Source organism: Castanea sativa, chromosome 3 (assembly GCF_040712315.1).
Source record: "Castanea sativa cultivar Marrone di Chiusa Pesio chromosome 3, ASM4071231v1".
NCBI classification, from domain to species: Eukaryota; Viridiplantae; Streptophyta; class Magnoliopsida; order Fagales; family Fagaceae; genus Castanea; species Castanea sativa.
The window spans coordinates 26,583,279-26,727,457 of NC_134015.1; the positions used below are offsets into that span (position 1 = coordinate 26,583,279).

Below are 144,179 nucleotides of genomic sequence, written 5' to 3' on the forward strand. Positions count from 1 at the left end.
CATTCAATGAATGAAACATTCAATCATGAAAATTTGTATTTAGTTTTTCTTATTTTTTATACATAAAAAATAAGTGGCGATTCCATACCACTTACCCAAAAAGAGAGGTGCCCTAAAAGGTACCCGAATCTCTTTTTTGAGGGACCCGTCTCTCACAATCATGTAACAAAATTATAAAGAACCATTGTAGCAACAATAATGGATTCTTGAATGTGTATACCATAGCTAGTATATCTCTCAAAATGCTCCACCTATTCTTCTAAACACCAAAAGTTCACTCTATGACAGAATGAAGTGATGAATGAAGATAATTAAAATTTTCTTCTGGATTTTTTGGTCTTTGACCTCCTTGGAAATCAGGAGGGTGATATCTCCCCCCCCCCCCTTTAAATGGTGCAATGAACCCTTTTTTCATAGGGTACCCTGAATCAACAAGATAATATTTCTTACAAATAAGAATGTTTATTGTATTAGCACTTTCACCATAAACAAGATTTTAATATGTTAATTAAAATTTGACAATACAAACTAAGTGGAAGTTTGGGGAAAGTTGTCACTCATTATTGAGGCAACTTAAAAATATTCTTGTGTCATGTGTTGACCATTCCTATCCAACACAAGCAAATGTGAATTTCATGTCAAAACCACAAGCACACATGCAATTAGTTGTTGGCTCCCCTTTCCTTCCCCTATATGTAAGTTGCTTATAAATTGATAAGCCCACGGAGATATGAATCTCATCAATAGCTCCAATGCATTCCTAATCATTGCCATATCAATACCATGTGAAATTTGCAATGTGTTACATCATAAAGACAAATTGAATAAAATTTATTCAAGATACCAAAATAACAAAGTACCTTGAAATGTGGTCAATATTTATCATAATATTGTATATGTTGTGGCACATTAGGAAATGCAGGATCTATAGGCTTGATAATGTCTTGTGACATAACATTGCCTAAAAATGTAACTACCATTTTCACGTGTCAACTTATTGTCTCACCCGAACACTAAAATTTGTCCTGAAGCATTCTATTTCGCATGCCATGTCCAAGAACCACTGATATAATTGCCATAGACTCTTCCAAGTGAACTCCTTTGCTGCCCTCGTATCCATACTGAGTATACACTGTATTACACAATTCTCCAAAAACATGGCATGATACTCTAAAAATATAGTGACATTTCTACTCATTCCCATGTAAAATATATTGTACTCATTTATACTCTGATTGTACATTTGTATGCATCGGTACTTTGTTTATATACATCTCCATGTAAGCTATGACACTTGCATACCCGGCTAAATATGCTGCGTGTAATAGCTCGTCACTTATTTCAAAACCCATTTCCTACATATATGTGGTAACATAAATCAAACCGTACATATGAAAATTACGTAAGCAACAAAAGTTTATATTATTGTATATAATAATGAAAAAAAATTATGATCATAAAATTTAATTTAATACTAATAAAACATGTCTATTGCAGTCACCATTCTACTAAAAAATTCAACTAAACATTTGCACTTCATATTTCAGCATTACAATTTGTTAGGAGAAGAAAATAATGTAGCACTTCTTTTGAAAAACTGAAGAACATTAAATTATTTTTAATATTTCATAATTCAAATAAAACAAATACTCTATAACAATACCTTGAACAAAACACATATAAATTAAGCAATATAAAGGTAACTGTAGGGGGAAATCAGTCACAGTCCAACCCGCTGACTTGGAACAAAAACCAAATACAATTAATTTATAGAGATGGGAAAGTAGGTCAACACTTAGATTCCTTAAAATTGTGCCTTAATGATTAAAGAAACAGAGTGGACTCCAAAGATAGACTAATGTTGATAGAAATTAGGCAAAGAAAAGTAAAATTCTTATTTATTACGCTTCTCGGGCTGGCCAAGGATCAATTGTTCTTGAGTGGAGTTACAACTTATGGTGTAGTTCCTTTTCTCTTTCTCTCTCTCCCCTTTTTTTCGATCCCCCTTTAGGTATGACCTTCCTTCCTTTTCATAGCCATTCGAATTGCATCCCAGCCTTTCACTTAGAGGGCTACAGATTTGGTTTTGGATACTTGTCCTATCACTGCCTTACTAGTAGTGATAGAGTAGGTTACAAGCTGTGAGGGAACTATTCAGGGGACTTTTTGCCATTAATGCGGCAAGCTGGGTTGTTGCAGAGCATTTAATAATGGAGGTGATAGATGTTGTATCTGGAAGTTTCCTTCCGCTTTTATTCATACGTCACCATGGTCCTACTCGGCTTCCAATCTCATAGCTCTTATGGCCTTTCTCCTATCTCCTAAGGGGTCTCTATTCCTTGGCTTCCTCAAGCGAACTGCCCTCCTCGGTTTTACTAATCTGCCTAGTACTTCGATTGTCTTGATTGGGCTGAGACTGATAGGGTTTGAGTCAATCAGTTGGTTGTTTGACTAACTCTGTTAAGTGAATCCTTTAATGTTAGACGACTATACCATCTTGAATGATTCTTTCCTACTAATCATTTTGCCTAGTAGAAATATTCCCCATCATTATTATTGCTATTTTGTTCATGTTGAACGTGTGTGTGTGTGTGTGTATATATATATTGCTATTTTTTTTTTATGGTAACCGATATCTTCTTGAAACAACGAAACATATACCACTAAATTGGTATACATATTCGGCGAAAAGGAGAAACTTGTTCTTACATGGCATATTTATTTTTCCATACAATATAGACGTGATAATCAGGGACAGGGCCCAGATGGCCCCGTTGACCCAAAACAATAATAATTAGTAGGTATATGCATCAACCCATTATGCTTGGCCCCTCCTCTCCAAAACAATCACAAGCCTAGCCCAACCCTCTCAAGCCCAAAAACTTAACAAAACTTAAAACCAATCAGCCAAAATTTACAAACCTAACTCACCAAAAAAAGAAAAAAGAAAGAGACAGACGCGAGCTGAGAGAGAGAGAGAGACCCATCAAAAAAAGCTTTCATATGTGATATGTTAGCTCTTTTTTTTTTTCTCTAGCCCCTGTCAAAAGTCCTCTCAAATGTCAAATGTCAGCTTTTCTACTTTTTTATTTTTTTAGCCCTCTATTAGTTGTGAAAGATAGTTTCGTATTTGAAATTTGAATTGATTTTTAATTTTTTTGTGATATATATAAATGTATGGACTTAGGCTTGGGCTTGGGTTAGAATATTGGGATTACAATTATAAATTATGTGTGTGTATATATATATATATATATAAAATAGTAGTCATTTCGAACTGGTATGTCAATATTGATTGGTACTGAAATATATCATTCTCTTTGCCAAATCGAAAAGGTCTTCAGTACAAAATTCACTCTCTTGATTACGAAACAATGATTTTGTGTTTATCTTTATTGATAGTTTGTTAATACTAAATGAATGCCTATTTGAAATTTCATAATTTTTTTTTTTTTGGCTATACTCGGCCCCTAATTAAACCCCAATGCATTATTGGACAGCCATTCTATTCTATTAATATTCTTCAGTTAGGAATTTTCGTTTCGAAGCCCTAATTATGGTATTGAATCTATTGATATATTAATCATTATTAATTTTAAGAGATAATTACACTTTACCCACCTGTGGTTTGCCTCTAATTTGATGTGCCTACCTGTGGTTTAAATTTTGACACTTTGCCCACCCGTAGTTCATTCCGTTTATGCTCCATAACCCACCTCTAATTTTTCCGTTACTTTAACAAGTTTCATCAAAAAATCAAACAAGAAATCAGATCATACACTCCATCAAACTGAAAATACAGTCAAACTGAAAATAGAAATCAGTTTGACTGTAAAATTAAGCTTCCCATGTCGTAAATGAATTTCCCTTTCCATTTTACCTTCAATAGATTTCCAAATTTACCTTCTAAAAATCTTTGGCTGTATCCATTTTACCTTTAATAATTGAATTGATACTTCATCACTTCTCTCACACACTCCTCACACACCCCGAAACTCAGCTCCACCCCCACGCACCGACGACAAAGAGACGCAACTCCACCCCACACTTCGTCGAAGGTCTGACGTCCACCCACACTCTGACGCAGCTCCACCCCACACTCTGACGCCAGTTTGGTGAGTTTTCTCCCTTTTCTTCTCTTCTCTCACCTCTGCCCACTTCAAGCTCTACATGTACCCGATCCACCAAGGCAAAAATCTCCCTCATGCCGGCAAAGCTATACCCACCTCCAACATCTACGATCTGTCGCCGACAAAGCCAATCTATGGGTTAGGGTTTTGATTTGTGGAGGAGAAGCATGACTGATTTGGGTTTGGGTTTTGAGGAGCGTGACGTATAGGTTGCGATTTGGGTTCTGGTGGTGGTCGATCTGAGATTTTGGGTTGTCACGATGGACATCAGCTTGGGGTCATGGTGCTGTGGGTAGACCTAAGTTCGTGGGGCCATGGGTAGCAGCTCGCCGTGGGTCTTGGGATTGAGATCTGTGGAGTAGTTGATTTGAGTTTAATTTTTCTGGGTTTGAGAAGACCTAAAATATATGTCTGGATTTGAAATTGGGGTTTCAAATATATGCCTGGGTTGAATTCATTTGTTCTTAAGTTCCATTAAAGTTCTCTAAGTTTAATTTTTCTTTCGTTTTCTTCCAACAGAGAAGTTGAAACTGTGATTTTTCTCTCTCTCTCTGCATGTTGATTTTCAATGTGTTACTAGCAATTTGTGACTATTTTTTGTGGGCTTAATTTTGAAGCCAATTTGGTATAAACACTGACTATTTTTTTTTTTTTTCATATTTTCGCTAGAGCAATTGTATCTGAATAGTTCATTGCTCTGTAAAAATTTGGATCTAAATCTGAATAGTTGTTTACTTGTGGTTGAGACGATGGGTTCAAATACAAGTTGAAGTTCTAAGAAATTGCATAATTTTTTTTACCAATAGCACATTTTGATCTTGTTTTCTCTTGAATTTTATGTTTTTTATGTTTTGGGAGGAGAGAGACCTAAGAATAGTGCAAAAATACATATTTACCCTTCTTTTTAACAGAGATGGATAACATGAGACTAACGGTGGTAATCACAAGTGGGCAAAGTGTCAAAATTTAAACCACGCACATCAAATTAGAGGCAAACCACGGGTGGGTATAGTGTAATTATCCCTAATTTTAAACATACGCACAAATGGCCTTTATATTGACATACTGTGTTACAAAGATTGATGGGGGCATTTTTGACTGACCATGGAAGCTTTTTCTAATTTTAAAGTAAAGTCAATAAAAGTGAAGTTGACTCATTTAAGGATGTGAGCTCTTGTGAAGAAGTTCATTTTTGCCTTTATAAAATCCAGATTAATGACATTCTTTGATATATATATATATATATAGATATATATGGAGAGAGAGAGAGAGAGAGAGAGAGAGAGAGAGAGAGAAATGACCATCTAAGAGCATTAACTATAACCCCCAAATTGCTATTTTTTACAAAAACAAGTATTATCTTAGATGCTAGTTCTAAAATTTTTGCAACTTAGCTATAGTAAGATGGTACTTTTAGAAATTACTGTAGTAAGTCGTAAAATTATTTTTATTATATTTTATTACTTTCTCCTCTCTCTCTCTCTCTCTCTCAAATCGACATGGAGACGATGCTATGGAGATCGGCTTGTGGTGGAGGCGTGGTTGTGCCTAGGTCACAATGGTTGCTAAGATGGTGAGTTTGCTGGGCTTTGTTCTTGGTTGGGTTGGTGGTGGATGTGGCAGTTAAGCAATGGGTTTTGGTGTGGTGGTGCTGTGGAAGTTGTGGTTCATGGTGGAGTTGTGGAGGTCGTAGGTTGTGGTTAAGGTGGTGTTTGTGGTGGAAGTTGGGGGGTTCTGGTTGTGGCTAGGCCACGGTGGTTTTGTTCTTGGGTCACAGTGGATTTGTTGCTTTGTTTTTAGCTAGGTTGGTGGTGATTAAATAATGGGTTTTGGTGTAGTGGTGCCTTCTGTTGTTGGTGGTGGTGTGATTGAGAGAGAGACACAGCAAGACAGTGACAGAAATTAGATAGAGAAGAGATAAATAGTTTTATATTATTTTAATGTGTTGTATGTAAAAATAAAAACTGCGATATTGGATGTATTGTAAAGTGAGATGGTATAATAGATAAAGTAACTTTTTAGATGGTAAAATAAAATATTTTTTTTGCAATCTTGAATGCTAATGCTCAATGGTGCTTTAAAGCTGAGATGTTATTCAGAGATTCTAAACCCAAAAACTTTTTTGATATGGTTGAAGATTGTTTTTATCTTATCAGCGCATGGGATTGAAAATTTGGAATGTAAATTTGTTGTTTTGTTTTGAAATTGGAGACCACCTGTAGATTTTATTTTATTTTTAATTTCTAGTTACTGTGTACATTGGTTTTTAAATTGTAACAATTTGAGCCCAATATTTTTTAAAAATTTGTTTATTTAACACAGCTCTCATACCCTACAAATGATTGTAGTGATGATTATAAGAAAATTTTAAATCTCTACCATTTTTTTTTTGTGTAATCGATTTTATTTTTCTTATAGAATTGAGTGGATACCGTTGCACCCATTGGGTCAAGTGTGGCGGCCACTAAAGTAAACATAACTTTAAAACAATGGCCGTGGTTATGCATCCATCTCGTCCATGAAGATTTTAGAAAGATGCCAAAAGCAAACACTTATCTTTTTTGCTAACAACGTACGTAGGATTAAGAAAAAGTAGGGTTTTTCACCTTTTATCAATGCTTTTGCAATCATTTTCATATGCTCAAGAAAAGGCCACCAGAAGAAATGGTAGCATATATTCGGATGTAATATCATTGCCTGTGATCATATATTCCATTACAGTAAAATGCACAGGGACAATTTACTTTTACTGGAATTAGATTCCAATTTAATTGTTAAGCTTTACAATATGAATTAACACTTAATCTTGCACAATAATATTATGTTCTTTGTAGACGACAGCTAGTGTCTTTTGGGTTAGGAATCAATTAAGGATTGGCAGTATGAATCAGTACTACTGGAAAGCAAGTGTTTGTGTTTGAGGGAAAGAACTGATTCTATACTTAAAGCATGTGTATTATACAATTTATACTTGCCCCTTTTAGTCATAACAATCACTTTTAACAAATAAAGCTACTTATGAAAACAAAAAAAGTTTTATATTTGTTATGAAATTCTAATCGAGAACCCATTAGTAGATTATATTATGAAGAGCTGGAAATTAAGTCAATAAATATATTGTAACTTTTTTTTTTTTGGTAGAATATATATTGTGACCTTGCTAATTATCAAGTATCACTCGTTAACATCCTTATCAGTTAAAGCTCCTCAACTTTGAAAAATGCCCAAATAAAGGGAAAAATACAAAAAACATCGCATGAACTTTGTGTCAAAATCAAACTGATATATTTTGTGATCAATAATGGTCTTATCATGATACCATTCTTGAAGTTTCATGTCAACATTTTACTTGCTCCAATTTTCGTACCAATCACTTTTTTGTGCTGTTTCCGTGGACTGGGTAATTTTTTATTTTTGGTTGCTAAAACGAGGACTTGGCAATCTTATCTTATGTGTATGATTTGTTACAGATGAAGCTTCCTATTTGACTAACAAAAAAGAAAAGAAAAAAAGAATCGATATTCTCATGAACTTCGGCCTTTGACTCTATAAGTAACCCATTGGTACTAGCAGGTAGCTTATAATAATTATATTAAAGTCAACAAAATATTGTCTTTTCTTATTATCACAATTAATACGTGAAATCAATAGGACATTGCTAATTAACATTTAACAAGGCTAACTCGGTTAATCGGGGTCCAAAAAAATATTAAAAAATATCTACTCCTGTTGTGAAATAAGAGGGAATTGTGGAATATCAAAACTAGATAGAGAAATCTGTAGATGTGATAATATGTAGAATCTTTGAGTGGTCATCTACACACTATTATGGATTTAATATAAAATGCATGCAATCTTCTTTTTTTGTTTTTTTAGGAACTCATGCAATCTTCTTTTATTGAAAACTAATATCATGCATGTGCCATACACGGCTTAATAAAACAAATTATATATAAATTTTAAAAAATATTTTTTTTGATAATATAATCAAATCAAATCAAATAATAAAATAATAAAAATATTTTTAAAATTAAGCTACATGGAAAATGAATATTATGTAAGTTCTTCTTTTTGCAAAAAAAGATATTATAAAATTGTGGAAATAAAAGGCTCAAGATGCGTTTTTGGGCCATAGACTGTGTCCGAGGACGGGTTGATGGTAATAGGGATGTTATACTTAGAGGCCCACGAGCAAGCTGTTGTGAAAGAGGTTATTGGAAGTAATCTGAGGAGGGGTACCTCCTCGAATAAGTGAAATAAGGGTCAGATGGTGCGTCATGTTGACTAGAATGATCTTTCAGGAGGTCTTGTGGGTGAAGATATGTTTTACGGGGGCACAGAGAGCAGAGACAGTTGGAAAATATCTCAGAGTAAGCTGCTACCACCGCATTCAATGCTCTGTACCTAAGTCTCTGGCCACATTTATGAGAAAGTGATACCTGAACAGTGGTTTTCAGCCTTACAGCTATTACCTAAGAAATTCAAGAAGAGGCTAATGGGACAAGTATCAAGGGGAGCTGTTTGAATCTACAAGTGGAGAGCAAGAATGGAGAGGAGGAGGAACTATACGAAGGAGGAAGGTCCTGTAGAAAAGGGGGATCGAGAGATAGAAAGAAAAACATTGTAGACTGGATATTTGTAATTAATCTTTAAGGGGGGAGAAATATAAGCATCTGGTTCTCGGCTTGAGTCCGATGATAAGTTTCATCATATATTCGTTCATCCTTGTTGTTTTGTAATCTTGGGTCATTGTCGTTACCGTTTAAGCTCATTAGAAACGAGATTTCTGACCCACACTCTATAAATTTATTATATTGGACTTTTTAGGCCTATACCCTCCTTCTTGTTGGGCCTAGACACGAATTGCGTTGTTAAAATTGGTGCCGTTTATGGGAAATCTTGGGGTTTTAGTGAGTCTGAGGTCTAGTTGTGGCAAATTCAGGTCCGCATCAAGTAGAGTCTAGGGGGTCCCAGCGTTAAGATGACTTCCACAATCTTGAACAAGGTGGAGACCGGGAGGGAAGTGTACATACCACCCATACTAGCAGAAGTCAGTCACGAGGTGGAAGCAAAGTCTCCTATGAGGAGAATGCCAGGGCCATATAGTTGGAGATTGACCGTTCGAGGAGAAAGTTATGTCATGAACGACGGAGGCGGATTCAGTCCATCTCTGACTCTTCCTCTAGTGAGAATGAGAATGAGGAGGACAGCTATAGGCCAAGGTTGAGAACTCCCGCTAGTGAGTCTTATTCGTATGGAGAGAGTAGCCCCCATAACCGCAGGAATAAGAATTTATCCAGCAGAGGCTTGGGAACTGATGCTATGAGTAGGACACTGAATCAAATTTCTAAGTCACCCTTCACACGTAAGATTGAAGGGGGAAAACTTCCTCGGCATTTCACTCTGCCAACATTCACCATGTATAATGGTCGAACTAACCATGTGGAACACGTAAGTCATTTCAACCAAAGGATAGCTGTGCACTCCAAGAATGAGGCGTTGATGTGCAAGGTTTTCCCATCCAGCTTAGGGCTTGTCGCGATGAGGTGGTTTGATGGCCTGGGATCGGGATCAATTGATTTCTTTAAGGAACTCACCTGGGCGTTTGGATCTTGCTTCATTACATGCAGTAGAGTTCCTCGGCCTTTGGATTCTTTGTTGACTATGGCCATGCGAGAGGGTGAAACCTTTAAAATGTACACAAATAGATATTGGGAGATGTTCAATGAGATTGATGGGGATTTTGATGATGTGGCCATTAGAACTTTCAAGGTCAGCTTATCAACCGAGCATGGTTTGAGGGAGTCCTTAACTGGGAAACCAGTTAGTAGTGTGCGCTAGCTCATGGACCGTATTGATAAGTATAAGTGAGTTGAGGAGGATCAGCATTTAGGTAAAGGAAAGGCGAAGGTGGTCTCTTAAGATAGGAGGGACTTCAGGTCGGACAAATATAACGATAATCGTCCTTGGCAAGATTTTACCAGGCAAACTGGGGCTGGTATCGTGCCACAGGCTGTCAACATGGTGTTCCGAGAGCCAGTTCATCAGATTCTGGAGAAGATCAAGAATAAGTCATATTTCAAGTGGCCTAACAAAATGAGCGGAGACCCCACTAGACGTAACCAAAATCTTCATTGTCAATATCACCAGGAGCGAGGACACACCACTGAGAATTGTAGAAACTTGTGGTATCATTTAGAGCAATTGGTTAGAGATGGAAGGTTGAAACAATTCTTATATAGGCCTAATGGCCAACTAATCATACGAGCTCCAGCACTCAAGAGAACATCTCTTTAAGGCCCCCATTGGGCATCATTAATATTATTTTTGCGGCTCTTGGGAGGATGGGTTCATGTCCTTCCAGGGTAATGACTGTGGCTCGGCCACTACCCGAGAACTATAATCATAAGCCGAAGAGGGCTAAGGTTGCACTACAACTGGCTTTGAGTTTCTCGGAGAAGGATAAGGTTGAAACTATACAACCACATGATGATGCTCTAGTGGTCACGCTCAAGATAGGGGGTATGACGTGAGGCGTGTAATCGTGGATCAAGGTTGTGGGGTAGAAATTATGTACCCCGATTTGACTAGTTATGATTCACCTTTAGTAGGGTTCAATGGGAAGATGGTTATACCAATGGGGTAAGTCAGGTTGCCAATACAAACGAGGTCAAAAATTCTAGAGGTCAACTTCATAGTGGTGGATGTATATTCTCCATAAACGGCCATTGTGGCGAGACCCTGGCTTCATGCCATAGGGGCTGTCCCTTCTACTTTGTATTTAAAGGTGAAATATCCATCTGGGGATCGGGTTAAAGAGTTGATTGGAAGCCAGTCTACGACGAGGCAGTGTATGGTGGCTGCAGTTAGGCATCAGGCTGAGGGTGGGTCCTCGGCATTAAATGAGCATGGTTTGTAGCAATTAAAGGAGCCGGAGTTTTTAGGGGGTCTATCGGTAGAAGCAGAATGTGAAGCCTTAAAGCGAGCTGCTATAGGTAATGATAAAGAGACGTATTTTCGGGTAGGTGCTTAGTTGCCTCCACAGGAGAAAAAGGAATTGGTGAAGTTCCTTAAGGGAAACCTTGATGATTTTGCTTGGAATGCTTACAAGGCTCCTGGGGTAGATCCGAGCTTCATTTGTCATCATTTGAATGTCAACCTCGCTGTTGTACCGAGAAAGCAACCACCTCGGCAATCATCTAAAAAACATTCTGAAGCTATCAAAGAAGAAGTAATTAAGCTCAAGCAGGCAGGAGCTATCAAAGAGGTATTTTATCCTGATTGGTTGGCCAATACGGTGGTGGTTAAGAAGAAGAATAGCAAGTGGCAAGTATGTGTAGATTTTACTGATTTAAATAAAGCATGTCTCAAAGATCCTTTCCCCATGCCTCGCATCGATTAGTTGGTGGATGCCATGGTTGGGCATCATCGGATGAGTTTTCTAGATGCATTTCAAGGTTATCACCAAATACCTTTGGCTCTAGACGACCAGGAGAAAACAACCTTCGTTACTCCTATACGGAACTGTCATTATAAGGTAATGCCTTCAGTTTGAAGAATGCAGGGGCTACCTACCAAAGGATGTGACTAGAATGTTCAAATCACAACTGGGGAAGAGTATTGAAGTTTGCGTGGATGATATGGTGGTAAAGAGTAAGGTGGTGTCCGAGCATGTTGGGAATCTTGGAAACTTCTTTGAGACACTAAGGAAACATAAATTGCGCCTAAATGCATCCAAATGCTCTTTTGGTGTGAGATCCGATAAATTTCTGGGCTTTATGGTTACACATCGTGGAATCGAAGTTAATCCTGACCAAGTCAAGGCGATTAACAACTTGCAACCACCTCATAATCCTAAGGAAGTTCAGAGATTGACAGGAATGACGGCTACCTTAAACCAGTTTATTTCTCGGTTTGCGAACAAATGTAGGCCTTTCTTCTAGTTGCTGAATAAATGGAAGGGATTTAAATGGACTAAAGAGTGTGCTTTGGCTTCTCAACAACTTAAAGAATATCTTTCTCGGCCACCCATTATGTCCAGGCCCGAGGTGGATGAGGTTTTGTTTGCTTATATTGATGTAGCTTGCCATGCTGTTAGTTTAGTGTTGGTAAGGGATGACAATGGAGTTTAGAGGCCAGTTTATTACGTAAGTAGATCATTGCATGAAGCTGAGATTCGTTACTTACCACTAAAAAAACCAATTTTGGCACTACTTTTAGTCTTACACGGTTGTGGTTCTAACCCAACTCTCGCTTAGGTCTTTACTTCGGAGTACTAATTATATGGGAAGGGTTGCTAAGTGGGGAACAATTCTGGGGGCTTTTGATATCAAGTATATGCCACGTACCTCTATGAAAGACCAGGTTCTTGCTGATTTGGTGGCCGAGTTCGTTGAGCCCTCATTAAAAGAACATATGAAGAAATCGGACATGGATGAAAAATCAATTGACATGATTTACCTGAAGGAACCTCTATCGTGGAAGGTGTACGTGAATGGTGCAGCAAATCAAAGAGGATCTGGAGTGGGACTGGTTATAATATCTCCAGAAAAAATCATCATTGAGAAATCTATGAGAATGGGTTTCTCAGCCACAAATAACGAAGCCGAGTATGAAGCTCTCTTGGTAGGCATGATTATGGTTCAGAAAATGGGAGGGAAAGTTGTGGAGATGTTCTCGGATTCAAGATTGGTTATAGGTCAGGTGGAAGGGGAGTTAGAAGCCAGAGATCTGAGGATGCAGGAGTATTTAAATCAGGTTAGACATTTGCGATCAAATGTTGAATCTTTTACCTTAGTGCAAAATCTAGGAACAGGAATAATCATGCTGATTCTCTATCCACCCTTGCAACGTCCTCGGCGCAGAATTTGCCTCGGGTTATTTTAGTGGAGGATTTATGTGCACCTATTAAGATGAATGTAGATATAGTCTGTGTTCATCAGATTAAGGTGGGACCTAGTTGGATGAACCCCATTGTGCTGTATCTTAAAGAGAATATCTTACTTGAGGAAAAGTCTGAAGCTGACAAAGTATGTAGGAAGGCTCCTAAGTTTTGGTTGTCCGAGGATCAAAAGTTGTACAAACGCTCTTTTTCTGGACCATATCTGCTGTGTATGCACCCTAAAGCAACAGAGCTGCTTCTAGAAGAATTGCATGAGGGGATTTGTGGAAGTCATACAAGGGAAAAATTTATTGTCTCATAGAGCCCTTACTCAAGGATATTAGTGGCCTAATATGCAGAAGGAAGCACTAGAGTATGTAAAAAAGTGTGACCAATGTTAGAGGTTTGCTCCCAACATTCATCAACCAGAAGGAGTTCTCAATCCTCTATCCAGTCCTTGGCCTTTCGCTCAACGGGGCTTAGATATTGTGGGATCCTTCCCCAAGGCAGCAGGGAATAAGAGATTTCTGCTGGTCGGCACAGATTACTTCACTAAATGGGTTGAGGCTGAGCCACTATCAAATATTAGGGATCTAGACGCAAGAAGATTTTTTTGGAAAAATATTGTCACCCGATTTGGAATTCCTCGTACTCTTATCTCAGATAATTGCGTTCAATTTGATAGTAAGGCCTTTAGAAGATGCTGCTGTAAGTTGGGTATTACAAACAGATATTCCACTCTGGCTTATCTACAGGGGAATGGACAGGCTGAAACTGTTAATAAGGTGATAGTTAATAGACTTAAGAAGAGGTTGGATGATGCTAAGGGGAGGTGGGTGGAAGAGCTGCCACATGTCCTTTGGACCTACAGGACTACACCCCGTAGGTCCATAGGAGAGACCCTTTTTTCAATGGCTTATGGGGCCAAGGCAGTAATTCCTCTCGAGACAAGTTTCCCAACACTAAGGACGAACTCTTTTAGTCCGAGCAACAATACAGGATTGTTAGAGAAAAGTCTGGACTTGGTTGAAGCACGAAGGGAAAATGCTATGGTTCAGCTAGCATATTACCAGCACAAGCTTAAACAAGGTTATGACTCGAACGTGAAGCTAAGACCACTGGCGCTAAGGGATTTGGTTTTAAGGAAAGTTTTGGGCACGAAAAAAAATCCAGCTTAAGAAAAACTAGGGCCAAACTGGGAAGGGTCATATCGCATCACCTTAGTAGCTGGAATAGGGGCTTATTATTTATGACTCAAACGTGAAGCTAAGACCATTGGCGCTAAGGGATTTGGTTTTAAGGAAAGTTTTGGGCACGAAAAAAAAATCCAACTCTTGGAAAACTAAGGACAAACTGGGAAGGGTCATATCGCATCACCTCAGTAGCTGGAATAGGGGACTTATTATCTTGAAGATCTGAATGAAAAGGTTGTACCACGTCCCTGGAATGTAAATAACCTGCGAATGTATTATTATTAATGAAATATTTTCCAGTTCTATATAGCCTATTACTTTATGTGTTATATTTATTATTTCTTTAAAAATTAAACAGAACCATGGCTATGCCTGACTCCTTGGACCACATACCTTGAGAAAATTAATATCTTCCATTATTTCTTTAAGAATCAAACAGATCCATGGCTATGCCTGGCTCCTCGAACCACATACCTTGGGAAAATTGATATCTTCCATTATTTCTCTAAGAATCAAACAGAATCTGGGATATGCTTGGCTCCTCAGACCACTTATCTTGGGAAAATTGATATCTTCCATTATTTCTCCAAGAATCAAACAGAACCTTGGCTATGCCTGGCTCCTCGGACCACATACCTTGGGAGAATTGATATATTTTGATATTTTTCTAAGTGTTAAACAAAACCTTAGTAATGTTTGGTTCCTCGAACCATTTACTTTGGGTAAATTAACACTTCGAGCTTATCTTCCTAAGCATTACGCATGATCTAGGACATGTTTTGATCCTCAGATCACATGCCTCGGAATTTTCCACAACAGGGACTTAAACGAATAGAAGTTCACAAGCGACATTTAAAGCGTTTGCAAGCATATCAGACATGTCAGCTTATTTCCTTAAGGTCAGTCAGCTTATTAAGAATAATGTGAATAAATGGCTACTGAGATGTGTGGATTTTGAAGTTACAAATGCAATTTACTAATGTTGTTGACTTAATAATATTGTGGACTTAATAATTTTTATTTATGCTAATTGATTAAAAAGGTATTATCATCCATGCAGATACCAAAGTCAGGCATGTCTCGTTGTTTTGCTAATCAAGCATTAAGGAAAACAAAAACTATATAAAGGAAAGATATAAACGTCATAAATAAGGAAGAAAAACTTGTCATTTTCATTACTCTGAGCCTCATGAGACAGCAATTCATTTACAAGAATATGATTGTGAAAAAAAAATGCCAATAACAATGTAAGACAAACAAAATCCTAGGAGTTAGCCTTTGGCTGGAGGAGGAGGATCTTCTTTTGTAGCTGGCTGAAAGGTAGCAAGATCTTTGCTCTTAGATTTGGCCTCTACCTCCTTCACCTTAACCGCTACATCCTTGGCCTTAGCAGCTTCCTTGGTCTTTGAGGGAGGCTTGACTTCCTTGCCCTTGCCTTTATCCTTCTTCACTCCATCCTTTTTGCTCTGGTCGCCAACTTGGCTAGATCCTTTGGAGGCCGCAAGGGGAAGAGGAGGAAGGTCCTGCGCAGCCGTGAGCTGTTCAGAAGATTCTAGGACAGTGGTAGAAGGAAGCATAGAGGCAGCTGGGACTTCACGAATATCAGAACCATCTTAAGGTCCAGAACCATCTTTTGCTAAGTGGCTAGGTCTATCTCTTTGAGATGGAGTTGTTTGAGTTGATCTTCAGCCTGCCTCTAAGCATTCTCTATACCAGATTCAGCGCTCTTCCGCGCTCTCTCCTCGGCAATCAATTTATCAGCCAACTCTTTTTTCTCATCCTGCTAGTCCCTAAGGCCTTGATGGTCTCAGTGTGGGCTTGGATCTCGGCGTTGGTCTCCTTCTTAACGTCCTTGATCCATTCCTCAGCAATAAAGACTTCCTGGATAGCTTGCATAAGAATAATAAAACTTCCATAAAAAAATGATGATAAAAATTCCTTAGTGTTTATCTAACTAATATGATAGTGGGACTTACCATAGCAAGGTCCCTCTTTAGCGACATGAAGAAGTTTAACAGCTTCATACGCTTTAGAGCATCCATGTCCTTTGGTAGGAGGAGAGGTTGCTCTAGGGCTTCAGCGATGTAAACTGAATGCCCTCTTTGAAATTCTCTAAGGGAGGCATTCAATGGGATGGCAGCCCCCTTTACCTCTAGCCGAGGAGCCCAAATGTGTTATTGGCACACCTCGGGAGTAGTTGTCTCTTCTCTATTGTTTGCAGGAACAACCCGCTTGTCCTTGTCCATCTTTTGTTGCTTGGCCCCTTTTTAAGGGACCAGCTTCCCTTCCTCTACGTCTTGCTCCTTCCTTTTCTTCTTTGAATCTGCTATTGGAAGTAGGCTAGTGGTGGTTGTAAGAGGGGGAAGGTTAAGTGGGAGGGTTGGCAGAAGTTGAGTTTTTGGGGCCTCTTTGGACGATGATCCTTTCTATCTAGCAGCCATTATCTCTTTTAAAGCCTTTCTCGGATTCAAAGCCATTGATTCTTCCTCGGTCTCGCTATCTACCTCGGCGATTATCAGAGGAGGAAAATGGGTTGTTGACCTATCGGGTTCACTCTCGGAGTCTAAAAGGTCGATTGGATTGATTCGCTCCTCTTCTTATTTCTCGAGTTGAAATTCGTCTATTTCTTCCTCAAGAGACAAGCGTAAGGATGTAGATTCCTCCCTGTGAGCTGCTACTTCGGGATGTATAGAAGGGGGGATTGCTGCTATTGGGCGTGTGAGAAGGAGGAGAGGAGGCTCGTGGGGAAGGTCTTGTAAGGCAAGAAAGCTTGCTTCAAAGACGTCTATTCTTTGGCGCCTACGGTCGTCCGCTGTGATTGCGTTACCTACGTCTTGGAAGATGGTCGATATTGGTTCAAAACCCAAGATGAGATGGACCGCCCTCAACTGTCCGTCTTCACTCACAAACACCTCGGACCTTAAAACTCTGTTGAGGTCCTTGACATTGGATAGGCTCAAGCGGGGCGCTATGTGTTGCCTGTCTAAAAAAACATCCGAAAAGCCAATCATGGTTAGGCCAATAACATTCGCCACCAAAAGGAAACTAATATACAACAAAAATATGAATGATAAAGTTAGAAGAACTAAATACCGTGCCAAGGGGCCTAACCCTATGAAGTTAGACATGGTGTTCCCTCCTCGACTGGGTAGTGAAGACGGTCGTGCCACTCCCCGGAGGCGATTAGGTAGTTGTCCTTCATGCCCTTGTTAGATTTGGGAAGACACGATACAAGCCTAACGACGTTAAACCTAGACTTGAGGTAATACCCCGAGTCTGTAAGTGAGCAACACTCATACATATGGACAACGTCATGCCATGTGAGTCTCAAACCCATCTGCTCATTGAGAGCGTCGACACTACCTAAGATTCTAAATACATTAGGTGCACATTGGTGCAGGCACAACCTATGGTTATACAAGTAGTCTCGAGTTACGCCCCTATGGGAAGTGTCATTCCTCCTTCTATGAATGCGATTATGGGAATGACGACTTCCCCTTCTTTCCTATGGGTATATATCTGGTCTGGGGCGCAATATCTCAAACCAACTCTTGGAGGGATGTGGTATTTGGCTCGAAAGCCCTCCATACCAGCAGGAGTGTCTACTAGGTCTTTGAATCTACCCATTTAAACAAAATAGAAATGAATATTTTGAAAAAGGGGAAAAGATTAAGAGGCCGAGGAGAATGGCTGAGGAGAAAAAGACTCTAAGAGCGTGAAAACTTACGAGAGAAAGAACAGATGACTCTTCAAGAGCTTCTTGAGAATTTGGAAAGTAAGGGATTCTTAAGGGCTAACCGGTTTATGAAGTAATGAAATAATTATGATCTCCCAGATGTTTTATATGAGAGGTGGGATTGAGTGGGAGTTATCCCGCTCAAAATTCAAGGAGAAGTTCTAACCATTGGATTTGCATCCCACCGTTGAACATGGACGATAGGGCGTCGCCTAGAGCATTTAATGGGGCATCACGAGCTTCGAAGCGTCAAAAATAGGTATAGGAGGGGGAAATGACATTCTCACGTGAAGAAATTGGCGAAACGTGTGGAAGCTGCTGTGTTGAATCAAAACCCCAATTTTTCTCTTCAGATGGGAGAGAAAAATGGAGTTTTGAGAGGCTATTGTAGGGATAAAAGGCCCAAGATGCGTTTTTGGGCCATGGGTTGTGTCCGAGGATGTTTACTTGTCCGAGGACGAGTTGATGGTAATAAGGATGTTAAACTTAGAGGCCCACGAGCAAGTTGTTGCGAAAGAGGTTATTGGAAGTAATCCAAGGAGGGGTACCTCCTCAGATAAGTGAGATAAGAGTCAGGTGGTGCGTCATGTTGACTAGAATGATCTTTCAAGAGATCTTGTAGGTGAAGATATGTTTTACGGGGGCACAGAGAGCAGGGACAGTTGGGAAATATCTCAGAGAAAGCTGTTACCACCGCATTGAATGCTCTGTACTTAAGTCTCTGACTGCATTTATGAGGAAGTGATACTTGAACAGTGGTTTTTAGCCTTACAGTTATTACCTAAGGACTTCAAGAAGAGGCTGATGGGACAAATATTAAGGGGAGCAGTTTGAATCTACAAGTGGAGAACTATAAAAAGGAGGAAGGTCCTATAGAAAAGGGGGATCGAGAGATAGAAAGAAAAACACTGTAGACTGGATATTTGTAATTAATCTTTAAGGGAGGAGAAATATAAGCATCTGGTCATCGGCTTAAGTTCGAGGATAAGTTTCATCATATATTCGATCATCCTTGTTGTTTTGTAATCTTGAGCCATTGTTGTTACCGTTTAAGCTCATTAGAAACGAGATTTCTGACCCACACTCTATAAATTTATTGTATTAGGCTCTTTGGGCCAATACGCTTCTTCTTGTTGGGCCTAGGCACGAATTGCGTCCTTACAAAAATACTTTAAAAAATTATGGCAAGTTTTAAATTTCTAAAAGTTATATATATATATATATATATATGTGTGTGTGTGTGTGTGTGTGTGTGTGTGTGCGCGCATATATGTATAGCACTTAAAAATCTTTCCATTATACTTGCTAACATGTATATAGTAGCCGAAGTGCTAATCATGTATAAATTTCTTGTATATATGACCAAAAAAAAAATTCCATAAATTAAAAAAATGTAAGTATTTAGACTGCAATGTAAATGTTTACCTATAAATTATCAATCATAGCCATTTTTATGTTGTCATAAGTGAGGAAATAATCCGCATAATTAATTAAGAACACTAAATCAGAAAATAATATCAATAATCAAGTTGAATTACATTATCTAAATTTTTTTTAAAATCATATAATTTAAGCAATAATTGAAATGCATAAATAGAAAAATAGATACTCAAAAAAGAAAGAGAAAAGAGATAGCTCTTCTTACATAAATCTCCTAATTTCATATGGCAAATGAGTTCCATCCCAAATAGATTCAGTGAAAAGATTTTGACCGAAATAAAAATTCCATAAATTAAAAAAATTATATATATAATAAAATTATCTAAACCTTATAAGGTACCACAATCAAAATAATTTCAAAACTAGGTAAATAAGAGTACATAAAGAGAAAACAAAACTGTATTGCAATGTAAATATAAAAGTATACATATAAATTACCTGTGTGTAACTGTGTATCTAAACCTTATAGGACACCACAATCAAAATAATTTCAAAAATAGATAAATAAAAGTACATAAAGAGAAAATAATAATTGTATTGCAATATAAATATAAAAGTTTACGTATAAATTACCTATGTCTAGCTATTTTGATATTGCTATAAGTGAGGAAATAATCTGCACAATCAATTAAGAACACCAAATCAAAAAATACATGAATAATTACAATGAATTGCATTATGTGAAATATTTCTAAAAAAAATCATATAATATAAGTAATAATTGAACTACATTAATAGAAAAATAGAAAGAAGATAGCTATTCTCACTGAAAAAGCCAAATCCTTCGTTCTGTAGTTCTTCACTTAATTTTGGTTTTTTATTGATTGATTTTAACATTCTTAAATGGTAGAGTAGAGTAGACTTAGTAGAGTTTTAGTTCAACTCAATTTTTCTTGGATTTAAACTTAATTTGTGGAGGTGTGAAAAATAATCATGTTAACTCAATCAAATATCACGTTTTTGTTTGTTTGGTTTGGAATTTTTTTTTTAACGTGTTGTAATTTGGTTTTTCTGTTGATTGATTTTAGCATTCTTAAATAGTTTAAGTTCAACTCAATTTCTCATGGATTCAAACTTAATTTGTGGAGGTGTGAAAAATGATCACGTTAACTCAATCAAATATCACGTTGCTGTCTTTTTCTTCTTCTTCTTCTTTTACGTGTAGTAATTTGGTTTTTTTATTGATTGATTTTAGCATTCTTAAATAGTCAGTAGTAATATAGTTTAAATGAAAAAAAGGATTAGATGAAGATTAAAATTAAGAAGAAATAGATGAAGAAAAGAATTTGGGTTGTAATTAAATTAAGATTTTTATCAAGTAAGAAATTATAGGAGAAGAAGATAAGAAAAATATATTATATCTTTTTTTTAAAAAAAATTCTATAAATATTGCTGCAATTTATGATACATTAGACCTCTTGATTTAGTGTAGTATACGTTACTGCAATTTAAGATGCATTAGACATGAGAATTGATGAATTGTTGTCCCTGGGAGTGATTAGTATTTCTAATCAAGTTAATTAATTAATTTTTTCTTAAAAAAAAGTCTAGATAATTATCCTCCTTTGTTTTCCATGTCAAATTAATTATAAACAATACTATACTGAAAAAGCATTCATATAATTATTTACCTCATAAAGTGTTTTTGTTCTCTTCATATATCTAATCAATCTTGTTTCATAGGTGTTAATGCTCATTTTGGGAAGCCCAGTAGAAAGAAGAAGCCCAACAACGCGGGCAGAAGAGATTTAGTAATTGGATAGAAAAGCGATTAAGCCCAAGCAGCAGGAATAATGGATCATAGGTCTATAAAACAAACAAAGGGACCTTGACGAAGCAAACAGGCCTAAAAAGGCCCGGAAAGAGAGAAGTAGCAAATCCATGGGCAGTATGTGATGTAGAAAAGTGAGAATTGGCCACAGCAGCCACAGCGGGTCCGAAGTAATGCAAGTAAAGAAAGTAAAGGGCAATAGAGAGTCCATAAGCCCCAATGATGAAGGATAGAGTAATTGGGCTAAAGAAACTCAAGGAGTTAGTAAAAGCCCATGGGAAACATAGAATTAGAAAGGGCCAAGAATGCCCTAAGAAAGTAAATGGGCCAAGGATGCTTAAAAGGAAATGAATGGGACACAGGAGCCCACAAGTAATGTAGTAAAAGGCTCAATAAGCTTACTGGGTCATCAAAAAAGAAATAAGCAACAAGCCTAAAGAGGTCTAGCAGTTCTGGGTCAAATAACATCACTGCAGGAATAGCAGAATGATGTTGCAAGAAATGATGGCAGGATCGCAGGAAGAAGCAAAAGAGTGGCTTGAGGGAAGGAAAGCCCACAATCAAGCAAAGCCCAGCCCCTAAGGGAACAAGCCATAAAGAATGAAAGATCAGAAAATAGCTCATGCCATAAGAAGTTAAGGACGAACGACAAAATGTGCAAATGGGCCTCTAGACCGCGACAAACGCATGAGCAGTAGGCAGATTTTGGACGAGCATGAAAGTGAAGCACGCGTAAGTCCCAAATACAACTAGCCTGTACCCAGCAAATACAGGAAGTGGTGGGTCATGGGTCAGAGGTAAGAGGGCATGGTCTGGCGGTGGGGAGATGGGAAAACCTATTTTGTGGTTGCTGCTCAGGCTCTTTTGGGGGAAGTGTCCTGCTAGGATGACAAACTGTCCAAAAGAGGCAAGGATGAGTTGGAACCACTAAGTGCATGCCATGAAGGATGGAGAGAGAGAGCACCCACGCCGTGGCAAGTAAGAATGCCACAACAAGTAAACAAACATAATAGTCCTCTTCGTCTAGTGATGTGGAGTGGCACGGCCAGTGGTGCTGGCTGAGCAACTGACTAATCAGTAATGGTCGGCAATGACACCCACACCAAACAAAGGTGGTTAAAGGCTAAAATGGTAAAAGCCATCTACGGCAGGCATTATATAAGGACCCTTGCTGTGCACATTAGAGAGACACGAACACAGTAACAATAATCTCTAAGGAGAGAACCACAACAAACACAGTCAGCACTGAGAAAGAAAATGAAAAGAAAAGAAAGAAAGAATTAGAGAGAATAAGAAAACAAAAATGGAGAGATTAGAGTGGCAGACATGCACCAGATAGGTTGATTCCCTCTCTCCCTCTAAAACCCATGCTCTCTGTTAAAGGCAAAGGATCCTTCTGGGCATAGATCATTTAGGCCTGTTCTCTTAAAGTAGTTAGGCTGCTTTTTTTTTTACTGAAAAGGATTTTAGGAAAACATTTTACACCAGCCTATGTGTTTGGTAAGCACAGAAAATTGAGTTAAACGGAAATCAATTTTTGCGTTGACTATAAAATAACCCTAGCAAGCCGGAAACGAATTTCATGTTTTATTTTACCTTCAAATGATTTCCACCCCAGGAAAATAGAAGAGAGAGAGAGAAACAGCAAGAAACCGAGCTCTAGAAGCAACCCCAGATCGCACCACCGCCCCCAACCCCAAATTGCACCGGTCTCGTCGCACCAGCACTAGCGAGATCGCGCTGCCTGAAGCACCGCCTAGATCGCGTCGCCTATAGCACCACCGAGATCGCACCTCAGCACCGGATCGCACCCATAGTCGCCGCTGGAAGCTCATCGGCGTTGCCATCTAGATCATCACCACCCAAGACCAAGCTCGTTCTCGACACACCGATCTTGTTCTCCCTCTTGCTCAACGTCGCCGATCTGGCTGCCACCGACCACCAGCCCACTCCACTCCACCCCCCAAACCCACCCGATCTGGCCTCCATCGTCCTCCATCCACTCTGATCTCTCTCTTTCCCGATCTATCTCTCTGTCCCTCACTCTGTCACTCTTTCTCCCTCATATATAGGTCCAAAATTAATTGAATGGAATATGGTACATAATTATGCAACTAATATAAAAGGACTACATTTATGATATATCTAGAAGAATTGTGCACTATATTTTGATTTAGTAAAAATTACGTGAATTATAAAAGGAAGTAGTTGATATGAGGTAAAAGAAGTTTACGTAAAAATTAAATAGGAAAACACAAATTGCTAGTACTTTATCCAAAAAAAAAAAAAAGTCGATAAGAACAAAATTTAAGATATATTTTATCAACTTAGAAATTATAGGAAAAGAAAAAAAAATTTAAAAATCTAAAAATCTAATTTTTTTTTTTTGCAATATGGTGAAGCCACTTAGCGCAACCATGACTTCTAAGCCCAAGTTTTGATATATAGTATATGATACGATATGATTTTACAATTGAGCTTGTAAATACCCTATTTGTACCCCTTAGGGCTTAAGCCCCTTGCCCCAATGAGAAAGTTTGGCAAATGTCAAATATGGGGATTGGACAACCACATAGTTTAGGATAACCTCTAAATAGAAATGCGCAATTCATGAAGTGCCTATATCCATAGAGGTAACGGTCATAAGGCCAAAAACAAAAAAAAGAAGTTGATAAGAACGAAATTTAAGATATATTTTATCAACTTAGAAATATAGGAAAAGAAAAATATATATTTTAAAAATCTAAAAATCTATAAAATATTCTGCAATATGGTAAAGCCACTTAGCGCAACCACTACTTCTAAGCCCAACTTTTGTTATATATGATATGATATGATATGACTTTACAACTGAGGTTGTAAATAAACTATTTGTACCCCTTAGGGCTTAAGCCCCTTGCCCCAATGAGAAAGTTTGGCATATGTCAAATATGGGGATTGGACAACCACATAGGTTAGGATAACCTTTAAATAGAAATGCATAATTCATGAAGTGCCTATTTCCATGGAGGTAACGGTCATAAGGCCAAAACTGACACTAGCACTAGAGAGTAGAGATACTCCCTCATCCACTAGCAAGATAATGGTTGAAGCAAATGAATGAATCACATTATCTCTAGGTGTGTTTAGTTGGGGTGATTTGTGGGAGGTGGAAAATGAAGAGAAAAAAATTGGGGTAATTTGTGTGTTTGGTTAGGAGAGGAGAGAAATGAGTGATTTTGGTGGAGCCCAAATGTTTCTTATTCGGGCCTATCATGATTTGGGGTGATTGTGGTGTCTCCCCAAATTAGTAAAAATATAAGAGAGGGAGAGGCGCGTAGATTGGAATTTACCAATTTGCCCCTCTCCTCCCTTCCAACGTTGGTTCCTTTCTAGTTTCTTTTGTTTTTTTTTTTAAGTAACATTCAATTTTTATTTTTTAATATGCTTACAAACTATTAATTTGTTTTTAATGTAATAAAGGTTTATATAAACTACATTTTCTATCCTCTCATTTTTCTTCTTAACCACATAAAAAGAGTTTTCAATCTCTCTACTTTTTCTTTCTCTAAACCAAACACATAAAGGGAATCAAATCTTTTATATCCTCCCAACTAAACAAAACCAAGGTTTATATAAACCCTTAACATCTCCACAAGAGTGAAGTATAAAATCTTGTCAGTAAACACTCTTTTGATTCTTCTATGAAAAGAATACTAAGTGTGTGTTTGTGATTAGATTATAAGCTAGCTTTTAATATACATATATATATATATATATATTTTTTTTTGCTTTAGTACTTTCAGCAAAACATCAATCAGCATATTTTATTTGCTTTTAGCATTTGTTTACAATACTTTCAACAAAAAGTTTTAAACAAAAAGCTAGATTAGATGTTCTCGGACGGACATTAACTTAGGTATTAGAATGCTTATAGGAGAATTTCAATATGTTCTTTTGGCCCTCAAACTAGCAGTTTAGCACCATATTTCTTTTGTTATGTTTGAGGGCGTTTCCAAATATGTTGTTGAAGCTCTCCAATAGTTGGCCTCCAAAACCTTCAAAATTTTCTCACTCTTTTTGTGCCTAATGTGTTGGCTTCTTTGGGCTCTTTGGCTTGTTTTGATTTTTGTATTGTAAACAAAATATATTAATTTCTTCGCTTATAACATTGCCTATTAGGCTGCTCATTGTAAGTAGGATGGACCCTTTAATATCTCCTTGCTCCAATTAGGTCTCCTCCCAAGTCTTAGGCCTTGTTTGGAAGGAGGGAATGAAATGGAATGGAAATGAATGAAAATGAATGGAAAGGAATGAAAATAATAATTTTAGAATGTTCTTCCCTTCTCTTGTTTGGGAGTTTTAATAGAGGGAATGAAAAATTCATTTCCTTGTTTGGGAGTTTAAGTGGGAGAGAATGGAACGGGTAGGAGGGAACACTCATTCCTCTTTATTCCCTAAAAACCTCAAATTTTCATTTCCCCCGAAATTGGGAGGAATGGGAGGGAATGAAATTAAATTTAGTGATTTTTTTACTAAAATTCTCAAAATACCCCTATATATTCAACCCTTTATTTTAAAATAGGGGTCTAATAGTAATATTGTCATAGAATGATTCTATTCCACTCTTTCTATATTACTCCCATACAAGATTACTTATATTTCATTCATTTTCATTCATTTTCATTTATTTATTTTTAAATATCCAATCAAGGTTACTTAATTCCATTCCATTCCATTCATTTCTCTTACTTAAATACATTCCATTCCTTTCTATTCCCTTATGATCATTACATTCCATTCTTTTACGAACTCCCAAACGAAGCCTTAGAGTTAGAGATAGATTCGAGTCCTTTCCTCCCCTTTTTTTGTTTGTTTGTTTTTTTTTTTATTTAACTTTGTTATAATATTCTTAATTGCCAAAAAAGAAAAGAAAAGAACAAATAATGCTCAACACTGTCACACCAACACCATCTCAAATCTCAACCTTCTCGAGTATTTGTATTTGTCGTAGCTGAATTGAAGTCTTCATCACTAAAATTCCACCGTGCGATAGTTTTAATGATGACTTTATGGCATTCTTCAATCAATAGTTTCATGGTGATAACTTTATGACATTTATTGTAATCACAAAAGTCATGGTGAAAAATTAAGATTGTTCTATTTTAAAACATAATTCAAAGTTGACTCTTCCCTCAACTATCTAGACTAATAAAAGTATGAATGAGCTCAATCAAATCTTTCTCATAATCAAACAGATATGTTGGAGACACACGCCAGCACAAAGTTGACTTAATGAACGCTAATCAGTAATACACGCAGAATCTCTGGTCTTCCATCCTAAGCCTGTGATTAAAGTCAATCTTAGAAAGCCCGCGCTTACAAGTAGTACAGACACTGATGCTTAAATAGAGCTTCGTCGAGAACTTCTTCTAAACTGGTGTGTGTAGTAGAGAAATGGCGAGTGTGAAGGAGGAGATGGTGGCGGAACCGTACAGAATAATATTGGAAGAAGAGGAAACTGGGAACCCAACTGACGCAGTGTTATTCGTTGGGATCAGTTTGGTGCTCGGAATCGCTTCCAGGCAGTTACTGCGTGGGACTAAGGTTCCTTACACTGTCGCCTTGCTCATCCTCGGCATTGCTCTCGGTTCCATCGGTATCTCTCTCCGTTCCGTACTTTTTATTTGCTTGATTATTGTTTCTGCCTCTGGATATTTCTTCCAATTCGTACTCTTCTTTCTGTTTGTTTCTGAGGAAAATTGTGCATCTTAGCCTAGCAGCTATACGATTCGTTCTAGTTTTTTTTTTTTTTCCTAAAATATTATTTTGTTCCTTAACTTTGCCAAAAGGTTGACTTTCATCGAAATTTAAAAAATTATTGAATTTTATTTTTTTTGTTTTTGTCTCTAAGTATTGCAAATTTTTTTTTACAAAATTTAGAGACAAAAAAGAATTTTTTAAAGTTTAGAGACAAAAAACAACTTTTGGTAAAGATCAGTAACTAACAACAACATTTTAATTTTTTTGTTTTGGTTTATGTGGAAAGTATAAGGTATTGAATTTCTGTGTTTAAGCAATCAAACAAGTAGAGAGCGTGAAAGAAATTCAATATTATTTAGTCCATCGTACATGTAATCTGTTCTCCTTTAGCAATGATGCCTAATTGATTTTTAGATGCGTTCATTTTCATCGTTAATTTTATTTTAATTTTCTATAGAAAGGATTATGAAGTTGTCATTGTTATCAAAATTTAGGTGTAAAATATGGGTGATTCCTTTATTTTTAGATTTATTTGGTTTTAAACCCTAAATAATTGAGTATATATATACACACATTATACACTAAAATGGAGGGCATTCCTTGTTAGGTTCTTTGATAAACTAATGAGCCTCACCTCACTCAAATGGCACATTTTATTCTCATTAGTGTGGGTGGAGGGTGAGGTTATTGGGTCAAATTTCACTGGGTGTGTCTGTAACTCACCACCACCACCACCACCAACAACAACAACAACAACTAGGTCTTAGTCTCAAAATTTGGGGTTGGCTATGGATATTCGACAGATTAGATTGGGTTGGCCACATGATAGTAGGGGATGCTCTAACATTTATTTGTATTGGATCCATATCATAAGAGAGTGACTAAATTTTATGCTGACCATCAACCTACCGCAACCCTCCTCCTTTACCTGGGCTTGGGACTAGTTGTGGACTAAAATGATGTCACTAAGCACAAACACAGGTGAGTAATGTTTGCTTATCTAAGAGTGAAATCAACTTATGCTAGGAGAATCTGGTGATCAAAAGATTTAATTTTAAGAAAAAGAAAGCATAAATAATGTTCCATTTATGAAAATTTTATACTATTACAACCATTGGGTACAAAAATTTACGACTAAAAAATTCTTGATGGCACTAATTTTATCCTTAATGGGTCCAAAGCAAGAAGAAAGCCATCGCTTTTCCAATTCTTTCTTTAGTTGCTGAACATAGTGTATCTTCTGCTTGCTATGTTTGGTACATTCACAAAGAACTTTGCAAGAAAGTAATGAATCAACGGATTCGGCTGTAAACAAGTACAATGAATCAATGAATTCATACATCTTGGGAGGTCTTCGTGCATTCAAGGACAACCAAAACAGCAACGAATCAATGGATTGAGATTTGAATCTCTCTCCATGAAAAGTTCCTGTTCTTCTAACATTTTTTTATTTCTCTCCCTTCATATATGCCACAATAAACAAGGACCAACATTTTAAACTCTATTCCTGAAAGTCTTTGAACTATGTCACTAACATTGAAGCAATCTTTTCACCGTCTTAGTCATCATGCACTTCACCTAACCCTCCTGTGCTTATTGGTGTGCTAGCAATTTCCATTCTACTAGATGGTCTTTTTTTCCTCCTCCTCTATACCTTCCCGTAGGAACTCCTGTTGTAATTTCCCTATCTATTAGCAACATTTACTAGCATAGTGAATGTTAGTAAGTATTCTATATAATAGCAAGGAAAAATTACAGTAAATCTACTTGTGGTTAGGCCTGTTTTTACCTTGCCTACTTGTGGCTCAAAATTTGACACTTTATCCGCTTAAGGTCATCTTTGTTAGGGTTTCCGTAACCCACCATTGTTAAAAACGGGTTATATTTGTATTATTTCCCCCCTTTTATGTATCTCTGCTCTTTAAAAAAAAAAAAAAAACTAAAAAGAGAAAACAAGATAAAAAAGGTGAGGGTTTTGTAAAAATTAATATTTGGAACCCTATATTCAAAACTCCTAGCAACAATTACAAGAATGCAACAAAATCAAACAAAAAACCTACAATAAATCTTATTAGCAATAGGATCGGATCTTATTTTTGTGTGTTTTATACCCATCAAATGGATCAAAAAGCTAGGATCTAAAGCCAATTTTTACACTCTATCAAAGAATGAATTTGAAGACAATGAAAACTACTCTGCCATCTCAATGACAAACTACTTGTTTCAATCGACATTATGCAGTGTTGAGCTCAAAAGATGTGATGGTTGTTTTTTATTTTATTTTATTTATTTTATTTTCTGGTTTAAGGTCAATGTGTTTGCTTCGAACTCCTTTGATTAATGGCTGGGCTGCCAGCAACAATGGATTTGTCTACTTCAAGATGTCACTGGGGTTGCTTTGATGGGTTGGTGGCTAATGATTTTTACCGGGTTTTTGATGTTTGTTGGAAGCTAGGTTCAAAATGTTGGCTGAGTTTGAAGGGTTTACTTCGAATATTTTGGGTTTGAATGGCTGGGTTCGAAGTGTTTGAATGGTTTTTACTGGGTTTTTGATGTTTGTTGGTATGAACGGATGGGTTTACTTAAAATATTTCTAATTCGAGGGGCTAGTTAGATTGAATTGGTTTTTTTGGCTGGAGGGGCTAGTTGATTGAATGGGGTTTTTTTTCTATCTGATGGGTTTCTTAGTTTGAGGAGATCTGGGTTTATCTATACTAAGTTCTGGGGGAATAACAATCACTGGAGAACAAAACACAAAAACTGTTTGTAATTCACTTCTACACAATGTCGTTGGCTGTCTGTGAGGAATATGAGCTGTTTGTAACCCAAAATCTTTGCTGCAATTACTGCATCTCGAACAGCAAGGAAAATAGTCTCTTGGGTGGTTTGGGCTTGTAGGCTTTTGACTCCTTTGAAGATCATTCTCCCATCTTTAACAATTGCTTCAATTGCATACCTTGTCCTGTTAAGCCTTCTGTGTTTGTTCCTCACACCAGCAACTTGGATAATTAGTTGCCAGATTCTCCCAAAACAGGATAGGATTCTTGGCTTCGTCTCTTCCTTCTTTAATTTTTTTTTTTCTTTCTATATTTGATAATTAGCTAACAATGTCTTTGTTTGGTCTAAGGGGCTGGTTAAGTTTGAATTTGCTAGGGGCATCTCGATTGCAATGATGGCTGTTGCTACTTCAATTGGTACCAATTTCATTGTGTCTCATTGAGAGAGAGAGAGAGGTCTGCTTCAAAATTTGAATTGAATAGAACCACTTAACTTCTTCTCAAAAAAATAAAGGTTAAATGCAAAAGTGCTGGAGTCGGTTCAAAATCATTGAATTGTAATTTCTTACGATGAAAATATACCTTTGAATCTATTAGAGGGAAAATATTTCTTACGGTTTGTCTTTATTGGAAAGGGTTCTGTGATTATGGAAGAATTTAGAGGTGGTGATTGATAGGCAACAACAATAGTTTGTGAAGAGAACAAAGGGAACAAAGCCTATGAGTTTCAAAGAAATTCTAACCCATTTGGGCGTTACGTTGTGGTGACCAAATTGAGGGGTCAAGGCTAGAGGTGGTCAATGGTCATTCTGGTGGGACGGGAGTGGGTGGTGTGGGTTTGAACACACTTTGTTTTGGCCACAAGTCCACAACCCCACCAATTATCGCAAAACTGTGGAAAATGGATGGAGAATCGGCCGAATGATTGAAAATCCCTAGGAAGTCAAAGTAGTGACCAACTTATGAAGGTATGGATGAATCACATAAGCATTGAAGTGGAGATTGACAAATGAACTCTCTTAACTTGGTATTTGCACTAAAAAGGGACAAAAATTCATCAGCTTTTTTTTATTACTAAGTATCATTGACTCACTAAATTTGAGCACTACTTTGGAATGATTGGGCCATGAATACTTAAAATGCCCAAAGGGATTAGTGGTAACGGAGAGCTTTTGCAGGTAAAGTTGGGTTGGGCCTTGGCTTAGGGTAGAAACAGACATCTCTGGAAAGGCCAACTGAAAGGATGAATACTTTGATGAGTAAGGTGTAGTAATAGGCACCAAATACCTCCCCCCTTGCCCATATTCCTTTATGGGTTACAAACTCTCGCTCCATTTTACTTTCTGTGCTATGGTGATAAGTAGTTTGGTGTGTCTGTAAGTCAATATTCTCGATGCGTTGAGAGCTAATACCAGTTTGGTATTAGACTTTCAAACTTCTGAAAAAGGGCCATATTTTATGCTCATTTTGATGATATATTTTTTCCTTAAGATTTTCAACTGTAAAAACTGTGCATCATTTGCCTGATTCCTTAGGTGTGTTTGAAGTTATTGTTTCTTTGCAATTAATGGTAACTCAAGTTGATCAATGATGGGCTATCATGCAGAATATGGGACGCACCATCGATTTGGAAAGATTGGGGATGGCATTCGACTTTGTAAGTTCAGAATATATTTTTAATTTAGCACTGTAACACCTAACATAGGCTTGGCTTTGTGAAACAGTTTTTGACACACGGGTTTTCTCTTCTTGTTCAAATATTGGCCATTTTTTTTCTGAGTGGAAACTATTGGCCATTGAAAGGGTTTAATGTTGTTAATATGCAGGGGCAAAAATTGATCCTGACCTTCTTTTGGCGGTTTTTCTTCCTGCACTACTTTTTGAGAGTTCATTTTCAATGGAGGTGCACCAAATAAAGGTTTCATTTCTCTATCTTTTAGTACTAGTCATTTGTGTTTTGGTTATTGGAAATTTTCTTTGGTACATCCAACTAGTAGACTTGCAGATTTACCCTCACCAACCCCACCCCCACAAACCCCCCCCCCCCCACACCCCACAACACACATTTCCTACCCACACATATTGATACAACACATGGCTCCAAAATTACTTTTTTCTTTGTGCTCAAGGGAGATATGGGATCATGACTGAAATTATGAATAAATTGTCAAGTCCTAGAGTGGAAGATGGATGATAATATTAGTTAGGAATATGGTTGGAAGCTCAAGGTTTTTGTGGAGACAATCCATAACAAATTCGTTATTTAAAACATGTGTTACTGTTTTTGAGGAAATTTCTGGACTAAAAATTAACTTAGGGAATCTGAATTAGTGCTGGTTGGTAATGTACCAGTTGTGGAAGCAGTGGCGCAAATCCTAAGGTGTAAGGTTTTCAACCTGCCCCTGAAATAACTAGGCCTACCTTTGGGCTCTATATTAAAATATAGGGATATTTGGAGGCCTATATTTGAGAATATGGAAAGGAGGTTGGTAGAGTGGGAGAAGTTCTACTTGTCTAGGGGAGGTATACGTACATGAATTAATAGCACTTTATCAAGTTTGTCAACTTTCTTTTTCTCTTTCCTATTCCCTCTAGTATTGCTTTTCCCATCTATGTGTTGCAAAGGATTTTCTATTTGGTGGTCTAGGAGATGAGTTTAAGTTCCATCTGCTAGATAAAAGAAAATTTGTTAGCCAATTCAATATGGAGGTTTGGGTATATAGAGCTTGGTATACTTTAAGCAATCTTTAATGGGTAAATGGCTATGGCTTGGTATTCTTTAACCAATCTTTAATGGGTAAATGGCTATGGCGTTTTGCTATTGACAAAGATGCTATTTGGAAAAAATTAGTGGCTATAAAATATGGCAGCAAGTGGGGTGGTTGGTGGTTGGTGGTTGAAGGTTGGTTCTCATAAAGTTTGTCTGTGGAAACATATTAAAAGGGATTGGAGTAAATTTTCTAGCTTCATCAAATTTGAGGTTGGTTATTGTTAAATGAGTAAAAGTGTTTAGGGTTTGATAAGTTAACCCTAACACATAAAATATTACCAATTGCTGGCACTTCTCTCTTGGTGCCTCTGAATGTGAGTCTTGGGTCTGGGTCTTTGGCGCCTTCCACCATCTCTGCATGTGACGCTGACTTTGGGCTTCTGCCGTTGCTTTCAAGCATGCTGCCTGATCAGTCGCCCCTCTACACACATACGGTGGGTATTAGTTCTCCGATGAGTGTTGCGGCTGGTATGGGGTCGGAAGAAGGGAATTTCGAGGCTGATTCGGTAAAGTCTTCTCAGCAAGCAGTGGGATTGGAGAAGACAGATCAGTTTTCCACCGTAACACCACATGATTTTGGTCCTAGTATTAGTGATTATGTTGGGAATTTGAGTAGAACATGGGGTAATTCCAAAGATTGGATGCTTGAACTTCAGGATGGGAGGAAAATAGTTATTCCGCTTTCAGCTTATCGTTCTCCTAATTCTGAGTCAGATCAGCATGTTTCGGAGGGTGTAATTAATCCAGATATGGCTTCTCTTGTTAACGAGGGACAAATTATCAGTTGGGTCTCGGAGTGTGATGGTGTTGTGGGCTTTGTTGACTCTGAGGTTGGGTCAAAGGGCGAGGATGGGGTCTCTGAGGAGGGTTTGTTGTATTGGGAGCATTTAGGTGAACCGCTAGAAGTGGCACCTTTGGCAATGGATACTCCAAGGGTTATGGAGATCCCTACAAATGAGATGGTTGAGGAGAGAGGGGGTACGGTGGATGTAGATAATACCAAGTTGTCACAATGGGTAACTAATAGAATTAAAGCTTTCCAGAGATCTGTTGGGACCTCGCTGGAGGGCTTTGAAGAACAAGTTACAGGTTTGCTCCTAGCTTTAGAAGCTCGTAGAAAAAAGAGGATGGTTGATGTAGCCTCCTAGAGGAAGATGGTTAAGGCTGGGCATAAAGGACATCGTGAATTAAAAAATTTATTGAGTTCTTGGGGTGAGGAGAATGAGTCAGAAAGGAGCAAGAGTGCTACTAGGGAGCGGGTTGTGGTAGTGCATAAATGAATCTAAGAATTGTTTTATGAAATGTGAGAGGGTTGAATGAGCAAAATAAGCGGCTTTGGGTTAGAAATTTGATCTGTAAGTGGGAAGCAGATATTGTTTGTCTGCAAGAAACTAAGATGGAGTTAATTAATAGGGGTGTCATTTGTAGTTTGTGGGGAGGTCAACATGTGGATTGGCTCTACTTAGGCTTTGTGGGTGCTTTAGGTGGGGTGTTATTGATGTGGGACAACAGGGTTGTGGAGAAGTTGGAGGAAGCGGTGGGTCGCTTCTCAGTCTCTTGTAAATTCAGAAATGTGATGGATCATTTTGTTTGGGCTTTTACTGGTGTTTATGGACCCAATTGTGATAGAGATATATGTTTCTTATGAGAGGAGTTATCAGGCGTTTGTAGTTGGTGGGATGTGCCTTGGTGTGTGGGAGGTGATTTTAATGTGGTGCGGTTTCCTTCTGAATGTTCTAGGTTGGTAAATTTCTCTTCTGCAATGCATTGGTTTTCAGCCTTTATCTCAGAACAAAGCCTTATGATCTGCCGTAGGTTGGGGGGAATTTCACTTGGTCCAGTTCTAGAGAGGTGGCTTCAAGATCTAGATTGGACAGATTCCTTCTGTCAGCAGACTGGGAATAGAAATTTCCATCTGTTTGTCAACGACGTCTATCTAGGTTGCTCTCTGATCATTTTCCAATCCTACTGGAGGGTGGGAATTTTCTTGGAGGCAAAAAACTTTTTAGATTCGAGAACATGTGGTTAAAGGATGAGGGCTTTTTGGAAAGGGTGCGTTCTTGGTGGGAGTCTTATCACTTCGAAGGCTCTCCTAGCTATTCTTTGCCAAACAAACTGAAGATGTTGAAATTGGATTTGAAGAGATGGAATGTGGAGGAGTTCGGCAATATAGGCCTTAGGGTGCAGAATTTGTGGAAGGATCTCAAGGTGTTGGAAGTTATCAAGGATGATCGTGCTCTTTCAGCGGAGGAAAGTATGGAAAAGGATCGAATTCGTGAAGAGCTAGAAAAAATCATCTTTGTTGGAAGAAATCTGCTGGAAGCAGAAATCTAGGGCTCTTTTTCTTAAGGATGGTGATAGGAACACCAAATTTTTTCATCATATTGCAAACTCTCATAGAAGACACAATACCATTAATAGGCTTATGGTGGATGGAGAGTTATCCACGGATCAGGGGGTCATTGAGGGGAGCATTTCTTATTTCTATAGGCAGTTATACTCGGAGAATGAGGTCCACAAACCTCTCTTGGATGAGGTTGTTTTTCCCAGCATTTTTGTGGAAGAGGCCAATTGGCTAGACAGGCCCTTTATTGAGGATGAAGTTTTTAGAGTGGTCCGTGATTTCAATGGTGATAAAGTGCCTGGTCTGGATGGTTTTACAATGGCATTTTTTCAGTCTTGTTGGTGTTTGATGAAAACTGAAATTATGGATGTGTTTCATAAATTTCATGCCCATGCGGTGTTTGAAAAGAGTATCAATACTACTTTTCTTGCTCTCATTCCCAAGAAAATTGATGCTGTGGCTCTCCTTGAGAAGGTTTAATTCTGCCCTATTAGCCAAATGGTTGTGGCGTTATGGTGTGGAGAATGATGCCCTTTGGAGAAGGGTCATTGGGGCGAAGTATGGGAATGACTAGGGTGGTTGGTGTACTAAATCTGTGTCTAGGGCTTATGCTGTTTGTATGTGGAAGTCCATTAGAAGTGGTTGGCTGAATTTTTCCAAGTTCCTTCGGTATGATGTGTGTGATGGTACTCGTGTGAAGTTTTGGGTTGATGTGTGGTGTGGGGATAGTCCTCTTAAAGAGGCGTTTCCAAATTTATACATTATTAGTAGGACAAGGGATGCTTCGGTCTCTGAGGTTATGTGTTATGCAAATGGGAGAATTTTTTGGAACCTACAATTTCGCCGTTTAGTGAATGATCAAGAGTCACACTCGTTGGATTTGTGTATGGCTTTGATCTATTCCACTAAGGTGCGGGGTGTAGGTTCTGACAAGCTTTGTTGGAAGTTAGCCAACAGGCGAGGTTTCGAGGTGAGTGGGTATTATCATTCCCTTCCCCCTCCCCCCACTGCCACTACCTTCCCTTGGAAAATGATTTGGCAATCGAAGGTTCCCCCCGAGTTGCTTTTTTCTCTTAGACTGCTACTCTAGGCAAGATTCTTACTATTGATAATCTTTGGAAAAGACACTTTGTTGTCCTTGAGTGGTGTTATATGTGCGAAAGGTGTGGGGAATCTGTTGATCATCTCCTCCTTCACTGTCCTATAGCTTATGAGATGTGGAGCATGGTCTTTTGCTTGTTTGGTATTTGTTGGGTGATGCTTCAAAAGGTAATGGATCTGTTGGATTGTTGGGCTTGCAATTTCAGGCGTCATCACAATATAGTGGTTTGGAGGATGGTGCCGTATTGTTTGATGTGGTGTATCTGGCAGGAATGGAATTCTAGAAGCTTTGAGGGCCGCGAGCGGTCCATTCTTGAGTTTAAGTCTTTTTTCTTTTTTACTCTTCTCGATTGGTGTTTAGTTTTACCTTTTTTTTCTCATCTTTCCCTTCCTGTTTTGCTTGATCATTGTAATTTGGTTTCTTGATGTTTTTGCCTCTTTAGTACATTTTCTATGTATGGGGCTGTGTTCTTCTCTTATATATATATTTTTTGTTACTTATAAAAAAAAAACACATAAAACATTATTTATATATAAAGGAGTAAAATGATATTACTATTTTTCCCCTAGTTTATATCCATAACACTCCCCCTCAAGTTGGAGAGTATATTTCATACAATCCTAGCTTTTTATATAATAAACCCAAACAAGTCTTACATAAAGCTATAGTAAACATATTAGCAAGTTGGACTCTTGTAGAAACATATGGAGTAGCAATTACACCTTCTACTGTCTCCCGAGCAATATGGAAATCTACTTCTATATACTTAGTTTGGTCATGAAACACAAGATTGGAAGCAATGTGAATTGTTGCTTGATGATCACAATGCATAGTCATAGACACCTTCGCATGATGTGTGTGTCATGGTTCTATACTTAGCCTCTGCACTAGATCTGGCTACAATTGTTTGTTTGTTACTTTTCCAAGTAATTAGATTTCCTTCCAGAAAAGTGGAATATCCAGTAATAGATTTTCTATCTAACAGTGATCCTGCCCAATCAGCATTAGTAAAGGCTTCTACCTGTGGGTGACTGTTAGCTTTATACAAAAGACCACGACCTGGATGTGCTTTAAGATACCTCACAATCCGAATAATTGCTTTCCAATATGAAAGGAAAGGACCTTCCATACATTGACTCAAAACACTAACTGCAAATGATATATCTAGGCTAGAAATTGTGAGATAATTTAGCTTACCAACTAGACGAAAATATCTCTTAGGATTAGATATAACAACTCCTCCTGATCTTCATACAATTTGACAATAGGATCCATAAGGGTCATCACTAGTTTAGATCCTAACAAGCCAGTTTCTTTCAAAATACCAATGCATACTTTCTTTGTGATAAAATGATGCCTTCTTTAGATCGTGCTACCTCAATACCTAAGAAATAACAAAGTTTGGCCAAATCCTTAGTTTGAAAGGAATTTTGAAGATATCTCTTCAAATCTTCAATACCCTTCTCGTCATCACCGATGATTAAGGTGTGGGGATGGGTTCCTAAAGAGCATTTCCTGGAATGCCGAATAGGGCTGGTCCAAAGCTGGTAGCTTGACAACTTCCCCATTCTCCATGGCACCTGGAAAGACAATGGTCTTGAGCTCCCCAATAGTAGTACTAAGATTAGAATGAAGCACAAGCATGCTTTGGAATTGTCTTAGAAAACTTGAATCTTATCTGTGTTATAGAATATAATTTGTCATGGGTGGCTCTTTATTTTTCTTTGTTGAGTCAAAATCTTTTGAATTTTCTATTGAAGAAGGGGGTTCCTTCTTCCTTTTACGTATTTTCGAGAGAGGCAGAGTTTCATTACAATCAGTATTCATGGGCAAAGAGAATGTTATCTTTGATGGAAGATTTTATTTCCACCAAGCCCCCTGGACACTTTGCGAAAACTGTTAAAGATGGAGAGACAGTTTTTATTCTTCAACTGGGTTTCAATGCACATGGCTCTTTCCTTATGATCTCAGAACTCTTACATGGCCGACGGAAATGTTTCATAGTAGTTCCGGAAGGAAAACTGGGCTGTGGTTGGAGGTTTTGGTAGTCACTCGAGGAAGGTGATAGCTCCAGGAACTCTTGCCTTTAACCTGCCCCCTAAGCTTTTACCTGGGTCTAAATACAAAGCCTCCAAATCTTTTGTGGCAGCAGTGGAGCAAGGCTATCATAATGAACCCAAAACTCTCAGGCAGGTAGCGGCGGCGAAGTCTTCTTTGACCTAGGATTCTCGCGGCGTTGCGAATCCAAAACATTTAATGTTGGATTCTCGAAAGTCCAACTTTGCAAATCTGGGTTCTCAGACCCAGGATTCTTGTAGGAGCAGTCTTGGGAAGGAGAATACTCTGTCAGGGGAGAAGGTCTTTTCAGCTGAAGGTGATGGTGGGATGAGTTTGGGACTCTCTTTTAGGCTGGATCGTGGGCCTAGTGGTAAGTGGGGGATCAGTTGGTCCAAAGTTACTGAGGTGGACCCTTCTATGGGCCAAGCATCTAACCCAAAGCCCTCTCTTTCTTTTAAGCCCAAATTTGTCCCTCTGATTAACCAAACTCCAAACCCAAAACCCTTTCAAGCCTCTAACCCAAAGCCCATTTCTAATCCAAACCCCTTTCAATCCTGTCCTATCCGTGGGCCTAACTCCAAACCCAAAGCCCTTTCACCTTCGATTGACCCAGCCTCTACCTCTACCTCAAAGTCCAAACAGAAAACTTCTTATAAATGGAAACCCAAGCCTTCCCAGCCCTCCTTGATACAATCTCAGACCCACCCACTGTCTTTTTACTCCTCGCAAGCTCCTCCCTCCCACCTAATATCGTCGGCAACAGCAGAAACTAGTAGCGATGAGTTTGTCATTGAGCCTTCGCCGTCGCACATGAACCAACGAGCACCGAGAAGTTTCTCTCAGTGCTCAACAACTCCGAAGCCTCTGTGGTTGAGTCTAGCTGTTCCGATGCTTCAGTGGATGAGTCCCTGTGCTCCGATGATGAAGGGGCCTTGCATTGTGACATCCAATGGATCATCCATGAGCACACAGACAACGCCATTAGAAAATGGGGAAATTCTGAGCAGTGGGTTCTCGAATTACGAGACGGGAATAGAGTGGCAGTCCCGATTCATATTTCTTTGCCATCGGAAGCTGCCGTTGTTGGAGTGGATGAGCCGAACTAGTTGGCGTTGGTACCAGAGGTGTCATTGGAACCTAGGGAGATAAATTCAGAATTGGATAAAGGGGTTGATGTTAGTGTGGAGGATTGGGTATTAGATATTTGTTTTGAGGATGCTTCTCAGTTTACTGATTTATCGCCTCCTTTAAGTGTCGAACCTTTGGCCTTCTCCTTACCTATGGGTGTTAGGGAAATTTCTGAAGGGTCAGCAACTCTGGTTGTGGAGAGTTTGCTGGGAAAGGACAAGTACTCAGAATGGTTTCAGGAAAAATTCAGTGGCTTTGATGATTTTCTTGGGACATCCCTCAAAGGTTTGGAAAAGCCAGCTACCAAATTCCTGTTGGTTGTTGAAGCTGAGTTACAACAAAGGGATATTAAGGAAAAATCTGACAAAGCCATGAAGAGCTCAGGGAGGAAAGGGATAAGGGAATTGAGGGGTTTGTTTAGCTCTGTCAATTATGGTTTAGCTTCTTCTAGGCGCAGTGATAATGGTAAGGACAGGGCTCTATATATCTCCCAATAAAATTTGAAGATTATATCTTGGAATGTTAGAGGTCTAAATGGCAAGGAAAAACGGCTCAAGGTTTGTAATTTTTTACGCTCTTGGAGGGTTGATATCGTTTGTTTGTGAGAGACAAAATTGGAATGAGTTACAAGAGGACTTGTTAGAAGTATTTGGAGTTGTCCTTTCATAGATTGGTTATATTTGGGTTCTGAGGGAGCTTCCGGTGGAATTCTGCTCTTGTGGGACAGAAGGGTGGTTGAAAAAATAGAAGAAGCAGTGGGGCATTTTTCAATTTCGTGTAGGTTCAAAAACGTCAGTGATCATTTTGAGTGGGCCTTCACAGGTACCTATGGCCCAAATTTAAATAGGGAGCGTCAATTTTTGTGGGAGGAATTGGCAGGTTTGATCAGTTGGTGGAATTTACCTTGGTGTTTGGGAGGTGATTTTAATGTCATCTGCTTTCCTTCGGAGAGGTTAGGGGCAGGAAGATTCACTCGCTACATGAATGATTTTTCAGATTTTATTTCTCTTCATGGGCTAATGGATAACCCTTTGGAGGGAGGTCTTTTCACATGGTCTAACTCTACCTCGGCCTCTAGAATAGATCGGTTCCTCTTTTCTCCGGCTTTGGTAGATCACTTCTCTCATTTCTCCCAAAAAAGGCTTCCTAGAGTGTTATCCGATCACTTCCCTATTTTGTTGGAGAGTGGGAATCATCGAAGAGGGCGAATCCCCTTTCGTTTTGAGAATATGTGGTTGAAGGCGGAAGGTTTCTAGATAAGGTGAAGTCCTGGTGGGAAAATTACCATTTTCAAGGGACCCCTAGTTTCATTCTAGCCAAGAAGTTGACTGCTCTAAAATCAGACCTAAAGAAGTGGAATGAAATAGATTTTGGCAATATCACGATCAAGAAACAGCAATTATGGAGTAAGTTGAATGCTCTTGATGTTAAAGCGGACAATCAACCTCTAACAGAAGAGGAAATGTTGGAAAAAGCATCCTTTCGTGCCGATCTTGAGAAGGCAGCCTTGTTAGAGGAGATTAGCTGGAGACAAAAGTCCAAAGTGTTGTTTTTAAAGGAGGGCTACTCCAATGCGAGGTTTTTTCATAGGATGGCTAATTCTAATAGAAGAAGTAATTGTATTGAAAACCTCATGATTGATGGGGCTTTGTCTTCCAGCCAGGATAGGATTGCTGACCATATTGAACAATTCTATTTGAACCTTTACTCGGAGCGGCAAGAGTAGCACCCTTTCCCAGATGTTTTGGATTTTCCTAGGATTTCTAGGGATAATGTGGATTGGTTAGAGAGACCTTTTGAAGATTCTGAGATTTTTGATGTTATCATGGAGTTTAATGGGGATAAATCTCCTGGGCCTGACGGTTTTTTGATGGCTTTCTTTCAAACTTGCTGGGGGATTCTCAAATCAGACATCATGGCTGTGTTCCACCATTTCCATGATACTGGCCAGTTTGAAAAAAGCTTGAATGCAACTTTCATTGCTCTCTTTCCTAAAAAAGTTGCAGCAGTGGAAGTAAAGGACTTCCGGCCTATTAGCCTTGTTGGGGGGGTTTATAAAATTCTTGCCAAAGCTTTGGCTAGTCGTCTTCGCATGGTTTTAGGAGAGATCGTCTCAGCTCCTCAGAATGCCTTTATTCTAAATAGGCAGATCCTTGATTCCGTTCTTATTGCTAATGAATGTCTTGATAGTAGATTGAAGTCTGGTCAGCCAGGGTTGTTATGTAAACTGGACATAGAGAAAGCCTTCGATCATGTGAATTGGAGATTTCTTAATTACTTGCTTGAGCGTTGCGGTTTTTCCGATAAGTGGAGGCGATGGATTTCATTTTGTGTATCAACGGTTCGTTTCTCTATCCTTATTAATGGTACTCCTCATGGGTTTTTTGGAAGTTCAAAGGGGTTGCGGCAAGGTGATCCTTTGTCCCCCTTGTTATTTGTGTTGGTTATGGAAGCCGTCAGTAGAATGTTGGATAAGGCTGCCCATGAAGGTCGTTTATCAGGCTTTAGTGTTGGTGCTTTTGATGGAAGACCTTTGATGGTTTCCCATCTCCTTTTCGCTGATGATACTCTTATTTTTTGTGATGCTAATGTTGATCAGCTGTTGACTCTCTGTATAGTGCTCATTTGGTTTGAAGCTGTGTCGGGTCTAACGGTAAATTTGGGTAAGTTGGAGCTGGTGGCAGTGGGGTCAGTTCATGATATGGATCTTTTGGTGGCTGTCTTAGGATGCAAACAAGGGTCCCTCCCAATGAAATACTTGGGTCTTTCTTTGGGGGCAAAATTTAAGGACAAGTCAATATGGATTCCAATTCTTGAGAGGATGGAAACAAAATTAGCAGGTTGGAAAAAATTATATTTATCCAAGGGAGGTAGAGTCACTTTAATTAAAAGCACTCTCTCTAATCTTCCTACTTATTTCCTTTCCTTATTCCCTATTCCTGCTTCTGTGGCCAATCGAATTGCTAGACTTCAATGAGACTTCTTTGGGGTGGTCTAGGAGATGAGCCCAAATTTCATCTGGTTGATTGGTCTTTGGTGTGTACTCTTCTCTCTTCAGGTGGGTTGGGGATTAGGAACCTAAGAACCTTCAATGTTGCCTTATTAGGGAAGTGGTTATGGAGATTTGGGCAAGAAAGGGATGCTCTATGGCGTCAAGTGATTGAGGTGAAGTATGGTTGTGATTGGAGTGGCTGGTGTTCTAGCTCTTTCTCTGGTCCTTATGGTGTCAGTTTGTGGAAAAATATTAGATGGGGGTGGCACTCTTTATCTCGTTTTATTATGTATGATATTGGAGATGGATCAAAGGTGCTGTTTTGGCTAGATCATTGGTGTGGAACTTCTTCTCTTGCAGACCGCTATCCTGAATTATATAGGATTTGTCGTAGAAAAGAGGCAACTGTGGCGGATCTTATGAGGTACACCAATGGAGTCCTCCATTGGGAGTTTCAGTTTTGTAGGGAAGTGCATAATTGTGAATTGGAAGCTTTCAGGAGCTTCATCAATTCTATTTATAGCACTCCTGTAAGGGGGATTGGGGAGGACAAGAGCTGTTGGCTGCCCTGTAAGAGTAAGGGGTTCACGGTTAGTATTTACTACCATCTTCTAGTTGGCCATAGTGAGCAGTTTTTCCCTTGGAAAAGCATTTGGAAGCAGAAAATCCCCTCTAGAGTGGCTTTCCTTATTTGGACCGTAGCTTTGGGAAAATGTCTGACTATTGACAATTTAAGAAAAAGAAAAGTTTGCATTTTGGATTGGTGTTATATGTGCAAGTGCAATTGTGAAAGTGTTGACCATCTTTTCCTTCATTGCCTGATTGCCATGGAGTTGTGGGATATGGTCTTCGGTTTATTTGGAGTTTGTTAGGTTCTACCAAGGTCTGTTGTTGGGCTTTTGGCTTGCTGGCAAGGTCGTTTTGGTCGCCATCGTAATGGAGATATTTGAAAGGCCGTTCCTCATTGTTTGTTGTGGTGTATTTGACAGGAGAGAAATAGTAGATGTTTTGAAGATATCGAGAGTTCCATGCCTGATCTTAAGCTTCTTTTTTTCCGAACCTTACTTGATTGGTTCTCTGTGTGGAGAAGCCATCCTTTTCTTTCTATTTTGGATTTTCTTGACTCTTGTAATGTTCGTCTTTGATTTGTTCCCCTTTGTATACTCCCTGTGTACTTGGGTGACTCTCTTTTTAATATCAATGAAATTATCTTTATTACTTATCAAAAAAAAAAAAGGACACTGCTGTTGCGGAGTGTATGAATTTGAGTGTAGGCCATCTTCACTGGGACATTACTTTCTTAGATTTTTTAAGATTGGGAGGTGGATATACTAGCAGAGTTCCTTAATCTTATCCATCCCATAAAGACTCGAAGGGATGCTGAAGACAAAAGTTGCTGGGTGCCAATACAGCAAAATTATCTAAATTTCTTCCTTTTCTTTCTCTCTTACAACCCAAAGTCATGCCCTTCCTCTTAACTTTTATAAACCCTCAAAACCTCAAGTACTTTTTTTTTCTAAACCTTAACCCACCTCAAGCACACGTAGGAAAATTCCTCAATTTTGTCTATGTCAAATGCATTCCAGAAAATCTGGAAACTACAAAATACTACCTCTTTGGTAAAACTTAATCAAAACTAAACTAACTACTTTCTAACCTAAGACTCATTAGTAACAAAAGTGAGCCTATGGATGGTGCTAGTGAATAAGTGCATGTCCAAATCGGAAACTAGACCACAATATTTGAATCTTTTGGTATTTGATCTTTGCTTTTTCCTGGAACTCTTGGCTGCCTGCCTCATATGATAGTGATCCAATGATTTAACTTTTCTTTTACTTTTGGCATCTATATGGGATAACCAATGTTTGCTTATAAAATGATTTACTATCAGACAATTATAAACTGCTGTACGCACAACAAAGCAACTTCTAGAGAGTTAATGGCCTTTGCTTCCTATTGGCAATAGACTGTCTCAGATTGATGAGGAAATTAGCAAGGTTTTTTTTTTAAAAATTTTAAATTTTAAATTTTGATAAGTAATATAGCTTCATTGAGAAAGAAAACAATACAAAAAAACCAAAGCACACAGGCAGTGTCCTAAGGAACAGAAAAAACAGTGAAAACTATAAATCAAAGAAAGAACAACTATCTAACAAATCTGTCCAAGAATTAAAGAAAAACACCTGAAGCATTTGTCCACTATAGCAATGATTGAAGAAAAAACAACTTCATATCATGAGTTGATCTCTCGCATCCTCCAAAAGTACAAGCATTTCTCTTCCATCAAATACCCCACATAATACAATGAGGAATCATACTCCAAATCACCAAGGACTTCCGTTTGCTACATTTATATGGCCAGGTAGCTAGAAGATCCACAACATTGTATGGCATAACCCAATGAACACCAAATAAAGAAAAAACCATATTCCACAACTCTCTAGATTCTATTGGGACTTGTTCAAACCATCATAATCTCAACTTTTATTTGCACCTTAACAGTATAGAACTTTTCAAAGAATTTAAAAAACCCTATTTTGCTCCTTGATTTGTATAATTTTTTATGTACATATATTTCCTTGTTTGGAGCAATTGTAACTTCATACAGGTTATCTAATGATGATTTTTAACGTTTTCAGAATTTACATGATTTGGCTGGTTTGTCCATTTTTTCTGCAGAGATGCATAGTACAAATGGTTTTACTTGCTGGTCCCGGTGTTCTGATTTCGACCTTCTGTCTTGGAGTTGCTTTAAAGGTATCCTTCACCTTGCTGTTTAGACTATAGTATTTGTGTCACATAATCAAATCTGTAATATCATACTGCAGTTCACTTTCCCGTATGACTGGAGTTGGAAAACATCATTGTTGCTTGGGGGACTTCTGAGTGCTACAGATCCTGTGGCTGTTGTTGCTCTGTTGAAAGATCTTGGTGCGAGTAAAAAACTAAGTACAATAATCGAAGGGGAGTCCTTGATGAATGACGGGTATTTATATTCAATGCTTTACGACTTTTTTCTTGTATCTAATATCTCCATAGAATTTTGACTGTTTAGTATGTAAAACTAGATGGTTGCTTTGTCATATATCTACATACATATATACTGTCCTTGTCCTATAAGTAGTGTCTTACTTTCCTTTCTGGGATGTCTCTAAATGAATGTCAACTTTCAAAAACTCAGACTATTTATTTATCTATGTTTCTCATTTTGTCCTTGGCCACTCAAAAAACTACCAAAACATTAATTGAAGTTGTGCTTACCTTTGGTCGTGTTGGTAACTTTATTATACTTTTTCCCATTTCTTAAGTACTTATCAAAAAGGTTATTCCCATTTCTTGAGAACGGTGCCATTTCAAACCAAGACACTTGATTTGGGATTGAGGAATTATTACTTTATTGTTTTGATGATGATGATTACAGTGATGATATAATTATCATTGCTATCATCATAGTTATCATTAACATTGATTTTAATACTATCATGGATAGTGAGAATCACTTCGATATATTATGTCTTACATATTTGGCCTACTTTGAGTTTGCTTGGTTTCCATGTCCAGGACGGCAATAGTGGTTTATCAGTTATTCTATCGAATGGTCATTGGACAGAGCTTTAGCTGGGCTGCCATCATCAAATTTCTCACGCAAGTCTCGCTTGGGGCGTATGTATCACTTTTTTTTGTTGCAATGCTGACAAAATTATTCTGGTTATATGACCCTTTGCTGGTCCAGGGTAGGCATTGGTCTTGCTTTTGGAATAGTCTCTGTTTTGTGGCTTGGGTTTATTTTTAATGACACGGTGATAGAGATCACACTGACACTTGCTGTGAGCTACATTGCTTACTTCACTGTACGTTCCTTTCTGAGCTTGGGCACTTCCTTTTCCAAGTTCATGTACATTTATTATATTTGAATTTTTGATTGATGTATACAGCATGTTAAGGTTGGAGAAATCTGCCAAAAAATATATAAACAAATTTTTAAACTCAAACAAATTTGTACATGGTTGCTAACCTTAAAAAATTAATATTTGTTACACCTTACAACTAACAAATCATTACACATTACAACACATTGCAAATAAATAACATGTTACCCATTCATTTGCATTATTCATAACAATACATTACAACGAAAAACCCATTGCATATTTCAAATAACAACCCATTACAAAGCACAAATAACAAATGCAAAAAACAATAATAATAATAATAATAAAAATTACTATTACAAACAACACATTACTCATCAACAATATAACAGTGGTATGTGTATATATATATCTATCAAATGAAAAAGTGGGTAATTTATTAAAAAAAATTGAAGAAGGTTTGAATATTAACCAGGTCTAACCAAAAAAAAAAAAAAGGTTTGAATATTTACCTACAAATTGAAGAGGAAGAAAAGCTTTTTAATTTGTAGAATGATCAATGTGTGTGAAAGGGAAAATTTGGGCATGGGAGAGAGCTGGGAGAAGTGAGAGTTGGGAGATGAAATTAGTGTAAGTGATTTGAGATGAAAGTGTATTATATCTGAGACGGTTGAGGTTGGTGTAAAATTAATTGGAACTCGAGTTTGATAGACTCGAGTTCCATTTAAATTTTTTTTTACCGTGCTCGCATAACTGACTTAGGTGGGGTAGGTGGTGTAATGACTAGCCTGGAAGTCGAGTATAGCATACTCGACTTTCAGTGAAAGTCGAGTATACCATACTCGCTTTTATATGGTCTACGTGACTTTTGCTTTTTTTAACCAAGCTTGAAGTTGAGTATAGTGACCTCGACTTTCAATAGAAGTTGAGTTCAGTAAACTCGACTTTCACGTGGCGTTTTTTCATTTTTTTAATTCACGTCAGACATATTTATCTAGTGGAAGGTGGGTCTATTTTGGCTAGAATTCAAGTTTGTTAAAGTCGACTTCCAAAAAGAGTCTAACTTACCAATTAAGTTTGAATGCATGCCATCCACATAATAAATTGACTCCAACTTGTCTATTAGTTTATTTTTATATAACTTGTGTCCCACTTTCCTAACACTTAGGTCCTGTTTGGTAGCCCTTTTTTAAATTTTATTTATTATTTAAAATATGCTCTAAAAAACTCTTTAACAACTTGTTTTTGAAATTGAAATAAATAAAAAATTATGTAATGGTGTTTTTTTAAAATAAAATGTGTATGGAAAGATTTATTAATTTTTTTTAGAAAATAAAAATGTTGAAATCTTGTTTGATATATAAAAAAAAAAAACTCTGCTACATTTTTTCTTTGAACCAAAACCCAAAAGATTATCACAAGAACACAAAAACATCAACAATCCCATTCAGTCAGGCATTTTAGCTAACACTAAATGGGCAACAAATTCAAAGTTTGATCTACAAATCAACCCTTCACAAATCTAAAACTTGGGGTTGAGGCCATCCGGTGTTCAGGCTGATGAAGCTTTGAGCAACAAGACAAAGAAAAGAGGAGGAATTAAATGGAAATGGTGTTATCAGGTGTTGAAGGGGATGTTTGCTTATAAGTCTGCCATTGCAGCAAATAGAAAACATAGAAATGAAACTGAAAACATCATTTTGAAGTATTCTAAAAACCAGTTTGCACGGTGCTTTTGAGAATAAGATTTTTTAACAAGAAAACTGAAACACCCGAGCCGAACAAGATTTTGACGTTTTTTGTTTTTAAGAACTATAAATTGTTTTTAAAAATCGCAACCAAACAGCCCCTTAAGCTTTTGGACTTTATGCTTTTTAACACAGTCATTCAATGATAAATCCTTCAAATGGTTCTTTTATTAAAACGTCACTTGACAAAGAAGGTTGGTCGAGTTCTTCTCGGTGTCTATTTCCAAACTTAAGATAATACATTCTTCGAAGTTCAGTTCTTTGCTATAATGTGGTATGCATCTAGTGACATTTATGAATTTTTGTGCCACTTTGTGCAGTGAATTAGTAGATACATTTAATTAGCACTCACATCATTTCATCACATATAAATTTGTGTGCCACTTTGTGAAGCTATAAAATTCAACAAAGTGTATAATGGAATCAAGACTTTCAATTCGCATAAGTTGAAACTGCCTTAGTAATTTAATATTATAAAGAAAGAAAAGAAAATTTAGTAAGTTAATCTTATCGTTTTGGAAAATATAAATTTTTTTTTAAATCTAGATAAATCTTTTAGTCTATTCTTTTTCATGGGTTCATGTCTTGATCTAGATAACAAGATACTTTGATCATTTTTTTTTTGGTGGATGGTAACATTGAAAATTTTTTTTTTTTTTTTGTATGATAGGCTCAAGAGGGGGTTGGTGTCTCTGGTGTTTTGACGGTGATGACTCTAGGAATGTAAGTTCAATTGTGTCAGAAAGTTTCATTGCTACTTGGAGTACATATATCTGTTGATATTAAAATTTGTCAACAGGTTTTATGCTGCAGTTGCGAAGACTGCTTTTAAGGGTGATGGTCAGCAAAGCTTGCATCATTTTTGGTATGCCTTGTTGAGGTTATATGTTTTATTGAAGTTGCTTTTCTGATTTATGTCTTCAGCAGTCTAAGTGATGGGTGGAGTCTTACATAACACACACACACACAGTTGTGGAGGTATGTATTGAAATAATATGACAACAATGGATAGAGAAACAATAGGGAATATTGTATTCTTTTCAGAGACATGAAATTATCCAGTAAAGTTTGTTTAACAGTCTTTTACCACAGTTGGTGACGCCAAGGGGCTTATCCCACATGCCTTTCCCTTCGAAAGTTATATGGGGGGTTAAGGCTCCTCAGAGAGTTTCCTTTGTATGGATGACAGCTTTGGGGAAAATACTTACCTGTAAGAACCTTCTCAAGACGGATTACTCTAATATGAGTTGGTGTTGTGTGTGCAAATGTAGTGAGGAGATCGTGAACCATCTTTTGATACATTGCAGTGTGGCATTTGAGTTGTGGAGTTATGTATTTAGGTCCTTTGGGATTCAGTGGGTATTACAGGTAAGGTCTTTGACCTATTATGTGGGTGGCAGAATGGGGAGCTAATCATTCTTCAGATATCTGGAATTGTGTTCATTTATGTTTGTTGTGGATTATATGGAGGGAAAGGAATCAACTTATTTTTGAAGATGTGGGATGCATGAGGACTTAATTGCTAGCAATCTTCAATAGTTCTTTATATGAGTGCTGCATTGGGTCTTATGGATGGTGATTCTGTTGAATCAATCAGTCATTACATATGTAGATAATTCTTTCCTTTGTAATTCTTCAGGCTCCATATCATTTGTGCATGAAGTAGTCTCTAGTAAAATTATTCTTGTATAAAAAAAAATTTAGTTGCTTTGCATCAGCTATGCAAAAAGTAATTGTGTCCTTGATGAATAACAAATGAGAGATTAAAACATGATCTCCCTATTGAGTATTCCACCATCCACCATCTTGGGAATGATCCAGTTCAATGCTTCCATAACTAGGATGAATAAAATAGATGGAGGATCTCCTTGTCCAATTACTCTAGAAGTCTTACAAAATTCAGTCGGGCACTCATATGCTATCAATAGTAAGTTGACTGTAGAGTGTAGAATCACTTACCTGTCCCTAAGCCATTGCCTCCCTCTTTAAATAAAGGTTTCTTTTTTTCAATAAATTGTAAAATTCATTTTTTTGGGTATAAATTTTAAGGTTATTTTAATGTTCTAGACCCAAATAAAAGATTTATCCTCAAACTGAATTTAAAAAAATGATAGCTACAGACACTCACAAGAGCATGTTTCTGATGCTTTGAGACAGATTTATCTTTTTTTCTTAATATATGTAATGCTTAAATTTTCAATGAGCTTGCATCATCCTCACCTTGATTGTGTTATTTATTGTTTTTCAGGGAAATGGTTGCTTATATTGCTAATACGTTAATTTTCATCTTGAGGTAAGAGCTTCATTAATCACTCTTGAATTTATTTATCTTTGATGGTGATGAAGTGGCAATGAGATATATGTAGCATTCTGGTTGAGTAAATTCTAATAATTTGTGTGTATGCACTGCAATAGATTTATTTATTTATTTATTTTTAATAAGTAATTAAAAAATTTATTAAAAAAAGGAAAGGAAATGATCCCTGAGTACATGGGAAGTGTACTAGGAAAACTACAAATAAACTAACATATACCTAGAAATATTCCAAACAAGAAACGTAGTGACCACTCAATGCAGCCATCCAATCATATGTACAACATAGAAACAACAATGATATCTCCAAGGATGAATGTTCAAATCCTTCGAATGTACATTGGATTGCGATCTCTCCAAATAGGCCACATAATGCATAATGGAATTGCTCCCAAGCTAGAACATCTATAACCCTCTTTGGCATGACCCAAAGGAGTCCAATCAAACAAAGCGCCAAGGGCAATGGATTATAAGGATAGTCACAATGAAGGAGAAGGTGATTTATGGATTCCTCACTTCTCTTGCACATGCAAATCCACTCTACAATATTGATATTTCTCTTCCAAAGATAATTCATCGTTGTGTAGAAAGCTACTTTTGAGGGAGCCTGATGCAGGAGCATAACCAAAAGTTATTTCAATATTTCATTTTAGATTTTCAGTGGATAATTTCAGAGTAGTTATTTGTTTAGTTTAGATTAGTGTTTGAGTTTGGTTAGGATTAGTTGTTTATCTTTAGTATTTGATTAGTATCAGATTAGTATTTGAAATTATTTAGGATTATCGGATTAGTATATAAGATTGTTTAGGATTTGTAGTAGGAGAGTTTATCTTTATCATTGTGATTCCTAGAAGCTGTATATAAAGTTCCAGATGATTTCTTTTGTATTTAGACTATGATTATTATTATTCAGATTATTTGCAAAAATTGCATTGCGTTTATTTGGTAGTGAATCCAAACACCTTAGGTGGGAAGCTTAAGGTCTATGGTAGGACTAATCTAGGTTTTTTTTTTTGATATTCAGATTATTTGCAAAAATTGCATTGCATTTATTTGGTGGTGAATTCAAACACCTTAGGTGGGAAGCTTAAGGTCTACAGCAGGACTAATCTAGGTTTGTTTTTTGATAGGTAGTTAGAAAACTTTTATAAATGATAGAAAAAAGAGGAATACTATGAGTTCATGATGATGAACAACTAGAAAAAACAAAAAAGGAACCAACAGCACAACAAACAGAGGGAAGTCAGGAAACTAAACTAAAGGAGGACAAAAACACAGGGAGCGAAGAACAATCAGTAAAACCCCAACACCGAGACCACTCCAAAAGGCTACGATGACATAAAAGCTTTAACTCATCCATCGTCTTCTCCTTGTCCTCAAAGGATCGACGATTTCGTTCCAACCACACAACCCACATTAAGCACCCTGGAACTAAGTTCCAAATTTCCGAGTTATGCTTCCCAAGCCATTGATGCCAACAAGATAACAAGCCTGCCACCGATCTTGGCATAACCCAAAGAATACCAAAGGCTTGAAGCATAAAAGTCCATAGGGAATGGGTGGCAGGACAATGAAGAAGAAGGTGGTTAATCGACTCCCCATCACAGCAACACATACAACACCTATTAGTCAAAGGGCGACCCTTAAGCATAAGATTATCCAAAGTGAGGGTCCTACTATGTGCAGCGGTCCACAGAATGAACGCCACGCGCTTAGGAATCTTTGGTTTTCAAACACCCTTCCAAGGAAACAAAAAATTTGAAGCACCCCGGATCATATGGTAGTAAAACTGAGTGTCAAACTTACTATTCCCTTTAAGCCACCAGTAAAGAGTATCACTCCTATTACCTCGAGGAATACGAGTTTGGATAAGCTGAAGTAGAGAATATGAAGCAGCCAACTCCCAATCTTCAAAAGCTCTATAAAACCTTAAATTCCACACTTTAACGGTACCCCCTTCTAGAATCCACAAAACCTCAGAGATACAAGCATCCTTAACCGCTAAACACACATAGAGCTCAGAATAGAGATCTTTTAGAGTATTGTCACCAATCCACTTATCATGCCAGAAGCAGATTCGAGTGCCTTCACCCACTATAAACGACAAATGCTTAGAAAAGCTATCCCACCCTTCATTAATGCTTCTCCATAGACCACACCCATAAGACCCCCTGCAAACATTAGTCCTCCAACCCCATTGACCCTCACCATATTTAGTGGAGATAACTCGTTGCCAAAGGTGGGAAACTTCATGACCATATCTCCACAGCCATTTCCCTAAAAGAGCTTGATTAAAAGGCACCACACATCTTATCCCCAAACCACCCATCTCGACGGGTAAACACACCCTTTCCCAAGCCACCAAAAGATATTTGAAACACCCTTTAGAAGACCCTTAAAAGAAATTCCTCTGAATACTTTTCAATCTCACCGCCACAGCTTTAGGAATAGTGAAAAGGGATAAAATGTACGTTGGGAGACTAGAGAGAGTACTCTTTAGGAGCATGAGCCTACTACCCTTAGATAAATAGAAACGCTTCCACCCAAAAGCTTCTTCTCCATCTTCTCCAAAATAGGATTCCAAATCGAGGCTGTCTTAAAAGAAGTTCCAAACGGCATCCCCAAATATTTCATAGGCAAACTGCCCACTTTACAATGGAGAATATTAGCCAGAGCATCTAGATTATTCACCTCCCCAATAGGGACAATCTCACTTTTCCCTACATTGACCTTCAAACCCATAAAAGCCTGAAAACAAGCCAACACCAACCTTATGGACAATAGTTGTTTCCTAGAGGCATTACAAAATAAGATAGTGTCATCAGCAAATAACAGGTGAGAAATACTCGCACCAATAGAGTTCCCAGCTCCCACATGAAAACCCCGAATAAGATTACACTCCTATGTCTTCTTCAAGAGTCTACTTAAGACCTCCATTATCAAAAGATACAGAAACGGGGATAGTGGGTCTCCTTGTCTCGACCAACAAGAGCTTCTAAAAAAACCTTCAGGGGAACCATTTATCTGGACTGAAAAATGGACAGATGAAACGCAAGCCTTAATCCAACCCCTCCATTTCAACCCAAAACCCATCCGGTCCAACAAATAAAACAAGGCCTCCCAGTTCATATGATCATAAACTTTCTCAATATCCAGCTTGCATGCCGCACCCGGAATTTTGCTCTTTAGCCTGCTATCTAGGCATTCATTTGCAATAAGCACTGAATCCAAAATTTGTCTTCCGCCAATAAACGAATTTTAAGTCTTAGAGATGAGCTTATCCAAAACCACCCTCAACCTATTTGCTAGCACCTTGGACAACAGCTTGTACACACTACCCACCAAACTAATGGGGCGGAAGTCCTTAATGTTAATGGCATTACACTTCTTAGGAATTAAAGTGAGGAACGAAGTAGTCATAGACCGCTCAAACACAGAGTGTCGATGAAAGCTATCAAAAAAACTCATTACATCCTTTTCCACAACACTCCAACATTTCTAAAAGAATGCCATGGTGAACTCATCAGGACCAGGGGCTTTATCACCCTCCATCTCCCTTAATACCTGGATGACTTCCTCCTTCATGAACTCCTTCTCTAAAGATAACCTCTCAGTTTTATCACCCTCCATCTCCCTTAATACCTGGATGACTTCCTCCTTCATGAACTCCTCTAAAGATAACCTCTCATCCTCTTCAATACAATCAAAATCTAATCCATCCATAGTAGGGCGCCCCACCTCGGTTTCCTTGTACAACCCTTGATAAAAGAGAATTATTTGAGAGCGCACATCAGACTCATCCTCATAAAGAACACCAGCCATGTCAATCCTTTTAATTTGATTAGCCTTTCTATGAGAGTTTGCTAATCTATGAAAAAATCGAGTGTTATTATCGCCCTCCTTCACAAACAAGGCCCGAGCTATTTCCCTCTAAATACTTTTCCATGGAAACGAGTGGTTAGATCCATCAGAAAGAACCTTATAATAGGAATTTACCTAAAAAATACTGCTCTTGGAACAACCCACACATCACAAGAGTAAATTACATACTAGCAGAGGAATACAATATTATTTCTCTAACTCTCCCCTTCAAGCTGGAGCTTATATGTGATATAAGCCTAACTTGGAAAAAATAGACTGTAGACGATTTCTACGTAATGCTGTTGTAAAGATATCAAGAATTTGGTTCTTAGACTCCAGTTAGAATCTTGTCTCTCATTAAATTTGTTGCTTGCATTAATTGTGCTTTTCTACTGTTTGTGCAGCGGTGTTGTTATAGCTGAAGGCATTCTCAGTAGTGACAATATTTTTGAAAGTGGTAGCCCTCATCTGTTCTTATTTATGCTATAATATGAACTCTCTATATACTGTTATTTACAGTGAGAAGCAAAAAATGAGATTGGTTGGGTGCAAACAATGGAAACATTGGTAACTTGGGTGGAAATGGGTGTAAGTTGAAGTGGGGGGGGGGGAGGGCTGGGGCCGAAGGAGTGATGAAATTAGTGTTTGGGTGGGTGAAATATGAGTTCAATCTTAAGAGGCAAATTATTTAACTACAAATAGTCTGTATGGTTTGACCATAAAAATTCATTTGGCTGTAACATCTGCCTGATGGTTATTTCTTCATATATGTGACTTAAATCTCAGCAAGTCCTTTGATATTTTGTAAAAGTTGTTTATGTTATTAAATATATTTATATAGTTTCTTTTTGTATGTTTAACTTTTTTTTATTTTTATTATTATTTTTATTATTATTATTATTATTATTATTATTATTATTATTATTATTATTATTATTATTTATTTTTCAGTTTTGGAATGTAAATTATAAATGAAACTGTATTTCTGCTACCCTTTGGAGGTTTCCGAGGATGCCATTAGCTTTTTGCATATATACAATGTGAACATGGTGCTCACTGAAATAGAGATGCCAGTTTTGTCAAAATTTTTATTTGATAGGCCCCCTTTTTCCTCTCTTTTGTTGACTTACTGATGTTTGTTTGGCTAAAAATAATATATATATATACACACACACACACACAGAAAACATTTTCTGTCTCTTCTTTTATGGAAACATGTGTTACACATTATTTGAGTTTTCAAGTAGATTCCTGCTTCTGTGATCTATAATCCATACAATAATGGACATACACTCGAGACAAAAAAGGTATCATTATTAGCATCCCAATTGTTTGGTAATTAAGAAGTACAAAAAGGGATAAAAAGAAAGATTGATTGACAAATAAAAGAGAATCTACAAGATATAATCTCTCTTTTGAAAATATAAAAGCGTATGAGAATCAATTGTCCAACTTATGTTCCTTCTTTATCCTATATAGTTGTTTGCCTATTCGCTAGTTTATTGTTTATGTACTTAGGTTCTTTATTCTTATGTTGACTGTTCTAGAAATTATCTTTTTCCAGTCGATTTTCTACTACCTTTCTGGATACCAGAAATTCTCTTTTGTTTTATTCTCTCTCCCCTCACTCCCCCTCCCACCTATTTATTTATTTTTATTATTATTTTTTTAAAAAAAAACTCCTATCAAAATAGGATTTTAGAAAAGCAATAAAATCCCCAGTTAACAGTGACAGAAACTGTAAGAGTTTTAGAAAGAATATTTGTTCTGCCTTTCAGAGAGGATTTTGGCATGTGAAATATATAACCATTATTGTATGAAGGTCTCTTACTTTTGGTTATGGGTAAATCCATAACTCTTTATCACTTATTCTTTTCTCCCCAGGATATTCATGGGCATATCTTATTCTCCTCTATGTTTATGTGCAAGTTTCCCGGTTCATTGTTGTTGGAGTTTTGTATCCCTTTCTGAAGTATTTTGGTTATGGTTTGGATTGGAAAGAAGCTACTATTCTCATATGGTCAGGCTTGCGAGGGGCTGTTGCATTGGCACTTTCCCTTTCAGTTAAGGCAAGTTTTTGAATTATCAATTTGTATTTTATAACTCCAAAACTGTGGTAATTGAGGTTCTTATTATTACATCCTCAAACATTTGGAAATTTCTATATTTGGTATTTTCTAATCATATTTTGGTATCAATATGCTTATTTGTGTATGCGTTTTCATTGTAAATGTTTTGCAAAATTATGATTGTCTAACATAAATTGGTTATTCTACTTGAGATTCTTTTGAAAGAAGGAAGGTGGGTTTTGTTGAATTGAAAATATTGAATTAAGCTGTGCTTTGGTTATGTTAGAAGTTATTGAAAGTAGGAAACTGACATGGGAACTACCTCCTTTTCTTTTTCTTTATTGCCCTTTTCCCCTCTCTTTTTTTGTGTATGTCTTTAATTTGGTAAGATGACACACCAAAATGGTGGAACATGACCAATTATTGAATAGGAAAAATGAGTAAGAAAAATAAATATAGAACCTAGGAGTCAGCACCAAGCATGAAAAAAAACCTCTAGGAGTTGGCACCAAATCTAGGAATTTATGTGAACTCACTTGAGATCTTCACTCACATGAATACAACAACTCTCCTTGGTTGTAGCATCCAAAAAACTTATTCATAGAAAAAACCTCAATTTTATCTTCCCTTGTGTATGTCTCATGGCTAAAGAAAATCTCATTGTTTTCTTTGCTTTGTGCTCCTTCTTTTTCACTCTAGGCGGCACTATTTATTTGCACTCTTCAGTCTCTCTCTTTTCTTCTAGAGGCTTGCTCACAGGGATTCTAATTCTATTTGAAATAGAATTCTTGTCTTGTGGCTATGTAGGTGTGTGTTGTCTACTTGGGCTCTAATAAGATGTGGGCTGGACCCACAACATTGTTAACCCTAGTGGTGTCCTAATCTTTAAGAGCATGGTTACTTTGTCCATAAGTTCAGAAGAAGGTCCATCTTTATATATATATATATATATATATATATATATATCAGTAATCTTGAAACGGTACTATATATATCGGTAATCCTAAAACGGTACACTGGTATCAACTGATACTAAAATATTTCTTTCTCTTGGCCAAACCGAAGCGGCCTTTGGTGGGAAGTTGACTCCCTTTTACGGCAATGGTGATTTTTTTTTCAGGCTCGATGCGCATTAAAGCTTCAAAGGACTGATTTATGCTTTGATACCAAATTTGATGCAGAACAAACCAAAACCAAAACAATGCAATATGAAAATTAACGAACAGGAAAAAGAGTCCACCAAGCATGAGAAAAACCTCTAGGAGTTTGCATCTAGGAATCTAGGATTTTCTGGATTTAGCACCAAACCATGGAATCAATTTTAGGAGAAACTTTAGTCATAAAAATAATTTCCCTTGCATAGAGCACAATCTTTGCTTATGTAAGAGTGCTAAACCCTAATTCTAACTTTTATAGGAAACCTTAATTGACTTACTATAAAAATAACCTTAACTTTATATAAAAATACTAATAAACTTATTTAATAACTAGGGCCTAAAAAATAGAATATAGTTGAACAAAAATTACAATTGACTCCAAAATTAAATAAGTTTAATTTAAAATAAGGACAAAACTTAAGTACAGTACCTTAGGTGCTGTTTCTTAAGTTCCCCTGTTAAGATTTAGTCATGTGGCTACTTAACTAAAAAATACACTTCCATTTCATGGGAAAAAATCCACGTGGCAAAATCTTAAAAAGGGAACTTAAGGAACAACACCTAAGTACTGTACTTAAGTCTAGCTCTTAAAATAAATATTTCCTTACGCATCCCTCATCTTAAGTTAGTTTATTACCAAGAAACCAGAAATATACAATACAAGTTCAAGCATGCCTTGTACCTAAGCTCAACAAATCAACCTCTCTTTTTTTTTTTTGATAAGTAACATAGAAATTTTATAAAAACACATAGTCCAGTACATAGGAAATATACAAAAAGGCAAAACATCAAGAAACCAAATTACAATGATCTAACAACACAGGAAAGGAAATACATGAAAAAAAATGGTAAAACAAGACACCATTCGAGAAGAGTAAAAAAGAAAAAAGACTTAAGCTCAATCATGGACCGTTTACGACCCTCAAAGCTTCTAAAATTCCGTTCTCGCCAAATACACCACATCAAACAGTGGTGCACAAGCCTCTAAATAACTACATTACGATGACGCCTGAATTTGCATGTCCAACAATCCAACAAATCCACTACCCTCTGAGGCATCACCCGACAAACACCAAACAAGCTAAAGATCATACTCCACATCTCAAAGACTATAGGACAGTGAAGGAGGAGATGATCTACAGATTTCCCACACTTTTTGCACATAAAACACCACTCAAAGACAACAAAATGCCTCTTCCGAAGGTTGTCTATAGTTAGAATCTTGCCTAAAGCCGTAGTCCAAGAGAAAAAAGTTACCCAAGGAGGAACCTTCGATTGCCACACCATTTTCCAAGGGAAAGAACTGCCAGTAGAAAGGGAAATAGAATGGTAATACCCACTCACCTTAAAACCTCATCTGCTAGTTGGCATCCAACAAAGAATGTCAGAACCAACACCCTGCACCTTTGTCGAGTAGATCAAAACCATAAACAAATCCAAAGATTGTGACTCTTGGTCATTCACTAAACGACGAAACTGAATGTTCCAAGAAACTCTCCCACAAGGCACATAACCTCAGAGACCGAAGCATCCCTTGTCCTACTGATATTATATAGATTTGGAAACGCCTCCTTAAGCGGACAATCCCTACACCACAAATCATCCCAAAACTTCACACGAGTTCCATCACCCACTTCATACCGAATGAACTTGGAAAAATTCCCCTAGCCGCTCCGAAGGAACTTCCACAAACAAACACCATAAGCCCCAGACATAGATTTTGTGCACCAACCACCCCACTCATTCCCATACTTCGCCCCAATGACCCTTCTCCAAAGGGCATTATTCTCCAAACCATAGCGCCACAACCTCTCTTGAAGGGCTGATAATATTTTCTAGCTCATTTTTCTTCTTTTTTTCCTTCTAATTGCTATCAGAGCCATAAGATTATTTACTTTGATTAAGGTGTAAAGTTTTCAATCAAGTTACAAAAGGTTTGGACCTGTTTTTGATTGTGGTTTGTGAAAATGTCAAAAGCCAAACTTCTTTAGAAAGTCATAGTGAAGCCAAAAGGCATGTCTTTTGTCCTGTGAAAGTTCTATGATTGTGTACTTTATTATATTCTTAGAAAATGAGTCAGCATACAATTAAGAAAACTATGCTTAAAACTCTGCTTGGCACACCCTTACCACTGTGAGTCATTAACATAAGAAAAGTCCAACAGCCAACGGTCATTTCTAACAAGCATCCATGCCAGGAAATTTATTTTGTTTAGAAAAACAAAATATATTTGTAATTTCTGGTCACTTTTTGTCGATTTAAAGAATTTCAGCGTCCACTTTATGCATTTTTTTACGCCTTATACAATATGTTGCTTCTGATTGATCTACTACGTGGTTTTTTCAGCAATCTAGTGACAGCTTGCCTGAAATTAGTTCCAAAACCGGAACTCTGGTACGTTTCTGAAGCAAGTATCTTGATTATATCTTTGGTTTGTGAGATTTGCAAATAAAACCATGTCATTTAGGCTTAAGAAACCAGAAATTAATTTCCTTTATTCATTGATATATTTACACAATCTTTTTCACCTCCACAGTTTCTTTTCTTCACTGGTGGAATTGTATTCTTGACGCTTATTGTGAATGGTTCAACAACACAGTTCATTTTACATCTTTTGAATATGGATAAGCTATCAACTGCGAAGGTGGGGATTTGAATAATTTCAGAGTAGATTTTTTATTTTTTATGGTAGCTAGACCATATAATTTAGTATTACATTACTATAATTGCTTATTAGCTTCAGTTTTTTCATATAAGGTTATGATGGAATTCCTTTACTTCTAAATATGAGTGATGGCATTGAGAATATCTATAATATGGAGTATGCAGCAGACCATTAACTGTGTAAAAACTCTTACGTGAGCAACTGTTGTGGTGGCAGAAAAAGAAATACAATATAATAAGACAACCATATCTTTTCTTTTTTTGAGTGTCGTGAGAAGGCTATGCTCATTAAAAGTTGATGATGCCAGTGATAAAAAGTGTTCTCTGTTTTGGGAACCACCAATAACTTCACCATACCTCCTTCACTGGACCAACAGTGAACTTTGGCAGTCCTCTCGGAGGAGGGGCAGTAGTGTTTTGGGTCCATCAAATCGCCTTTGTTAAAGTCAATTATGTCCTATTCAATATGGAAGAGTCGAGGTTTTTCGGTACTGAGGCAAACGTATTTGAATTCACCTTGGAAGAAAAGAATCTAACGTTGAGACTAAGAATATATGAAAGGGGGAGAATTTTTATTAGATCAATCTTCTTAGGGCATGAAAGTTCCAAATGACTTTTTGCGACACTAGTTGATCTAGTGCGTCTAAACTGTCAAGTGGAGTTTATTAGAACCACTAGAAGTTCAAAATGAGAATATTATTCATATTTATTCAGAGGCTTATTCTTACATGGTAGACCTTTTGATAAATGTTATTAACTAGGACACTATTCTGCATGTTTTGAGCAAAGCACATTATTATAATTTGTGCTTGTATAAACAGCATTGTTGGTTGTGGGAATTGGTTTTTTTTTCTTCTTCCTTTTCTCCCTTTCTGTGTTTGATGTTTATATTTGTCTATCTTATAACAGAGGCGCGTACTGGACTACACAAAGCATGGAATGTTGAACAAAGCATTAGAGGTTTTTGGTGATCTTGGAGATGATGAGGAACTTGGACCTGTTGACTGGCCTACTGTGAAAAGATATATCACGTGCTTAAATAATTTGGAAGGGGAACGTGTGCACCCTCATAGTACACCTGAAGATAATAATAATTTGGATGTGATGAATTTGGAAGATATACGCATACGCCTTTTGAATGGTAAATTTCTTATCATGTTAGGACTTCTGTTACTAAGTACAAGTTAAGGTGAATTTAATTAAATTATATTTTTATACACTTTCCAAAAAATAAAGTCAAACTGTACAAAAAATATCAAGAAAAATACACAACCAATATAAATTTGTGCATGCACACTAATGAATTATTGAAATGTGTATTTTTATTTTAAAGCAATGAGCATTACAGCTCATAATTGCATATTTATTATTCCTAAACTTGTGCCTTTAAGGCATATTAATTATGTAAGTGAATCTAAAACTGATAACCATCTTGATCCTATGAATTTCAAAGATGTACAAAGTGGCCAATGGCATATTTATTTTTATGTTTCATTTTCGTCCTACTAATTATTTATTGTTTATGCAATGATCGTCAACCATCTAGCATATTTTCTTTGACACGAACTATAAACTTTCCTTATTTTTTATAAAATCTTAGCATATGTTTTGACCTACATACAAATGGACCTTGCTATTGTTTATGAATGAGATTTCATTTTTGTTAGGAGTTAGGCCTAATGTCTTGTAGTTGTACCATGTTGCAGGAAGATGGTCATAGATCTTTATAGGTTGTCAATGTATTAGATCTTTTATTATTTAATGTGTAGCAACAAAAATTGCAGTTATAGGCTCCTTGGTCTAGCTGGATACCCCAATGGGTATGGATTTGGTGTTTGTCGCTTTTCAAAGTGGACCATCAAAAAAAAAAGTGGACCATTTCATTGCACGTAGGAAAACAATAGACAATATTCATATGGCACATCTATTCCTCAGAAGGCAATAGCATTAAATAATTTTTTTTCAGACTGATTATTCAGAGTGTATGTACTGATTACTGACTACATTGGTGATGGGCTAATGGCTCTGTTGAGAGGTGAAAGGCAAAGTAAGCAATTGAAGACTACACAAGATTTATGGCATTGAGTAATTGGAGGCTCTTTCTCCTGTGACTTGAGGACATCAAAGTAATTTTATGTAGAATGGCCCTTTAATTTAGAGATTAGCATTGTCTACAATCAATAATGGTGGCTAAATGTTCTAGTGATAAGAGATTAGAGTTTTATGGCTGAGAAGGCTAGGGCTTGTTTGGTAAGGGGATTCATGTTTTTGTTTTCCAAATAATGTGAAAAAAGTATTCAAATATTGGGTTAGAAAACTGTTTTTAGGGAACACATAACACAACGATGTGTTTGGATTATGAAGGGTTTAGAGTAACACAAGAAGACAAAGAAACAGAGGTTCTGTTCAGGTGCTGTTACAAGTATCTGCAAGCAGTACCCATACTTTTAGGGTTTTGCGTATTAATTGATGATGATCTTGGTAGGCTTTGTAGGTTAATGTAAGATGGGATATTATTCTAGAAATCATGATCCATGCCTCTCTCTCTCTCTCGCAGGGCTGTCAATACAATATGTGAATTTTCCTTGCTTTATGCATTGATTTGAGAATTCATTTCAGTTTTAATTTCAAGCAAGCAGTTGAGTACTTGGTTAAGTGTGCCTTTGCAGCTAGTTGTGCTGTTATTATTCTAGTCATATTACTTTAAAATATGGATATGAAAAACTTGGAAGAAAAAAATGGGAAAACAAGAGAAGAATAGAAATAAATAGAAACAAATAATTAAGTGGATCTCAAGAATGATATCTTGATAAATTTTGTTACTATAAAAAAAAAAAAAAACTAATTAGTAATTAAATTTCTCAAAAAGTGGGAGGAAGGGATTTCAAATAAAAAATAATTGAAAATTAATTTTCGATTTGCATATTAAAAGGCCTTACTTAAAGTTGTCATCATAAGCCTCAAATTTTATGGTGCCAGCCCTGATCACCCTGCTGCTGTTATTATGGAATCCAGCTTGCTCTGTTTGAAGGTGACCTCCTTCACTAATTTAAGAAGCATTTCTCATATCAGGTGTCCAAGCTGCGTACTGGAGAATGCTTGATGAAGGTAGGATTACACAAAATACTGCAAATATATTGATGCAGTCAGTGGATGAAGCACTTGACTTGGTTTCAGATGAGCCTTTATGTGATTGGAAAGGTTTAAAGGCTAATGTTCATTTCCCTAGCTATTACAAGTTACTTCAATCAAGAATTATCCCGCAAAAGTTGGTTATGTATTTCACTGTGGAAAGGTTGGAATTCCAATGTTACATTTGTGCTGCATTTCTTCGTGCCCATAGAATCGCACGACAGCAACTGCATGACTTTATAGGTAACAAAAATTTCCTTGTTCATTGTCAATTATGCTTTTCTAGTTAATGCATCATTATTGATCTTGTGGTATTTCTTTTCTCTTTTCTTTTTCTCCCTTTCTATATAAGTAATGAAAAATAGTATATAAACTTGATTGTAAGATTGACAATAGGGTAGAAAACCTTGATGGTTTTAGCATGGTAGCAAACAACACCACTGCCACTACATTTTTCTTTCCTTTTAAGTAACAAAGATGTTGCTTAAAGATAATAATAGAATGTATGATATGATATTAAGACATATTCCTACTATAACTTATATATATTATTACTGAATTTAGTACTTCAAATTTATTTTCCAAGCCCTAATTTAAGTAATTTATGGTGTCAAATTTTCAATAATCTGTGCAATGAAAATCTCTTCAATATTATAATATACTTGTCAATGTTGGTATGTTTATGAGATTGACATAGATTGTTGGCTTCCATCCAAACAGCTTAAGCTTTTGGGATTGATGGTCTCTTGCACGTTATTTCCACATATATGCTTAAAATTTAGCTAGTAAATATTGTTTATATTGGCATGTCATCAGTTCTAGAGATTAAGCTGTTAGAAAGTGAGAAATCAAATTATGGGAAGCTAACAAACATGCCAATACTACATGTAAATTGTTTTGTCACTTTCTAATAGCTTAAGCTTTATGATTGATGGTTTCTAATTGTTAGAGGTATTAGGTTTATATTTGTAGGCCCATATATGCCTAACCCTAGCTCTCTCTCCCTATATAAAATCTACTTAGGGTTCATTGCAATTGTGAATTAAGAGTACAGTGTAGACGTAGCAGTTAAGGTTTTCTCTTCGTGGACGTAGACCGTCAGGCCAAACCACATCAACCTTATGTTCTCTCTCTTCTCTCTCCATTCTCTTTCTCCATATATTATCATGAAATCTAACAGTCAAATGTTCGTTAGTGGGTCTCACTAATTAGAACGAGGAAGACTCTCATGTCTCCACTCATGGTTGGGTAAGGGTTCTACTAGTGGTGAGTCAAGTTGGTGACTCCTGTAGTTGTGCAAGGAATACTCCTATATCCGCCCTAAACATGGTTAAGTAAAGGGAACGCTATTGGTGCTGGTGATGCATGCCACTTAGATTGTCAAGAAAAAGGCTTCCGTTCAAGGGGGAGACTAACCGAAGTGCCACAAGTGACTTGGTTAGAAGGCTTACACGTGAAGGGGGAGATTTGTTGGAATATTCACATGTGAGTAGAGTAGTTGGTCAAGTAGTAAAGTTCCACATTGGATACTAATGAGAAGAATAGTTGATTAATATAACATAATTGAGCTGATACCCATTGGGCTTAAACCTTTTGGATTAAGTGGGGTCCCTATATATTATATTAACCACTCATTCTTCTTATTAGCATCTAATGTGGGACTTTACTACTTGACCAACCATGCTACTTGTTAAATTACCGATTATCCCATAAGTTTAAGCTATTAAGATATGATAAATTTAATCGTTTAACCTCATACTTCTAACATTCCCTCTTGCACGTGGGTTTGAACTCGCTTCTAATAGATGAGACCCAATACGTGGATTTGAAATGGGAGATAGAGTGGATGAGATAGGGATTGAATTTAGGACCTCTTGCTATGATGCCATGTTAAATTACCAATTGTCTAAAAAGTTTAAGCTATTGAGATAAGGTTTAATCATTTAATCACATACTTCTAACACTGCTCACACATGAATATTCCAACAATAGGCCTACACATATAAACCTACTGCTTCTAACACTAACAATTCTAATACCACATGTAAATCTTCTTTTTCAAGTATGTAATGTTATATAATTTTCTCTGTAAATGCAAGCTCAACAGCTGCTCTACCTAAACCATATATGGTGCTGGCACAAAGAATCTTTGTTCTGCCATTCCTCTGAGTGAATTCTGGTCTTTTTTTATAAGAACTGAAAGTAAAGTTTTAGAAAGGAAATTTGCATGTTTTCAGGTTGATAAACTGCCACTTGTCCGAAAAGTTTAAGTTATTAGGAAATGCTGATAAGTGGGACACAACAGGTGGTTTTAACCTTAAAAACCTTTTCAATGGGAGATAGAGTGGAGACAAGTTCTAGCACAGGTCATAGTTCTGAACTGCGGGGGCCACTTTTTTGGATTTATGCTCTTGATATTTGTTACTGGGTAGCCCCATTTATGCTGAAAAATGATTTCTTTCTTACACACACATACTATTTAGGTGACAGTGATATTGCTTCTACTGTTGTCAATGAAAGTGAGGTAGAAGGAGAAGAAGCAAAAATGTTTTTGGAAGAGGTTCGTGTAACTTTTCCGCAGGTTTGTAACATAAAACTCCGCACTGGATGTGTTTTGAATTATGATGATCAGTTGTGGTAGATCCTAACTGGAGTTTCACTGATATATAGTGTAATTTTGGGAATAATATTTTATTACTATTTATTTGGGGCAATTTTCAGGTTTTACGGGTTGTGAAGACAAGACAAGTAACATATTCAGTGTTGAACCATTTAATTGATTATGTCCAAAATCTTGAGAAGATCGGCTTATTGGAAGAAAAAGAGATGCTACATCTTCATGATGCTGTCCAGGTATCTTTCAGTGATGTTTTATTGTTTACACTTCTTCTGTCTTCAGATTACACATCTCAAATTTTTTATCTTTAATATTCTTACAAGAAATTTGGCTTCCATTCTTTGCAGACTGACTTGAAAAAGCTTTTAAGGAACCCTCCTTTAGTTAAGATCCCAAAAATAAGTGATTTGATCAGTGTCCATCCTTTATTTGGGGCCATTCCTTGTTCGATCCGTGCGCCACTTGAAGGGTCTACCAAGGAAACTATGAAGCTGCGTGGTGTGACACTTTACAAGGAAGGCTCCAAGCCAAATGGTATTTGGCTCATTTCCAATGGGGTGGTCAAGGTAAGTAAAAAGCTACCCTCAGATTATGAGTCCAAGATATATTACTTTTTTTTTATTTTGCCAGTGGAACATGACACAAATGAGAAGTGTTATTTGGCAGTGGACGAGTGAGATAAAAAAAAACAAGCATTCGCTGCATCCAACTTTTACACATGGGAGTACTCTGGGCCTATATGAAGTGCTAAGTGGAAAGCCTAACATTTGTGACATGATCACAGATTCTGTGGTCCTCTGTTTTTTCATTGAAAGTGAGAAAATACTTTCAGTTTGCAGTTCAGATTCCTCTGTAGAAGACTTTCTGTGGCAGGTATGGCTATACTAGAGATGAAGATATGGCTATACTGTAAATGTCATTACCATTAACGATGCCATAGCATGAATAGCTTCATCAGTGTGTTATCAACTTCCGGAAAATTGAAAATTTAAGATCAATGTATCTACAAAGCTCTTTGTTGCTCAAGGGCAGAACAGATTATGTTTCTGTTAGCTATCTGATATGTATTATTGAGATCTTGCTATTTCGTAAAGACATAGATGTGTGTCTGTATATTTATAGTGTCTGAGAAGCATAAAAAAAGATTAGATGACAATGTAGAGGATAGAATATATACTGACATCGTTAAGGTATTAGTATTGGTCTCTGATTCAATATATCTTGCTTTGCAGGAAAGTGCTATTGTTCTTGTTAAAGTCTTGCTTCCCCAGATATTTGAGAAAATGGAAATGCAAGATTTAAGGGCTCTTGTTGCAGAAAGATCAATAATGAAGCCATACCTTAGGGGAGAAACTATAGACATTCCTCACCATTCCATTGGTTTTTTATTAGAAGGATTTATCAAAACTCAAGGTGTTGAAGAACTGATTACATCACCTGCAGCTCTGTTGCCTGCGCATGGGAGTCTAAGCTTCCAAAATCTGGAAACATCAGGTATGAAAAGAAGGGTTCGTCTCCTATCTAGTTGTTTTTTATTGTTCTCTTGGAAATTAAAGATAAAACTTTTAATATGGGCATCAGAATACTCAAACATGTTAGATATATGTTTGTCAACCTCTGAAGAACAGCAATTTTACCTTAGTACACTTATTTCACCTCTTATTCTTAGTTAGTCCTTTGGGCTTTGGTCGTTTCAGCTCATTTATGGTCCCTAGAAATTTTTATACTAAGATTGTGAAAGGTGTGAGCTTAAACTGACATAGGCCTTTATCCTGTGTTGTAAGTATGTGAGCTTGTGATAGTGATCAGAACATTTGATAACATATATGCTTTTCATTGAACTAATTTTCTGAACATAGTTCTGTTTCTAGGCAAGTTGGCTAAAAGTTCTAGAAATGTGAGGCATGTTACACTGAGGAATTCCAAAACTGCTAGTCTTTTAATTGATCCTTCTGTGTCCAAAAGAATTATAAACTTTTCTGTTATTGATGATAATGACCACCGCAGGAGCCAGTTTTTCTCATCAAGGATCCTCATATCAAGTTGAAACAAGAGCAAGAGTAATCATTTTTGACATGTCTGGATTGGAAGCTGACAATGCTCTCCAACAAAGATCATCCTCGGTAACCCATTCAGCTGATCACTCTCATAGGCCCCTTAGTAGAGAACTTGAACTGATGAGTTGGCCAGAAAACTTGTACAAGCGAATGCGACATAAGCAGAGCCCTGATTGGATTGACAGACAAGCTAACAGCTTGTCCGCAAAGGCAATGCAGCTCAGCATCTTTGGCAGCATGGTATGTTCAGTTCATCCACGGTCTTTAGAGTTTGAAAGGTTCATGGAAGCAAACTTGGTAAAAAAAAAAAAAAACTTTTTTGGCTTAGAATAATTTATATACAGCCCTTCATGACTCTCTCTCTCTAATGTTATTAAATATAAGCTAAAATGCAAAACTGACATTTTAAGTTTCACCTTTTGTCATATCAGTCCTCTAAATTTTAGTTTTGTCATTTCAGTCCTCTAAGTTGCAAATTTTGTCAATTAAGTATTCCGTTAGGCTTCTGTTAACTCTTTCCGTTTAAATGACATGGTTTTTATTTATTTATTTTTATTTTTATTTCTTATAAAAATTTCATAATTAATAAAAATGAAAAACTGTTATTGAAAAAAAAAGAAAAGAAAGAGAGGCAGCTAATGAGCTAAGGGGAGTGATCCTGCCCTCGAAAACAGAACAAAAAATCACGATATGGATCGTTGTGTAAAATCCAAAGTTCAGAGTAGCACAACACACAAATCCACAACTACAAGCAACTAATATAGTTCACAAAAAAATAAAAATAGAAAAGCTTTTTAAATTTTAAAATAGCAAAAACAATTTACAACTAAAAAAAAAAATACTAGCAGATCAAAGAGGAAACAGGCACCGTACAACAGATCAGTATGAGAACAAGTATTAGGCCTTTGTTTGGTAACTGAGAAATCGCAATCCATCTCCTTTCTCGGTCTCAATCTCTCTCTCTCTATCTTAGTCTCAATCTCACGGTCCCTTGCTGACTTGCAATCTCTCTCCCCTGCCGATCCGACGATCCCTAACTCTTTCTCCTTCCCCCTTTCTTTCTCCCTCAATTCCTCAAGTAGGGCTCAATCATATTGTGATTTTTTTGTTTTGTTTTCAGGGGCAGGGAACGGCGTCATTCCCCTTTTTTGCCTTTTTAAATTTTTTTTTTTTTTAAGTTTTTCGTTTTTCTTAATTATAGAATTGTTAAAAAAAAAAAAAAATAAAAAAAAAATAAAACTCAAAACGACGTCATTTTGGTTAGTAAACGGAAAGAGTTAACAAAAGCTTAATGGAATACTTAATTGACAAAATTTGGAACTTAGAGGATTGAAATGATAAAACTAAAACTTAAAGGACTAAAATGATAAAAGGTAAAAAATGGTTAGTTTTAGATTTTAGCCTTAAATATATTATGCAGTTTTCTTTAAAAAAAAAAAAAAAAAGAAACCGAAAAAATGATTTGAGTTACCTGATTATCAATGCACATTTGCTTTTCCTTTTGTCCCCCTCTTCTGGGCAGCGGCATTAGAAAGTTATTCCTGGGTTTGTCTTTTGATTATGCATTGTAGTTTTTTGGAAATGTTATTTTAATTATTTGTGTCTAACCTGCTCCTCTGACTTACTCCATTGTTTAATTTTTGCAAGGTGGATACCCGAGGGCGTACTCGAAGTCTTCCAAGAAGTAGTCTCATGAAGCCATCGCATATCCTGTCATCTCCAACAATTACTTCATATAACGGTCAGCGTCTTGTTTCTGCCCAATCAGAAGGATCTGCTACTATGAGGAAGAACCTTGAAGTGAGAAAGACCACAGGAAATATTACGCCAACCCTGCAACAAATTAAATACCCAAGAGGGAGTCGTGTTGTGGATGATCCCAGTGACGAATCCGAAGCTGAGGATGAGATTATAGTTAGAATTGATTCACCAAGTAGGCTTTCGTTTCGCCAGAGTTCTTGAAAGCCTACATTTAAAAATTAAAAAAAAAAAGGTTGTATTTCATTTGTTGTAGCAGTTGCAGTTGCCTGTTGCTTGTCAGAGCTTTGTATTTTAATAAGCGCACATGTAATATGTATATAATCTAGCCTAAGGCCTTCTCCTCGATGATGAAACTGATGACTTGATCTGCATTATAATAGCTGAATTAAATTTTAATTAATCCACTTGTGTAAGTGGTTGTCTTTTTTTTCCTGGTGAATAATTAATTTATGAAGGAGAAGAAACCAATGTCCTACGTAATCTGATGCAGAATTATCACTAAATTTGTTCTCATGAGTCATGAATACTGAGTTTCTTTCTAGTGCAAAGCTTTTTTTTTTCCTCTTCCCTACGTGCTATCATCCAAGTGAATTTATACTGCCAATTTGAGACTTCTTTTTGAAACGTTGGAGGCCAGGTCTGGTGAACTAATTAGAAAGCAACATTAGTAAAACATATATTCTTTCCATTTGGCTAAAATGGCCAAATACCATTGATGGCAAAATATTTGGCGATCTATCACTGTTGGCCAAAATATTTGGCAATGCACAACTATTTTGGAACTTGAGTTTGTGAAACTTGAGTTTGCCAAGTAACTCGAGTTTCAAAAACTCGAGTTCCTTGAAAAAATAGCCTTTAAGTTTGCCGTGCTATTTTTTATGAAACTTGAGTTACATAAAAAATTGGTGGTTATTTTTCATGGAACTCGAGTTACACGACAAACTTGAGTTTGAGAAAAGTGGTGGATCCCTAATTATTGTGAGATCGCCAAATATTTTTTTTCCAAAGATGGTGATTTGGCCATTTTTGGCCCTTTACATTCTACTCCCTTTTTGAACACAACACACAGTATGCTCTCTATAGTCTATACAGCCCAATAATATTTTAGTATGATTTTGGCAGATATCTGTCAAGAATCAATAACCAAGAGATAAACTTATGCTTGGGTATTGATTTTGAATTGGCAAAACAGTTTATGCCATTTTGCTCTTTTGAATGCCCCAAGATATGGCAATTGTCCAAGTAATTTTCTCTTTTCTATCTACTCATTCAAGTTTACATCTCCAATAACTGCTCGGACAGATTAAGCCAGTTCCCTCCTCGATAGAGAATCTACTGGACAGATGCTTTACCGTAATTGGAATTTGTGAGTCGTATATAGACCTATAAACCATAAGTTTTATAGCAAAACTACCTTATGATGATGAATCCCGGACTCATAATTTTCTAGCTCTTGTGGCTTTAACTATGTCTCAAGAACAAATAAAGCTAATTTTTGGGGCTCAAATCATCCAACATCATGAGAGGTACCTCAGCTTGCCCCCTCTAGTGGGGAAGGGGAAAAGGAAGGCTTTTAACCGCATCAAGGATCAAGTGGGCAAGAAGATTGCAGGGTGGAAGGGGAAATTACTCTCAAGTGCCGGTAGGGAGATTTTAATCAAAGTCGTTGCCCAAGCCACTCCCACGTACACGATGAGTTGTTTCAAGTTGTCGGATTCGCTTTGTAAGGAACTAAATGCAATGTTGAGCAACTTTTGGTGGGGGCAGAAAGATAAGGAGAGAAAAATGGCGTGGATAGCTTGGGAGAAGCTTAGTGTTCCAAAAGAAGAGGAGGCATGGGCTTTAGAGACTTGAGAGATTTCAACCTTGCTCTCCTTGCAAAACAAGGATGGAGAATCCAACATAATCCTCATTCCTTACAACACAGGGTATTCAAAGCAAGATGCTTTGCGGATAGACCTTTCAAGGAGGCTGTGCTAGGAAAGGGGCCCTTATTCGCTTGGCGTAGCATTCTTGTAGCAAAGGATGTTGTGGTCTCTAGATCACGGTAGGTTGTGGGAAATGGTGAAAAAATTGATATCTGGGAGGATAAATGGTTGCCTAGCCCGAATTCCTTCAAGGTTGTCAGCCTGAGGATCTCTCTTGAATCAAGCAAAGTTGCCTGGTTACTGGATAAGGAGAAGAGGTCGTGGAATGTGAGCAAAGTAAGAAGTTCCTTTCTCCCCCATGAAGCTGAAACCATTCTAGGGATATCCATCAGCCCTCGCTGGCTGAATGATTCTCTAATTTGGGCTTGGACAACTAATGGGAGGTTCACGGTGAAGAGTGCATATAAAGTTGCCCAAAAATGCTTGAAGGAGAGGTGTTTCAAAGTGGATGCTGGGGGTGTTTCGGAAAACCATAAGATGAGATCCCTCTGGAATTTAATTTGGAAGTTAGAATGCCCCAACAAAATCAAGCAATTCATGTGGAGATCTTGTAGGGACATCCTCCCAACAAAGCAACGTTTGAAAGCAAAGTGAATTAACATTGAGTTTGGCTGTGATCATTGTGGGTTGGGTGAATCAGCAGGGCATGTATTGTGGGGGTGCATGTTTGCTGCGGAGGTCTGGGGTACTTCAAGGTTCAAACTGCCAGCAATTCCCAACCAACCGCAAGAGTTCCTCGACATAGTATGGGAAATTAGAGAGAGGAAACTAGACATTGATTGGGATACTTTTGCAATCACGACATGGAGCCTTTGGAACCACAGAAATGCACTTAAACATGGGGGGTTGTGTAAGGATGCAGGCAAAATTACAAAAGAAGTATCAGAGTATGTAGAGGAGTTTAGGCAGAAAAATCAAAGCCTGAGCAAGCCTTCAAATCCCCCTAAGTCCCACTGGTCTCCTCCTAGGTGTGGTTGGTATAAAATAAATGTGGATGGGGCTGTTTTTAAGGAGTCTGGAAGTTGTGTGGTGTGGGTGATCATAAGGAATGAAAGGGGGCTGATGATGGGAGCTATGAGCAAAAGGGTGGAACTACCTTTAAAGGCCTTGGAAACAGAGGCAAGGGCAATGCAAAAAAAGGGTTCAGCTAGCATGGGAGCTGGGGTTGAGGGAGATCATAATTGAAGGAGACACCCAAGTTGTTATCAAGGCCTTGCTAAAGCTTGAGTCTTGCCCGTGGCCTATTCAGAAAATAATTGAGGGCTGTTTGCAAAGCCTTAATTGCTTTAAGGCGTGGACTGCATCCCATGTAAGCAGGAAGGGAAATGAAGCAGCTCATGTGATGGCTAGGATGGCCAAATCTATTGTGGACTGTAAAATATGGGTAGAAGATACTCCGCCCATTATTGCTGACGAAGTGCTCAAAGATGTAACAAATTTGTATCATGTTTCGGTCTAATGAATTTATATCCAGGTTTCTAATAAAATATACATATACACATAGGTTTTTTTTTTTTTTTGAGTAAATACACAAGTATTCTAGTAATGCATCATTTAGAGATAGTGGCGGAGTCAGGAATTTATTCCAAGGGGGCCAAGATAAACACAATAAAATTCTTAAATATTAACAAAAATAATGATTGAAAACATTATTTATTTGACAAATTAACTATAACTTAACAAAGATGTGTCATCTTTCATGGCATTAAAACCATTTATAATTGATTTTGAATTGAATTCTTTAGAAATCACTCACTCAAAAACTCGTTGGCTGTCTTGTTACGAGGCTTCATCCTAACAAGTCTAACAACAATAATTTAATTTAATTATCCAAGCCACTACTATTAATTAAACAAATAATTTAAAAATTACTTTTATCAAATTATAATAAATTCAATTTAAGTGTTAACTAGGCTGCAGTAGGAAACAATCTGTGGTTGCTTTAGGTTTTTTATTATTTAATTTTTGGTTTAAATTAGATTGTTGCTTAGCTGGAAACCATTAAGTGTTAATGTGTTGTGCAATGAAGTGTCATCAGTGGTGGTGTCTTGCCTTTTCAAACTTAGAGTACAAATATTTATTGTATTGTAGTGTGTTAAGTCCAAAAAAGTGAAAAAACTACTTGACTCTCAATCTTCTTCTTAGTGAGTGTTTGGATTTACTCGTTTTCACATTTTCTACGTTTATGCTACAATACCTTTTAAACGCACATAAGCCCCAGCTGAAAATGCATGGATGAAAAAATACAGCGCACCGTTTCCATAAAAAAGCGGGCATGTTGTGTACTGTTCATGGCCCCCAAGCTAACAGTACTGTTCATACACAAATAACCCACGAAGAAGAAAGGCAGAGTCACAAACACAAAACGCAGCGTTCAATCCAACGACTATTTTCATTCCCCAGGAGTTTCTTCTCTTAACTACCGTGGCAGATGTCTTCAATGTTTTCCATCAATGCTCTGTCCTCTTCCGAATCAATGAATTGCACCTACCCACCAACCAAAAACCCATCAAAACAGATGAAACACCCACATTGCAAACCCATTACGTGGAACAAACCCACCCCATCCCCTCTGTTCTTCCTTTGCTCCAACTCACCTTCTCTCCGCTTGGGACATCGTTGCCGCCACTGTCGGTCTCTGCATTCACAGGTAAGTTCTGTCTAACTTCTCATACTCTCTGATCTGTTGGTGTGTGGTTATATTGTTTTCCATGAGGTTTCAATCTGTGGTTTTTTGTGTTCAACGTTTGTGTGTGGTTTTTGTGTTTTCCATGACACTAGTATACGGGTTTCTCTCTCCTTCATATAATTTTGTGTGTTTCTCTTCCTACCTATATTGTATTTGGACTATTATGTGAGTTTGCTTTGCATTTTTCATGTGGCATGCGTAACTATTTGTTGAAATGCCTCAATGAGTATAGAAGGAAGTTGTAGCAAAAATGGGTAAGGGGAAATTGAAGGACGGTGATAATGATGTGAGAACTGATTGGAAAGAACCAAAAGAACTAAAATATTTTTGTGATTTGTGTGCTATTCAAGTCCTAGAGGGCAAGAGGAGTGGAATATTTTTGAAAAGAGAAGGGGTTGATGCAATGATTAAGCAGTTGGGTGAAATGGGAAAAAGTGGTGACTCACATGCAGTTTAAAAACAAATGGGATCATTTGAGAAAACGGTGGAAGGATTATAAGGAGTATTTTGAGTGTGAGACTAGGTTGGGTATTGATGCTGGAATTGGGCATGTTGCTGTCAGTGATGAGTGGTGGGCCCGAAAGATTGCGGTTAGTTCACTTTACATAATTGTGAAAAACTCCACTGTCTACAACTATATATTGTGTTCTAACTACTGGTTGTCCACATGTAGGCATGTCCCGTGGGAGGAACCTTTTAAAAAAAAGGTTTGCCGAATCTTGACTCCATGGACATCATGTATGGAAGCACGGTTGCAATGGGGAAAAATGCATTCTGTCCGAGTGGTCAAATACCAAAGGAAACCACCGAAGGGTCTGGGGACTCCGCTGATGCTCTTGAATTTGTTGACCCGCAATGTGAACCCTCTGTGAATGTTGACCCAATGGAGGTTGAAGGCTCATCATTGTAAAGGGCAGGATTGGTAGTGAATAAGGGGAAAGGCTTGGCAAGCGGTGTCCACCTTTTCAGGCTGATTTGCAAGAAACCAAGAAAAAAGCGTTCAGTTGTGCAAGAGCTATCCGACTCTTTGAAGAGCATCTCAGATATTATTGTTGAATCTAGAAGTGTAAGTACTTGTACACCTTGTGCTTCCAAAGAAGCTTTTGAGCTTAAAGCAATTCTAGACATGGTGTTAAGTCTTCCTGAGATGCAATCGGGTGATCGCCTTCATCTGTTTAGCACCCTCTACTTCATGGAAAAAGTAGAGGGTAGGAACATGTTTACAGCACTTGAAGATAACAAGGACGTCCAGCTAAAGTGGCTAGAGATGCAGTACCAAATGAACCCTCAATTTCATTTTTCCTGAAGGAAAGGGGATTGGCTCGATAGGGTTGGTTAGGCTTGGTGTTGTGCTAATCGGATTTTCAAAATGTACCTGTTGCACTCTTTTTTTTAAAATTTTTTATTATTTTTTTATTGGCAGAAACTATGCTTACCATGGGTGTGTATGTAAGACAATGGTTACTAATTAATTGTCATGTAGTGTATGCTTACCTGTTCCTTTTTCTTATGCTATTGTTTATGATTGTCATTATGTTTTTTAGTGAACATTCTTTCTTTTTTTCCCTGTGGAGGAGTCAACTTAATTAGCCGATTGGTTGATTGTGTTGTGACCTGATCTACTTAACGAGTAGTTAAAATTATACAAGTTACACACACAGATGCTTCCCCTTACTTGTGTTGATAATTTTATCATTCCAGACTTATGTATATAGCTAATAATTGAATTCTATAAATTTATAATGGCACATCATTGAGCACTTTTCTGTTGTTCACATCAGATATTGAAAATCTATTGTGTTTATATGTTGATAGGATCATTTTTTATGAACTTTCGAAGCTCACGTCAAAGCTAGACTTGGTGGTGAGAATTCATTTGTTTTTGTGAATTGTTTTTTATTTCCATTGTTTAAAATGAACCGACATGTTCATCTTCAATCACAGTAATTTGCAAATATTTCACATGGTCTAATCTGTTATCCTTATGTATGTCCCACTCTTTATCATTGAGTTTGTTGATAAGCAGGAAATGAAAAGTAGGAAGAATTCTTTATAAAGATTAGTGAAATTCGTACAGAGGCTTTGCTTCTGGTATATATCAGACTTTACTTTGATAGGTTGTTCTTTATTTGTCTGTTGTATGTATATATCAAATCATAAAGGCTATAAGATGTGGATTTGGATTAGATTCTTGTTATTTGTCAAAGGGAGAATCCTATTAAATCCGTAGTTGTTGGCTGTGATGATTGCTTCCATCATGGCCTCCTGTACAGCCCCATTTGTTGAACTTGCATTGCTGCTAGCTAGACCATACAATTTGATAACTCCTTGCACATCCTTAGCTTCATAAGCCCAAGCACTTCTATTACATCTAGAGTTTCTTACCCCTGCTATCTTGATTGGTAGCTACTAGTGTCCTGCAGCTGTGTTGTGTTCAACTTCCAACCTAAAGTATCTTCTGTTTGACTCATAACTGATGGAGTAGGCTTCCTTGTACCTGCAAACCAGATTTTGAGCTGTGAGGACAACTTCCAATGGATTTGGTTGTATTTCCTCATGTGAGAGATGGGGAAAAATTTAGAGAGAGAAAACCACTATAAACACGTTTCTCCAGAGAAAATCAAATATATCCCATAGGCAGTTGTAATGACCTTTTGTGTTAGGAGTCCAACTGTCCAACTGTATGTGTGCATGTGGGACTGATGGTCAGGGTGTGTGGTGCTAATGGCTAGTGCGTGTGGTGCTGATGGCCACTACATGTGGTGTTGTAGAGGATGGTGCTGCAAAGTGTGCCTAGGCTGATGATGTGGGCGGCGTGTGTTGCTGATGGAGCATGCATGCTCAGCTAATGAAGGGTGTGCTTCCAGTGTAACTTAGGAGTCTATAGGACTATGTTGCAGATATTGAGTGTATTGGTTGGTTAGCACTGTATACCTGTATTGTATACCTGTATTGTAGGATAGTGACACATGTATTACTGTAGTGGTGATGTGGCAGGTGTGTGTTAACTGATGTAGGAGTTTTAGTTAGGATGCTTAGCTGTCAAGGTAGTTACACAGCTAGCATTGAGGGAGTGGCTGTGGGTATTAGACTTGGAAATGGGTTGTAAAGGATCCACAAAGTAAGACATATGTTCTACATATAATCCTTAAAAACCTTATCATCTAAGCTATAAGACACAATTAATCCCCATAACCATTGTTGCACATAGACACCAAGAAGATCAGATGTGTTAGGTTCTAAGTACTTAGGAACTAATGTATTGGAACTCAAATATGTATTGTTAGCAAACCATGATCAAAACAGGTGTCTAGTTGTGTTTTAGACTTGCTTAAAGTACGTGATTTATGTAAAGTTGGAATCGAGTTAACTGCAGAAGTTATTATGCATTTCTACCTGACTCGATTGATCGAGAATTAGACTCGACCAATCGAAAGTCGTGCAGATTATTTTTTTTGCAGATTTTCCAACTCAGCCCTAAGCCCATATGACGTGTAGGGTTTTATGTTTTGCCCTAGGTATAAAAGGCAAACCCTAGTCACGTTTTTGAGGTTGCTCATATTGCTGTTTGTGTGAATCTCTTGTGAGATCTAAGAGGTGCTTACTTTCACACAAGCTTAGGATTATCAAGAAGGAGATTACTCCAAGAACTTGATGATCATTCAGTTGCTGCCATAAGAGCTTAAAGATACACAAGCGGGAGTGCTTGTACTTGCTGGAGAATCTAAGAAAGAAGGAGTCTGTGGTCTTGGAGCTTGCACGTGGTCGTGTCAGTAAGTTCTACTGGTGGGTAGCAATAGGATGTTAGTGGTCTAAGTCTCTATTGTACAACTTCGATTCTTTCATAGTGGATTCAGGTTTACCTTAAGGATAGCTAGGTTAAATCCTCCCCATGTTTTTTACTGGTTTGGTTTTCCTAGGTCATCATATCTTTGTGTTTTTATATTCCGCACTTTGCATTGATATGATTATATGATTGTGTTAACCTAGATCTGGAATTTGGACTAAGTAATAACTTGGCTTGTTAACTAGGTTAATCCAATTGTGGTTTAAGGGGTCTAAACAAACTCTACAAGTGGTATTAGAGCGAGTAGCTCTTGTGTGTAGATCTTTTGATCCTTGAGCTGATCCTTGACCCCTACTGTCATAGAACACGGACACTCTCTTATTATTCCTCCTCACTTTGATGGGAATAATTATGCTTGCTGGAAAGTAAGGATGAAAGCTTTCTTGAAATCCATTGATGAGAGAGTCTGGAACTTCGTTGAATATGGATACGAGAAGCCCACTACTTCTGTGAGTGAGTGGCAAACTTCTCAGAAAGAAGCAGCAACCTTCAATAGCAAAGCTATGAATGCTATCTTTAATGTTGTTTCTATGGAGGAATTTAAGAGAATCTCTAATGTTGAGGTTGCTCACACTGCTTGGAATATCCTCTAGACTATGCATGAAGGCACAAAGGCTATTAAAATCAATAAGTTGCAACAATTAACAACTAGATTTGAAAGCATTAGGATGTCTAAGGATGAAACTTTTGATGAATTTTATGCTAAGCTAAATGACATTGTTAATTCTGCTTATAACTTGGGTGAAATCTATGATCAACCTAAAATTGTTAGGAAGATTCTTAGATTTTTTACTGAAGATTTTAGACCCAAAGTGATTGCCATCACTGAAAGCAAGGATGTGAACTCCATTCCTGTTAATGAACTTGTAGGATCTCTTCAGTCCTATGAGTTGGACCTACCCAAAATTAGCAAATCCAAATCAATGGCTCTTAAGTTTGTTGAGGTTGGTGGATTTGATGATGATCTCTCTACTACAGAGATTGCATATCTTGCCAAGAATTTTAGAAATTTCCTTAGAAATAGCAACAGAAGGGCAAGAGGTAAAAACACTGATGAACCTAGGAATTTTAGGAAGAATGATCTTACTAAGGTTAACAAAATAGAAAAACCTAGAGAAAAAGTAGGTCAATCTTCAAATAATTCTATGGGTCCTCAATGTTTTGGATGTCAAGGGTATGGTCATGTGAAATCAGAATGTCCAACTTTCTTTAGGTCTAGGGTAAGGCTATGGCTGTAACCCTTAGTGATGATGAAGTTTCTGATGATGAGTCTGGATGTGACGAGGATGGAAACTTCATTGCTTTTATTGCTACTGCTGTAGTCAATGAATGTGTGACTGTTGAAGAGAACCCTTCTGATGGGGAACTCTTTGAGGATGCAGATCTTCAAGAAGCCTACAATAAACTTTGCAAAGTTGCTGCAAAGGATGCTATGAATGTTGAATTAGGCTTAAAGAATATTGCATCTCTTAAGCTTGATAATAAAAATTTGCTTGTGAATTTGTTTGATGCTACTGAACTTTTGAATAATGTGAAGACTGAGAACATGCTTTTGCTTGACAAAGTTAAATCTTTGGAAAATGAACTATCTGTTGCTAGAGAACAAACGAATAGGTCTGCTAGTTCCAAACTTGATCAGATGCTGAGTGTTCAAAAGTCTTCTTCCGACAAAACTGGGTTAGTTTTGTAGAGAGTATCAATGTGTCTGTATCAAATTCCACAATTTTTGTTCCTTCATCTTCTTCTAAACCACCTATGCGTGAGGTTGTCAAACCCATAGAAGTTTCTCCTCCCAAGAAGATTAGGGTTGATTTGAAAGAATCTAAACCTAAGGAGTCTACCCTTTCTAGGAACAGGACACATGAGAAGTCTACTTGAGTGTGTCATTTTTGTGGAAAGTCTGGGCACATTCGTCCAAACTGTTACAAGATTCAAGATGCTAAGAGAGTAAACAAACCAAAAGTACCTGTGCCTCAAGAACATGATCCTATAGTACTTATTGGTGGGTTGGTAAAGGCTCTAAACCTTTATTCCAATTCTGGAGTTGGAAATCATTCTAATATGAATAAGAACTCCTATGCTCAAGGTGCATCTAAAAGACTTTGGATGCAAAAGGCTCAATCTAAGTGAGTCTTTCTGACATGGTCCTTGTGCTTCATTGCTCCACTCTTTGTGACTAAGTGTTTTGTTGTTTTCTTTTGCTTTTGTTCTCTTTGTTTTCTAGGATTTGCATTGCATAACATTCATGCATTTCATTCTAGGATGTTTTTGTTAATTTTCATTAAAAAAAAAAGGGGGAAGCAAATATGTTTTTGCATTTATTTTCTTGGTTTTTGAAAACAAGGTTGGTCAATTTATTTTCATATACCATGTACATGTACTCTGTTTAGCTTGGATGAGCTTATTTCTTGCACTTTACTAGTTAAAGCTTTGTAGTGCATGTTGTGTGGGAAGATGTTTGTAGTTTTTGACTACTTTGTCGTGATCTTAAAGTCACAAGTCTTTGACTAATGGACTTGATCCTTTTGAGAAAGACATAAATAACCATCTCATCACTGTTCACTAGCCAATCATGAACACCTTAGTGCATATGGTAAGATTTTGTGCTCGAGAAAGTATAGTACATGCACAAAAAGAACATAAGGTGTAGCCTCGGGTTAATTGCTTAAAATTGGTGTGTACATTATTGATCTTAATGCAAAAATCAAATACATAAAATTGGTGTGTACATTATCCCGGCTTTTAGTTTATAAGTTTCTGAAAATCTTAAAATCTGTGTGTACATTATGAGGCAAACTTAAGAAATTTACATGATTGCAAGCTTATGATCTAGGAGATGTGAGAATTATATGATGTAACTCTTTAGGTGATAGTCTCTTTTACATTCTTTGTGATGAATTTTGAAGACTTTGTGGTTGATTTTTACTTACATATTACCTCACATGTTTCTCGAGCTTTTGCTAGTTGCACACACTACACAAGTTACTCTTTGTTAAACTTTGTACATGTTATTGTGTGTGTTTTTGGTCTGACCAACCAAGTTTGAAAATGCCTTGAGAATTTTGCCAAAATCATTTTGATGCTTGAGAATTCAAGGAAAATGTTTGAAAATCTATATTTTTGGGAAACTAGGTTCAAAACTTATGTTTTTGAAAAGCATTTCATCTCATACTCATGCATTTTATTCATAAAATTCAATGCTTTGAGGAGTTTCTGCATAAATTTGTTTTATTTTTTCAAAAATTGAGTTTTCCAGAATTTCAACCGGTCAAACATGTTTTTCAATTGATCGAAGTTGCGATTAAATTTTTGGTTAGCCACTATCTGTTTCGATCGGTTCTCAATTGGTTTTTGATCAATCGAAGCATTTTCGATCGATCGAATCTGTTTTCGATCGATTGAAAATCGTATGGAGACTTTTTAGAAAGAGTTTTCTTTTCACGTGTTCATCCACTTTTTAAAAAGGTTTTCAACTTTCCTCTCTCCATATGAACCGGTCAAGGCTACCATTCAATTTTTTTTGTCATTTTCCTCTGTTCTTTTTGCAATGTTTTTCTCTCTAAGGCCGGTAAGACCTTTATACCCTTTTTGCATTTTATTTCATGTTTCACGCATAAATTCATGCATTTTAAGGGATATTTTCAAACTAAGCAATTTTTGGGATTTTTGATGATTCAAGCCTTATTTTCTGAAATTGATTGATGGGTTTTTGTCCTATAATGCTATAATCATGATCCATCAATCAATTTTAGAAAATATCCCTTAAAATGCATTGTACAAGGAACTAATGTATTAGAACTCTAATATGTATTGTTGGCAAACCATGATCAAAACAGGTGTCTAGTTGTGTTTTAGACTTGCTCAAAGTATATGATTTATGTAAAGTTGGAATCGAGTTAACTGCAGAAGTTACTGTGCATTTCTGCTTGACTCGATCGATCGAGAATTAGACTCGACTGATCGAAAGTCATGCAGATTGTTTTTTCTGCAGATTTTTCAACTTAGCCCTAAGCCCATATGACGTGTAGGGTTTTATGTTTTGCCCTAGGTATAAAAGGCAAACCCTAGTCACGTTTTTTGGGTTGCTCATATTGCTGTTTGTGTGAATCTCTTGTAAGATCTGAGAGGTGCTTACCTTCACACAAGCTTAGGATTATCAAGAAGTTGATTACTTCAAGAACTTGATGATCATTTGGTTGCTGCCATAAGAGCTTAAAGATACACAAGCGGGGGTGCTTGTACTTGCCGGAGAATCCAAGAAAGAAGGAGTCCGTGGTCTCGGAGCTTGCTCGTGGTCGTATCAGTAAGTTCTACTGGTGGGTAGCAATAGGATGTTAGTGGTTTAAGTCGCTATTGTACAACTTCGATTCTTTCATAGTGGATTCAGGTTTACCTTGAGGATAGCTAGGTTAAATCCTCCCCAGGTTTTTTACCGGTTTGGTTTTCCTAGGTCATTATATCTTTGTGTTTTTATATTCCGCACTTTGCATTGATATGATTATATGATTGTGTTAACCTAGATCTGGAATTTGGACTAAGTAATAACTTGGCTTGTTAACTAGGTTAATCCAATTGTTGTTTCAGGGGTCTAAACAAACTCTACAAGATGCGTGAACAACTAACGGTGACCCATGCCAACAATCTCTGCTTCATAGTTGCAAAAGGGGCAAAGATCAATTTCAATGATTCCCCTATTTCTTAAAAGCTATCTTGTGGGAAGACCCTCTTGCAAGAGCTTCCAAATAAAAATAAAAATTCAAGCAAAGGTGTTTTAATCTTCCATATCAGCTTCCAAACGCTATTATCAACATGGGCTTGGCTGTGATGATCATTGTGAAGTGTCAGGTAGTCCTTAAGCAGAATACTATATGCTTTTTTACTTCAAACTCACCACTATTTGAGTGCTTCCATAGCAACTTATCATCAGCAGAACAAATCCTAGGCAGGGGAGTTTGTAATATCTTCTTCCAAAGTGGAAAAGGATAAATATCCCTTAATAAATCAACTTTCCACCTATGATCTGTGATGATCTATAAGGTCTGCAACTATACCAGTAGTCAAACTGGGGTGAAGCAGATTATAAGGCTGACCCCTGCACCAATCTTGATGACCAGAGGAATATTGTTTCCTTTTCCTATCCCCCATCTCCCTTCCCTAAGCTTAGGGTTATCAAACTTGATTATATTCCTCCAAACCCATGACTGATGTGGTTTAGGGGAACAATCCTATATAGACCCCCTAGGAAAGTACTTAGCCTTGAAGGTTGTTGCAATTAAAGAATTAGGGTGTTGACTATTATTCAAATTATTGCTTAGCCAACATAGCTTGGTTCAATAAATTGAATCTCTTAAGACCTAACCCACCCCAAGACTTAGGCTGACAGATTTTCCAATTCAGCAAGTGCAACTTCCTAACCCCAAGGTCATGACCCCACCAAAAAGCATTGACTATGGACTCCATCTTTTTGCATATTGTTTCAGGTACCTTGAAACAAGAAAAAGTAAATAAAGGGGGGAGGGGGTTTGAAGAACAGAATATTTATGATTAATGTTAGGCCAATTATTTCTATATATATATATTTATTGAAAATGAAATCTAAACCATTGTTTGTCACATACTACTAGAGCTATTGTCAACCATTTCCTGTATAGATTGTTATAAAAACCAAAAAACATTTGGTTTAGGCTCTTTGAGTTTAGGCATTGAACAATAGTTCTATTGTTCAGGCTACAAATTGCAAGCAAACCCAAAAGTTGTGCATGCCCTTCTTGAGGTTCAAGAAGGATGAGGTAGTTGCTATAGGGGCTCAGGCTTCGGAATTGAGGCTACCATCTGGAGAGATTGAGGTCCTTCAAGAGAACTTGGACTTTATTAGGAGACAAATTGGTCTTGAAGAGGTGGAGACCCCCTAGTCTGCAACTGACCCTGATGCTCTTGCTAAAGTTGGTACCCTTGTTTCACTGCTAAATCAGAATCCTTCATTCCCTGGAAATCCAACTGCCATCTGCTTGACTAGGTAAGACAACTTTGTGCATTTAAGTAATTTTTTGTGTTGATTGACATACACTTTCTTCAGATTTCTGCTCACCAAATATGCTTTTCTTTTCTAAGATTATATATTTCCATAACTCTTGATCCCCCCCCCCTTCTCCCATTGTTGTAATTAAAAATGGAAGTGTTAATTATTTTGTCCCTCCATATTATTAGCTGTTGAAAGAAGAGTTTACTGTCTCTTTATGTTAAGAAATTGTGGAGTTGAAAATTTTGACAAGTTGACAACATTAAAGTTGCCATTCATTTTTAGTCAAATGGTGCCAACTTTAGCTTGTAGTTCCATCAATTTACTGCCACTATTATTAATTTTGTTGTTGACAGCTTATCTGTCCATCTAAACTTCTTTAAATGAAACCTTTTACACCCATATGAATGGTGTTTGAACTCTTGCTTCCTTGTTAACTAAAATTCATAATTGGGTTTGGGTGCTGAATCAAAAACACAAAAAATGTGGTTGAGAAACTGCTAAACCGAGGACTTTACAAATTGTTTTGCTTTTCACATGTTGATTAGCTACATTGTTGTTCTGTGATCAGGGGTTTCTGCTACCATGTATCTAAAAGTAATTGTGTAGTTATTGCACTAGTAATTGCTGCTACCTTGACTGAGCAACATCATAGCAGTAGTTATTGCTATTATTTTTCCTTGACTTTGCATCAGCTTTACTAGCAGGACCCAAAATGTGTAGATGATGAGATGATTTTCTTTTGTAAAGCTCAGTTTTTAATTCCTGAACAACTTTTGCAGTCTCATCCACGGCCACATTCAGCTTACTGATCTCAGTTTTCCTTGCTGGCATCAGATACATGATCCTAGCACCAAGTCCCCAGCCAAATAAAGAGCTTTTTGTGAAGTAGGCCATATTTTCCAGTGTCCTTGGTTTTCCACAGGCAGAAAAAGAAAGAAGTCTTAAGGTATACAAAAGGATGGATTTGCTAAATGACTCATCTGATTCCTAGCACCAATGAGTTTCTATACTTTCCCCTTTAGATGTGAATATACAAATTTTAGAAATCTTGGATGAAATCGTGAAAGCATATGCTTAGGATTGTTAACCATTAGAGGTACCACCATGGTTCAAGCCTAGTACTAATCAAGGTTCAATAAAGTTTAACAACTTGTTTTTAGCCTACATATTATAGTATCACATTAGTATTTGTACATGCAATTAAAGTTGGTAACATATGCAGGGACACAAACTTCGACCTCGACAACGACATGTACTCGTAGCATATAGAGCCGGGTGTGCATGTGTAGCTTACGTGGAGACCTATATGACCAAAGTACCATTGCATATAAATATACAAACACGGTATGAATGGGTACAATATACATTAAATGGAAATGAGTAGAAATGTCTAAGAACTTTTAGAATGTCAAGCCATGTGTTTCAATAATTGTGTACTACCACACTCAGTATGGATATAACGGTACCAGAAGAGTTTTCTTGGAAGAGTATGTGGCAATGACATTGGTGGTACTTGCTCATGCCTCGGGTAACAGAATAGTGCAAGATAGATTTCAGCACTCGGGTGAGACAGTGCATTGACACGTGGCCACGGTAGTGACATTGTTAGCCACTGTTATGGCTGTTAAGGACATATTTTTATGTAATTGACATATCCTTTGACAAAATACACTTTCCTTGTATTTGGGTAAATCTAAGTAGGTTCAAGATGATCATTACAAGTGGTTAAAGGAAAGACATGAAGATTACTCAAGAACTGCTCAAGAAAAGTGCAAACTACAGGTCTCGATACCTCCTTGACAAAAGCTCGATCTGTCGAGATTCATTAAAGCCCGACAGATGTCCCGATCGATCGAGCTTACGGGTTTCATATTATAGCCAGCAACGTTTTTACTCTAAAAGGCTAGTTATTTATGAGTTTGTATAATTCTTATTGGACTAGGAAAGCCCAAGGTTTGTGTAAACCTATTTGGAATAGGAGAGCCTATTAAGCTCCTATTTAAAGGAGGTGGAAAAAGAAAAACCTAACCCTAGAGAGCTTCATAAGGTTTTCTTTTTGAAACCCTAGCCTCCTCCTACAGAAGAAAGAGTTCTTGCTGCGTTTCTTGTACGCCTTTGGGTTTTGTGACCAGGCAAAGTCTCTTGCACCAACATTGAAGATCTTATTGGTGTTTCTATGTGAAACTGCTTCAAATCAACTACAACAATCAAAGGGTTGCTGTGGAGTTAGTCACGTACTGGGATTCGTGCAAAGGAGTAAGCCGTGTACTGGGATCCGCGCATCAAATTAGTTAGTCACGTACTTGGGAGTCGTGCATTGAAAGGAGAAACTGTCACTACAGAACAAGTCCAATTGGGTATTGGGGTAAGGGTTCAATTGTAGGTTGGTAAGGTACTTGAGATTCCTTTACTTGTAACCGCTTGTTGTGATAATAGTGGAGTTTCGGGAGTGGTGACCTTAAATTCACTCGGTGGGGTTTTTGCCGTGTAGGTTTTCCCCATTTGTAAACAAATCACTGTGTTATTTATTTTCCGCTGCATACTTAGTTTAATTGGTGATTTGTTTGTGCTACCATGCGCTTTGCATGTTAATATTGATTAATTAATAACTTGGCTAATTAATCAACTTAATTCATCACAAGGGGTCAATTTGTTTTTGGCCTATCAATGGCAGCAAACATTATCCAGCCTGCTGATCGTACATTTCGTAAAGTGCCAGAACATATTCAGCATTCAGATTGATATTGGCCACATTTCAAGGTACTTTGTGAATTTGGTATCTTGACTTGATTTTTTATTCAAATTATTTTTATGGTCATATCACGTATTTCATTTCACATGGTATTTTTGTGGCAATGGTTAGGGTTGCATTGGTGCAATTGATGGGGTCCAGGTCCCCATGGTCATACCATTTGATGAACAACACTCGTACAGAGGCAGGAAAGGGACACAACAACAAACTGCATGTGCACATGTGATCTTGACATGAAATTCACATTTGTGTGTGTTGGATGGGAAGGGTCAGCACATGACACAAGGATATTTTTAAGCTGCCTTAATAATGAAAGTGACAACTTCCCAAAACCTCCAGCTGGTTTGTAAATATGTAGTTTAATTACAGTATTAAACTATGTATTATGTAGTGAAAATGCTAATGTAGTGAACATTTTCATTTGTAGGAAAGTATTATCTTGTTGATTCAAGGTACCCTATGAAGAGAAGCTTCATTGCCCCATATAAGGAGGAGAGGTACCACATCCCTGAATTTTAGCGAGGTGAACATCTGCGTCGTCGAGAGGAGAAATATAATTATCTCCATTCCTCACTTCGTTCGGTCATAGAATGAACTTTTGGAGTTTGGAAGAATAAATGGAGAATTTTGAGAAGTATGCCACCCTTTCATATACGCACTCAATGTCGCATCATTGTTGCTACAATGGTTCTTCACAATTTCATTAGAGCACATGAAAACAATGACGTTGAATGTTCCAGATCTGCACGGGGCACATATGGACATAGTGAGAGAGGTTATTACGATGCTATGGTAGATGTGATCTCAAGCTTGGATGAAGCTGAGATGAAAGAGGTTCGGGACAATATCACAGCATCGATATGTAGGATGCGTCCATCGTAGGACTTATGTTGTTATGGTGACTATTATTTCAAACTTCAATAGAAATTAGTGTGGTTGTAAATACCATTAACATTATGGTAATTTTTTGTGGGGACCATAATTGATGGTTCGCAAACTTCAATATAATACCATTTTGTTTTATGGTGATTTATTATTGTTGGTAAGCAAAACTGATGGCTCATAAAACTTGATTGTAATACCTTTGATTTATGCATTTGTATATATCATTACATGTGAAACCCATGGGTATTGCAATAGTAGATTTCAAGCTTATAGGGGACTTCTAAATAGACTCCAATCTTATTTAAACAAGAGATAAACTCAATGGATTTTAAGATTGCAACAGTAATCTGGCAGGAATTTTTTTTAAAAAAGAATATAGAAAACAATATCTACCTTGAATTTGTTTTAAAGACACCAAGAACCCTAACTATCAATTGCTGGCAAAGTGTATATAGACACACATACAACAACAGAACTTACAATCTCCATCAACTTGGCCATTAACATCATAGAGCAAATTCAAACGGCTCCACATTGTTTTAAGAAGTACAACTACATACATATATCATAAACTGTTGCTTGCAATAGTACGATTAACATACAAAACAAATGTAATAATACAAGTTTGCATTATTACATACATACACATCCCATTATGGCAAACACATATGCCTGATTTGACTTCCCCAAACCTAGCAGACAAGATAAACAGTACTAGAAACATGACCTAGGATACTACTAGAGCTATTGTCAACTTCTTTGCTTTCTCTTCAGAAATCATGCTTGGAGCCTTGGCTCTTTCAGCCTTTCGTTTTGCAACTCCCTCCCTTTCCAATGCTGCGGCTGTTAGGGCGTGTGCTTGCTTCAACTCTTCATTGGCAACTTCCACCGCATGCTCCAATCGCTTGAATTTGGCAATAACAATTGGTGTTGTTGCTGTGCCATGCGTACAACAAATGCTGGTGTCTTACCACTTGAAGAACTTGCATGCACGGTCATCATCCTGCACAATACAATACAACACATAAATAGGAAAACAACGAATTGGTTCTTTAATGCATAACACAAATATTTTGCCAATACTTGGATATGGCACATACTGTCGACCAATAGTGATAAGTATAAAACCTCCTACCAAATGTATGAAGTTTCAGGGAAGTCCTAATGATGCAGTTGTCAACGTCACAAAAATGGCCATCATAACTGGAAAGATAGTTACTCGTTTCCGACATTGGCATATCTTGGACTTGAAAAAAAATAATAGAGGATAAGGTGCATATATAAGTAATGAATATAATGGAAGAAATAAGAGAGCTAAATAAAATAAGCTAATTGGGCCACTTGTACAAATTACTCATATATATGATTATTGATAAAAAAAAGGTTGTGTTCATAAACTTATCTTATTTGGAGCTTACTATTGCACTATTCCCATTTTCAAATTTATTTAGAGTGAGAGAGCTTGAAGAAATCAATTGGGTGAAGATTGGATAAAGATCCATAAAGGAAATTAAAAAAAAGTCCCTCATTCTTTTTGTCCTCTTCAGGAGCTGGGACAGACCCTTTTGATGTATAATGTGTGAAAGAGCTTTGTTTTAGACCATATGTTTACATACACAGATAGTAATAAATTATGTTGTTGCATGCAGAGACTTTTTACTACCATAATTTTGCAATTAAAGTAACAAAATCTAGAATACTAATCAATTGCTATGAATTGAAAAACTAGACGGGAGTCGTAAGAGCAGAAATTGTAATTTTAATCATTTTTTTTTAATTGGTAAGTTAATCACACAACCAAAATGTAAGGAATGTGGGAATTGATAGTTGAATTAGAGGACAACTAACCTCCAAGAACAGAGATAAGGAAAAAAAGAGATAGAGATAGAGATATAGAGAATAGAGAGAAAGGAAGTATTCAATTAACAAAACTCTACTAATGATCCTTTACAACCTATTTCCAAGTCTAATACTCTCAGCCACTCCCTCAATGCTAGCTGTGTAACTACCTTGACAGCTAATCATTCTAACTAAAACTCCTACATTAGTTAACACACACCTGCCACATCACCACTACAATAATACATGTGTCACTATCCTACAATACAGGTATACAGTGCTAACTAACCAATACACTCATTATCTGCAACACATTCCTATACACTACCAAGTTGCACTAGAAGCACACTTTTCATCAGCTGAGCACGCATGCTCCATTAACAACACACACCCCCCACATCATCAACCTAGGCACATTCTGCGGCACCATCCTTTGTAGCACCACACGCGCTAGCCATCAACACCACATGCCCTGACCATCGGTTCCACATGCACACATACAGTTGGACAGTTGGACTCCTAACACAAAAGGTCATTACATTTCAACTGCCTATGGGATACAAAGACAATGACATTCAAAGGCTAAATTGTAGTCAGTAGTGGAAATTCAATATTGTATTATGTTTCTCTGTTTTTGTCAACAAACCAAATTGGCCTTTTATAGTTTTTGTGTATGGAAAATAATAAAAATCAACGAACCTTTTATTGACTGATTGAATTCAAAAACGTAGAACATGTAAAATATTTCCCTTTTTTTTTGTTCCCTTATTTTCTTTGTGGAAATAAATGCTATATCTCTCATTGTGTATAAAGAATTACTTTCACCATCCCCTTCTTCCTTAAAAAGCTACCAAACAACCAAGAATTTGAAGAAGCTTGAGGGAAGCACTTTGTCTTTTCAACAAACTTTGATTCTTATCTAGGACCTGCACTATTTTTGTTTGTGTCAGATTAATGGAAACAAGGGAACCTTGTGCACCAATAAAGCTATGAAATATACCTGAACTCATACTCACCCAAGTTAATGGTAGAAGGTTGTGGCAGGTACTGTCACATGGATATGCACAGTCAGAGAGAATCAGATATTTTCCAATCTCAATCTACGCAAAGTAGGTCCATAAATATGTAAATACATTAACCAATCTCATTGCTAAAAAAAAAAAAAAAAACAGAGCTAATCATAAAGCTACCAAAAAAAAAAACAAACCCAGCAGATCCACATAGAAAGAAACCCAGCTTTGATCATCACGTGTTTCAAACCACAAGTATTGAAATCCAATTCTCAAAATAGAAAGAAACAAAGAGAAAACACACACGTAAATCACAGTAATGAGAATATTGTCAAAGTAATATGTACCTATGATCACAAACTCAAAAACCCATTTACCCATAAATTAAACAAATGGGTCAGCAACTAAAATTGGAAGAGGTGTGAAATGGGTTTATGGGAAGAGAGGTGTCATGGGTGGGAGGAGAGTGAAATTGGGGAAGAGGGTGAGATGGGTTTATGGAAGGAAGAGTACACGCCGGCGGCGGACTGGGGTTGTCTTCCTCATGGATTTCTCATTTGACCTCTTCGTCGGCGTTGGACTGATGTAGGATTGTCTTGTGGATTTCTTTGGTGGACGTGGAACTCTTTGAAGGCACAGGCGTTAGCTAGGGTGGGAGAGGAGTGAATAGAAGGAGAAAAAATATATATATATACTTATTTGCTACAGTACTTTCAACTAAGCTACATACCTGTATCAAAATTTTATCATTTGCATTTTTCACTTATTTGCTATAGTGTTTTCAGTTTTCAATTTTCAGCACAATAAGCGAAATTCAAATGGACCTAGTCTAAAAACAATATAGTTAAATTTGTAGACAATAGAACATAGATAGAGAGAGTGAGAAACTCATACTAGACCAAAGATTGCAATGGAAGCGAAGCTGTGGAGGTGGTGTAAATGTCGAGTGGGGCTAATTTGTTGGTGGTTGTCATGGCCACTTGCTTGGTTGCAGCTGGAGGCGTAAAAGCAATTTTTTTTTTTTTTTTTAATACAAATGGCAGTGAGCCTCCTGAAGTTTGGATCTTTGAAGTTAGGAAGTTTGGGTTGTGTTTTTGTGTATTTATTCGGATTTTGGAGTCCTAATTTACAAGGGATTTGACTTTTTTTTTTTTTTTAATTGTTTATGGGCTAAAGAATGGGCTGGGTTTTTTAGAACTTAAATTGCTATATGTATTTTTTGTCAAAAATCTTAGGGGGCCGGTGACTAAGTTTTTTATTTTTTTTTATTTTTATTTATTTATTTTTTACTACTATTGGAGAAATTTTTCAAAACTCCGGGGGGGAGGGGGGTAGCTCCGCCCCTACTGAGAGATATAGTTAGAATATGGTTAGTCTAGGGTTTAATCTCATACATACATACATACATATATATATATATATATATATATATATATATATAGTAACACAAAATTTGTAATACACTCTTAACTAATATTTAACATTAAAAATATTACATATGACTCAAATAATAATTATAGAAGTCAAATTTAGGTAATGCAGCTTTAATTGCATTATTACAAGAGAATGTCAACATCCTTTTTTTTTTTTTTTTTTTTTCCTTTGGTCACCAACACGGGTGTTCATCAAACCGTACAAACTACAAAAATCGTACTAGAACCACCCACAAATTGGCATAACTGCACTACACCGCAAGTAATAGTGCACCGCACCACAAGTAATAGTGCATCGCATCGCACCACACGGCATGGTGAAGTGCGGATTGTGGTTTTATAATAAAAAAAATGCACAAAATGCACCACACTACACCCTCTCTATATATTAATATATTTATTTATTTTTAATACTAAATATATTATTAATTGTTTAATATCCCTAATTTAAAAAAAAAGTTTGATAACTCTAGCAAGTGTTGACTAGGAAAGCCAACCCAAAATAAATGAAAAAACTAGCTTAATAGTTTAAAATTTGGCCCAAAATAAAGGGAAAAATTAGTTTTGGTTTAGGTAGGAAAACCCCGAAATTTGGAAAATATACTTACTTCAAACTGCTTCTTATGCATCGCACCACACATGTGATTGCAAAAATGAGGTACGGAGCAGTTATGGTTTTGACTAAACTCTAAACTGCACCACACCGCACCGCATATGTGACCGAAAAAATAAGGTGCGGTGCAGATATGGTCTTAGCTAAATCGCATCGCAAAATGCAGTACTAAAAATAGCTCAAAACTGCACCGCACTGTACTATAAAACACCCTGGTCAGCAACACAAATTTAAGTAAGCATCCAAAAACTCCCTCAAATAACCAATAAAGTGCAAAACTATAGCTAATCATTAAATTCAAAAAAATAAAATAAAAAATCGATAGTTGCAAAGAGTTGCACTATCCAAATAACTCAAATCATAGCTTGCTGCATTGGTAGTCAATAACTCAAGCCTTAGACGCAGTTTGATATTTTATTTATTTAAATTCATTGACCAGCCGATCTGATTTGGGTTTAAAAACAATGTTGTTCCCTCCTCACAAATTGATTGGTATGGCCTTCAATGGGATAGTTTCTTGGGTGTTTTTTTCTATTCTTTCGGTCATGGCTCAAGTTCGTCTACCAAAACCCAATCAAATGAGTACAAGAGACAAAGAGTGACTCTAGAGCTAGTAGAGAAAACTTAAGTGCATGAGAGGCAAATATTAGTAGCCCAGGTACAAAGGGTATGAACTTAAAATGATTTTTGTTATTTGTATTATTCTTATTATTTATTTATTTATTTCCATCTTATTACTAGAAAAAAAAAATGTAATTCAAATTTGGAATTTCATGATGAACAAGATTGAGTTTTCATGGTCTCAAAACTATTATAATTTATATATTTTTTTTCTTTTTCAAAATTGATTTGAGTTGGGCATTTGATCATGTTTGTTATCACTTGTTTTATGGTTGCCCTTCTCTAGACTATAGGAATGTTACTCTTAATATGTTTGCTATAATGTTTGATAATTAACTTTAATGTGATATTTTCATTTTGGTCTTTGTTTTATAGTGAGAATGTTATTCATTTTCACCAAAGAGAAATTGCTACTGTTCTCTTTTTCCTGTCTTCTTATATGCTGAACTAAATTTCATTTTTATATATGTTTCATTTGTCAATTCCTCAACAAATGTCAACAATCAAGCCTCATAATCATTGGAAGCTTTTTATTCTATTGAAGGTGATACCAATCAATTGGTAACCATTCTTTTCTTAGAACCTTTTGAAGGAAAGGGGAATAAATTTGTTGCTTTTCTTGGGTGGTGCTTGATAATTTGATTTTTTTGGTTCAATACACATTATTTATATTAGATTTTCATTTCCTTATACTAATAATTTGTTGTTTATTGTTTAATTTGACTATTTGGTGTCCCAGAAATTGTGGGAAAATGGAAGAGAAAAGAGAGTAGAGTTTGAATCTTAAATTTTTCTGTTGTATGGAACTTAGGGTGTAACCGTTTAAATTTCTTTTCTCTTAATTTTTTTAAAGGAAACTCTAATTCTTAAAAGTACATCAGTTTAAGTAGACTGTTGTGTTGTGGCTATAATTTTTGTGTTTTGGACCTTAGTTGGCCTGTTTAGTTGACAAATAACTTTGGAGATTGTTTATCTTCTAAGAAATTGTTTGGTATTTTAGGAGTGAGAAAATTCAAAGAACTGAATTCTTTTTAAATTATATTAGTATCTAGCTTTAAGCTAATTGTTATGTGGATGGAAAAACTAATTGGTTCTTGATTCTTGAATATCTATCTATGATATTGTGTACATGAATAATAGTTGAGCTTTTAGTTTTAGATTTTGAATTATGCAATTTTTTCAACAACTTGATTTTCTTTTTAGAATTTTTTCCTTTTGAATATATAGAATATTGTGTACATGAGTTTAAGACAAAACTTAACAATACTACTTTTGGATTTTACTATTTCTTTCCTTATCAAACACAATATGATACAACTGATGTGATCCAATGAAGGCAGAAATAATTGTTATTTTTTTGTCATAGCAGCTAATACAATCAGATGATTTCCCATAGCCATTTAAAGTTCATAACCTAGAATGCTAATAGTCATCTTCTCCAAGGCAAGAATAATTAGCAGAGTTCAGTAAGTTTGCCACCAACTTTGACCATGTCATGGCAATATAGGTGACTCACTTACTTACAATTCATATACGCACTCCTTTAATTACCTGTAGGAATTCAGAACATTGATAAAACAAATGTAATGGCAAATGGGTGATTTGTATATAGACACATTGATAAGTGTGTGTAGTGGACATGGGTGGAATCAATGGCACATTACTATTTGACAATTTGGTCTTTGATGGAAATTGGTATAAGTAAGGGTCTATTAAATTTGATTATTTTGTTGAAGTAAGGTTTGTAAAAATCATATTTTATTGTAAATAAGTTTTTGTACATGATGATTCTAGCCTGTAAAACTTCACTTTACTTCTTTTTTTTGTGATCTTATCCTTTACTATTGGCAACTAACTAGACATCACTTTTAGGAATTATGGATTTATCATCTAGTACAAAGGTTGCACCTAAAAATTTAGAAGAATTAAAATATGATACAATCTCATAATGGGAAGAAAAATAGGAAATCTAATGTTGTGTTGGCATGTCCCTCCATTATTGGGTTACAAATATCATATCTAAAAAAAAAAAACTTAAAATAATAGAATGATATATTTGTAGAGATAGAGAGTTAGAAAATGCTTTTAGAAATAGTTCAATTTTTTAGGAGAACGAATTATCTTTGATAAATTTTAGAAAATAAATTATGGATTATATCATATTACAAAATAATTATATATTCTCACACGTTGTGTGGGTTTGTGACTAATTAATATAATAATGGGGAAATGATGTTTATAAAATTCAGTGAAAGTTCAGCGTTTATGAAACTGATGGAACTGACCATATCTCTTCCACCACAGAAAAAATTACAAAAATGATAGCAAGCCTAAAAGTGATGGAACTAAACCAAAACATAAGACTAGCTGGAGTGAGCCTTCTGCCATAGTTACAGCCCCGAAGAAAATACCACGAGCAACAAGCATTTCCCAATATGCCTGTACATCTAAACCAATGAAAAACTTGACCCTAGAACAAATGGTATGGAATGACCAAACCCACAAATACATGATGATTTAAAAGGTTATATCTAGAGCATAAAACTCCCATGTTTTGTGGAGTTCGGGAGAAATCTCAGTAGGCAGCCCTACTCTTAAATTTTTGCTTTTTGTTTATTGTTTATGTTTTTTTTCTTTTAAGAGGTTGATTTCTGAACTCAAATCTACAACCTATAACCTTGGGTGGAAGGAACTTCTTGTCGCACCAAAGTCCTACTTCTAATGAATTATATATAATAAATAAAAATATAATTTTATGATATCCCCACAATATACAGGGACATAAATGATTTTTTTTAAGGAAATTTGTTCTTCCTTTCATGTATGTATGTTCATTATCTCACATTCTTCCCAATGAATGTAGTAACAGTGTAGCAAAACAAAACGAAACAAAAAAAAATCTAGTAATATTCTAGTTGTAAATTACTAGTCTCTACCAAGAAGAAAGGCATAAATAATCAAGCACAAAATTTATATCTAACAGTCATCCGATGATATATCTCTATTAAAACTTAGTAAATGCACGACAGTATATCATTATTAAATCCTATTAAATGCATGCACGACGATATTTTTTTTTCCCATAGAATATGACTATTTTGAATTAAGTCAATTCACACACACACACACACTAATAATAATAATAATAATAACAATAATAACTAGTTGCTAACCCATGTGATGCACGGGAAAGTTCTTAGAAATACTAAAATTTTCCAATTAAGGAGTGGTCAATTCAGTGAGAAAATGAATGTCACTATCAATGTTTTTGGAGGGCTAAGAGAAATTTAGTTAAGATAAATGGACCTTCTCACTACGGTTCTTAAGGAATAAGTCACACAAATGGTTAATTACGACACTAATATTCAAAGCAATACACATAATTCATTGAAATGTAAAGGATTTGAGTTGGTCAGCCAAGGTGTGTGTGTGTGTGTAGTGATCTCGTCTCATATTTCTTAGTCTACTAACAAAATTCTGAAAATAATATGATGTTTAAACATTGGTTATTGCCTGCACAACAAAAAGGGTAAAATTTCAAATCAAAATATTACATATCACATCTAAAAGAAACACCAACAAAAAGTAAAAATATTTGAAGTAAAAAGTAATAACAAAATACTACATGCACTAATAACAAAAATTTATAATATTTGAAGAGTTTTGCAAATCAACTCAACAAAATCTTATTAAATTGGTCAAGGGTAGCTTCACTAACTATATTTTATCAATATAAATAACCTTCTTCATAAGAATTTTGCTTAAATTATCATACTAAATATGAGAAAACAGGTGCAAGCATATTGTTGTTGACCCTACACTGTATCCCAAAGAGTTTCTCTTGGATTGCTTCGTTCTTCTCTCTTGCTTTACAGCTAAAGCTCCCCCATCATAACATTGTTGGCTCTACACTGTATCCCAAAGAGTGTCTCTTGGATTGCTTCGTTCTTCTCTCTAGCTTTACAGTTAAAGCTCCCCCATCATAAAGTTCCTACCTTGTAAAACTTTGCAGACAAAAGCAAAATCACTCCACCTTTGTTTATCTTTCAATAATTAAGATAGATAGCTAACTTACACATTTCCAGAATTTTCATTTTCTACTTTTTCAGCCCCCAAAAATAGTTGTCCTGATTTTATCAAAAGCTTGCCTGCCATTAGTATTAAAATTCTTAGTATATACACCATTAGCATAGATACAAATTAATTCAAGAGTAGCCTTGTTTTAAAAAGCCCATAAAGCTCAAATATCACCAGCAACCAAATAAATGAAATCATTGCTCAATACTAATAGTAAAGTTCTCATTAATCTAGTGCAATATAGAACAAATGTAGATTTTATAAAAATATCCTATAACACATATACAATATATCTTACTCCCATATTCATGTGCTAAATGGTTTCACTTTAATATATAACATAATAAGGATTTGTGTCAATACTAATATGCTACAAACCTAATGTAGATTTTGCTCTCATACATTTTGTGCCTTAGTGACAAAATTCACAAATGTCCCATCTAGTAGTTTAGGCTATTATTTCCATGTTTTGAAAAACAGAACTTGATATTTATTGAAAAAGGAATGAAATAAAAAAAATAATTAAAAATCACAAAGTGAAGAACCAAAAATCAAGAACAAAGAGGGAGATTGTTGGAAGCGGAATTAACGAACCTATCATGAATTGTGAAGAGTCAATTGGTAAAATTTTAGACTCGATTAGAAAGGAAGCAACTCTAAAAGTTGAATCTCGCCAAGCTCTCTTGCATTGTTTTTGTACCTCTTGAGGTAGGGATACCAAGGGTTTTACTGGATGAGCAGTTAATAGACCAAACAAATCGGCTCGTATTTCATCAATAACACACCTAAAATGAGAAAAATCTAAATAGATTAAAATAGAAAATGGCAAAAGAACTTAACAATTTATTTATAATTGCCGCAAATGTTAAAGGATTTCCAAAACCACTAAAGTTTGTCAAAGTTAACAAATTTTATATACCTAATGGAAATCCTTACTTGGTTCTTCATCTCGAACACTTATAAAATTAATCTATTCAGTTTAGACAAAGAAATGTTAATGAACAACCCACATTGAATTATGTATTTGTATGATTCTAATTCATAAAGTCTATAAGTTATCTAAAATTTTTCAATCCAGTCAAAGAATTAAACAAAGGTGTAAAAAATCAGGGAGAGATTATAGGCATTGGTTGGGCATATCCTCAAAAGCATATACAGTTGAGAGAGAAATCATCACTTCTGAATGAAGCACAATCCTTAACAATGAAAATATCATGAGACCTAAGATGTAAACCTTTTTTTTTTTTTTTTTTTCCTTTAGTCCCAATGTCAACAAATTTATATTAAATATTTAAAAAACAAACAAAAAGAAAAGAAAGATATAATACTCGTTTCCAAACTTTTCAAGGGCTTTAGGTAATTGCTCATACTTATACTCCTTCGTCTCCACCTCTACCCCTACTTTCTCCACCACTCCTGCACCTTCTAAAATACCAAGATAACCTAACTTAGATTCTTACTCACCAAGGGCAAAGATAGTTACAACAAGAGACACAATCGAATTGTTATGTTTTGGTTCAATGTGTAATGCCATCACTAAGCACTATCTTTGTGAAAAATAATAATTGATAGGCCAAGAATATATTGACCCCTTGTGATGAATTAATTAGCCAAGTTTATTAATTAATCAAATTAACATGCAAACGCGTGGTAGCACAAACAAATCACCAATTAACTAAAGTATGCAGTGAAAAATAAATTGACAAGGTGATTTGTTTACGAATGGGGAAAACCTCTAAGGCAAAAAACTCCCACCGGGTGATTTTAAGGTCACTACTCCCAGAATTCTCTATTATCACAACAAGCGGTTACAAGTAAAGGAATCCTAGTACCTTATACCAACCTACAGTTGAACCCTTACTCCAATATCCAATTGAACTTGTTCAGTAGTGACAATCTCTCATTTTAATGCACGGCTTCCAGTATGTGACTAACCAATTGCGCGGATCCCAGTACACAAATTCAATCACCAACTAGAGAAGATTGTTAGCTGCAAAGTTCTTCAGTTCATCACACAATGAAGATCGAGAAGCTCCTTGGTCACAAAACCCTCGGTGTACAAACACAACAGCTTCTTCACAAGAAAGATGAACTAGGGCAAATTCTGTCTCCGGACACAATTTGCATGAACAAACTTTGCTCAATACTTGTGCAACTTGTGTCACCTTTGACGGTCCTTAAAATAATCCTTTTATATATCTAGGGTTATGAGAAAAGAAAGCCCAAACATACAATCACGAATTAGATGAAAAATAAACCAGAAATTTTGAGTTTCATAAATCTTGACAGATGCCCTAGCTGTCGATCCTCGAGCTTAAACAGCTCTTTTAAACCTCGATAGATACTAGCTGTCGAGCTTTAATGAACAACACTTTTCACACTTGAATCTTGGACAGGCTTTAATGGCTTCAATACTTAGACTTGAAACAAGGTTTCTTGAAGTATTAAACACATCCTAGATCTACCCAATTACAAGTAAAGTGAGTTTTGTCAAAGGATTAGTCAATTACATAAAATAGTGACATATGTTCCTAACATTAAATCACATATGTCCTAACAATAATCATGAATCGAAGTTCGAGGATAATCCAATAATAGTCTAAACAAACAGTTTTGTCTACCTAAAAACAATAAGCAAAAATATTCAACCATTATTAGAACAATTAAAAACCAAAAAAGACAAATTTCCTTCAAACTAAATAATTAGCCTTTTGGAATTGCAATAGCCAAAGAAGTAATAGGAAAAGCCTTCTAGAAACTAATTATAAATCAAAACCTTAATTAAAATCAAATGTATCCCATAAGAAAACATTAATTAACTGCCACTAACTCCCAGAAATCTATAAAATATTTAGATCCTTATTGGTAAGCTTTGACTAAATGAACACAATTTGAAAACCGATGTATTCGGGGTTGTCTCTCTGTCTTTCTGGAAGCCGGGCCTTCCTTAGACAGTAGAAGTGTTTGTCCCTTCTTTTTGAAGGAGAGTTTGTTTGGTTGTTTTCTGTCCTAGAAGTGTGTTAGCCTCTCTTCTTTTCAGCATTCTTTCTCTTAGGGTAACATCGTTACCCATAGAGCTAGTGGTTTTCTTCTTTGTGGGGGCTTGGGAAACAGTTTTCTACTAGGTCTTGCAATAGGAGTTTCTTTATTCTTAACCTCCTTTCCCTTCGTACCACAATAAAATGGACGATCTTGCTAGCTTCTGCCAAAATCTCACCTTGCCCAAGAGAGAACAAACTGACTACATTCTCCCCTTGGACCAACGAATAGGAGAGTTCATCCTGGCGGCGAAGTTTTTGACAACGAGGTTTCTGAATATGGATGTGGTAGCGAGGACTTTCAAACAGATTTGGCGAGCCACGAATGGTTTTAAGATTCGTCACCAAGGGGACCACAAAGTTCTTTTTTTCTTTGATAACTTATCTGACATTGACAAGATTCTCCATAACTAGTCGTGGAGTTTTGACAAACACCTCGTCGTACTCCAAAGGTATGTCCACGACATCCCCTTACGTTCCTTATCTTTCAACGAGGCTACGTTCTGGGTAGAGGTGCATGATATCCCGGCCAGGTTTATTACAAAGAAGGTGGCTGAAAGTATTTGTGAGACAGTGGGCTAGGTTCATAAGTCTACTGGCGCTGTTGATGAAGATGGGGGCCATTTCATCTGAGTTCGGGTCACCTTGGACATCACTTTACCTCTCTGTCGAGGTAGACTTGTGACTTTGGCGAATAGTACGAAGACATGGGTCACTTTCAAATACGAACACTTGCCCAACCTGTGCTATTGGTGCGGTAGGCTCAACCACGATGATAAGCATTGTGATTTGTGGGTACAAAGCAAAGGGTCCTTGAAAGCAGAGCACCAGCAATTTGGGCCATCGCTCAGAGCACCACCTTATACTTCTGCTGGTAAGGATGTCATATTTGTTCCAGGGTACTATGATAGACGTCTAATGAAATCCACTAAGAAGCCTTGGAGACAAGAGGACCACCCTAATGGGACGGAGGATGGCGGAGACAATAAATCTTAGGTGGGGGTTATTCCGAATATGGGAACCAATTTTAGTGGGGAAGACATCAATGCTGAAAATTTTCAAAATTCAAATTTGCCCGTTGACAAGGATATCCTGAGAAATAAGGAAGTAGAATTTTGCCATACTGAGCCCGATGGTTTTAATACTCCCATGATTTCTGGTGTTGTCAATAAGGGTGTTTCTTTCCTTTCAGAACTCATTGAGACTAATAAGGAAATTTATCCCATGATTTCTGGTGTTGTCAATAAGGGTGTTTCTTTCCTTTCAGAACTCATTGAGACTAATAAGGAAATTTAGAAATCTGATATGCCTCATCTTGATAATTATGAATCCATCCCAAACCAGGATATTGTCTCACATGTGGTTGACACAACTCCCTCTAATCCTGATGTGGTAGTCTCATCCAGGGATAACTTCATTCACGTTACAGAATTGAACCAGGAACCAAATGAAACAGTCCTTGGTAGTACTAGCCCGTATCAACAGAAAACGTGGAAACTCCTGGTAAGGCATGATCAGGCTAAGGCAGGAAACACAGCAGAAGTGACAGTTTTCTTGAGGAAAAGAGCATCCAAGACTTGCGAAGCTTCAGAGGTTTTACCTAACAAGAAACGTGGGGTTGACCTGACAAGGAGCAACAAGTCCATAACTTTGGCAGTGGCTGAGAGTCAGCCACGCCACCTCCAATGAGTCTCTTAGTGTGGAACTGTCGTGGGCTTGGGAACCCACGAACAGAACGAGAGCTTGGAAATTACATCCGAGCAAAAGATCCCTCCGTCATGTTCTTGGCCGAGACATCGGGGGATGAAGCTAGGCTTGATCGCATGCTACGTAATTTTGATTTCAATAATAAATGGGTGGTCTCTAGTGATAACAAGGGTGGTGGCTTGGCACTCCTCTGGAAAGACTCAATGACTATTAGTGTAGGGGATTCTTCTAAATATTGCATTGATGCTCTGATAAATAAAGGCTCGGAACAGGTTTGGCGCTTTACAGGGTTCTACGGCAAACCGGTAACCTTGAAGCACTTTGAAGCATGGAATAAACTTAAGAGCCTAAACACTCTCCCTCATATCCCCTGGCTATGTGCAGGGGATTTCAATGAGATTACGAGACAAGATGAAAAGCTAGGTGGTGCTCTTTAGAAACACAATCAAATGCAGATGTTTAGAGAGGTGATTGATGAGTGCAATTTCATGGAATTGGGTTATGTAGGTTCGAATTTTACTTGGAGTAAACATTTCGAGGATGGGCGCTCTATATGGGAGAGGTTAGACAGGGTTTTAGTTACAAATTCCTGGTTTCATCGTTTTCCTGGAACTCGGGTTTTCCACCTACCGTGTCTATCATCGAACCACTGCTCACTTCTCATCAGTCCCACAAGTTTTGACCTGCCCCCTCAAAAAAAAGTTTTTTCATTTCGAGGAGATGTGGCTCTCCGATAATGGATGTCGAGAGATTGTTGAAGCGATATGGAATTCATGTGTCACTTAGGAAACAAGGGGCTCAGTAATCAGCAGGGTGGATAGGTGCGGGAAAGACTTGGCATGGTGGAACAAAAATGTATTTGGAAGTGTTAAGCGTGATCTGGATAAGAAGACAAAGAATTTCTTGTGGCGGAGAGAGTAGCTGTGCACAGTGGCTCAATTTTCGAGTCCGAGAGTTACAAAAGGAGATTAATATTCTGCTTGACAGAGAGGCTCAGATGTGGCAACAACGAGCTCATGTTCTATGGCTTAGCAATGGAGATAATAATACTAAGTATTTCCATAGCAAGGCCACTCATAGATTCAAGAAAAACTCTATTATAGGACTCTATGATGCTTCCAATAGATGGATAGTCCAACCTGATGACATAGCCACGATTCTAGAGGATTTTTACAAACAGCTCTTCTCCACATCTCAACCGAGTTCTATGGCTTCAGTTATGGAACATGTACCAAGCATGATATCACATGAGATGAACGAGCAGTTGACAGGTGAATTTTTAGAAGCTGAAGTTGTGACAATGCTTAAAAAATGGCACCTATGAAAGCAGCTGGCCCGGATGGGATGCCACCACTGTTCTACCAACATTTTTGGCCTCTTATTGAAGGAGATGTTACCCAATCTATCCTCTCTTGGTTGAACTCCGGTACATTACCTCAACCGGTTAACCATACTTTTATCACCCTTATTCCCAAGAAAAAATGCCCTGAGCATGTGTCTGATTTCCGCCCTATTAGTTTATGCAATGTACTCTACAAACTTTTCTCAAAAGTTTTGGCTAATAGATTGAAAAAATTTCTACCTTCCATTATTACTGAGCATCAATCTGCCTTTGCCAAGGACCGGCTTATCACAAATAATATCTTAGTTGCATTTGAAACATTGCATTGCATGAAAAATTATGCTAGTGGGTCTTCAGGTTATATGACACTCAAACTTGATATGAGTAAGGCCTATGATAGGGTGGAATGGAGTTTTCTTGAAAAACTAATGAGGGAGATGGGCTTTTGTGACAGGTGGATTGATCTTATCATGGTATGTATTCATACAGTGACTTATTCCATCCTTTTGAATAGAGAACCTAAGGGTTTGATTACACCCTCTAGAGGCCTTAGACAAAGTGACCCTCTCTCGCCTTTCCTCTTCCTTTTATGCATCGAGGGCCTACATGGGCTTATTAAACAAGCAGCGGCAAAAGGAGATATCACTGGTTTTGCACTATGTAAACGAGGGCCAAAACTAACCCACTTGTTTTTTGCAGATGACAACCTTCTTTTTTGTAAGGCTACTCCTATGGAATGTGGGAAAGTGATGGACCTCCTCTCTATCTATGAAGGTGCTTCGGGGTAGAAAGTAAACAGGGAAAAAACTACTATCTTTTTTAGCAAAACGATCAATGAAGCATCTAGACAGATCATAAAAGGAATCCTTGGTGTCCGGGAGATCCAGCATTATGAAAAATACTTGGGGCTTCCTTCATTAGTTGGAAAAGGAAAAAAATCTAGCTTTGCATACATAAAGGAGAGGGTATGGAGAAAACTACAAGGTTGGGATGGGAAGTTATTATCACAAGCAGGCCGTGAAGTGTTAATTAAGTTGGTCATACAAGCCATCCCTACTTATGTAATGGGCTATTTCAAGCTCCCATTTGGCTTGTGTCATGAAATTGAGGTGCTCATACGCAAGTTTTGGTGGGGACAACGAGGAGACAAACGGAAGATCCATTGGCTCAAATGGGATGAGATGACAAAGTCTAATTTGGTTGGAGGTATGGGATTTCGAGATTTAGCACTTTACAATGACTCACTCTTGGCCAAGCAAGCATGGCGCTTACTTCATGATAGGAAGTCTCTTTTTTATCGAGTTTTCAAGGCCAAAATTTTCCCTCATTGTTCATTAATGGAGGCACCGGATTCTAGAGTGGGCTCTTATGCTTGGAGGAGCATATTACTAGGCAGAGATGTAATTGCTCGTGGATCTTGTTGGCGCATTGACAATGGAAAGTCGGTGAAGATATGGCAGCAACATTGGCTGCCCACAAAGCATCCGACCCTAGTCTCCTCCCCGATTCTTGAGTCACTTGAGGAGGCAACAGTGGATCTCCTTATTGACCCTATATCTCATCAGTGGAATACGGAATTAATAGATGGAATTTTTATTCCAAGCGAAGCTGATTTAATTAAGAACATCCCATTATCCAGGTCAGCGACTGAAGATATGCTCTATTGGCCATTAACACAGAATGGTCAGTATAAATGCAAGACTGGATATAAGTTCTTGAAGAATGAATTTGATGAGTCAAACCATGACAGATATAGCCCACAGACTCGAGCTTTTGGAAAGGTGTTTGGTCCCTCAAAGTTCCAAACAAAGTCAAGAACCTGATGTGGAGAGCGTGTAAGAATTCGATCCCCACTAAATCGAATCTACTGTGACGAGCCATCTCTGTTGATCCTTTGTGTGATAGGTGCAGGAGTGAGACAGAATCACCTTTACATGCTCTATGGCTTTGTAAGGAGCTGGACCCGGTTTGGACACCTTCTGCAGAATGGAATTTTCGAAGCTCCAAGCAATTTACAGATTTTAAAGAACTTCTATCGTGGATCTTGACCAACCACTCGAACCCGAAACTGTTTGCTATGACAGCTTGGTCTATCTGGACCCAACGCAATCAAGTAAGGATGCATGCCCCCTACTGCAACGTGGCTCACATAGCACAGGTGTCTAAGGAAAGATTGGAGGAGTTCATAGTGATGATCCCCCCCAAACCGCCTCCCTACCCGAAGCCTAGGACTGTATGGAAACCTCCTCCAGCTAATATGATGAAAATTAACTTCGATGGTGCAGTCTTTAGCAAGGAGAACATGAGTGGTATCGAAGTTGTTATTCAAAATTCCGAAGGTTTGGTTCTTGCCTCTCTATCCCAGCAGCTCACTCGAGCTTACCAACCTCTTGAGGTGGAGGTGCTAGCTGGTCCGTGCCCTGGAAATTGGGGTGAAAGAGGTCATCATGGAGGGTGATTTGGAGATAATTGTTAATGCAATGAAGACTGATGGTGCCATTGCCGGGTCAGTAGCTTCAATCTTGCAGGATTCTAATTTATTCTCTGGTTTTTTCACAAAATTACTATACTCTCATGTTAGGAGGGAAGGTAATAAACTTGCCCATAGTTTGGCTAGGCATTCCTTAAATGTCACAGACTATGCAGTGTGGATGGAGGATGTTCCGCCACTTTCTTTTTCTGTAGTGCAGGCTGATATAGCCAACCTTTGAGTAATAAAACTTATTCAGTGTCTTCCTTCTCAAAAAAAAAAAAAAAAAAAAAGGTGACAAATTGGATCCAAAAACCATAAATTCAAGTTGTAACTTATGTAACCTAAAATTGCAGAGACATTTTGTGCAGTCTAGGCATGTAAATGTTCATTAACAATAGCTACATCTTGTGAAGTCTAGGTATCATAAAAGTACACAACTCACATCTTGTGCTGTATGCAAAGATATGAGAAATACAAAAGAAGTTGATCAAGAACACTTAACCCCCAAATATCAAAAGAATGAAAATTAGACAATCTTAATCTAAACTATGGTCTTTCAATCAAATGAATGCAATAGTAATAATTATAAAGAAAGAGAGGTAAACATTGGGTTATTGTCAGAACAAAACCTTGTCTTGTAGGTAAACCTATCAAATGTATGTGATAGCAATATACACATGAACTATTCACTTGATATTCCTAGTAAATGAAAAATAAATTCTAAACTTAAACTACCCCTATGACAATTCTTAATTCATGCAATCAAAAACTTTTGTTGGCACTTAAGTAATCAACAAATTTCTTTTATATTATTAACATAAACGAATTTTGAGCCTCCTTTGAAGCTACATCTTTTCTTCTAAATGAAAATCCAAATCTAAAATCATATTTCTCATATATATTCATAGAAGGAGTTGATAAAAACTCTCTAAACCCAGCATATTATCTAGTCTATTGTCAACTGGACAAAGATATATTCTCCTAGGGATCAAGGATATGATGAAAAGGGCAAACTATTAACAAATTTAAGGGAAAAGAAAATGAATTTCATAACCACCTTATGCAAAACTAAAATGAACATTTTTTTTCTTAATGAAAATATAGTTAGCATGAGCTTAAGAAGGGATCGTCGTGGATAATTTACATGATAAGCTACAACTTGAAAATGCAGAAAATAACCCTCCTACTAATTAGCCAAAAAGATCATATCACCAAGTTTTAAGGTACTAAGGTGGTACTGCATATGCATAAAGATGAAAAGCATCATCAGTAAAATCATTTGGAGTAAAAATATAATGGCAATACTATTAACCACTATTCAATTGGCAAAACTAAAAGTTGTTTTGGGATTGTAATCAAACAATCTGGACTTAAGGAGAATCTACCAATTAGGAACAGCTACCACATCAAATTCAAATCCAAATCTCATTGATGTAAAGTTGTTTTGTTTCATCAAGCTAATTTCTTCTTCATCAACTACTTCGTTATATATTTTTTGTGACAGACTGAAAAAGAGAGAGCAATGCAGCCAATAATTGAAAATAGCAAACTCCACTACCGGCTTCAAACCCATCAATCTATGCTAATCATTCAAAAGAAAAATAATAGAAAAAAATTAAAACTTACTGGTAATGTTTTCGGAGAAATTCTGGTCTGATTATAAAGTCCCTCAGATTTTTCTCTCACTCTCTAACTCTCGCTGCCCCTTATTAAGGCTCTCAATGAACAATAATAATGTAAGGCTCTTTTAGTTTTTTTTTTATATTTTTAAAAACCACAAATTTACTCCAAATAAAGAAAATAGGTAAGGGGGAAAACCCAAAATAAAAATAAAAACATCACTAACCATTCTTTAAAATGCCAAGAGACGAAGCCCATGTAGAATTTGATCTTCTATAGGGTTTCCCTAGGTTCAACAAAGCCAACATCGTTTAAATCCATAGTTGATAAAATCTTTACTTTGATGAAATTTGGAACTCTAACTTCAAACTGTTACTTATCTGACATTAAAAGTTGCGGGAGACTTGGAGAGAGACAATGGTTGTGTGAGGATTTGAATAGGATTGGAGTGACGGTGGTTGTGTGAGATTTTGCATCATTTAGTAAGCTGCCTTTCTGCGGTGGCGGTGGCGGTGGCGGTGACAGTGGCAGAGACAATGGAAGAATCTGAGTTTTGGGTTTTGATTTTGGAGGAAGGAAAGAGTGAGTTTTAGGTTTAGGGGAAGGAGATGTTAGGGTGTGAGATGAGAAGAGAGATTTTTTTTTTTTGGGTTTTAAAGAGGTATTGGGTTTTGTAACGTGTATTTGGTGGGGGGAAAATTAGATTTATTTTTAAATTAAATTTAAAAAATAGACAAAAAATTTAATGCTGACGTGAAAAATTGTGGGTGCTTCAAAGTTTATGGTTATATATATATATATATAGAAGGGATGAAGGTAGAACACAAGGTGAAGGCAGAAGCATAGTATAATAATATATTGAAAGAAAGTATTAAGGCAGTAGAATCGGCCAAGTAGTATATAATCAAAGTAAGCAGTATATAAACAAAGTAATTTAAAATAATAATGAGGCGGTAGAACCAGGAAATATAATATAATCAAAATCAAAGTAATGAGGCAGTAGAACCAGCCAAGCAGTATATTAAAGCCGTTAAAATAATATGAAACACAAAGTTGAAAGTAGTTATTATTGAAAATAGATAACAATACTTACAGCAGTAGCAATTACAGGATCTCAAGGGTTCAATAATACAAAGCTTGAAACTATTGTAGTTACAAGATTCGAAGGGAAATAGGGAAATAGTATAGTAATGGGAATTCTGAAGAGAAAATCTAAAGGAAGAAGAGTTTTCCTAAAGAGAGCACTAAAGAAATCCTTGCCTCAGCATAAGGGACATCCCCCCTTAAATAGGCAAAAACATAGTGAACAGGAACGGTGAACAGTAAACAGTAAACAGTAAAAGTACAGTGAATAGTAGTAAACAGTGACTATGATCAGTAAAAGTACAGTGAACAGTAACTATGAACAATAATTTTTTCTTTTTCAGATCAGAACTAGCAGAAACACTTCATCCATTACCCTTTTGGCGTATTATGTTGAAAGAGATTAGGTAGCATCATGCGGAATCTTTTTTATTAAAAGCAGCACCATTTGCAGGGAGCAAGTAGTACAATAATTGAGACTTTCACCAAGAGTAAATATTGTAGTATTTTGGCCGTTGTGCAGGCCAGACAATTAGTAGAGCATCAGTCAGCAGGGCATCAATACTAGAAGTGGCAAACAGTGAGAGAGAGAGCAGCATTAATTAGGGCCTTTGTGCAGGCTAGACAAATAGTGAGAGCATCATCAATCAGTATTTGCAGCATCTTATGGGTAACCATCATAGGGATCCCGTGAAGGAAAGGGATCCCATGGGGGATCATCATTGCATTCATGTTCATGGTAGTTAGCATACTGATTGCGAAATCCACAGTATAGAAGTGGCTCATACATAGGATTTTTTCCTGGTGTGATAAACCTTCTTGGATCATCATGACTAGTCCTTTGAAGATGACAAACAGCAGAAACATAAGGTTTTATACCAAAGACATAAATTCTATCCGTGCTTCCTATGAGATGGTAATCTTTCCATAGGTCTTGGATGACATCAAGAATTTGGTTATTAAATTAATTTCTCCAACAATTGGCAAGAGCATTAGGATATTTGAATGAAAGGTAGGTATCTCCTTCATACCATTGACCTTGGTGGGTAAAGTCATTAATGAGAACAAGATGCTTTGAAGGCTGGACATCCAACCAATTATTTTTATCCCATTTTGGCAGAGTACTCCAGCATCTAATAGAAACAAAAGGGCTATTGATCTTTGTACATCATTTTGAATAATTTGTGGGAATTGGCTAACTTGGTCATGACTCGTCGGTTTTATGAGTTTGATGAAGCCAAATTCAAACATCTAGGAGAGCCAATAGGGATCTCTGTTAGCATCATCTAAACCATCTTCATAATTGACCAAAAGGCTAGGAAATGGATGATTCATTTCATACTCATTTCATACACTCTAAGACTACTCTAAGACTACATGTAGATGTCATTAATATCATCTGAATCAGTAGGATCAGGAATAGTAGTTGCAACAAGTGCTTTGAAATATTTGAACCAAAGATCAAAATATCTGGTCATAGCCTTGCTTTCAAAAATATAAGATTGTATTTCTGTCGGCAAGTTGGTAACAACACTTCTTAGCAAAGATTGGGTTTTAAGACTTAATCTAGCATAATCAATACCCATTTTAGTCTTTTTATCCATTGAATGGATTTCCTCTTTGCCAAAGAGTTGACTAGTAAGGCCAAATAGTTTACTAGTGAGGGTTTTATTTGTAATGTTGGGATTATTAGGATGGCTCCTATAAGCCTCATTTTCTGAAACAAAGTTAGGAAGGTAGTTGATATAGATCTCATTTTGAGCAGTAAGGTTAGCAAGGTGGCTTGTGCAGGCCTCATTTTGAGCAGTAAGGTTAACAAGATGGATTTCAAGTGCTTGAATGGTTTTTTGGAAAAGGGTGTCATGTTTTAAATTGAAGGCAGCTTGGAGGTTGTCAAGAATGAATTTAATGGAGTCTAGTAATTCACTATAAGCTCCATTGTGAAACTGTAGTGTTCTAGACAAAACTTCCTACAAAGCAATTACCATGTCACAACTAGAATATGTCACCTCTGCCGGGACATATCCTGATATTACTCTTGCTTTGGATGATCCCAATATTGTTAAAGCTTTAACTCTGAATGTTGCTTCATCTGGTTATAATATGGAAGAAGTCAGTAAGCCTTTTGCTTTGATTTATCGCATTTATTACAGACTCTTAGGTACTCAATTGAATCCTGGTGCTAGGATAAATAGAGAACCTACTAGCAAAACCATGTTAATCAAATGTTCAACTACTGATGCTAATTCAAGTTCCAAAAATGATTCAATGGCAAGATGATAAGCTTCCCACTAAATGGTTGTTGGAACAAGAATCCCCTCCTACTAAACCTACTTTTGATGAGTTAGATCTCACCCTTACTCAACAATATCTTGATGGTACTGTTAAAATAAGTTTTCAAAACAACTTTCCAAACAATCAGCCCTTGAGGATCAATGAAGGAAGACATTCCTTTGCTGGATTTGAAAGTGTTTCAAAAAGAGATCAAGATCTTGATGAATTTTTGCAAAAGAATTTTGAAAAACCTGATTTAAAGCTAAAAAGAGTTTCAAGTAATAACTCTCAAGTTAGCATTGATTTTTATTCTACTAAACCAGAACCTTCCTCTCTATATAGCAGAACTGCTAATGAAGAAGAAGAAGACACTAGATCTGTTGCTCCATCTATTTCTAATTTTCCCCCTATTGAAACCCCTGTTTACCAAAGTCAATTAAGAGTTCTAAATGTTGTTGATGAGAACTTTGAAATTGATATGATTTCTTTGTGTAATGAATTTATTTCTGCAAAAAATAGAGATAAAAGAAGATATAGTACTTTTGCCCAGTTTGAAAAAGATCGTGTTAAAAGGAAATGGAAAGAAAAAATGAATCAATTGAAAAACATATTTTGTTTTTTGATTTCCTTGAAAATTATTGTGTTTCAAAAGATGAAGTTTCAAAACATCATTTAAATGTAATAAAGAAATCAAACTTTGTTAAGGAAGACAAAACCACTGTTAGGCCTAGTCATCCACCTCTTGAAACTATTTTGATAACTTGCCAAAATACTGAGGTGAAAGCCTCCCCTTTCAAAATTACTAATGATAAAACCCCTGTTGTTAGTATTATTGAACAAAACAATTTTACTAATGAATCTTTGCATGTTATTGGTCAACCACTTGACTGTATTGAAGAAAAAATTGTTAAAAAAATTGTTGTTTCAAAACCTAAGAAACCTTTGATTGATCTACCCAATCAAAGAGAAAAAATGAATTTCAAAACCTCTCAAAGTAAGACTCTTGAAAAGGTTGAAAACATGCTTGCTAATTTGAAAGTTAAAACTGAAGGTACTTCTACCTCTAGGAGTGCTGCTTGTGTTATTTCGAAGAAAGAAGATGAATCTATTTCTCAAGAAGATAGAAGTTCTTATTCTTTATCTTCTGTTTCTTGTAAAAATGATAATCTACCAGAAATTGAAAGATTTGTTGGAAAATCCAAACCCATGTCTTTTACACAAAAAAAAAAAAATGGTATTCAAGGCCTACTCCTCCTGATATACAGTTTGAAGAAAGATTTTTTCAAACTGAATACTCTATTTTTGCTGAAAAGCTTTATGAATGGAATATTGATGGCTTTTCTGAACAAGAAATTGTTAACAAAATGGGTCATATGTCCATGGTTGCTATTGCATACATGAATAACCATGATGATCTTGACCACCTTTAAATTGTTGAACTGCTTGTTACTGGTTTTTCTGGTACTCTTAAAGGATGGTGGGATTCACATCTCATAGAAGAATCCAAAGAATCTATTAAACACTCTCTTAAAAAGTGTTAGGACATATGTGATTCACTTGTTAAGAACATATGTCATTTTTTTATGTAATTGGCTAATCCTTTGACAAAACGCACTTTGCCTGTATTTGGGTAGATCTAGCATTTTTTAATACTTCAAGAAACAAGCTTTCAAGATCAAGTGTTAAAGCCATGCAAATCTGTCCAAGGAACAAGCTAAAGAAGTGCCTGTCATTAAAGCTCAACAGTTAGCTCGACAACTAGCATCTATCGAGCTTAAGAAGCTGTTCCAGCCCCGTGGCTCGACAGCTGCTCGACAGATGCTATCTGTCGAGGTTTAAGAAAAACAGAATTTCAAATCTGTTTTGATTATAATTTGTGGATATGTCTTTAGGCCTTCTTTTCTCATAACCCTAGACATATAAAAGGATTATTTTAAGGGCCGTCAAAGTAAGCACAAGTTGCACAAGCATTGAGCAAAGTTTTTTCAAGCAATTTGTGACCGGAGACAAAGTTTTGCCCTAGTTCATCTCTATTGTGAAGTAGTTGCTATGTGTGTGCACCATAGGGTTTTGTAACCGAGCATCTTCTTGTTCTTCATCATGTGGATGAACTAAAGAACTTTGTAGCCAACATCTTTCTTAAGTTGGTGATTGAAGTCGCGTACTGGGATTCGCGCAATTGGTTAGTTACGTACTAGGAGCTGTGCATCAAAAGGAGAGATTGTCACTATAGAACAAGTCCAATTGGGTATTGGGGTAAGGATTCAACCGTAGGTTGGTAGAAGGTACTAGGATTCCTTTACTTGTAATCGCTTGTTTTTATAATAGTGGATTCTCGAGAGTGGTGACCTTAAAATCACCCTGTGGGGTTTTGGCCTTGGAGGTTTTCCCCATTCGTAAACAAATCATCGTGTCAATTTATTTTCCGTTGCACTTTAGTTTACTAGTGATTTGTTTGTGCTACCACATGTTTGTATGATAAATTGATTAATTAATTAAACTTGGCTAATTAATCAACTTAAAATCACAAGGGGTCAATATATTTTTGGCCTATCAAGTAGTATCAGAGCAGGCACACTCTGATTAAGGTTTAATCCTTGTGTATGATCCATTGACCCCTATTGACATGGCTGTAACCGGCTTGAAGAGATCTCTGTTTTCAAATACATCTTATTTTTTTAATCTCTATTTGTTTGAGCATTTCAGAAAATACAAATCTAAAAGTTATTTGAATTCTCTTATGATGATCATTGGAAAAGACCTCAGTGTGACTAAGAAGAAACTAGATTGTCTCAAAATGAAAATGTGCACAGGAGTTCATCTGAGAAGAGTAAAAATCAAAGGCTTAGCTCATAAAAGGCAAATGAGAGAAAGCACCATTCCCACTGATCTATCATCTAAGCACGAAGTGTGCTTTATGATGAAGTCCGCATTTAAAGTTATGGACACATGCTTGTGGTACCTTGACAGCGGTTGCTCAAGACATATGACTGGAGACCGATCCCTCTTCAAGGTTTTTGAGTCTAAGAAAGGTGGCAATGTCACTTTTGGTGATTAGAGCAAATCACAGATTAAAGGAAGGGAATTATCTCTCTTCCTGGACTATTGGACATTGCAAATGTTCTATATGTAGAAGGTCTAAAGGTGAACCTTTTGAGTATAAGTCAGATATGTGATTAAGACTTCATGGTGCTATTCTCCAAGGGAAAGTGTCTTGTCATGGATGAGTCTGGGGAGAAACTCATAAGTGGTGTTTGCACTCTAGACAACTGTTATGGATTGGTTCTTGATGCTGATATTGTGTGCAACAACATTTGTTTGCCAAATGAAGACTATGGCATCAACAGATGGGACATGCTAGTTACAAACATCTCTCTATTGTATCTAAGCATGAATCAGTTTTGGGGATACCAAAGCTTTGTAGAATGACCAATGTGGTGTGTGGACCATGTCAGTTTAGGAAACAGAAAAAAGCTAAGCATCCGAGCACTCAGACATCAGCCACATCTAGACAGCACTCAGACATCGACCACATCTAGACCATTGGAGCTTCTACATCTAGATCTTATGGGTCCAACTAGAACCGAGGCTCTCAGTGGTAAGAGATACATCATGGTTATGGTAGATGACTTCACTAGGTACACTTGGGTCATTCTCCTACAATCCAAGTCTGATGCTCTTTAGCACATTGAAGCTTTGTGTACAAGACTACAAAATGAAAAGAACATGAAATTGATCGAATTCGAAGTGACCATGGTAAAGAATTAGAGAACTCATATATGGAGTCCTTTTGTACAAGATCAGGTATATCTCAAGAGTTCTCTGCTCCTATTACTCCTCAGCAGAATGGTGTAGTAGAAAGAAAGAATAGGGTTATTTAGGAGATGGCCAGAGCCATGTTGCACAATAAGGATGTGGCTAGAAACTTGTGGGGAGAAGCATTAACACTACATGTCAATACGTTTTTGGCCTATCAAAAAGAATGATGAAGGTATGCCTATTTTTGATGAAAGTATTGGTCGAGGTATTCCTGATGGTGTCAATACCTTAATCTATACTATTCTCAAACATTTTTTTGGTACTCCATCTAATGTCTCATCTCGAATTTCTGATTATCTGAATAATTTGAGATGCCCCACTATGTCCGATTATGGATGGTACCAAGATGTTTTCATTTCTAGAGTCATGCTCAGGAAAGATTCCACAAAGCCTTATTGGAAAGAAAGGTTTATTGATGGTCTGCCTCCTATCTTTGCTCATAAGGTAAAACAAAAATTAATTGGTAAAAATGATTCTATTGATTATGATAACCTAACTTATGGTGATATTTTCAGTACTATTTAAAAACTTGGAATCAACATGTGTAATGATGAAAAATTGTTAAAACAACAATTGAAAAATAAGAAAAAACTAAATATGAAATGGGTAATTTCTGTGAACAATATGGTTTACCCCTATTGCTCCTTCCAGACAAAAAGGGAAAAGTAAACATGATAAAAATTATAACCATTAAAAACATAAAAAATACATAACTAACTTTGCTAAAGCCAATGATTTTTATGCTAAAAAGAAAAATGTTTCTAAAAAATATGATAAATCAGGTAAAGGTAAATTATTTAACTGTGGTAAACCTGGACACTACAGTAAAGATTGTACTCAAAAGCCTGGTAAATTGAAGAATAAATTGAACATGTTAAACATTAATGATGATAATCAAAATGAACTGTTTCATATTCTTGATTCTATTGCTTTGACTAATTCATTTGAAGAGGATTTCTCCTCCTCATATGACTCTGCTTATCACTTGTGTAGTGATACTTCTAGTTCTCCAAATATTGAACTTGGTTGTAGAGATTGATGTTGTAATGTTATAAAATCTGTTAATGTTTTAACCAAAGCTGAAGAACAAGAAAACTTGTTGGTAACCTTAATAAGTAAAATTGAAAATCCTGAATTGCAAAAAGAATATCTTGATAAGTTTAAGTAAAACTTAACAAGAAAAGAAAATGTTAGAAAACTTAAATCAAAGATAAATTTTGAAGAAACTTTGGAGAGATTTAATAAGAAACCCAAAGATTTAACTGTTAATGATCTTCAACATGAAATTACTGCTATTAAACAAGACATGATCAATTTAAAAAATGAATTTAAAACTATTAAAATTAATAATGTTAATCTCAAACAAGAATTGCTGCTACTAAAAATTGATGAAAATTTGGACAAACACCAATCTGATAATGATCATGATAAGCAAGAAGATGGAGATGTATCCACCAATCAACAAGCTCTTCTTCCTGGTAGTGTTTTGGTTGATAACCAACTTGCTCTTGTTAAACATGTATTGCCTCCAAAATGCTTTACTAAAGTAAAAAATTGTTGTTTCCTATGATTATCATTTCAATGTTATTGCTATGATTGATTCTGGTGAGGATATGAACTGTATCCGGGAAGGATTGATCCCTTCCAGATATTTTGAAAAATCAACGAAAAGATTGGTTTCTGCTAATAGTACTCAAATGAAGATTAAGTATGAATTGAATAGTGCTCATGTTTGTCATGATAATGTCTATTTCAAGATCCCCTCTGTTCTTGTTAAAAATATGATTGATAAAGTGATTCTTGGGCTTCCATTTATAAATGCTTTGTATCCCTTTCTTGTTGAACATGATGGAATTACTACTGATCTTTTTGGACTGAAAGTAAAATTCAAATTTACTTCAAAATTTGAAGTTGATACTGATTATGCTTTGAGTCTAATTCATGCTGAACAACTTTCTAATAAATTGTTCTAGTAAAAAATTGATAGTTTTCAAAAAATTATGCCTGATGATGTTTCCTCTGATGTTCCCAATGCTTCTTAGCATAAGAAAGAACATATTGTTACCCTGCTTGATACTAATGAGCTTTTTCAAGGACCACTAATGGGTTCTTTCAAACACTTCACAAATGTTTTTACAGGTAATGCTCATAATACTAAGATGTTTGTCATTACCATTTGTTCTAATATTTTCAACGTTTCTTGGCAAGAAGAGACGTGTACTGCTAAAAAGTATATTGCTGGTATAAGTTCCACTAATTAGTGGATTAAAATTATTTATACCACTAGAAGGTGGAATATTATGACTTCTTCGGTAGAGAAGAAGAACAAGGGGAAAGCACCTGTAGAGGGCTATCCTCAAGACAAAAGGCTCTCAGTAGGAAAAACTTTTGTAATGCATGAAGGAGCATCTTCTGGAGTAAAACCCAGTAGTGCAATATCCCTTCAGGAATTTGTCCCAACAGAGGTGACATATTCTAGTGGTGACAGGGTAATTGCTTTGCAGGAAGTTTTGTCTATAACACTGTAGTTTCACAATGGAGCTTACAGTGAATTACCAGTTTCCATTAAATTCATTCTCGACAACCTCCAAGTTGCCTTCAAGCACTTGAAATCCATCTTGTTAACCTTACTACTCAAAATGAGGCCTGCACAAGCCACCTTGCTGACCTTACTACTCAAAATGAGATCTATATCCACTACCTTGCTAACTTTGTTTCAGAAAATGAGTCTCATAGGAGCCATCCTAATAATCCAAACATTACAAATAAAACCCTCACTAGGAAACTATTTGCCCTCACTAGTCAACTCTTTGGCAAAGAGGAAATCCATTCAATGGATAAAAAGACTATAATGGGTACTGATTATAGTCTTAAGACCCAATCTTTGCTAGATTGAGTCTTAAGACCCAATCTTTGCTAAGAAGTATTGTTGCCAACTTGCCGACAGAAATACAATCTTGTATTTTTGAAAGCAAGGCTATGACTAGATTTTTTGATCTTTGGTTCAAATATTTCAAAACACTTGTTACAACTATTATTCCTAATCCTGCTGATTCAGATGATATTAATGACATCTATATGCAGTCTATTCAGGAAGAACACTTTGGGAGTAGTCTTAGAGTGTGTGAAATGAGTATGAAATGAATCATCCATTTCCTAGCCTTTTGGTCAATTATGAAGATGGTTCAGATGATGATGACAGAGAAGATGGTTCAGATGATGATGACAGAGATCTTTATTGGCTCTCCTAGATGTTTGAATTTGGCTTCATCAGACTCATAAAATTGACGAGTCATGACCAAGTTAGCCAATTCCCACAAATTATTCAAAATGCTGTTACAAAGATCAATAGCCCTTTTGTTTCTATTAGATGCTGGAGTGCTCAACCAAAATGGGATAAAAATAATTGGTTGGATGTCCAAAATTCAAAGCATCTTGTTCTCATTAATGGCTATACTCACCACGGTCAATGGTATGAAGGAGATACCTACCTTTCATTCAACTATCCTAATGCTCTTGCCAATTGTTAGAGAAATTATTTCAATAACCAAATTCTTGATGTCATCCAAGACCTATGGAAAGATTACCATCTCACAGGAAGCACGGATAGAAATTATGTCTTTGGTAGAAAACCTTATGTTTCTGTTGTTCGTCATCTTCAAAGGACTAGTCATGATGATCCAAGAAGGTTTATCACACCAGGAAAAAAATCTTGTGTATGAGCCACTTCTATACTGTGGATTTTGCAATCAGTATGCTATCTACCATGAACATGAATGTAATGATGATCCCCCATGGGATCCCTTTTCTTCACAGGATCCCTATGATGGTTACCCATCAGATGCTGCAAATACTAATTAATGATGCTCTCACTATTTGTCTAGCTTGCATAAGGGCCCTAATTGATGATGCTCACACTATTTGTCTAGCCTGTACAAAGGCCCTAATAAATGCTGCTCTCTCTCTCACTGTTTGCCACTACTAGTATTGATGCCTTGCTGACCGTTGCTCTACTAATTGTTTGGCCTGCACAACGGCCAAAATACTACAATATTTACTCTCGGTGAAAGTCTCAATTATTGTATTGCTTGCTCCCTACAAATGGTGTTGCTTTTAATAAAAAAGATTTCGCATAATGCTACCTGATCTCTTTCAACATAATACGCCAAAAGGGTAATGGATGAAGTGTTTCTGCCAGTTCTGATCTGAAAAAGAAAAAATTACTGTTCACTATACTTTTACTATTCACAGTTACTGTTTACTATTGTTCACTGTACTTTTACTTTTACAGTTACTGTTCATCGTTACTGGTCACTACGTTTTTGCCTATTTAAGGGGGGATGTCCCTTAAGCTGAGGCAAGGATTTCTTTAGAGCTCTCTTTAGGAAAACTCTTCTTCCTTTAGATTTTCTCTTCAGAATTCCCACTACTATACTATTTCCCTACGAATCTTGTAACTACAATAGTTTCAAGCTTTGTACTATTGAACCCTTGAGATCCTGTAACTACTACTACTGTAAGTATTGTAATCTATTTTCAATAATAACTACTTTCTGCTTTGTGTTTCATATTATTTTAACTGCTTTAATATACTGCTTGGTTGGTTCTACCGCCTCATTACTTTGATTTTGATTATATTACATTGGCTGGTTCTACCACCTCATCATTATTTTAAATTACTTTGTTTATATACTACTTACTTTGATTATATATTGCTTGGTTCCGCCCCCTTCTTGGTATCAGAGCCATTCTTTCCTTGGTCGCTAGTAAAGTTGTTGTGTTCTTTGTGATCTGTTTGTGTTTACCCGAAATTGTGATACTTTGTTGTCGTGTTCCCTTCTTACCGTCGTTGGTGCCACCATAGTCGTAAAGTGAATTCCCAAAACCAAACAATAAGGCCCATGGAGCTAGAGAGGGCATGAGGGCATGAGAGGTATAGGGTTGGTTATGGTATGTGTTACGAAATGCAACGGTTGTGAGAAAAATATGATAATTGAGTGTTATAAGTAGGATAGTATGGATAGGTTGTGGAGATCCAACCAATATATATATATATATATATATATATATATCTATATATAATATGCACTTACGCACTATTACTAAGACTTTGTACTATACATCACCCACATCATTCATCTATTGTCCAATAAATTCATTATACAAATTGTCTTTTTTACTGCTTAAACTGTTAAACAATTGCAGGGAATTAATTAACCAGACAATCTAGAAAAACGGTGTGTCATCCTATAATAATAATAATAATAATAACGGCACATTGTCTAGCGATCTCATCCCACCGACTCAAGTAATTTTACAATGATCACTGGACAAACGTACAACAATTGTTTAATTTAAGAAATTTAATTCATTCTCCATCCCCAAAAAGGATTAGAGACTAGAGTTTTAGCTATTTACAAATTCCTTCTCCGTCCCCAAAAAGGATTAGAAACTAGGGTTTCAAATTACTTGTACTCTGAGACTAGGGCTTGCCCTTTTCTCTCTAAGTCGGTTTGTGGCGTATCTCTATATAATAAAGAAATCTCTCATGGCCTGTTTGGAAGTTTAGAGATGGAGGAAAGTAGAGGAGAGGAGAGTAGTGGGGAGCAGAGTAGAGTGAAATGATTACCCTCCACCTTGTTTGGATGTTTTTAAAATTAGTAAAGGGGAAGGGAGTAATTAGTCCTTCCCCTTGTTTGGATATTTTTAAAATTGGGATGGAGAGGAGAGGAAATGATTAAATAGACAAATTTACCCATATTTGAAAATAAATTGCAACATTGGTCTATGATTAATTGGTTTGTAATTTTGTTAATTTAAAAAGGGTAAATTAGAGAATTCATTTGGTCAATAATTTATCTACTCTACTCTCCCTCAAAATCTCTCCAATTTGGGAGAATTAAAAATGAGGGGTTAGAGGTAGTTGAAACCCCCCCCAAACCCCTCCAAATCCCTCCCCCTCTTTCCTTAAAAAACTTCCAAACAAGGGATTTAAATTACTCTCCCTCCCTCTACCCTACTCTCCCTCCTTTTTTAAACATCCAAACAGGCCATCAGAGTCACTCCCACACTACCCAACCCTAATTCTCTCTCTCTCTCTCTCTCTCTCTCTCTCTCTCTCTCTCTCTCTCTCTCACTTAGTTTCTCTTCTAGTCTTCTTTTATTAGTCATACCCAAATCTAAGAAACAATGGAACCTTTTCAAAACAACATAGCCTTCGACCATAACGCACCATGTCCACGTTCGGACAGCTACAACAACGAAAGTGGGATTTTGGAATTGGAATTCCCTTATATTACATTGGTATTATTTTATTGGTGCCTGCGTTACGTTTGGTGTATGATCCACAGAATATTATGAGAGACTAAGAGTACTGATGATCATGGCCATGGCGAATATCAGCTGAGCATGCAAGGTGTGATGAGTACTACTAGGTCATCATTAGGTGATCAAACATACATGACCATCACGGTGGGAAACATACATGACCATGTGTGTATAGAGATCCATGACCATATATGACTGTTTACAAGAGATAGGATATCCATCTTACATATATGTTGCAATCAACGCTTGTTACTAAACAATTTTTTTAGTAACAGTGTTTTCACTTCCAATTTTTGCTTTACTTTTAGAGTACCGATTGATGTATGATAACAAGAATCATTATATGTGAAATATTTCTTTAATTTTGTCTCTATTGAAAATTGCCAAAATTCTTAATAATTAGAATAAAGTCTTATAATAAGTAGACATTATTAAAAAGGGATTGGTGGCTTTTGCCCAAGAGTTTTCACATATCAAAGTTGTTTAGTAGACTTTTGGGGTTGAAAGTTGTACGATTTTAGACCCCTGTAAACTAGATTGTTTAACCTAATTAATTAACCAAGTAAATACTTAGGTTTATTATTCAGATCTAGGTTAAAAAAATAACAATCATATCATGTAAAGCAGTGGAACTATAAAGAACACAATGATATGATGACGTAGAAAAACCAAACCGGTAAAAAACCTGAGGAGGATTTGACCTAGCTATCTTCAAGGTAAAACAACAAATCCACTATAAAAGAATTGAAGTTTGTACAATAGCGACTTAGACCATTAATATCCTATTGCTACATCGAGTAGAAAACTTACTACCACGACCCCATGATAACTTCGAGTCCACGGACTACTTTTTTCTTTGGCCTTTTTGCAAAACAGAAGCATCCACGTTTGTGACTTTGAGAACCCACTCAAAGGTTTAGTAACACAAACTCTCCTGTTTGTGACTCAAAGAACACCCTTGAAGGTTTAGATCATCAGCACCTTTGATGACTAGAGAAGGCAACAACTTCTACAACTCGAAATCTTGAGATTCTTCCACTAATAACACCGGTAAAAGATCTGAGAGAGCTTTTTAGGAACAAAACCCTAAATACAAACGAGGCACACTCTTCTCTCTCTGAAAAGCCCTATAAAAACGTTCTTAGAGTTTTCTTTATATACTAGGAAAAGTAGATCTGAAACCCCAATCTTTAATGGGCTTGAGCTGTTGTTTGGGCCTAATTATAATTCTGCAGATACGACTCTTGATCGATCGAGTCTATTCTTCGATCGATCGAGCCTTGCAAAAATAGAACAATAATTTCTTCCAATTACTCGATTCCAAAATTACATTAAACCAAACTTTGAGCAAGTCTAAACTTAGACTAAATGTTTTGATCATGGTTTGCCAACATAATACATATTGAAGTTCTAATACATTAGTCCCTAAGGTCTTAGAACCTAACAATCTCCCCCTTTGGCAATCCGTGACAAAACACATCACAAACATGAAATGCTCAAAGTTACAAAAAGCCTAATCAGATTGAAAATGCCCTAAACACATTCAACCTAAACACAATCAGTTGCAAGTGTAGACAGCAGCTACGACTGAATTAACCTGTATATTCCTGAAACACTCAACAAACGCATAAACGCATGTGTGGAAAGAAAGACAAAAAAACAATAAAAAAACAAATATGCAAACTAACTCTCCCCTTAAGTTAGATACATCAAAAATATTATTTTCTCCCCATTCAAAAACAATTTCAACTCCCCCTAAACAAAACATTTTAAAATTTTCATCTATTTCTCCTTTTTGTCACATATTGACAAAGACAATCTAATCAAAAGTTAGCCAGAAAACATTTGCAACAGAGAATAAAGAATTAAGGGAACACAAAAAAATTCAACTCTATAGAAAATAGAGACAACTCCTCATATGAAGAGCAACAACTCCCCCTATGAACAACAAAGGTTAAAAACAAGCTTCTCCTCCTATAAAAATAGGAAAAACAAAACAAGTTTTGGGAAAAACAATTTTGGAAAAAAAAATAGGAGGTGGGGAAAAATAAAAAAGACACAAACCAAACTCAAAAAAATAAGTTGAGGATACACATGAAGAAGAATATTCACTCTTTCAATAAAAACAAACTTAACACTATGTGACTCATAAACAGTTGCATGAGTAGAGAAAAAATTTGCACATTGATTATCCATTATAACTCTTAAGAAAAATATTTTCCGTAGTTTACACATAAAAAATAGCATATTCTAAAATGTACAAAGGACTCAAAAATTAATCAAGCAATTTTTAAATCAAGTTGAGTACCCAATTTAGCAAAGTGTATGCATGTTATGTGTGAAAAAAATGAGAGATATGACTGCAAAACTGCAAGATGGATACAAAAAACAGTGCAATTCATGTGAATCCTAAACATAAATGATGCATAAAAAAAATTGGTCAAAAACTTAAAAATTGAAAATTTTCCAGTTTCGATCGATCGAGCATCGATTGAATACCAATCGAGTCAAGCAGAAAGAAATGATTAAAAATAAGGGATTTTCGATTGGTCGAAAAACACATTCGATCGATCAAAATTCTGGAAAACAGAATTTTTTGAAAACAGCAAAAGATTTTGCAAAAACCACTTAAATCAAGTTATTTCATGGATGAAATGCATGAAAATGAGTTTAAAAGTTTTTCAAAAACATGAGTTTTCAACCCAGAACTTCAAAACAAAGTTTTTAATCATCAAAAACATAATTTTTGCCAACCCTTAAACATATTTTGCATCAAACACCATAGAACATATAATCTTGGATGGCCAAACCAAAATCACACACAATAACATATACAAAGTTTAGCAAAAAGTAACTTGTGAAGTGTGTGCAACTAGCAAGAGCTTGAGATACATGTGAGGTGATATGCGAATAGTAGTCAAGCACAATTACTACAAAATCCATCACATAAATTTAAAAGAGACTATCCCTTAAAGAGTTACATCATATAACTCTCACATCTTCTAGAATAAAAGCTTGCAATCATGTAAGTTTCTTGTTTTGCCTTGTAATGTACACACCAATTTTATTTTATCAGAAACTTATTAAAAATAGCTGGGATAATGTACACACCAATTTTATTTGATTTAATTATAGTCTAATAATGTACACACCAATTTTAACATTTAAACCGAGGCTACACCTTATGTTTCTTTTGTGCATGTGCTGCACTTTATCGAGCACACAATTTTACAATATGCACTAAGATGTTCATGATTGACTAGTAAACAGTGGTGAGATGGTTATTTATGCCTTTCTCATTAAGATCAAGTCCGAAAATCAAAGGCATGTGACTTCAAGATCAAGACAAAGTGATCAAAAACTATAAACATCTTCCCACATAACATGCACTACAAAGCTCAAACTAGTAAAGTGCAATAAAATAAGCTCATCCATGCTAAACTAAATACATAAACATGTTATGCAAAGATAATATAGTCAACTTTGATTTCGTATCCAAGATATATAATTCAAAACAAATAACAATCTTTTTGGTTTAAAACAAATCTTATGACCAAAAACAAAAGGCACACATTATGCTCAATGAACAATGCAAAGCAATGCATGATAGTGCTTAACTAAGCTATAAAGGGTACACAAACAAGAAATATCAAAACAAATAACAATCTTTTTGGTTTAAAACAAATCTTATGACCAAAAACAAAAGGCACACATTATGCTAAATAAACAATGCAAAGCAATGCATGATAGTACTTAACTAAGCTATAAAGGGTACACAAACAAGAAATATCAATTTCTTAATTAACCCTTGAGTACATGTACAAACTAGTACATACACAAAATCAGAAATAGCTTAGCACTTATATAACATATAATATTCAAGTTTCTCCACAATGTCAAGCATGTTCTAAATCAAGAGAGAAATATTATAATTCATATAATCCTCAAGAAAAATAAAACTAGACACAAAATAAAATATTTTTGTCTTTTTGAAAATTTTCAATGTTTTTGAATTTTTAAATAATCAAAACAACCTAAGAAAATAAAACAACCAAAAACTAAAAGAAAACATGTCCACAATTAATTGAAAGAATTAAATTAAGGACAAGTTAATAACACTCACCTTAGAGAATCTTTTCTCACCCATATAGCACAAGTTTTTGGCTTTGTCGGTGAAAATCCATGAGAATCAGAGTGTATTTGAAGGATTACACCAATTTTCTGAGAAAGACTGAAATCCTGCAAATTCCTTTCACAAGCCAACAAGCTTAAATTTTTCAAAAACATATGAAACAATTTATTTGGACTTAAGACAGGAGAAGTATCATCACATATCCTAGATTGAAATACAGAATGTTTAAATTTCAATTTATGACAATTAAGACGAATTTGACCGGAGACACTACAAAAGTGACAAATAGGAACAAATTTAGGAACATCAGCATTCCTAATAGCAAATCTAGTATCAGATTTTGGTTTTTGCCTCAACAAAAAACAATTTGGTCTAATATGACCAACAACACCACAAAGATGATAGGTAGGCACAAAAACAGATTTATTATGCTCTCTAACAGTAGGTTTAGACATAGGTTTAGAAACTTTAGTATTTACATAAGAACTTTTACCTTTGTCTAACCTAGCAAAATAAGTTTTTTCTTTATTGTTCCTCTTGAAATGAGGGATATAAACTTTCTCAGTTTTAGGCTTAAGAGAAACAGAAACACTTTTGTTATCAACAACAGGCTTGGTACTAGTCAAATTTTCAATTTTAGCTTTAGATTCAACTAACTCTTGTTTCAAACTTTTCATCTTCTCATCTTGAGAGGAAATTTGATTTCTCAAAAATTCATTCTTTTTATTAGATTCATCTAATCTAACAACCAATTCCTCTTTTTCAAGATTAGCGAATTTTAACTCTTCCTTGAATTTCTTAGCAATTTTCAAAGATTTCAATAATTCCTTACAGAGAGTTTCACAGACATCAATAAAATAAAAATAACAACAGTATCATTTTTATTCAAATCATCACAGTCAAAAACAGTAAGACACTTAAAATTATCCATGATAACAGGGATCAGGGATCAAGGATCAACTCTTAGATTAAAAGATCTAAACACTAGAACTAACCTGCTCTGATACCACTTGTACAATTTTAGACTCCTGTAAACTAGATTGTTTAACCTAATTAATTATCCAAGTGAATACTTAGGTTTATTATTCAGATCTAGGTTAAAACAATAACAATCATATCATGTAAAGTAGCGGAAATATAAAGAATACAATGATATGATGACCTAGGAAAACCAAACCGGTAAAAAATTTAAGGAGGATTTGACCTAACTATCCTCAAAGTAAAACAGCAAATCCACTATGAAAGAAATGAAGTTTGTACAATAGCGACTTAGATCACTAACATCCTATTACTACATCGAGTAGAAAACTTACTACCACGACCCCATGATAGCTCCGCATCCATGGTCTACTTCCTTCTTTGGCCTTTGCAAAATACTAACACCCACATTTGTGACTTTGAGATCCCACTCAAAGGTTTAGCAACAAAAAATCTCTTATTTGTGACTCCAAGACCACCCTTGAAGGTTTAGATCATTAGCACCTTTGATGACTAGAGAAGGCAGCAACTTTTACAACTCCGGATCTTGAGATTCTTCAAGTAATAACACCGGTAGAAGATATGAAAGAGCTTTTTAGGAACAAAACCCTAAATACAAAAGAGGTACACTCTTCTCTCTCTGAAAAGCCTTATAAAAACGTACTTAGGGTTTTCTTTATATACTAGGAGAAGTAGATCTGAAACCATAATCCTTAATGGGCTTGAATTGCTGTTTGGGCTTAATTATAATTCTGCAGATACGACTCTCGATCGATCGAGTCTATTCTTCTATCAATCGAGCCTTGCAGAAATAGAACAGTAATTTCTTGCAATTACTCAATTCCAAAATTACATTAAACCAAATTTTGAGCAAGTCTAAACCTAGACTAAATGTTTTGATCATGGTTTGCCAACATAATACATATTGAAATTCTAATACATTAGTCCTTAAGGTCTTAGAACCTAACAAAAGCAATAGAATCAATTTCGTACTAGAGCCCGTTTCAGCTTAAATAAGGGAATGAAATATTTTGGTTGCTCATTTTAAAGGTTTGGGAGGTATCTTGGTCATTTACATGTTTCGGGGTATTTTGGACATTTTAGAGGTTTTTGGATTATTTTTGTATAGTAATTTTTTAGTTTTAGAGGTATTTTGGCCATTCTAGTTGTTTCAGGAGTATTTTGGTCATTTTGGAAATTTCAAGGTTATTTTGGTCTTTCAATGTATTTTTACTCATTTAAGAGGTTTTGGGTTTATTTTGGTTATTTTTAAAATTTCAAGGGTGTTTTAGTCATTTTAAACATTTCGAGGTTTTAGAGATTGGAGGTATTATAGAGGTTTTCGGGGGTATTGTGGTTGTTTTGGGGGCATTTGGACATTTTTGAGTTTTAGGAGTATTTTGAAAATTCGGGGTGTATTTTAGTCATTTGGGGATTCCAAGGGTAATTTGGTCTTTTTAGAGCCTTTGGGAGTATTTTAGTCATTCTCATTTGTAAAAGAAATTTTATTAGTATGAGCAATTTTGCCAATTATATAAATGATTATATCTCCTATTAATAAGCAATTTAAGATTACCTCCATTTAAGAAAGTGATGAGATTAAGGTGATGTGATATATTTTGTAATTTTAGATTACCATAATCTTAGTAAAAATCAAATGAACTAAACACCTTAATATCACATTAAGGTAATATGCATCATACTAAGGTTACATCATGGCGAACCAAATGGCCATAATGTAACATTAGAATGTAATGTAGCATTTACGTGAACCAAACGCCTCTTAGGGATACCCTCCTTCCTAGGCATCCGGCTAATGTTCTTTCAACCTGGTCTAAGCCAAGAAGAGAGTGGTTCGAGTTTAATTGTGATGCAGCCATAGGGAGCAGGGAGCAGGTTCTCTATCATTTCTGTGGTTGCAAGAGATTGGAGAGGGATGATGGTTTTAGCCAGCTTAAAAAATGGTTAATTCCATCCTCCCTCTCCAGGCGGAAGCGGAAGAATTATTGTGGCCTACCCAGTTAACTATGGAGAATTTAGTTCCAAAGATAATTATTGATGGGGCCTCTAAGACATTTATGGTTGGAATTTCACAAGTAGAAGATAGGTCTTGGAGGATTAAGAGCTGCATAGAGCAAAATAAGTTTATTAAATTCTATGATTATGCATTTTGTAGACTGGTAGAAAATACAAGAAATACCTGTCAAGTGGGTTATATTCTCCCCTTACACGAGCAAAATCAAGTTTCACTGCGCAGACAAGCTAATCTTGACCATTCATACTTACAACATGTGATGAGAAGTAGTGATTATCAATCGTATTCAACAGAGTTAAAATAGAAACAGCATAATTGTTCTTCCAACAGATAAATATTGCTGAACAAAGAAGCCAATTAAGTATGTGGCACCGGTTGGAGCAGCAAATGATATAGTCTCATAGACAATTTCAAAGAGAAGAAATGACAACTATCAGCATTATGGTTTCAACATCCAAACACTGATTTTGAAGCTTCTGGAAAACCCTTTACAAAGTCATTAAATTCTTGCTATATTTTTTACTAGATAATGGGATCAAAAGCATACCTTTTGGGCAGCTTCCCCTGTTGCAAGTTCAACGTGACCAAAGCTCTTAAATCTTCCATCAACATCCGAAGCGAACCAAAAATCAACAATTTCACCATCATCTTTAATGAAATTTTCCCTGCTAAAACACATTAATCAGACGAAAATTATCTAAACACTCTGTAAGATTACCTGTAGGCTATACATACACATCAGCTTGTTCAACATTGTATGATAGGTTGCCAAACAACAGGGCCTTTGATGCTGTTTGATCTTGAGGCGTAGCAGGGGTTTGGACTGCAAAACTTTATTAGAAATCATCACAAAATCTATGAAAATTTGATAATAAAACTCCCAAAAGAGAAAGGCATAACACAATAACAGTCAATCACAGTTTTCTTCTCAGATTTTGAATCAGTCTACTTGGTTTTCTTTGACACGGCTTCACATCACTGTTCTGTTCCAGAGGTTATGGAGCTTGAGCATCAATAAGGACCAAAGCTATTATTGAAGATTCTAAATGTTTACAATAAAATTGAATAGAGCTTAAACATTTATATCCACTTTTTAAATGATATACCCCTAACATGACGATCCTAACTAATTGATTAATTACAATTAAGCCAAATATCCCTGACCATTCTTTTTTTATTGGTTAGTTACACAAGCTTGTATCTAGGATCATGGACCATGTAGCTTCAATTTGGTAACTCCAAGCAGGACACATGGCCAAAACATTTTGTCAAGTTGTGTTCTAACACTACAGGTTTCATCTTACGCAATGTCACTCAACCAAAACACGAATATATAGAAACACACAAGAGTACATAAATTTACATTTTTCTTTGGAGCCATGGAGGGTTCTTCCTCACTTTCTAATCAGATTCATTGGTATCTTCCTCTGATTCCTCATCTGAACTGCTACTTTTCATTGAATCTTGAGCAAATTTCAGGGTCAAAGATAAGAAATGTGGCTAACTGTCGAATATTGAGAACTAGTGCAAAGCTGATGGGAATTACACAAGATGATCCTCAACACTACGGCCAAAAATGGAATGGACAAAAAAAAAAATTACACCACTCAACTTCAAAAAAAATCACATATGATACAGAATATCTGAGTGCCATTGCTGATGACCAGAAAGTGGACATAGTAGTGAGGTCGATGTGAAGTTGAAGACATTATTCAGATAAATTAATGAGACACAAAGACATAGAGATCACAAAAACGCAAGACATACAGGAACTTCATTTAGATCAGGCAAATGAAAAAAAAAAAAAAAAGCCAAACAAATATACAGCATCAGAAAACATAATATTTTGAAATCAAAATCTAAAATTTAGCAAAAATACTATGTAATCTACTAGCTCAATCACTCCATAAAGGAAAGGGCATGACAAACAGACTCTTTTCTTCTTCCAAATCACTAACTGAGGAACTACCACCGTCATCCACTTTCTTTGCAGCAGCTGGTTCCTGCATAGCACATGCAGAGAATGTTCAAATAAAAGTTGGCTCATAATATATTATAATAATAAATCACAATTTTTTAAGTCAATCGGAAACAAGAACAAAGCATCAGTAACGTTTTACAGGAACTATGATTAGATTAGGCAAACCAAGAACAAAGCATGACAATAGCTCATAATCATAATCACTATTGTTTAATGGCTGCTAAATTGTCACTCTTTTGAGGGGGGGCCTCAGTACAAATTATTTGCAGCAAAGGCTTGCCCTTTTTTATGTTATGAAGGTTGTTCTTGAAACTTCAATTAAGTTTCCTATCCATACTAATATGTAAAATTCCATCATTAATCAAACACATGCAAGTCCAGTCAGGAAGGTATTGTATCTGTAATGCCCCTAATTCTGAATTTCCTCCTCTTTCACTTCAGGTTTTAATAATAAAATCTTCTCAATGAATCCATATCATTATAACTTGTCCTCTTTTTCTTTCCCTTCTTCCCACTCCCAGGTCCCAGCATTTACACATTCATTCTGAAAGGCAGTCAAACATCGGCACTCACTCCCAAATCAGTTCATGATGGATGGTTTTTTTTTTTTTTTGATGGGTTCATGATGGATGGTTAATTCTATTAAGTTGCAACTTACCAGCATTAATTAATTTCTTCTTTCCTTCTCCTATAAATAAACCATGCAACCATTCACAAATGATGGTAGCACTGGCAGAGCATCCAATCCTACATTTTTTTTTCTTTCTCCACAATATCTGCTTTGAGTGAAAGCTTTTTGCTCAGCTCCCATTTTCCATCCCACCAATTCCTACACTACTCTGAAGAAGCTCAAACCCTCTCCTCTTCCATTTTCTTCCACAAACATACTTTCCATGACCCAAAACCATCTCATTCAAAAACTTCATTCCGTCTCTTCATGTTTTATTTATTTATTTATATCCTAGAAATCCCAAAAAAAAAAGCTGAGAGAGTAGTATGTGACTATTATTGTTGCTCATTACTAGATACACACGGCCATACACACAGTTGTACGTGTAATTGTGATACACAATTTAGTTGTGCGACTATACACAGTGTGTAACTATTACTATTCTTAGTTTGTAATGTTGACTACACCACCCAAGACCCACATCATTCATCCTTAAATGGGGAGTTGTAAAATTGTTATACGACAATTTGTTTTTACTATAAGTCGCTAATTATTGTTACACATGGCTAGTCACACACAGCTGTGTAATTGTGATACATGAACTTAGTTGCGTGACCATATCCAACGTGTAACTATCACCATTTCTAGTCTGTAGTCTCCACTCTAAAATCTGTACAGTGCACCACCCAACACCCGCAGAATTCATCTTTAATATGGGGAGTTGTAATATTGTTATACGACAATTCGTTTTTTCTGCAAGAAGCTCAAACCCTCTCGAACCATCCAAACTTTTCTCATTCATCTGTAAAACGGGGAGTCTTAAAGTTGTAATACGACTTGTCGTTTACTGATTAACTAGGCAGGCAATTTTTTTTATTTTTTTTTTTAAAAAGCTTGTCGTCTTCATCCCATCCCACCGACTCAAGTAATCTTACAACGGTCATTTGGAATTTATTTAAATCCTTCCCGTCAAATTGAATTATTCAACAATTTCAATAACAAATACTTAAAACCCAACATTTCTCTCTCTCTCTCTCTCTCTAAATATTGATAGTTCGCTCCTGATAATCAAAAAATAAAAATAGATGCTCGCTCTTGGAAAAACAAAAACAAAAGCCATAGTCTCATTTGTGTTTTTCTAGTATCTAGTAGTATTATTGTGCTTTCTAGTTCCATGGATTCAACAAAAAGAAGGGGAAGTACTGAGATGAAGACAGATTTGTCTCTGTTGGAGGACATGAGCCTTCATGATATGGAGGATCATACTATTGCTCCCACTCAGTCTAAATATGACGCGTTGGTTGAGGTCTCAATCGTAGCCAGAGAGAAACTTCAAAATTTTCAAAGGTGGTTCCAAGAAAAGTCTCTCAAGAAGCCAGTCTCTGTGCCTGTTGGAAATAATCAATCAAGATTTGGAGACGATGGTGATGACCAAGATTGGAGTTTGGAATCGGAATGGGAACCCAAGAAAAAGAACCCAATGCAAGAAAAGGTGCTCATGAACACTGCTGTTCCTGTTCCAAAGCGAGCAAGATTTAGAGATCAACAACATTGGGAGCGCCCGCCCAATCTGCATCAAAAATTCAAGGATGTGATCAAAGAAATGGGTGGGAGTGATGAATTGCTGGTGATTCAGAAAAAGCTGTTCATGAGTGACACAAACATGAAAAGAAACCGATTTTCAATACCGTTCGGGCAAATACCGATGAAGGATTTCTTGACTGAAAAAAAAAAAAAAAAGCTTAGATCAGGACAAAAAATCAAAGCGCCACTCATCGATCCCGAGCTCCAAAGTCATGATATATTTTTGGTTCAGCGGAACAACCCTGATGTGTGTGTGCTGAAGGACACTTGGAACAATGTTCATACGTCAAATGAGCTCAAGATAGATGATGTCGTGCAACTGTGGTCATTCCGGGCTCGCCAACAAGCTTGTGATGATGCTTCTTCTTCAGGTACAAACAAAAGAGAGCTCTGTTTTGCCCTTGTGTTGGTTCACAAAGCAAAGGACGAAAAAGCAACTGCATGAAACTTCTTCTTTTTTTTTTTTTTTTTAATTGTGTTCATATTTTGTAGGAGTGCCATTTTTTTCCAAGATTTTTGTTATGGGTTTTGTGTTGCTCCAGTTTATTAATTGAGACATCCACTATGGTTGTGTAGTGTATATGATGTGTGGTCGCTCAAATATGACAAAATCTTTAAACCGACTTGATTTTCTTTTAATCTTTTTTTAAAGCCTTTTGGCTAGGGATTCAATCAAATATGACAAAATCAACTTGATTCATGTTTTGGTTTCGGGGAATTTAGATGTTTTTGAGATTTTGTTAATTCAGCTTTTATTTCAAATTTGTAATTCAATTTTTTTAGTGGAAGATTGAGTAAGAGCTCATTGACATTTTTCTCTAAGTGGATTGAAATATATAAAGATAGAACCAAATATTTATTCTATTCTTAGAATTCTCTAACAGTTCTTGGAACAAACAGCATAAAAATTATAATTTTTATGTAGTCATCTTTTTTTTCAGTTAACCTGTTGTTTTGGTCCTTAAATTATATATAAAATTTTAATGGTGTATCTTAACTATCTATTGCTTATATTTAATCCTTAAAAATTGATGGTGAGAAATATATTTCATTCAAATGGTCAAATTGGGGGATTAAACAATAGCTTAACCAAGTTTCACCCAACATACAATGTATTGTTTGTCGGCGAAATGATCATGATCATCATAATAATAGAAGATTTTATTGGCAAGCACTGACAAACAAGAAAAAGAATTCCAAAATAATAATATGATTAATCACATGACCACTTGTGTTTAGAGGATATTAAAAAGATTCAGTTTAGTCCCAAATTTTGCAAAAATATTAATTAAGATTTTAAAACCATGAATTTAATGATCAAACTGATTTTTTAAGGATAAATAAATTTGAAAGAGGGGCAACGAAAATATGAGAAAAAAAAATCAATCAATATCATATTATATTATATATAATAAAAGTTGGGCTTGAACGCCATGGTTATGCTACGTGGCTTCACCAAATTACAAAAATTTTAATATATTTTTAGATTTTAAGAATAGATATATACATATTTTTTGGATAAATATGACAAATCAAGTAATAAAAGAAAGTAATATTTGATTTACAACTATAACAGTTGTGTCTATCTAAAATGTTACTAACAAAACTTAAAATCAATAGGATAGAATTAGCTAAGGATAGAATTTAAATAATAATAATAAAAGAGATAAAAAAAAGGTAAAAGAAAAAAAAAAAGATCGAATTTGCTTCTTTTTTTTTCCTACGTTACTTTAAAAAACTTTCTGTGATTTCTTTTCTTAGATTTCAACATATGTTAGTGCTTCTTTTACCAATAATAATCTTGAATCTTCTTTTTTTCAAATGCTTTCCCATTTTCTATTATTATTTATTTATTTTAATTATAGGCAGCCCCAATTATAAATCACATGGGCTATGGGGGGGAGATAGAACTTGCATTTTTTTTCCTACATTTTTTTTTTTTGGTGGATAAATTTGCATCTTTTTAAGAATAGATATATACATATTTTCTAGATAAATATGACAAATCAAGTAATGAAATGAAGTAGTATTTGATTTACAACTATAATAGTTGTGTCTATCTAAAATTTTATTAACAAAGCCTAAAATCAACATAATAGAATTACCTAAGGATAGAATTTAAATAAAAAAAGAGAGATAAAAAAACGTAAAAGAAAAAAAAGATCGAATTTGCATTTTTTTTCCTACGTTTCTTTAAAAAACTTTCTGTGATTTCTTTTCTTTTACCAATAATAATCTTGAATCTTCTTTTTCCCAAATGCTTTCCCATTTTTTTATTATTATTTATTTATCTTAATTATAGGCAGCTCCAGTTATAAATCACATAGGCTACAGGGAAAAAAAAAGATAGAACTTGCATTTTTTTCCTACGTTTATTTTCTTTTTTTGTGTGGATAAATTTGCATCTTATGTCATCTTTTTCCTAATAATAAAATTTAAAAAAAAATTTATTTGAGTTTCACCTAAACTACTTCTTTTTGTTCATATCATCTTCTTTACAACCTAAAATTCCCACTATATATACACACATTTTTTTGGTGTTTCATTATCTCTACTACATACTTTACAATTATTTGCTATATTCTTCCTTTCTCCTCTCTGCCCTACCTACAACCTTGCAAGTAATTTTTTTTTTCTTTCATCAAATTGAATAGATTTTGCGTATTTGTTGCCTTTTTATTATATATAATATAATTTTTATCAACAAGTTTTATAGATAGGCTAAAATTCTATGTTTGATCACACCTTTTAGTTTTTTTTTTTAGAAGTCAATATAGCAAGCAATATATTTGTATTTTTTAATTTCTTATTACATGATTATTTGTTGTTGACATCAATATTTTATAATGGATTTAATTTGTTATGGAAATTGTTTGGTGCTTTGTTCTATATAATTTATATTCTTTAATTAAAAGCAAAATTTGCTGTCAAACATGAAGTTGGATACAAGAGAATCCATTTGTCCAAATTTCTATGTAAGTCTATCTTTACTTAACTCCATTTTTTTTTAAGTTCAAAAATTTGGATATTTTTTCCTTAATGAATTGAGGTTTTGGCTTAATTTTATTTTCAACCGTTTCAATTATTGAATTCATTATTTTTTCATGTGTAATATTAATATATGTGTTTTTTTTTATGATAAAAAAAAATATATATGTGTTCTTAAAGGCTAAAACACGATACAATTACAAACATTACTTTAAGTTATGGTGTTATATTTATTTATTAGTAAGTTAGAATGTTACATTAAGTTAGAGTATTATATTTTTATTTATTATTAATTTAGAATGTTACATATGGATACATATGTTGGTTTAGGGTTGATATAACTTATAATCATTTGAATGAAATCAACACTAAAACAAATGATTTAAATATCAAAATATGAAATAAAAATTAAATTTCTTTTAAGTGTACAAGTACAATTTATTTTTTAATCTTAAATTTTGAATTAATTCTTTTTTCATTTTGTTATTAAATTTAGTTATATTATCAAAATTTTTTTTTTATTAAGCCGTACATTACACAGGCATAATACTAGTACTAGTATATATAAAAGCAGAGACCTCACGTTAGAGAGTATAAAGTTGTGACATATGGTGCATTTCTTGAAGTTCTCTTTATTTAGGGTTTTAAATCAACAAAGTTTGAATTTATATTAAAGTATTAGTTCATTAAATTAGCCAATAGAGTAAATGCATATATTAATTATCTATAGTTGTGCATTAATTATTTATATCAAATGAATTTATATGATTATTTTTATAAACTCTATATAAGATAATTTTTAGTTGGAATAATAATAATAAATTTAGAATATTACATTCTTATTCATGTTTAGTTGATTTGACAACAATTGATACAAAAACCATAAAAAAAATTAAATATTTGTGAATTCACTAAAATAAATCTTAATTCTTTAAATTTCCTAACTCCTTTCAGTCACACGTAATATATGTTTGTGTGTGTGTGTGTGTGTGTGTGTGTGTGTAATAGAATAAATATATTTATTTTGTTATAGCATAATGAGATTTTAATATAATTTTTTTAAGATTTATACGAGAAACAATTTATTTTATGTGAGAAATAATTGAAACACTATATCATGCAACAATTGAAGCAATGTCCAACAGAAAGGAGAAAAAATTAATAACACATAATCAAGAATGTAAAAAAATAATAATAATTGAAGGATATATGCATTTTTTTAGTAGGCATGAAACATGCTTATCTATTAACCATTATATCATGCAATTTTCAATTTGTGACACATATAGTGTGATTTTTATTTTGTCTATAAAATAACTAAATATTACAATTCTTTACAAGGAAATTTATTCAAAATTTTTTTATACATCAATAGTTGGGGTTGAAAATCATGAATATCTCTATTGGAAATTGAGGTACCACCAATTAATATACAAAATTCTTGATAAAATTATTAAAATATTGAAGAAAACTAATAATAAGTTGCACGATATGCGGGGAATTTAGCTAGTTGACAAGAAAGTGGTGAACGTTTAGTAAGCTGGAATTTTATTGAGATTATGTCCAAATTTTAGGATTTTTGAATCTATTTATTGACCATTTTATTCTTAATTGAACTCTTAAATGTGTGACAAGGAAATCCTAAATGATCTTGTGAGACTAGGAACTTACATAATTTGAAAACTACCAATATACAATCATAGACATAGAGTACAATCAATTTTGGAACACCTTAATTATCTTTAACAGATATTTTACCCAACATGAACATTCCTATAATATTGAGCTTGATCCTTCTTTCCCCAAGTTTCTAGACACCGTCTTTTTGTTACCCCTAATATAAATAAATAAATAAAAAGATGAAGAAACTCGAATTTTTGAAACTACTTCAAAATTTTCATAAGCACTTTTGTAATGGAGGGTTCCTTTCTTGATTCTGGTACAGTCTAAATAAAGATCTATCTAAATATACAAAAAGGAGAGCTATGAGAAAATGGATCAATCCACAAAATCTCTAATAGGTTGTAGATGTTGGTCTAAACCTCTGGTTCACACCAATTAATTAATTCTGGTCTCTATCTCTCTCTTTTGCTAAGACTTATACTGTATACTTGTATATTACTAAAAATCACATAGACAGGAGATGACACTCGATAGAAATCATCCTTTCAAGCCTCGTAAAGCATTCCAACCTCAACACGCTGCTGTAATGGTACCCCCAGAGCAGGCAGGGCAGACCGACAATTGTTGTGCATAACTTCATAAAATGCAAGCATGATTCGGTCAAACCAGCGACAGTTCTTGCCTACATGGAACCTTGTCTTCCCTATGACGTGAACCACCTCAGCCTGCTTTGCTTGTTCCAAATCAGAAATCTCTTCTTGGATCTCCACAGGATCATATGTTAGACCATCCAAGCAGCCCTGTAGATGCATATGCAAGCTATTGGTAACTTGACTTACAAAATCATCTCCTTCAAGATTTAAGGAATCTGCATAGCCATACTGAATCACACACCCATAAACCCCTTTTAGGCCCAGTTTCTTGATGATGATCCTCTCATGTGGAGCAACCTTAGAAACCAACAAATATCGAAGAGTTGTGAATATGGTGACCTTGTGAAGGGATTTCATGGTTTTTATGTAGTGTCCAAGAATAGGAGTAAACCCATCTTGAATGTTAGTATAAAATAAGCACAATCCAGGAACCCTTTGGACACCAGGGTAAGATAAAAGCCCTATTAGTCTCTCCAAAGTTATCTTGTGAGTTAACTCATACTCTAGCTTTCTCTGTCTCCCATAAAACCAGCCAAACATAATAACAGCAAGAATGAAGGATATGGCAAAAGGAATCCATCCACCTTCATAAATTTTAGTGCAGACTGCACTCACATAAACACCTTCCATCACAAAAAACATAGAGAAGCAAAGAGCAACCAGCACAGGCGGAGTTTTCCATATTATGATCATCACAAGTGTCAGCAATATAGTGGTAATGAGCATCACTAGACTGACAACGACACCTGCAAGCAAGGTCATGACAGGTCAGCATTTTGTAAGGATTGCATAGATTAAACAATAGACTAAAACAGTAAAGAGATGAAGTTCAAAACAGTCTTCAAATTGGAGAATATGATGTATTATTTATTTTGATTTAGATTGCATTGGTGATGATGTCAAACTGTTAAAAAACTTTAATTGCAGTACTTATTGGAACTTGATATAATTGACATCTATAAACTGGTAACCAATTTTTTAAATAGTGAATGCAGTATAAAGCAATCTACAGATTTTATTTATTTACTGTACCAAAAGCATTTCCAATATCTTTCCCATCTCCAAAGATGAGTATGACAGCAACGCAAAGAATCATGAGGATGTAGTTCACTTCTGGGGAATAAACTTCGCCTTCCTTACTATTGGATGTATGTACCACCTTCACTCGAGGGAAATAATCTAGTACTACAGATTGCTTGATTACAGAAAATGTGGCTGATATGAGTGACTGGCTTGCAACAACTGCAGCTGATGTGGCTATGATAAAGATGGGCCAATAGACTGCAGTTGGTATGAACTTGTAGAATCCATCATCATGATCATTGGGATTCTTGATCAGGTATGCTGTCTGCCCCGCATATGTTAGAACTAAAGAAGGATATATTGTAAACAAGAAAGCTATCTGATGGAAGAAAAATTGTCAGAGAGCTACTGAAGCAGAAGACATGAAAATCTAAAAGACAAACAAACAAATGGTACTGCTATAACCTGAATGGAACGTTGGTTGAAATGACCAAGATCTGCAAACATTGCTTCCGAACCTGAATAGGGTAGATGATATCAAAGATCAAATGCTGCATATGGTGGTACATTTGTGTGAATAAGTCTATCTATCTATATCAAGAAGATTTTATTACAAGGTAAATCAGATTTACAGTCTAGACACTCTAACATAAAGGCCTAGTAGTTCTTCAACAAAATCAACTGAAATAAAATAATCTAAATAATATAATGGAGTTCTTGGGTCATGATGTAAATATCAAACTACTAAGAGATAATTCCTATGAGTTCTTTGGAGTAACAAGCAATGCAAAAGATATCCACTATGTGCATTCCTGGGATCCTTCTGCCTTAAGAGAATCATGAAAGAAAATTGTGAAAGAGATCCCATAAGTATTGTACTTATAAGTTGAACATTCAACAATTTTAAACCTACCTGACTTTACATCCTACATTAACAATATCTAAAATCATTATGGGAAAATCACTCTCAGCTTATTTTGAGAAACTCATAAAATCTTTTTCATTAATAATTTCTAGACATTTTTGTCAGTCTGCACCCTATGTAAATTAATATTTTCAGGATAATCATTTCAATAAATTCCATGACCCAAGTTTTGTGTATGTGTCTGGGTTTGAGGCTATCATAATGTTAAAGAACTCAACCCAAAGTAACTGCGCTACTCTTCTACTTGAATTATGGATTCATATTATCTAAATATGACACTCACCTGTAATGCAAAGGACAGTGCCACCAAGCAACAGCCAGCCCTCCTTTCCATTTCTCCAAAAGAAATGGAAGATGTAGTGTGGCGATATAGCCTTGAATATACTTGGATAATGATGTATAATGCTATAAATTCCGACAAGTGGAGTGCTCAAGGTCCATGCAGCCATGATAGGAGAAAAGAGGAAACTCACTTTAGAGGTACCAAACTTTTGCAACAGGAATAAGACAACTAACACTACTGCAGAGAGTGCCTCCACCAGAGCTGCAAGATAACAAACCAGATAGTAATTAAATTCAAAGAGATATTTTTTTTTCAATTAAATTGTAAATTTTTGTATCAATAGAACCATGCAACCCCAATTTCCAGTACAGAATGCTGACATGGTTTCCTAGAACATACAGGAGGCCTACTCTAAGATGGGTTTGTATTTCCCACTTGAATTCCAAATATTTTCCCTTTCCTTTGTTTATGTGACATGCATTCTCTCCATATTTTGGAATGTATGTGATCCTTTCAAACTAAATCAGTCACTTACATCACAGCATCAAAACATCTGCTCATTGCGTTTATGACAAAATTTGTGTGAGTCCGACTTTTGAAACCCTTGTTTAATAACAAAGCATCTAGTGACTCCAACGTATGTCCTGATTTCTGTCTTAAGAGTGATTTTCATGACAACATCAACATTCCTGTTTATAAAGCTTCTTGAACACAATTCATTAGTTGATTTGGAAATGACACACCTCCTTGGCCCAATACAAGGATAACAATCTTCTCAGGACATTGTCCAGTATACGTAAAGTTCTTTAGCCTTAATGATGCACTCCTACAAAATTTGCCACAGTAATTCCCTTTCTCTATTACTGTCATACTAAAAGAAAATGAAGCAAGACTCTACTGATTTTGGAGGATTCTGTTCCTGATTCTTCCTTTTTATCATGGAATTAATCATTAGTTGTATACGATTAGAGGGATGCATTTTATGATTAACTTTTCTCATTTTTTGAGATTTAGAGGCTACATAAAAAAGATTTTTATGAAATAACAGATGAGTTTAAGTATCATGCAAAATGTAGCTTTAACATATTGCCAACTCCAACCACAGCCAACTATGATAGACACGAGTCAGTCAATCTTAACAATATCTTACAGGAAGACCCAAAAATTCTCAAGCTTGTGCATTATTACAATCTGGATGAGTACTTACATTTACTCACAGAATGAAACTGTGCTCTTAGTCCATCCATTGCCGACAACACTAAACAAATTTACAAAGTTAAAAATATTAAATCCAATTAAGCACCAGGCCAAATTATAATTAAGACAGACAAAAATGGGGAGACAAACCTGAGATTGCAGGGGTAAGTATACCATCGCCAATAAGCATGCACGTGCCTAATATAGCAACAAAAAGCAATACCCTCCTAGCAACTATACTGCTTTCAAAAAAAATTCCGAGCCTACTTTTCTTTCCAGTGCCCTCATGCATAGAGTGTGAAAGGATTGAATTTGAACTTACACGTTTTGATGAAAGAATTCCAATATTCACATGCCTACAGAGTAATGAATACAAGGCAAATGTTCCTCCTGCAATTAAAAAGGTGTCCGTATAAGTAAAGAATTTAAATTGCAGACAGTAACCAACTTATGTTGCTTCACATGAAATGCAAGATGGATTAATATTTCTTCCTATGCATCAGCACACTGATATATCACCCAACCCTTATTCTGGTGTAAACAGCATTCTTCCAATAATCCATAACATTTCCTCACACTTTAAGTGGAAAACTGGTAAGTGAAACAATTCAAACAGTGGCAAGTCATCTGCTAGTCCAACCAACCACCCAATTCTTAACAAAGGAAATAACAAAAATTTAACAACTAAATTATTAATCTTAGAATTAATCAATTATCTACACCCAACACCAGTACAGATAATAAAAGGCAAACAAAGTGCACTTCAGAATAAATAAGCTAGAAAAGAAAGGAGATAACAACAACTTAGCAACTAAATTGATTAAGACTTAATCTTAGAAAATCAAATATCTACACCCAAATCCAATACAGAAATTGAAAAGTAAGCAAACTGCACTTCAGAATAAGTATGCAGGAAATCCAGAAATATGAGAACAATAAAAGCAATTATCCAGGTTCATGTAATACCTTCTCCGTGATCATCGGCTTTGATAGCTATGCTAGCATACTTTACAACACCAATGAGAGTAAGAGTCCAGAACATTATGCTGTAGATACCCAAGTAGTCTTCTTTCGTCGGAGACTTCAATGGCATTGAAGGATACACATACAATGGAGATGTTACAAGTCCTCCAAATACCACTCCAAGAGTCTTGTACGCAAGCACCAGAGTACTCCATCGACTCATCTGCTTATTAAATTAATTATTTACCATTAGACTTAAAATTTACATAAAAAATAAAATAAAAGCTTAAATATACGTTTGAAAGTGTTCAAATTGGAAGAGGAGAAACATGACCAACAAAATCAACTAGCATTAAGGCAGTCCATAACTCCAAACACTGTTTAGATCATGAAAGCACAGAATAACAAAGAATTATGTGTATCAAATTACCAGTCATTGAAACATACAATTTAGAATGTAATCAAGATATCATGATTTTTTTTTTTTTAAATTATTACTTTTTAAAAATGACTAGTAAAGAAAGTCAGGAAGAAAGCAGAGCAGAAACTGAAGATATATATTACAAATCATATACCATATAGAAAAAGTTACATACTACACACTGGGATGCCCCTCCTAATACCATGTGAACAGTAAATATGGACAATCCTTATATCCCTTTATTTTACACATTTCCATCCTTACACCATGTGGATATGGGCAATTCTTATATCCCTTTATGAGTTTATGTGTTACACTTGAAGACTGTCGTCTAGCCTGCTTGCACATGAGACTTACTATAGTATACTAAAATTATTAAAGATAGTTTGTTCTCGGTAAATCTCTATCATTAAAATTTCAAATACTACTCCAATAAAAATTTTGTTTTCAAGAATTTTTAAATTAAATTATTTATCATAATTTTTAATTGTGTCACACCAACGCTTGCATTATGTGCTTCAACGTAAATGTTATACATCATACAATTACAAAAATAAAATTCCATTGCTTATTTAAAAGTTTTTTTTTTTTTAAAAAAAAACTCCAAATATGTAAACATATTAAACAATCTAGCACAACCATTGCATACATCAAACATAAAGTTATGAAAACAAAACAAAACAAAATCAAACCCATATTGATAAACATGCTTTGTAGATACAAACGTATGTTTTTCTGCAAGTGTTTGTGAAGGAAGTGTGGAGCCAGAAACATGTTTATATGTGCAGAGAGAGAGAGAGGTGGGAAATATGAATAAATACCTGTTCGTTTGCATTTGGAAGGGAAGCAGAATCAGTACTAAGAGCATGAAGGTGGAGAAGGCGGCCATTAGAGGCAGTAGAATCAGCAACAACAACAACGTTAATCTCAGACAGATTTCGTCGTGACTCACTCTGTCTTTGCCGATCCATTCACACAAACCTCCAAAAACTCCCCCACTTCTCTATAGTACGAGACAAAGACGAGGGATAGAGATTTGTGTTGGGTGGTGGCTTAATACTTCAGTTGTATTCAACTAGTATTTAGACCAACGAACCAGCTAGAGCCAAGTTTAGCTTGGCCCCACCTATCTGACAAGGCTTCCCAAGTTGCCACTGAAACGACACTGTGGAATTTGTAACACACGAGGAGGGCTACCATTTTTTTTTGGTATCATCCTAGTCCTAGATCCCTACCAGGTCTATTTTTACGTCTTCATACGATAGATTGATGAGAAATTCCCGCGGTGGGATGGACTTGAAAGACATAATCAATTATAATTGAGATAGACTGCTAAAAGGTTGGACTGTACTTATGGCGTTTTGTGGCCTGATGCTAAATTATATTATATTATATTATTATAATTTTATATTAATGTAATCTCAATATCAGAATACAACATTATACTTTTTAAGAAAGTGATAAGATTAAGGTGATGGGATATTTTTTATAATTTAAGATTATGTTAATGTTAATAATAATAAATAAATAAAACTTTAATGTCACATCATCCTAATGTGCATTACAAAGAACCAAATACCTCTAAAGCATTCTCATTAACTCTTGCCAATTTTATTTATTTTTTTATTATTTTAACATAGGAACTTATTTTTTACATAATCTTTAAAACACCTTATATCAGATTTTAATTGTTTCTCTTTCTTCAGACAAATATCATTCACTCTCTTCCTTCATCTTCAGAATACGTAAATAAAGAATAAAAAACTAAATGCAAAATAATTAGTATTAGTATAAATTTATATGGTTACTGTAGAAAACTTGCAAATTTACACAACTATACATTGATTGATGTAGATCAATTTTAGGCAAAATTATATAAATTATATGTTTTTTTTTTCTATTATATACTCACTTATGTGAGTGCTCTTACTTTTATATTATATTATATTATATATATATATATATATATATATAAATATGATAGAATTTTAGTCTATGACATTAATAT

At 36.0% G+C, this 144,179-nt stretch overlaps 4 protein-coding genes and 1 pseudogene across 7 annotated transcripts; 4 read left to right on the forward strand and 1 right to left on the reverse strand.

Moving 5' to 3' along the window:
- Window positions 1–10,498: 10,498 nt before the first annotated feature.
- LOC142628756 (uncharacterized) lies at window positions 10,499–14,189 on the forward strand. Its single transcript, XM_075802797.1, has 10 exons — window positions 10,499–10,659; window positions 10,742–10,772; window positions 10,918–11,025; window positions 11,176–11,456; window positions 11,695–12,042; window positions 12,172–12,238; window positions 12,351–12,662; window positions 12,777–12,887; window positions 13,073–13,159; window positions 13,767–14,189. Exons 1-10 carry the CDS (start codon window positions 10,499–10,501, stop codon window positions 14,187–14,189), a joined length of 1,929 nt encoding a protein of 642 aa, XP_075658912.1.
- Window positions 14,190–26,338: 12,149 nt separating this feature from the next.
- LOC142627708 (sodium/hydrogen exchanger 8) lies at window positions 26,339–69,744 on the forward strand. 3 transcript variants are annotated; one of them, XM_075801572.1, is made up of 23 exons: window positions 26,339–26,789; window positions 31,277–31,327; window positions 31,497–31,573; window positions 44,744–44,821; window positions 44,893–45,050; window positions 45,626–45,727; window positions 45,798–45,915; window positions 48,355–48,407; window positions 48,484–48,549; window positions 49,933–49,977; window positions 54,264–54,316; window positions 55,744–55,928; window positions 59,432–59,479; window positions 59,622–59,729; window positions 60,659–60,890; window positions 62,822–63,124; window positions 65,365–65,462; window positions 65,603–65,734; window positions 65,846–66,064; window positions 66,129–66,371; window positions 66,731–66,992; window positions 67,506–67,795; window positions 69,203–69,744. In XM_075801572.1, the coding sequence occupies exons 1-23, from the start codon at window positions 26,588–26,590 to the stop codon at window positions 69,515–69,517; spliced, it is 3,438 nt and encodes a 1,145-aa protein (XP_075657687.1). In that variant the 5' UTR covers window positions 26,339–26,587; the 3' UTR covers window positions 69,518–69,744. The 3 variants fall into 3 exon arrangements, with proteins under 3 accessions (XP_075657687.1, XP_075657686.1, XP_075657688.1); XM_075801571.1 differs by having other exon boundaries at window positions 26,340–26,789; window positions 31,497–31,588; XM_075801573.1 differs by having other exon boundaries at window positions 26,346–26,789; window positions 31,497–31,588; window positions 66,165–66,371.
- Window positions 69,745–71,907: 2,163 nt separating this feature from the next.
- On the forward strand, window positions 71,908–72,429 carry LOC142628758 (uncharacterized). The gene has a single exon (XM_075802798.1). It carries the CDS (start codon window positions 71,908–71,910, stop codon window positions 72,427–72,429), a length of 522 nt encoding a protein of 173 aa, XP_075658913.1.
- A 1,255-nt stretch (window positions 72,430–73,684) lies between these two features.
- On the forward strand, window positions 73,685–75,239 carry LOC142627735 (uncharacterized; annotated as a pseudogene).
- Window positions 75,240–136,957: 61,718 nt separating this feature from the next.
- On the reverse strand, window positions 136,958–143,264 carry LOC142629996 (putative potassium transporter 17). 2 transcript variants are annotated; one of them, XM_075804055.1, is made up of 8 exons: window positions 142,993–143,264; window positions 141,754–141,973; window positions 140,938–141,177; window positions 140,798–140,848; window positions 139,591–139,851; window positions 138,848–138,900; window positions 138,392–138,707; window positions 136,958–138,105 (listed from the first exon to the last, which is right to left on the reverse strand). In XM_075804055.1, exons 1-8 carry the CDS (start codon window positions 143,140–143,142, stop codon window positions 137,252–137,254), a joined length of 2,145 nt encoding a protein of 714 aa, XP_075660170.1. In that variant the 5' UTR covers window positions 143,143–143,264; the 3' UTR covers window positions 136,958–137,251. The 2 variants fall into 2 exon arrangements, with proteins under 2 accessions (XP_075660170.1, XP_075660168.1); XM_075804053.1 differs by having other exon boundaries at window positions 138,392–138,761.
- Window positions 143,265–144,179: the final 915 nt, after the last annotated feature.

Coding starts and splice junctions, on each gene's coding strand:
- LOC142628756 (XM_075802797.1), top strand. CDS start 10,499: ATGACTGTGGCTCGGCCACTACCCGAGAACTATAATCATAAGCCGAAG. Junction 11,026..11,175: donor AGGCTGAGGGTGGGTCCTCG/GCATTAAATGAG, acceptor TTGCCTCCACAG/GAGAAAAAGGAATTGGTGAA. Junction 12,888..13,072: donor TGCAGGAGTATTTAAATCAG/GTTAGACATTTG, acceptor TGTGTTCATCAG/ATTAAGGTGGGACCTAGTTG.
- LOC142627708 (XM_075801571.1), top strand. CDS start 26,588: ATGGCGAGTGTGAAGGAGGAGATGGTGGCGGAACCGTACAGAATAATA. Junction 48,550..49,932: donor CAAAGCTTGCATCATTTTTG/GTATGCCTTGTT, acceptor ATTGTTTTTCAG/GGAAATGGTTGCTTATATTG. Junction 59,480..59,621: donor GTTCCAAAACCGGAACTCTG/GTACGTTTCTGA, acceptor TCACCTCCACAG/TTTCTTTTCTTCACTGGTGG.
- LOC142629996 (XM_075804053.1), bottom strand. CDS start 143,142: ATGGATCGGCAAAGACAGAGTGAGTCACGACGAAATCTGTCTGAGATT. Junction 141,178..141,753: donor AGCCGATGATCACGGAGAAG/GTATTACATGAA, acceptor TTTTAATTGCAG/GAGGAACATTTGCCTTGTAT. Junction 138,901..139,590: donor CACTGTCCTTTGCATTACAG/GTGAGTGTCATA, acceptor TACCCTATTCAG/GTTCGGAAGCAATGTTTGCA.
- LOC142628758 (XM_075802798.1), top strand. CDS start 71,908: ATGTTTGCTGCGGAGGTCTGGGGTACTTCAAGGTTCAAACTGCCAGCA.